A 125,074-nucleotide genomic window follows, 5' to 3' on the forward strand; every position below is an offset into this window, starting at 1 on the left:
AAAATTTAATGGATAACTTTTCAGTACTTTTGCATAATCCTGCTAACTAACAAACAAACAGATGAAAACATAATCTCCTTGGCGGAAGTTAGCATGGCTATAACATACTTCGTTGACAAACCAAATTCAGGCACAAAAAAGCTTGCACGTGGCTCAGAGTTGAGAGTTGCCATTTAAATTAAGGTTGTCTCTCAACATGAGGAGTAAAGAAGGTGACCATGCAAGTGAAGAAGACAATAATGAGGCTCAAAAGGCAAACCTCTACCAAAGAGATGTCAATAGTAATTGCAATAGACAAACAGGCTGTCAGCCCGAGGAGCATAAGTCTTACACGGTGAAGAAAAACAGAATTAAAGGTTCAGTGTGAAATATTTAGGTGAAATGGATTTATTATAAAATAATCCTAGTGATGTTTTCACAAATGTATAATGATAAAAATTGTACAAATTGTTGGCCCTTTATATTTTAATATTTCATAATTACATCAGGGGGGGTCCTCTCTACAGAGGCCGCCATGTTTTTTTACAGTAGCCCAGACTGGACAAACTAAGCACCTTTTGAGTTTTTATGACAACTCAAGGCAACAACAGGTTCTCTTTCATGTTTGGAAGGGGAGGGTGAAGTGAGGGGTATTCAGCTGCAAAATTTAACTTCACCACTAGATGTCACTAAATTCTACACACTGAACCTTTAAGTCATACATGTTTAGTTTTTTTCAACATAGATGTGTGTTTGAGCAGTGAGCTGATGGCCAAGTACAAATAAACAGGCAAATCAAAGATGTGAGGCCGTGGTTGTGGATGACCAAACCAAAATAATCCACTTATGACAGGTATTATGACGGTACATGAAACACCGGCCAGTTTCAACACAGAAATCTCATTGCGACCATATGGCAACATCGTGGGTTCCACGTATTTATCATTGTTGTTCATTATCAACTGTTTAACCGTCAACCTACAATAAAAATGTTAACTGATTAATACTAATAGTCCTAAAATCCTGGGACATTTGTACCATCTGAGCAGATATTCTCTGCTGCAGACAACAGATTGTCACCAGACTGACCCCACAGCTTGTGAACATGTTGCTATGTCTGGATAAAATCAGTCAGCAAGCAGAGGAATGAGGTAGGCCTGGCCTGTTTATGAAGCTGTTTGTTGTGATTGCTCGCTGAACATGCAGTTCACATCTTATATGCACCAGACTGCCTGCATAGTCATCACAGGAACATGCACAGCTAAAGCAGAATGTTACACCAAGTTATGTCTGCCTGCAGAGGAGGGTAAAAACATTTTGGATGTTTAGACAGTCCACCGGGCAAATTATATAAAGTTTGGTAAGCCTAAGACACCATTTGTTGCCTTTACGACAAGTGTGTGTGTGTGTGTGTGTGTGTGTGTGTGTGTGTGTGTGTGTGTGTGTGTGTGTGTGTGTGTGTGTGTGTAGCAGGAGGTGATTACACTGTGACCTGAGGATTGACAGGAAAATTACATAGCAGTGAGTTTGCTTTGTTGAGAGCTCTGTAGCCCATTGGCAAGACTAGAGCTACATCCATAATAACAGGTTTTAAAAACGCGTTTTTTTAAAAAGATCTCCGTCCAGATATTTTAGCCTTTTATTAGAAATAATTTCTGTTCATACTAAAAGTGCTCATCACCAGTCACACATACTAGTCATGCACTTGCCAGTGTAAACAGGAAGCAGACTGTCTACTCTGTATTTGGTTGCTTAGTTGCAGAAAACACTTAAAAATAGAAAAAGCAAGGTGAAAAGAAGGAGCAGGGATTTCTTTTCTTGGACCAACGAAGGGGGTGGAACAGTTACTGAGAGTTAGTGTTAGTAAAACTTTGCATTCAACGCTGGTAGTCAATCAGGAAGCGAATGTGAATGACTGCATCATCATTTCCTAACATCTCCATTTCTGCCTTTTTGCACTAAAACGGGGCCAACAGTGTTTCCAAAGCTCCTCTGGTTCAGGTTCTTGAACTCTGAAGTCGTCTGGATGGCAGGCATAAACATAGCAACACTGATGCGTGTGGTAATGTGGATGTAGCCTAAGAAGACAACTACATAAAAATATTGCATCTGATTTAAGCTCTTTTTATAGTATTTATCACTGGTCTATGATTTGGGGAGGCAAGCTCATACTGCTTTGTTATAAAAATTTGGCAACATGCAGGCTTTTATAAGATGGGAAACACACAAGATTTGATGTGAGATGTAAGTCTTGCTGCTAAATTATTATCATAACAAACTGTACACCCACATCCTCATAGCGACAAGGGCAAAGATGACATCGGTCCTTCCTGTATATCTTCCTGTGAGTCTATCAGACGGATAAGCAGACACGGCATTCTCAAAGTTATGCCCGTGATGTCATTCACAATTCATTACTTGAAAATGATCTTATTCCTCTCTCTCTCTCTCTCTCTCTCTCTCTCCAGTGAAAGCTGTGCTAGATGATGCCAAATATAGGTGACCTGAAGGCTGAGATTATATGAATTTGTAAATTGCCTGTTTTGAAAGTAGTGTAGGTAATTCATTTCAGGATTTAATTGAGCAGTTTCATTATAAAATACCAGCAGGCTAAAGAGTACAGACTGTTCTCCTACTGCTCAGCTGCTGGAGATTATTATACATTCTGATTATCAGCTGTGAATGGTGCAGTGTTTGAGCATGCATGGCAGATCCCCGGGGTGCTCTGTCCCTACGAGTAACACATGCTGACAACCTAATATGTGAGCCGACAACTAAACAACAGCTTAAATGTGGGGACTCATGGAGTGCATTTACAGCAGTGTGTCGCCTGAGGGATCCTGCAGTTCCGTTTTCACTTAGAAAATGTGGAACTGGTATAATGTATCTTGGTGGAGCAGTTTTGCAAAAGGAGCAACTTAATGCATGATTAACTCTCTGCAGCAATGGTGCACTTGTAGCACAGTCTAGGCGATCCCACTCCAACACTGAATATAGATTTACAGCTGTTGTTGAAAAGGTGATGGATGGATATAGGTACAATCTAAATCCTATGGGGCCCTCATTCCTCATTGCTAGTAACAAACCATGACAGTTAAATATTCAGCCTGAGATACCAAGCAGCCCCTTCATTTCAAATTCAATCAATCAAAACAATCTACTAGAGATTAAGTTCAGTACCACTACAATCATTGTTCTTATAGTAGCATGATAACATGCAGTCTCAATACAAATGCTAATTAGCACTAAACACAAACCACTGTAATTTAATTTGGATCTATTAGCACAGAAGCTAATATCGGACAGATTGACATTTTTACTTGATCGCAATTCTTCATCAAAATATTTCATTGTATGTTGAACACAAATATACAAACAAAGTTTAATAGCAATGCAATAATTAGCTGGGATATGTTAGTCTGGACCTTCAAACAGATATCCCAACACTCTACAGATACACTGTTAGCATGAATAACAAATGAATGATAAGAAAGCAAAAATGATATCTCTCATCGAAATAATTGCTTTAGTCTGGAGGGACCCCTAAACCTTTCCTTAGTGTTGAATCAATTACTGTTATCCTGCTGAAATAAATGGCACAACTGTGACGGAGGTACTTTGCAGAAGTTGCCCCAGGGGTTTCTACTGAGGCAGGAAATAAAATCATCAGCTAGGACTCTTCCCGTGAGACAGTAGTTGCAAACCTCTAAGGGATACTTTCAGTGTATGCCTACCAAAGTCATTTTGCATGCTGCTAATGATGCTAAGAACAAATGGAACTGCTAAGTTTATGTCACATTCTAAGAACTATTCAAGATTACAATAACGCACAACTTCTCTGGGTGACTGATAAGTTCGTCAACTTATCCCCTCAGTGTTAACCCTTTACTCCTCTAGGTGTGAACCGTCATGGTCACTACTAACAATTTAGCATGAAGCAGATGTAGCTGGCTGCTATTCAAACAAAACAGAAATCAAAATGTCTCTATAGGCTGCTAGTTCAGTAACATGTAATAAACTCCAGATGGACACACCTGGGCTAACCATAGGAAAAGGCATGCAATAGTTTTGCGAGATCGGCAGAGCATCCAACAAGTATAAAAATCTCTTTATGTTTTGAGTGTCTCTTATAATGAAAACAATTGTGACGTGAACATTTTCAGACTCTAGTGATTTTCAGAAAGTCGAAAGTATGGGAGAACTTCACCATTAACATAGCCCGAAAAAAACTACCTGCAATATTTGTAAGGCGGACCTTGCTTTCCATGGAAGCAGGACACGAGCATTTGAACGGGAAGCACGTTTGACATCGTAACGTAGACGATGCAGACTCGCCTCGGTAAGATAGCCTGTTATCTAGCTCGCTATATAAACGGAGTTGTCTTGGCAACTCCCACAATACCTGTGTGCAGGATTCTAGAATCCATTACAAAAATATGGTTTGAATATAGATTTTTATAAACTTTTTTTTAACGAGTTTAAAAGCGTAATGTTATCCTATTGCCTGACAACGTCTTTTTTAAGTACAATTATGCAGTCCGAAGAAGACTGTAGTTTTGTTTGTTGATGTTTTTATTGCTGATACTTTCCCTGTCCTTTTGTTTACAGAAAAAATGGATACTTGATTTTTTATTTATTTTTAGTATCAGCACTTGGCCTGTTCTTGGTTCACAGGAAAAAGGGAACCTTGAATTTAACTTGATTTTTTAATATTAGCACTTTGCCTGTCCTTGGTTTAAAATTGACAAAAACTTGATTTTTCTTTGTTTTTGTATCAATAGTAATATGCAGCAAAGTTTATTAAAAGACATTTTTGAATGAAGTATCAATCTTTATTGTCTTTATTGTCAGTCATCACATGTCGCGAACAACCTCAAGCTAAATTTAAAAGCTGATGGCTAAATAAGATCAATTGAGAATTTGTGTGATTCATAATCCGATTAGTCGATTAATCGTTTCAATAATCGATAGATTAATCGACTATCAGAATAGTCGTTAGTTGCAGCCCTAATCCAGAACATACACTACCGTTCAAAAGTTTGGGGTCACCCAGACAATTTCGTGTTTTCCATGAAAACTCGCACTTTTATTTATCAAATGAGTTGCAAAATGAATAGAAAATATAGTCAAGACATTGACAAGGTTAGAAATAATGATTTTTATTTGAAATATAAATTTTGTTCTTCAAACTTTGCTTTCGTCAAAGAATGCTCCATTTGCAGCAATTACAGCATTGCAGACCTTTGGCATTCTAGCTGTTAATTTGTTGAGGTAATCTGTAGAAATTTCACCCCCGCTTCCTGAAGCACCTCCCACAAGTTGGATTGGCTTGATGGGCACTTCTTGCGTACCATACGGTCAAGCTGCTCCCACAACAGCTCAATGGGGTTGAGATCTGGTGACTGCGCTGGCCACTCCATTACAGACAGCATACCAGCTGCCTGCTTCTTCCCTAAATAGTTCTTGCATAATTTGGAGGTGTGCTTTGGGTCATTGTCCTGTTGTAGGAGGAAATTGGCTCCAATCAAGCGCTGTCCACAGGGTATGGCATGGCGTTGCAAAATGGAGTGATAGCCTTCCTTATTTAAAATCCCTTTTACCTTGTACAAATCTCCCACTTTACCAGCACCAAAGCAGCCTTCATTTCTAAGAACAAGAATAGACTGGCGAGTTTCACATGAAAGTTCTCTTTTCTGGCCATTTTGAGAGTATAATCGAACCCACAAATGTGATGCTCCAGATACTCAACTAGCTCAAAGGAAGGCCAGTTTTATAGCTTCTCTCACCAGCAAAACAGTTTTCAGCTGTGCTAACATAATTGCACAAGGGTTTTCAAGGGTTTTCTAATCATCCATTAGTCTTCTAAGGCGATTAGCAAACACAATGTACCATTAGAACACTGGAGTGATAGTTGCTGGAAATGGGCCTCTAAACACCTATGTAGATATTTCATTAAAAAACAGACGTTTCCACCTAGAATAGTCATTTACCACATTAACAATGTATAGAGTGTATTTCTGATTAATTTAATGTTATCTTCATTGAAAAAAACAGTGCTTTTCTTTAAAAAATAAGGAAATTTCTAAGTGACCCCAAACTTTTGAACGGTAGTGTACATGCTCTTCTATGAAGTATGGTGGATGTGGTATCTTTATTACCTCCATGTAAGTTATGTTTCAACTGTGTTCGTTAGATCTACAAAACAATTACACAAAAAACGACAGTTTAACGTTAAATTTAGTGGAAGGATGCAGTATGGATCAGGGGAGAACCCTTACATTTTTGGGGGGATAGGCAGAATTTAGGCAGATCCAGGATTTATATTTTCCCTTTCTTTAACATTATGAAATATGGTGTTTTTCAACAATTTCCTTGATTTCTCATGGAACTTGATGAAATGAAAAAATCTGGCAAAGTGGTTTCATAAGATATGCGCTCTCTGAGTGCCTTTTTGTTGATAATGTAACTCATGATGGGACAGCAGAATCAGCAGTATTGTGTCTGCCAAAATACCTTGCAAACACAACAAAGGCTTTTATCTGGGGGAACAAGTGGATGTTTTTAGATGGCCCATGTCAATCACTGGACATTAACCCAATCAAGCTGCTTTTCACCCTCTGAGGAGCAGACTGAAGGGCTGTCTGAAAAACATGCTATGCTATGTCCTATGTTCTTTAACACATCTGATCATAAATAGCAGGAAATAAAAGAGATAATTCTGATCTCATTCTCTCATATTCATCTTTTAATCTAAAAATGTCTTTGCGTACAACAAAAACAAAGGAACTGGCCTTGGGGTTCCAAGGTATGTGTAGGCTATGCACTAGCATTTACATAATAAACAATGTTGTGGGAGTGGTGATAGTGAAGACGGGAACAGGAGACGACAAAGAGGCCCCAGGGAAACGAATGACAGAGATTATGCTGGTGATGAGATAATAACTAATTATAATTGCTTCAAATCAAAATGCAAGCAAACAATGCTCCCGGTGGTTTGATTAGTATCTTTACCCTGCCCTCAAATTTTGTTTCCCCCCACAGTCTAATAGGTATCAAGGTGAATCTTTAATTACTGCTTAGTGAATGATGTGAATTTCAATGTGAACTTCAATGGTTTGAGTAACACATGCAGCCAATACATGGGAGAAACTTTGAAAAGAATAATCAATTCTAGCCCAGACCTCAATTCTAAGCTTCACGTCCGGAGCAAACCAGGCGTGACGATTAAAATTGAGGCCAAACTGTTCAATCTTGGTTTCATCAGACCAGAAAATCTTGTTTCTCACAGTCTGAGAGTCTATTGGGTGCGTCTTTCTTTGGAAACGTTCAGAGAGGAGAGGCTTCAGTCTGGCCAATCAATGGAGTGCTGCAGAGTCAGTTCTCTTTGTGGAAGTTTAGCCCATCTCCACAATTGATCTCTGCAGCGCAGAGTGACCACCTCTGGCCACCTCTGTTTCTAAGGACTGCTCAGTTTGGGTGGGCAGCCAGCTCTAGGAAGTTTACTCCAAACTTCTTCCTTTAAGAATTATTAGAGGCTGTCCTCCTAGGAAGCTTCAACAGTGTGGAATTCCTTTTTGGAACCTTCCCCAGATCTGAACCTTAACACAGTCCCGTTCCCGAGCTCTGCAGACAGCTCATTCAACTCATGTCTTGGTTTTTGCATCATCTGCTGTGAGAACTTAGAGAGGAGTGAGCCTTTTGAAGTGAAATGCAATCAATTCAATTCACCATGGACGGAGTCAAATCAAGGCGTAGAAACATCTCAATGAGGATTGAGAGTAATGGGAGGCACTTGAGCTACATATCAGGTGTCAGAGCAAAGGGTCAGAATACTTGAATGTGATATTTCAGTTTTTCCTTTTATAAATTTGAACAAATGTATAAACTTCTGTTTTCACTTTGTTGTTCAGGGGGACTGAGGGTAGATTGATGAGGGGGGTATTCATTTTTTATTTTAACACAAAGCTGCAGCATAGAATGTAAAAACATTTTTTTTTAATTTGAATGAACTTTGAATGTGAGGAGCCAAATTTACTGGTCTACAGATTTGTTGTAAAATGCGCCTTTAAAGCAATCACACAGTATTATTCTCATAGATCTAACAAAGCCTTGCAGCTGCACTGGATGAAAATGTTTCTTAAATGTTATTCATTATATACAGTACATAATAATATTTCAAATATGATATTGCACATGAAGATCATTTAAGCAAGCCCTTCCCTTCTCAGACCCTTAAGAAACAAAGACAGCTGACTCGACAGCTGGCTCATTCCAGGACACATCTCACCTCTAAACAAAATGTGTGCAGATCTCTCGAAACATCTTTTTCAACAAAAAGGTCAAATGCGTTTGATTCACTTCCCACATCTCAGAGCTGGAGAGTCTCTCTCGTACAAACTGTGAAGTGTGTCGAGACAAGCGGGTAATCACAGCCACACAGCAGCTGCTCTGCTCGCTTCCCCCTCTGCTTTGAATACTTAAAAGTGTTTTAATCTCCTCTTGGCTATTTCATCATGAAGGTTGTTTTCTAATGGACTGAACAATTAGGTTGACGCCAAGTCAACCCAAAACCCAAAAGAGTTCAAGACAACTTTTCTCAACGCCCTCCACAGATTCAGTCTGAAGGTTTGATGATACAAGCGATGATCCTCTCCACAGACTGATGTTGAATCAATCATTCCTTGTGAAGAATGAAGTGCCCTGAATTTATTCACAACAAATATTAAATGATCGTTGAAACTGTTGCAAATTTGCATTACTGCTGGTAGGAATAGTCACAGACAAGTATTCTGAATTTTTGTGTCATGTATTAGTAACGCCCTCAATGTGTAAAAGGCCTCAACGATAACCCTCAAAATTGTAAGTTGTAGGGGTGAATGGACGGCAAGCTGTTATGAAGATAAACTAAACTAAAGTTTTGAAAGACAATCTATTTAAACAGGACATCTCCATCATTCCCATCACTATCAAACAAAGCAATCATAGAACTTTCTTCTTTAAAGCCCAAAATCTCTAGAAAGATACAAGCTGTGTCTCAATTCAGGGGTTGCTTCCTTCGGTGGCTGCATTTGAAGACAGATGGCATCAAAGCGGCATGACTAAGCTGTCCCATTTCAAGGGCTCCCCCAAATGTGGACTACAAATGCGTCCTTTCATCCCAGAGAAAAGAAGGCTCCAACAGGTGGATCCTTCTCAGGCCAACCTATGCCAGGACTCATTGTGCTTTGGTTACAAACTTTTTCTCAAAGAGGTAATGGCACCAGCAAGCGCTAAGACGCCCAATGCTTGAGTATTACACTTTCTGAAAGACCATGGGGCATTAGACTTTCTCATCATGTCCAACAGAAGCTCTGTTTTTAGGCGACAGCAATAAGTGGGGACAAGCTGGTGAAGCCAGAAATCCTCTGTAGACCAGAGTCTCATTTCAATTCGGCATTTGTGGTCTACGCGGCCCATGAAGGAGGCAGACCCTGAATTGGGACACAGCTACTGTGTTTATTACAGACTTTGACTTTTAGTCTTTTCCTTTAAAAATCAAGCAGGCATTCAGTTTTTGTTTCCCTCCTGTCGTGCCAAAAGTGGCCAGAGAGCTGAAACCAATCAATCCTCCCTGGCTGTGAGACTTTTGATCAAAGAGAAGTTTGACCAAGTGAGATGATGAGAGGGGGGAAAAAATGGCTCACACAGATCTAGTGTTGGATACATAGTCCGACAGTTGCTGGCTCCTCCAATCTGCTGCAGAGGCGCGTTTCAGTCTTGAAAAATAGAATGGGTGATGTATTTACAGACCCCCAGAAACAAATATTATAGAAATATAGAGCCTCATGTCAACAAGCTGCTAAATATGTCCTCATACTTAAAGTACTTTAAGAGAGTAAGCTTGTTGTCACTGGCTCCAACGTATACAGGTATTTGCTGGTTGAGTAAGGAACTCTTACCAACTTGCTGCCATGCCCTGCTATATCACTATATGGCAACCACAGAACATCAATTATGCAAATGTTTTGTTTACAGATTATCCTTAATCTGTGTCTTAATTCAGGGCCGCCTCTTCCAGAGTATGTGGTCTATGTGGCCCATGAATGAGGTGTTCTTCGTATACTAGTCTTACATGCAGCAGTCAATGCAGCTCGAGCTTGCACCGCCAAATGCAATGTCTTCATTTGGGATCTCAGGAAACATCCATTCATGATCCTTACCACGTGGGGTGAGAGGTAGGGTACGACCTGGACAGCATGTCTTTGGACTGTGGGAGAAAGCAAGAGTACCAGTAGAAACCCCATGTAGGTGGAGGGAGAGCATGCACACTGGCAGCAGTGCTAACCACTGCAGCACCATAATGCCACTATAAAGACATGCAAACTGCATTAGAAGCCTTGAGAATAGTTGGAGATTATTTCCCCTGGGGCCACATTGAAAACATTTGTGTTAAACTGTTAAAACTCTCTCTAGTGTTAAATGGAATTTCAACACTAGAGAGAGAATCATCACAACCAGCAGGGTTTTAAAGAGAGCTACAGTTCATAGGATTGTCATTCCTGCTATTGCATAGCTCTGAGCAAACACAACACGTTCCAGTGTATTTCAAAAGCACACTAATACAATAATACCACTATTCTGATGTGGCTCAGTCACACTGGCAATAAAAGCTCTGGTGAGACCTGAGAACAGCACAGAGTTGAGATACCAAATAACAGTGCAAGGCTAAATCAGTTTAAAAAACGGAGGGCTCAGCTTTACATTAAGCCCTGCTGTGGTAGCCTTGTTGGACTTGTTCTATAACCCGGTGTAAACCATTGTTAGCTGCACTGTACAACAGCACAACATGTACAACATGGAGACAACGTGACAAAAAGGAGTGGTCAACACTAAGATGGCACCATGGGCAAAAATTACCTGAGGGAACTTTATATGCATTATTCCTTATTTTAATTTCTGTAATAAAAAAGCAGAATTTTGTTGTTAATCAACCGAACCAACTAATCAGTATAATTTCTAAATAAATCTGTATCACCGAACAAAGTAATAGCTTGTTTACAAGTCAATCATTTTGATAATAATAATTAAATTTCTTTAGCATGGCACTTCAGTTTTCATCTTGGGTATATAAAAATATAGCAGTGATTAAAAGTCTGTCGACAGAAGAGTGTCTAAACATATAGAAAAGTAGTACCTGATGTCTGTGCATGTCTCCAATGTACAGCATGTGTATAGATTTCATCTGCTTGTGTTGTTACTTTTCTGGGAGCTTTTTGAAGAAGTAAGAAGTTCAATATTCCACACACCAGGTTCACAAATACTTAAAGCAAGGGTTGGTAATCCAGGAAACGTTAGCAAGAGCTTTACTTTGAAAATATGCAACCGATACATCCCACTCCCTCCCAGCGGCCCTCTTGTTAAATCTACGCCCACAAAACACATTAACATGCACTGACTGACAACTGGAGCCGACTTTTCTGACTGGCTTGCTAACTTCTGGCTATTGTCTCTGCTTCAGCGGTGTATGTCTCTCCGGATGAAGTCTCTGAAGTCTCTGGTCATACGCAGTGAGAGCATAGGGAGGAAGGTCGGTTAGCAACAGACAGGTACACCAGCCAATCATTTCATTCAGTCTTTATGTTTATTACTGTCCTGCTGGGCTTACAGACCCCTGCTGTTAAATTGAATTTGTGAGGGGGTTGCCATTTCAGTAAAGAGTGCAGATATTATCATCAGATTGTGTAAGTAAATGTCGACTACCAGTCTACATCTGTCTACTCAGTGAGTCAACAGTGACAACCTCGACATTATTGACAGGTTAAAGGTTGGCAGTGTGTCATTCTGTACCAGCCAATATTTACAGCAGGGAAATTCAAACATTAAACTCTTGGCTGTGAGAGCCTCCTGAGGTTACAGTGCTGTGAATGGTGTCTGGCTCAGTCATCCCAGCCTCCATGAAGCCTGAGTCACCACTAGACGGGGATTCAATACTGGAACCAGTGTCTCTAAACCAGGGGTGGTGAATTTCAATGGAGATCAGGGCAACCAGTGTGAAAAAATAATTTAGTGAGACAGTACTCTTGCATGGAGAGAGACACACATACACACATGCAGACACGTACAAAAGCAGGTTATATAGAGAGACCTGCACATAAAAAGAATAAGAGTGGAGAGGATGTGAGGATGTTCACAGCATACAGACAGAGAAGAGGAGAGGAAGAGAGAACATGAAAGAAAAACAAGTAGTTGCAATTTGCATAAAAGGAAAAGATTAAGACACGAGTAAAGATAAAGGGATAGAGAGGCTACTAGAGGAGGCTGGGTAAACAGGAATAAAACAGAGAGAGAAAAACAGGGATGGCTCTGGTGAGGCATAAAGAGCAGAGGGAGAGGATGGTCACAGTCAATGAGGCAGCAAGAGCAAAGAAAAATGTGTTTGCATGGGAATAATATCAATGCAAACTGTCGGCCTGGGAGAATAAATGAAAGTGTTTCTCTCCGGCACACATTTCCCATCAGTCCCACTAAGAGGAACAGCAAGCACAGCCGGCGTAGATGCCCCGGAGGTTAACTGTCCAATCAGCCGCTCCACTACCTGTCTCCACGGAGACAGCCCCAGTGACATCATCGGGGATGAAGGCTGGCTGGTAGAGTAACGCAAAATGATAAGCAATCACATCACCAGTGTCATGACCCCATGGGTACATACAAGACTGTTAGCATTATGTTGCTTGTTTCTCTTCAATCTGCACCATTTAATCTTCTCCATGTAATCCTCTTTGTGTGGCCCTCACTTTCTCCCTGCCTCTAACAACTGAGAGATAAAAGCTGCTAGAAACACTAGGATGAAAATCAAAAGTCTTAAACACTCATGTACAGTTACTCCATATCTATTATTACAATCGCACGCTGTTTGAGTATGGATCGACTGAATAGGTGTATCATCAAAGACAAAACTTGAGAAACACCAAACAAGCTGGCTGACTGAACGAAAGCATTTTCAATTCAAGGCTACAGTCATTTCAAATTTGACTACAACTACAGCTAACCTGAATCAAACACATTTAATCAAGTCCATAGTCAAACATGTTGATTAGTCGATAATGTATTTATCGACTAATCGATATATGGACATGACCACGATCATTCTTGCCGACATCGATATTGCCCGTGAGTTTACTACGTCCCGAGTTTGATGATGTCACCGCCCACCTATCAGAGAGTTCACTCATTCATGTTTTCCACAGTCACACCCCCAAATCAGTCAATAACCAAATCACAACCCCAGACCACAGCCCGTGTATTCTGAACCACTGTACAGTACAGAAGTGACTAGTAAGCAGCACAGCAATGAGTGAAGGGGTCGGAGAGGATTGCCTGTTTTACTTTTGAAAAACGCATTGTAAAGTCAGCGTGTTGTCGCCGCTCAGGAGCAGACGCCTCGTCTCTAAAGTCTGAGTCAGGAGGAAATCATCTGATGGATTGTTTATTCCTTGTGTAGTTTTCCTACGCTGTATGTGCGAAAGACTGGTACGTGAGTGCCCTGTAAATATTGGGCCTGATCTACTAAAGGTTTGTGTATGTAAAAACAATTGCAAACCCGATTTTACCCGAAAAAAAGCATGAAGGCTGATCTACTAATGGTCCGCACTGAGGATTGTGTGCAGAATAACACCTGCTCTCCATTTAGTACGTTTAACTTAATGAATATGCAATATCGGGCGTTTCTACCCGAGTGCGCAAAATATTGGGAGGAGTAGATGCAAATACTCTAATTTAGTAAACGCAATGTGATTTACAATATAATTGCAGTGGTTGTGACTGCGTCTTTATTTAGTACCTTTGAAAGGTAGGTGCTAATCGGCACAGCGTTGAGCACAGATGGCTGCAGTTATTGTGGTGAGGAGGAGACGGCAGGAAGAAGACGGAGATACAGGTTTTTTCTGCTCGTGGTCACATGTTTGGATTGAGAGAGGCTAAAGTAATCCCTCTCTCTCCAGGGCACTGGTGGCCATCGTCACACCAGACACAGCGCTGACCCGCTGCCTGTGTGCGCTCCGTGTGCGCTACAATGGCCCGAGTGTCGCGCCTCAGCGCTCGTGCCACAGACAGTGAACTGTTCCTGCTGCGCAATATTGGTCAGAGGCATCTCTTCCACCGGCCCCCCCCACCTCTTTTATTTGACGAGGTTTTATTATGAGCTATTTCTTCTTTTGTTCTTCTTCTTATGTCCTGCCATCTTCTCTCAATTTTATCGTTTGTTCTTTTTGTTTTACCCACAGGATTTACCTCCTCGCAGATACTCTCTCATATTGCGTTTCTTTGAGTTATGTTAATATTTCTTTGCTGTCGCTCAACAACATGTTTGCCTCTTCCACTAACACCTCCAATTCCATGGCGTTACATTTTGCTTTGCGTTCACTCTTCTCTCCGTAATTCTCCATAACGGAAACCAGTAACGGACGCAAAACACTCATTTAAGTACTACTGCCTCTACCATGTTTGCACCTGTTATCATTTGCACAATTATTTTTAGTAGATCACCCGCAAAACGCCCACCAACCAAACGTGCAATCTGTTGTAATGCACACACAATTTAGCACTCTTTATTTGGGTAGATCAGGCCCATTGTATATAGAAACACTGTTGTATTGAACTGCGACACGGACACTTCTCTTTCTGTTTACTTTCCTGAATTGTCAGTTTGAGAAGAGCACCACATATGGCTTGTTATGCTTCTTTGCCTTGACAAACCAGTCGCAGTCTTTTTTCTGTCTCGTCTTTACCGACAGTGTCTGTAATCCCCCTCCAGGAGCCATCTGTGAATCTCTAAGCTCCTTCATTAATGATGGCTCGTAGAGATCTCTGTAGGTCTCTATTCGCAGTCTCTTGCCTCCAGCGGATCCATGTTTGTAAAAGGCTAGCCTCACACCAAGTTATAAAATTTGGGATGTGTGCGACCAACCGAAACGACACCGGACGGCAGCGGAAATGACATCAATTCGAGTTATAAACTACGCTTAAGCTGTCAATTAATCACCATCTCTGAAAACACTCCAGCAGTGATGCCTTGTCCTAACATTCACTAACAGCATGACCTTTTCCTCACTGTAGAAAGTTCTGGCACGTGTTTTTATTCAATACCCAGAGGTACCGGTCTGAGGAGACCAGGGCCCATCGCTGTCCACTTGTTTTATTGTTGTACAAGTGGTTCTGTCATACAACAGAGCTAATACTGGAGGTAAATCATTTAGACACAATGACCTTGAAAAAAGTGTTTTGCAGAGTGAAAATTTAGCATTTAATTAGCAAATACTATTATTCATTTTGGAAAAACTCTTGAAACAACAATTATGTTCAAGTATAATTAGATCCTACTACATGTGCTAAATGTTCACAGCTTTATAATAAGGTCTATAGAGGATTCCTAACTCCCTATGGTTTATTACTGGACCGAGATAAGTCACACTTAACAGCTTTTGGTAAATATAGCAGGTAATTTGTTATCCAAACTATCAGTTAGTCCTCTGTAACCACTCATGTACACATACACAGTCTAACAAATTCAAGTGATATCCCACTCAAACTGGCAATCCTTTCATCAGCATCAGACAACTACTGGACATTGCTTGCAGATGGAGATTTAGTCTCAAACAGACTTGTTGGTCCATTAAACATGCTCTCCATGTTAAAGCACAGAGAATATAATAACCATACACATTTCCCAGTGTAGCACATTGCTCTGGGTTTGAATAAAGCTTGTTGGACATTGGTCATAGTTCCTGTTAAATTTAAGCACAACCACTAAGGATTATTGCAGGTTAAAGAAGTATATTTTAAGTTGTAAAGACTTCAATTTTGTTCTTGTTACTTTCGGATCAATATAGCATAGACTGCATTGGATTTAATAATAATATTGTTAATAATATAAGTCTTTCGAGACTGAGGTGAAATCTTGTAAGCATTTTGCTGAAGTTAGATGAAAATCAACTAGAAGGTTTTTCTTTTTCTTTTACACTAAAGAGTCCAGAGTCTTAGTTGGCACAAAGTGACTCAAAATAAAAGGGTTAGGTTGACTAATTATGATTAATACAGATTTTGTTGTATATTTCAGAACAACAACTACAACTAAATCTAAAAGCAGCAGACAACATTCACACTACTGCCTACCTACAGTATGCTCAGGATTCACAGTAAACAGTACACGCATGTATTCCAGTGTTTGGTGTTATTCTCTCACTGATATCAACCTGTTTACTGTTAACTTCTCATGCAGCCATGTCAGAGCATGTAAAGTTAATGCTGATACAAACCCAAGATTTCCTTCTGTTGTGAGTTCAAAGACAGAGCTCAACTGAAAGTATGCAAGTATACATCTGCTCAGGCAGTGTTTACAGCCCTGAGAGGTCTGTAGTTTCAAACTGCCCCTGTAGAAACCAGTAGAAACCAGTAGAAACCAGTAGAAACCAGTAGAAACTGAGTAACGATCAACCAGGATCGCAGTCTTAAGATTTTCAAGCTTTACCTGAGTGTTGTACAAACTATACTGAGCTTCATTGTAAAAAAAAAAAGGATTTTGAATCAAATTGTAAAACTTAAATATCCAGTTTCTAATCATCTCCTCAGATTCAAGTTTCTTAGTTTGAATACACAACGAGCTGTGACGTTTACTCTGCCCCATTGGACACTGCACATCCTGCTGTCTTTTCAGTTAACTATGGAGTGAAGGGCGAGACGCGCTGCAACTACAATGACACCAAACCATTTTTCACGGAGGCATTTTAGATTTTACATAATAGGCAAATGGCAAATGTGAATCTGTTTACTGACCTTAAAAAAAGTCCAAGTGTCGTTCAGTATCATCCGCTTGTATCTCACATGAGGCGGCAAAGGGAATGGGAAACGAACACTTCTGCTGTGAAGTGTAGGAGGAGGCTGCAGAGTTGTGTGAGATCAACTTGATTTTTATGACCTGAGCTATAGCTGATATAGCACCACTGAAACAATGTGTACATGCTAACCCAGCCTGTCATGTACTGAGTCCATCTGTTTATTTGGTAATGCCAGCTTTGAGTTTTAATCTACAGCGAGGCTGGGGGTCAGAGTTCCAACACACACACACTGAGCTGGAGATAATACCAATGCTTGACTGGTGTAATTGGTGGTGTCTCCACCCTGCAGCTTTTCTACGTCATTTAAAATTCTTACAATGAAGATATGCAATGCAGCATTTGTACGTAGAGTAAAATGAAAAATATTAATTTGAACTCAAAAAGTTATTTGATATTCGTATCTTTCATAAAGCCCGTCAACCCCGACTACTCAGCTGTCTTTGTGTAAAGCTGGAATTATCTCACACTGATGGGCAGCCTTTTATTATTTATTTGATTACCGCTCTCAGCCTGCAGTAATATTGAGTGATGCGCCATCCTGCAGAGAGAAAGGAGAGTGACGGCCGCAGCTCCTATTGCTTCTGAAGTTTTCTGAGAACGCAGCAGTGCAGCGGTCTGTTCCATGGGGGTGTTAGACCTGACTCCAGAGACACAAGAACATCCCTCGGAGATGAGTTATCAAGAGAAAAACAACAGAGACAAAAACCTCGAGTAGGCAGCCAAGGGAAATCTTGAACGAGGTCAGATTGCTACAAAAAAAATGGATGAATAAAAATTGAATAAAAGGTTTGGTAAGGTGGGTTGAGGATACGGGAGAAGATGAGTTGAGATGTGAACAGTGGGAGAACAGATATGTCTCAGCTGTAAACATAAACAGAGTTAGATCATCAGATTTCAAGATGCCACTCACGACTGTGTTTCTTAATCTGAGAAAGGCTGCTGGGAAACAAGACTTCAACAACAAAGAAAAACTTAAACAAGAAAGGTGATGGGAAAGTCAGAATAATTAAGAGGTGAAGAACTGAGAAACTGTGAAAACTTAGTTTTGCTTTATTAGATATGATGCTTTCAGAAAAGACAAGGCAGGTGGTCGTATATGTGGTTTGTACCTTTGGTCACTGGAACATCGCACCAAATGAATGGTCACACATATTTATCATATCACAGGTTCCACTCTGTGCAGCATGTTGTGTACAACTGAGGGAGGAGAAAACTGATTAAATGGAGTGACTGCATGTCGGCTGAGGACCAGACAATAGCAGGTGGTGGGACTGAACACTCCTCAAAAAGAAGAGGTTGCACTAAGTTATACCAACAGCAGAATATTATTTATTTATTTAAGTTAGAACCTATGTGTAACCTATTCACCAAACTAGGACTGTAATAGAACTCAACAGTGTGGTTCCTATAGTAGAAATCCTAGATTTTGATCATCAGCCATATTTTAACCATCCAAGGTAGACTTACTACAAGCTTCGAGATTGTGAAACGAAGTTATATGCTCCTGTAGAAGCCACAAGTCCTAATGATACCAACAGCGTTCTCCGAAAACCTGGTTTTATTTGTGATGTCAAGGCACTACACTACACAAATAGTGTGTAATGCCAATGTCTTTGATTAGTGGAGCTCGCTGTTACCATGGAAATGGAAAATCATGTCGGCTACGATCAGATGATTCAGCGTTACGTTACGTTTACCACAGAGCGAACCATGACTTCCCTTTCTAACATGCTGAGGTTTTGAGTTCACTGAGGTGAAAAGTGATCATTCACAAGGTTTATGGGATGCGTAGTTTCTTTACTCTTAACATAATTATGGACACAGTACCATTGCCTTTTTTTATTTTTATTTGAATCAATAATTTATGGTCACGATTAATCTCTTCGCTGGCTGGCAGTTAAAACTCTTTTTATAAGGACTTGCATCAGGTATTATCACAGACGACAGGTCGGCACTAAACTAGCGCTACGTTATCTTCACAACCACCATTCAGAGCTTTGAGGAAAATAAGCAAACACATGAAAACACTTAAAAGTTAAACAAATGATTTCAACTCTAAGCCAGCCATTTATCCTTTCTGCTCTATAACCTGCCACACTCCGTGTGAGCTGTGTTTAAAACAGATGAGTAGGAAGGGACCCTAGATTGACTCTGATGGTTATCTATGGACACCAACAAGACAATATTTATCATCAACTTATTTATCATCAAAACACATACAAATTTATTTTGGTCCAAGTGTGAATGTACAATCCCTTGAGATTAATTAGCCAAACTGAACCGGAGCCAGAGTTTCTGTTTCACTGTTCTGCCAATCGACAGACTAACGCAAAGAAATTAACTACAGCTAAAAAAGAAATGTGCTAATGACCTTTGACATTATGGCTAGGGATGCACGATATTGGATTTTTGCTGATATCCAATATGCTGATATCTTGTAACTAATTTTGGCTGATTGCCAATACAGCAATTAAAGTCAACTGAAAGAAGATCAATAGATAAAGTGTCCTCTTTTCAAACTGTTAAATACATCCTAAATTAGTAGGTTACATATGCTTTACAGAATTGCTTAAACGCAATAATATATTAACTGAATTAATCTACAAATGGGGGCCCATTATGGGGTTAAAACTGTAAACTTCAAACTAGGCTCAATCTGTGCTGCACAGAGAGCTACAAAGAACTTGAAAGTTATTCAATTTGCTGCTATTGTGGAAATAGAACTCTTTTAAATTGTGATTTCAATGTAAAAGCCTGTATCATTTCAGTCGTCCCAGAAGAACCAACTGTGCACCAGCTGATTTGTGCACACACAAACAGCATGTGCCATTTTGTGCAGAGAATTATTGGTTTGTATACCACACCCATCTAACAAGCACATCGCTGCTCTAATCTGGTCTTCGAGTGCACCACTTCATCTAGTAATTGCCTCCCTCTGCTATCAGATTTAAATTTCCCAGTTCGCCTTTTGCCTCTCACTTCCCTCACATTCATGCAGCTTAAAAACATAATAACGCTTTAATACAACATGGCTGTTGTTATACTGGGGATGACATACCAAACTGATTGCAAAGATCTGGGAACAGGGTGACAATTGTACAACACAGTCAGATGAGAGAAACTGTAATTATCAAGCCGGTTACTAACAAGCCAACGCTAAATCTTGATTTGGAGGTAAAAGTTCAAATTAGTGCCCAAATAATCACCCAAACAACCTAGAGTGGACCCCAACCCCTGCCAATTGATGATATAGTCGTCCAATCAGGTTTTTGAAGTATCCCGTTTTTCAGTTTGCACACGAACACATATCAGATTAAGAAACCTGGATTAGCTCTTATCCCGGTTTTAAGTATTGTGAATATGCCGGCTGGAATTCCTTAAAAGAAATCGGCAACTGCCACCAGAGATAGAATCTAATTCAGCAGTAAACACTTCCTGGCTGCATCTCTCAAAACACTTTTACCAAATGCCTTTCACTTGATTGTTTTGAGGCTATTACTTATGTTTCTTTAATAATTGTCTTTTGCCATTACTTTTACTGTAAATGATGTTGTACTATTTGATCTGTTGTCTTTTAGATTTTGTATGATATCATTATCTGTCTTTGATTATAAATAACATTGGTTGCAATTGCTTCTTGTCTTTAATGATTTCTATTCTTGTTTTATTTGTCCCATTTTTGAAACACTTTGTAAGGCTGTTTAGAAAGGTTTTGTATAAATACAATTATTATTATAATTAATAAAGTTATTATTTACTATGTACAATATGCATATCTGTGTTCGTACATCATAACCTGCCCATGATAAAAACTGGTATAAGCCTCATAACTGAGATACTGACGTCCATATAAATATACTAATTGCTCTGTAGTTCTATTATTGATTAAAACCTCCCCATGATGACTCACTTCTACAAAAATAACACCCACATTTCAGTGAAAAACAAAATAACATTTATATAAGCATCAGCTTCGTCCATAATGATAATCGGCAAACTTCAGGGTTGGGTATAGGTGTGTGGTTGGTATGTAAATCTGTGTGAGCTTTCATTGCCAAAAAACTGTGGTATGTTGGTGCAGAAACACAACAGGACAGGACACAGCAGAGACGGATCTTAGCACTCCACTTCCTTCCCTAGTCCCCTGCTTCCTTTGTCAGTCTCCTCCTGTGTCCACTCACAGTACAGTTGTTTTCTCTTCTTCACACTGCTGCTCTGTCCGTATCTCTCTGTCTATCTGCCACAATGCATCGTGCTTTCCTTTTTTTCCCCTCTCTTCCTTTGCAGCGTGAGCCACAACAGGGCATCTGGGGACTTGCTGTGCCATTCAGCTAAATCTCCCCCACCCATCCCAGCAGTTTCCCAGCAGACGCTGATTTCTTCCTTAAATAGATGTGAGGCCGAATTAAGAGACGCAGCTACAGAGGTAGGGCGGGGGGGAGAGCAGACGTTTGAGGAGAGATAATAAGACAAGAAAAAAGCCAGTGAGGGAGAGTGAGAAGAGTAAAAAGACGAAAAAAAACACAGGAAAGAGTGGGCTACGGGATAGCAGAAGAAAAATCATCGATGGTAAAAAATGCATATATATCTGGCTGCCCCAGTTATGTTGACTAATGTGGACTGTGGCAGCAAAAGCACAATATAATAAAGAAACTAATGCGAAGTGAGAAAAGTACGACAGCGTTCACTGAGAAGATGGAGAACGAGAACATGTTCAAAAAAACTGAAAATTTAGGTGAAGTAAGTAACGCTTTTGTCCCTGTAGGCTTGTTATTTAAATATAGAGCTAGGATTGCATGAATGTCAATGTTAAACATAAATAACCTCTACTACACTTAATGTAACCAAGCAAGGTGAAGAAGAGGAGAGAGGCGTGAGAGCTCAGGGAGTGTGAGGAGGGTTATATGACTTCCTGTAAACAACAACCCTGTAAACATCTGCTGATTACCTTTGACCTCATCCTCTCTTTTCACCAAGAAGATATATAGATTAGATTATTAACAGTTATTAATATTTTTAAAATTGATTATATAAGACGTCAGCCCAGTCCAACGTCCATACATCTATAATTCCAGAAATCTGTCTGTATAGCTGCTTTTAGACAAACACTGAACTCTGGACAGTCTCCAGACATTCTCCAGAGGTGCTGTATGATGAACGCAAAAGTCTGATTCACTTGCCTCTGACATTCTCCAGTTTCTCCTGCCAGCCCCGTAGTAGAAACTCTGGATAATGTCCATGTGAACCCATGTAAGAACACAGCAGGAGATTAACCACGAGTGAGTGGGAGTATTGATGACGTTTCTAACATGCAGCCGACACAAAACTGACAAACAAAAGACACAGATAAAGATGTCAAGAGAGCTTTTGGTGATTAGGGCCAAGGCTGGTGTTGATGTGCTGTAAACGTGATCTCTGCAGCAGAATTAATAAATTGCGTCCTGCATCCTCCTGCTGCACCACCCCTAACACGAATCCTCTGGATATGTCTGTGTTGTTGTGAATGCGTATGACTGGAGAACCTCCTGCTGCGATGTTCATGTGTGAAAGGAAAACTCCAGAGATGGTCCTGACCCAATTCTGCAGCCATCCTCTGGAGTTCATGTCTGAAAACGGCTTACATGGAATGCATACGTCAAGACCATTCTTATTGGTCTAAGAAGTACTCAAGGAAGTGCAGTGTTGTATTTGCTGTGAATAAGTCAGGTGATACATTTAATATGTCAAAACTTTGAATAAGCAGGCGACCAGTGCTCTTTAGCTATGACTCATCAATGTACTGACAATGGGCCCTTCCACGAAAACAGCAACAACAACCACTGATTCCCCAGTTTGGGTTTCTGCATCGATCTTCACTGAATAACCAAGGTTCTGTGGACTGAGTCCTGCAGCCGGTCTTTACTATCCGTGGTTCAATTAGTGCAGGTCACTTTTACAGTTTCAGAAAGAAAACTGCAACCAGTATTACCTCAGGTCGAGCAAACAGCCCTATCCAAACACTGCACTACACTTCTGAAAGAGAGCTGCTCTATTTCAACAGCTCAACTCATTTTAGAGTGTCCTCTTCCTGGAGAGCATTAGGCTGGGACTAACACGCCATCAAACTGTTTAACACTCAGGATGAGCCAGCTGACGATAGGATCATATTGGTGGGTGATTCTCTTAACCATGAGTAATAAAGGTGGGATTATAATGACTACATATTTAGTGCTGTTGGAAATATAACCTAAGAAACTGACTTCCTTAAAAAAGTAAGTCAATTTCACAGCTGTTAAGAAAATGTATAATTTGGGGTAAAAATATGAATCTCTGTTACAGGCTGTTTGAGCACCATCCAACTCCAGCTGTCGGACCTTATCCCTCTTTCCCTGCCTCCCCTTTCATCTTGATGCTCCATATTAGACCTACAGGGACCTGGACATCCTCAGAGGCTGCCGGTCAGCTCCAACATGGCTGCCAATGAGCAGGAAAGAACAGATCCTCTGGGGCATAATGAATGAGAAGAATACAGTGAGACAAAAAAGGAGAGAGGTGCAGTAATGACTGGAAATCACAGATCCCACGTGAGCCTTAACTGATGAAAGGGTTAGTCCTTCGGAAAATGCACTTGTAGACCAATTATGTCACAGTGGCCCGACTAGACTGTCCCAATTGGAACAAATGCGGCCGACAAATGTGTCCTTCCACCCCTGAGCAACGGAGGATCCACCGGGTGGACCCTTCCCAGCCCGGCATGTCCCATGATTTATTGCCCTTCAGTTACGAACTGTTTTTCAAAGAGGTAAAACTGAGGCGAAAACATCATAAGAATATATTTTTAAATGTAAGTACTGAACCAAACAGCTAACGATACACATGTTAAGAAAAAACATATTTTCATATTTCAATCAACCGAAGAACAATTTTGTCCATATCTTTGTTGCTAGGCGACGGCTGTAAGGGCGGGACAAGATGGTGACGCAATGGGAAGTACATTTCATCTCAGGTAAATGGCCAAGGATGGGTATGAAGCCATTTTCACAATTTGTACTCATTTTAAACATATAACATTGAGCATTAATCATGTGTAGCTATGGCTGGTGTGTCTTAAGTGTATATTCTCATGATGAATCGGAGCTTTCTCCTCGATGTTACAGCTCTGTCTTTGAGCCATATTTTTGCGCGCCTCTCCGGCAAGAGCTGGCATGTAAGCCAATGTTTCTGGTGGCGGGAATCACACAAAATAATAAAACAGTAATCACTTTCCATGAGCTGATGCATCTCTGTGCCTCTGGCGAGCTTGAAATGTGCGGCAGCAGTCGCACAAAGCAATCACACAGCGGCTTGTTTCCCTCCGGTCTGAGCCTGTGCTTCTGGTAAGTACAAAAGGGGAAGCAACCACATAAAATAATCGAACAACTGAGCCAGATTCTCTCACAACCACACTTACACTTTAAACCATTACAGTAATTATTCAATGAAACATTTCCCTTGCCTCTAAATCATTCCTAACAATGATTTCCCTGCAATAATCTGGCAAACGCATGTTTTTCACTCATTTCAACCTGACAGTTATTTCCTTTGATAGATATTTCTATTGTCATATGAAGCGTCACAACCTATGACCAGAAGGAACCAAAGCTTAATGTTCAATCGATCAATCAAATTGTATTTGTATAGCCCATATTCACAAATCACAATTTGTCTCATTGGGCTTAACAAGGTGCGACATCGTCTGTCCCTCAACAAGAGTCAGGAAAAACTACCCCAAAAAAAAGATTAACTGGAGGGAAAAAATATAGCCACGTGAGGGATCCCTCCCCCAGGAAGGACATGCAATAGATGCCACATGTAGCTGATCACATCAACAAATTAACAGTATTTACAACATTGATTAGAAGAAGAAGTGTTGAGCATAATGGAAATGTGTCAATGTTTTAAGTATTTATACATGAGACATTCTCTGTTAGAGATGAAGGAAGCAGCAATGACAATTGAAATGGAGGAGTTATTGCCAGTAATGGTAGAATATGTGAGTGGGCGTATTGTATATCAAGTAGTCTTGTAATCACAGTCCATGATCCGCCCCCACCACGATCATGATCCACCACCACGATCACAGTGCATCACCATTTTCCATGATCACGAACCGCCATCCACCATTGTGATCCATGATCAGCTGCCACCATGATCACGATCCACCATCACGAACTCGGACTCGACATCCACCGTCATGATGATAATGTTATAATCACCATGTTGCTCATTACCTCTGCCAAGCAGGTTATGTGTTTGTTTTGTTTGTCTCTCTGGTCGTCAACAGGATTATGCAAAAACTACTAGATGGATTATAACGATGACTGACAGCCATCTAAGCATAAACCCTATACAGAGTGAGGACATTTTTGGGAAGTGAGGACATTTTGGCAAGTCCTCACTTCTTCAAAGGGCTGTTTGAGGGTTAAGACTTGGTTTTAGGGTTAGAATTAGGTTTAGGTTAGGGTTAGGCATGTATGTATGTATGTATGTGTGTGTGTGTGTGTGTGTGTGTGTGTGTGTGTGTGTGTGTGTGTGTGTGTGTGTGTGTGTGTGTGTGTGTCATTTGCATTTATTCCAAGGTTAGCCTGCACTTGATCGTTTTTCCAGGATTGCCAAGACTGGCTTTAATGTTTGTGCAGCAAATTGATCCTGCTGATGAAGAATGTCTATGACATTTCAAGGTGAAAATAAAGCCTGATTAGCTGAGTTCTGATAAAAAAAAAACCTGGTGGGACTCGAGGGGCTCCTAACTTTACAATTACAGTCATTAAGATATCCATTATCCTATGATCATATTTGAAAAAACATGCTGCGCACTCCAGGGTGAGAGAGAGAGGGAAAGTGCGTGTGATGGAGGAAGACAGCGAGCCCAGCTATGATGAAAGATTTAACAAATTTTAAGAAAAGTATTGATCATTATGTGACGATCAGTGTTGATATTGTGGCGTCATTTCAAACAAATCAATGTTTAAACTGTAGCGGGTCAGAGAAGTCAGCTGAGTCTGTGTCTCTGTGCGTGAAGCAGTGAGTAAAGTATCGTCCATCACGATGTTTCACTGCTTACATCGTCATTATGCCAATTAAGTTGACATCGCCCAACCCTATTGGTCAGGTAAGAATCATAAGCCAAATAAATAGGCGATATCAACAATTTTGTTTCACTTTCTCTGCGTTTCTAGAATTCATTCAATCTATGGCTGCACTCATACGCACACTCACGCTCAACACATTCCATGTTCATGAGAGACGACTGCATTGCGTGCCACCTGCGGTTAAGTCCACAACTGCAGCTGGCACTGTCACTGCCACTTCAGGGAGCGTCCAGCTATGGAGGAAAACACTAAATTAGACATCATTATCATAATGAGAAATCGAAACAAATTGGGTTCATTTTGAATCTGTTTGTGTGAGGAACGCATATCTCGTGGACTGTTCATATTATTGACTTTGCACATGAGAAAGTGCTTTTTTCAAAATTTGAAGAGATTTGGACACGTGATATGTTCGATATTAATAAAATCTGAAAAAACAACCAGCGCACTGTAGCAGTCAATGAGGCGGGGCAGTAATAGTCTTTCTATAGACTTGAATCCTTCTCTATATCCTTGTATAAAATACAGCAGCAGGCTGCAGCCCACAGTTACTAATATCAGCCCCACTAGATCATTTTGATAACTTGATTGGATGGATGGACCGACACAGACAGAGTATCGTGGGTGCTGATCTCATGACAAAAACATTCTTAGAATCACTTCCTCTTTAGCAATTTGTCTTCAAAGTAAAAGTCCAATGTTTGTTTTGCTGCTGTACTGCTTTATATCAAGCTGATTACACAACTTTTTATTTTTGAAAAGTTGTGAACTTGGGTCTGAAGATTGTGTCGATAGGTTACCAGACCAAATATAATTTTACAAAACCATATCTTACAAGATGCATGAATATTTTACTACACACAATATGTAGCATTATCAAAATACAGTATGTCTCAGCCGGACTGTTCAGCCCAATAAGCCGATCCTACTGCACTGAGATGAGAATGAGCCGGGGTAATAAATATAGCCACATGCTCAGATTTCATACTTGTTATTGTAATCGCTGCTGCTGTCCCTAGAGGACCCACTGTACTTTCGTACCCAATATATCAACGGGACATAAAACAAGCACATGTTTCTCTGAACTCCACTGTCCTCCACAGGCTCTCTGTAATCAGGATCCCAGCAGCCCTGCACCAGTACCAGGCCTAATGATCGGGAGGAGAATCGTAGTAACAATTAATTGTGATTAAATAATAAGGCTGCTGCCGTTTCACACCTGCTGAGCCTCCATGTGTCCTGAAGAGAATCGTGACATCACGTACGAATAATAATACGAGCGGGTTTAATTAACGTGGCAGCGGCACGCTGACATGTGGACCAGCCTGCTGGAGAAACAGGCTCACACACTGGGTGAAATCTGCATCTTCAGAGGTGGAGGCAGGAAACATGGAAATGATGTGATCACCTTCTCTACGATCCTCACTGATTCCTTTTCTCTTCTCCTGGCTCACTCCGACATAAATATGAGGATAAAGGATTCTTTTTAATTCACTTTCTTGCTAAATTTACCTGAGATGATTGTTATCACAAACGTGTGTAAGATGAATAAGAAGCTAGAGCCATCAGCAGGTCAGCTAAACTTAGTTTAGCTTTGCATGAACGCAGCAGACAGGAGGAAACAGTTTGCTGGCCTTTGTCCAAAAATAATAAAATCCACCCTGGAGTGCGCAGCAAGTTTTTTCAAATATGATCATAGGATAATGGATATCTTAATGACTGTAATTGTAAAGTTAGGAGCCCCTCGAGTCCCACCAGGTTTGTTTTTTTATCAGAACTCAGCTAATCAGGCTTTATTTTCACCTTGAAATGTGATAGACATTCTTCATCAGCAGGATCAATTTGCTGCACAAACATTAAAGCCAGTCTTGGCAATCATGGAAAAAAAAGTGCAGGCTAACCTTGGAATAAATGCAAATGACACACACACACACACACACACACACACACACACACACACACACACACACACACACACACACACACACACACACACACACACACACACACACACACACACACACACACACACACACACACACACACACACACACACACACACCTCTTGTCAAAGCTACGTCCTAGACGACTTTTCCGTGACTCTCTCGCTAACTTCTGCCAATCATCTCTGCTTCAGTGGTGAACGTCTCTCCGGCTGAAGACTCCGGTCATGTAAGACCGTAGTCAGGGTGCCAACTGTTAAAATGATCGGTCGTGTTTATTACAGTCCTGCGAGGGCCACAGGCACAGCTTTTTTTCAAATAACTTTAGTCATTGATGGCTAAATAAATAAAATATTTCTCTTATTGAAGTAGTTTTCCTGCTTGAGCAGCTAATTTCCTCTCCACGCACCATCCTGCTTTTGAATCGTTTCTCTATTTCGCTCTCTTTCCCTCCCTGAGAGACCTCATCCAGGCCTGAAAGTCCCAGCGCAGGCAGGATGGATCTCCAAAGTGTCCGCTCTAAACACGCCACTTAATCCTCTGATGGGAATATTGGCTCAGCTCCACACTCCTATCGGCCCAGGTTAACGTCTGCAGCTGGTGTGCGTGCGTTCGTGCGTGCGGCAGTGTGACTGTATCTGTCCCACACAAACCACCTTGATCGCAGCTGAAGACTGAATTTTATTCTCTGCACTTCCTCTGTCCTGCAGAGTCTAGGGGTGTCATTTATCAAAGCTTGCATACAACAAAATGTGTGTATAGGAACAAGAAAGCTGGTGTTTACAGCCGTTTTCTGGACTTTCTCCAGAGTTTGCGTCTCGCACATGAAGAACACAGCAGGAGATTCTCCGCTCAGACGCGTTCACAACCACACAGAAATCTCCGGAGCTCTCAGGTGAGGGGTGGTGCAGCAGACAGGACGTAATCCCTTATTACCAAAAGCTCTCTTGACATCTTAGTTGGTGTCTTCTACGTGTATTGCACCACTTTTACATCCTGAGATAGTTTTTGCATCTGTCACATGTTAGAAACGCCATCAACACACTCACTGGCGGCGGTGCAGGATCTCATGCTGTGTTCTAACATCGGCTCATTCTCCGGAGCTTTTACTCAGAGAAGAGACTCTCCCGATAAAGTCCAGAGGCTCTCACTCAGACGTTTGCGTTCTCACTCATCCGGAGATTCCCTTCAGTTCAGTGCATGTCCGAAAGCATCTTATGAAACATGGCCAATGAGCAGTGATAAATCTCAGCTCTCACCTGTTCTACACTCATCTGTTCATTTACACACAAACACGCCACAGAACTCTGTCTGTCGTCAGCCCATTCCTTTGAAACAGCCTCGATGTAGCAGCCGAGAAAGACAAAAACTGAAAACATCACAGCGTGACTACAAAGAGACAGAAAGCGTCCCAGCATGCATTTGGTCAAGTAATGTTTGTGGACAATTCTTATTCTCTTTCACATTGTGTTCTGCGACATTTTCCTCCATTCCCACAAATGCATTTGTTGTCACACAAGTGCTCATTAGGCACGGTTCCATCGTGTGTGATGCAGTTAGAACACTAGCTTCAGTTCCTGCAGCCGTGGATACATTGTGGTTTTGCTGAAATGTTGCAGAGGCTGCTGCCAGCCACCAAACTGCAGTATAACATCAGGCGGCCTCTGTACTAAAGTTCAACTAATGAGGAACCAAAGCCCACCACAGTCTCTGATGATGCTCGGCTCAAACCAAACAGTGTCTAAAAATACACATCCAGAACAGGGGAGAGTTTCTGTGATGGTCAAATAAAGGATCGCAGAAATCCAAACACATACAGGGCTCAGCACAACTTCAATGCAATCCATATAACTCTTTAACATAAGAATTAGCAGGTACACGCAGGCATTTAAAAAATTGATTGTCAAATTGATTGACTCCTTCCCGACTGCCAGTGGAGGAGGTGTTTCCCCCTTGTGCATCATGTTCGATGTCGTGCTCTCTCGCTGTTTCACCAAATTACCGTGTTCACCCAGGTGTCACATTACTATCCCTGCCAATCAGAGTCAGAGCCAATAAAAAGCTGTGTCTACCGCAGAGTCATTTGTCAATTGAATCCATTCCCATTGCAGACAAACGCCAGATGTTAGCGGGTGTAACTAGGTTTTTTGAACAGAGGAAAAAACAATCTACAGCAAACTCAGCGGGACAATTAGTCTTGATTTCTAGATCACAAACAACACAAACAACACAAACAACACACAACAGGGGATTTCAGGACGAGAGCCACTTTCACTAAATCACCGTGAAACCACCAGAGAATGATGCTATGGATGATGCAGAAGTAAGAGAGGGGGCATGAGATAAGACAGCTGAAGACACACTCATCTCTGTGAGAAGACATGGAAAGTGGCAAAACAGGCAGAGCAGACCTGACATGTCATGATCTGCCCCGGGAAACGGCTTCATCAAAAATACATTTGTATAGTTTGTATGTGGTGCAGACCTGCGTGTCCTCCTGTGAGCGCTGACCCGTGAATTGAACTTTAGAATAAATTTTAAAATAAATCTCTCTCTTTGTCTATTTCTCTGCAGGTATCTCTGACTCCAGAGCCGCAGGATCCAGATCTGAATACTAATCAACCATAATCATTATTTGTATTATTATTATTAGGGTGTCATTAACGACATCATTACATAATATCACTTGTCGATTTTATTATAACAAGTCTGGCAGAGCTATGATATTCTCTCCCCTCTCTTCTCCACTTTTCTCCGCTCACCCTGACCAGTCGAGGCAGATGGCCGCCAACACTGGGTCTGGTCCTACAGATTTCTTCCTGAAAGTTGTTTCTCTCCACAGTCGCCAAGTGTTTGCTCGCTGTGGGAACTGTTGGGTTTTCCTGTAATGTTGTCCGTATATAAAGTGACTTGAGATAATGTATGGTGTGATTCAGCGCTATACGAATTAAGTTTAATGGAGTTGAAATTAATAAAAATTCTGTTTGAAAAAGAAAAAACGCACACCGACAAGAAGAGACGTATTTTTCCTTATCTAAAACAGAACTGAGCCCGATTCATACTATTAATTATTAAGGCAATCAATTTGCAATGATTATATAATAATAAGTAAATAAATAAAATAAGCTCAATTTTTTCCATTTATATCTAACAAGCCACTGTGTCCAACACAACATCAGTAGCCAATTCCATACTTGAATAATTTCATACTCATTCCATTTGTCATTGTCCCTCTGATGGCGGCAGAGCCCGCTCCATCAGAGCAGGCCGCTGCCATCCTGGTGAGTGCCGATTGAAGGTGGCATTTTGCTGGCACAACAAGAGCTCCACTGCTGCTCCGCTGGATCCAGACAGACAGGTCCAGACGCTGCACATCAGGCTGTATTCCTCATTATGCTAATGAACTCACACCAAGTTAGGGACTGACATCGCAGGTCGGATGAGAAAAGGCAGCAGCAACAGGGAGGAGAGGAGAGGGGGGCTGGGAGGTGTGGAACAAGTGGGAACAAACAATCTGTTCAGATAGAAGGAGCCAGAGCTTACAGCTGTAGTGTGCTGCTGCTCTTCTTCTTCTTCAGCCGCAGACTAAAAACACATCTCTTCCGACTACACCTTGGATTAAAAACAATAACTTAGTGGCACTTACATGTAGCACTTCTATATCAAATTGTACTTGCTTGATTCTTGTTGTTCTGGGTTTGTACCCTCATGGTTGATGCACTTATTGTAAGTCGCTTTGGATAAAAGCTTCAGCTAAATGAAATGTAATGTAATGCTCTTGAAAGGAAGTGGGACTGGTGGTGGTGTTTGCGTGCGTGCGTGCGTGCGTGCGTGCGTGCTAGCGGATCATTTCCAGGAGGAAACACACTGAAGAAACACACAGAGTAATAACCTTGTGGTTGCTCTGAAAACTGAATGAAGACAGACCCTTCTTGTGACTGACAGACACATCCAGATGTTGGGCACTAGCTTGTCTAGAAAAGACACATCTCACTCAACAGCTGGATGGGTTGGCCCAGCAACCCCCTAACCCAAATCATTGAATCTGCACTCGAGGGGGAAAAAATCACTTTAAACTTAAGAAACATCTTTGCACGTCCCTGCAAAGTCCCTGCTCCCTGATACTATTCACCATCCAGAGACAGAGGCAGCTCGTGACAACCACATGACACTGACCTGTGCTGGGGTTATTCTGGACATGGCGTCTCGGATTTCTGACGATAACTGCTCCAGCCTCGTCCACCATTTTATCGCTGCGGCCACATCATTAACTGTGGACTTTTTCGAACTTAAAAACACACAGTGAGGATCCACGACCCTTCAAACACATTTGATGCCGGCGGGTCCTCAATAACCCAACAACAACAACCTGAGCATCCCGTCCACCAGAGCACGTGTGCGCGGGGTTGAAGCCACATCGCACGCACCAGATGTGAAGTCCATCCAGCGGCGCAGCTGCTTGAGTTCGAACTCTACAGGCAGCGGTGTGGCTCAGAGGACCACATGGAGTCGAGGCAGACAGGTGGAAAGTTTAGGAGTCGTTGGTCCTCACCTTTCTGTCCGGAGGGGGGACGCTCTCTTAACGTGCGTCGGAGCAGCTGCTGCGCGTAAAATGTTTGGAAACAGCTTGTCACCCGCGGATGGAGAGAGCGGGAGTATCGCTCCTTCTGTTTAACTGTTCACTGACACAGTCCAAAGACACACACACACACACACTCTGTCACCATCGTCCCGCATCCACTGACTCAACTCACCCCCCCTGGTGCCTCCTCTTCCCGTCCTCTCTCCTCCCTCCGCTCGCTCACTCAGTGCGCATCGAGTGTGACCAGCGCCGCTGCGTCCCCGGTGCCAGGCTGCTAGCTGTCCCTCCACCAGCCTCCAGTGACAACACCCGACTCATTCCACCAGCACACAGGACTGCTGCCTCTCTCACTGTCTGTGCCGCTGTTTCTGACGCTTCCGCCGCTCAGCAGCAGGATCAGGTAACTCCAGACTCACCTGGAGTTGGAGGAGGCTGCCACTAAAAGCTGCACTGCTGCCCTCATGTGGGCTGAGAGAGCCACGACAACCCACAAAACACATGGAACACTCAAAGTTTAAAGCAAGGGTTCTCAAAGTGGGTCCGGGGACCCTAAAGGGTCCTTAGGGGGTCTCCAGGGGGTTTGTTTTCACAATAAGTTCATTCATAAGTACGGTGGAGTATTGGGGCCACATTGCAGATTCAGACATTTCGAGAATAAAGTCGTAGAATTACGAGAATAAAGTCATAATTGTATGAGAAAAAAAACACAACATTACAAGAAAAGAAGTCATAATATTACCAGAATAAAGTCAACATTTTATATCATAATTTTAGGCTACATGTTATTTCAGGAGAGCAGTTTGGGAAAACTTGGGAAACTTTACTTTAGTATAGGTTTCACAAATAATGAAATACTGAATCTTTTGGTGCATCAGCACCTCATTATCTCAAGTATTTCACTAATACGTACTTTGAAAACGATTGTGCAAGAAAATAGGCTTATATTTAGACAAAGAACCACAAGGACTTGGGAGAAATTGTCTCTTATGTGGAGGAGGAAATGGCAATTTTACGATTTTATTTTCTTAATATAATTACTTTTAATCATGTATACTGTCACGACTTCATTCTCATAATATTATGACTTAATAATTTGTTTTCTTCTTCAATGTGGCCCTAATACTTACCTAATAATAATTCCATACCATTCCTGTATGAAAAACCTAACCCCTAACCCAAACAGTGGTTGTTGTATAGTTTTTACATAATTTCTCGCTCTTTTGGAGAAGTAACTGTAAGGGATTAAATTCTAAGGAATAAGAAGTATCTCAACAGTGTAGAAAAAGAAAATAATAGCCAATATTCAGGCTTTTCCCCCCAAGCACAACCAGTTAACAATACCCTGTTACCAGTACATGTCCTGTATTCAAAACTTCACTCAGCCCAAATAAATTTAACATAGTCTAGTTCTCTTTCCAGTCGTCTTGGCCGACACTGTTGTACCATCTGCTTTGAGAGAAAATCTTCAAATGCTCGATTGCCAGGAGAGCGACCATCATCCATCAGAGTCAGCCTGTGACACACTCCACACATGACTTGACACAAATGAACGTGTCTGACCTCTACCATAATGAAGAGGTCAATTACACAAAGAGTACAAACTGCTTGTTACGACCTCACCTCAGACCTGGCTTTGTTGTTTTTTTATCCCATATCAGGAAGTGTTTAATCTCACTACTGTTTCTCTTTTATCATCTGGTCTCCTGCCTCCGCTCTTTGTTTCCCCTTAGAGAAAGAAGTGCAGGTATCTGCAGCGCTGCTGATGAATGCTGATGTTTAGATAAGGAGATTTGCTTTGATACAGAATGACGAGAGGTATTCACACACACATTCATTTCAGCCTTTGCCCTGAACACATCTTCTGTCATTAATCCCCAGTGGACCTGACCTGGTCTCTCTCTCTCACATACAAACAACTACATAGCAATCAATATCCTGTCGATGATCTATAACTGAGCTGCAGCTGGAAATCTGTAATAAAGCCATGTGTTGAGTCTCTATATTCTCCATTTATCGAAAGTTGGTAGTTCTGGAAGCCCGGCGTCAGGAGGAGGCAGCAAGATGTGCTAAGGCCAAACAAGTGCAGTTGATAAAATTGGAGAGAATAGAAAAAAGGAAGATCAGCTAGAAGGACCTGTGGAGCAGAACCAGCTTCCTTCTTAGAGCACTCTACGATGTCCTCCCCTCACCCAAAAACCTCCAGCAGTGCTGGAATAAGATCCATCCTGCCCACTATGCTGAACTCCAGCTTTCCTCAGGCACATCCTCACTGGTTGTAAAATAAGTCTCTCCCAAGGTAGGTATACGTGGAGACACAACTAGGTACTCAAATGACTTGCAACAACAATAGAAACAGAGAGAACTCCTACCAATGCCTAGCTATCCAAAACATCATGCACAGTTCCATGGACAACATTTGTCCATCAGGGGGAACAGGGACAGAGAGGGCCTCCTCCACTGACCAGGAGTGGTCAAATGGAGCAAGCCCAAGACTGGGAGATGTTGGTGGATGTGGGCCAGCGGCTTACAGTCCCATCACATATTGTAACTACCAACCTAAGACCTGACCTGATTCTCTGGTCCGCGTCGTCCACTTTGTAGAATTGACAGTACCCTGGGAGGATAATGTTGATGAAGTGAATGAGAGGAAAAGGCTGTGGTATGCAGACATGGCATTTGAGGCAGAGCAACGTGGCTGGAAAGCAATAGTTTGCCCTGTGGAGGTTGGCTGCAGGTGTTTCCTTGCAACATCAAGCATCAGGTTGCTTAAAGATCTGGGGATCTATGGACAAGCCCTGCACCAGACCATAAAAGAAACATCACACACTGCAGAACACTGCAGCCAATGGCTCTGGATCAGGAAGAAAGATCCCAACTGGGCCCCAAGAAGTTAGGGACATGCACCCAGGTCTGATCAACCTGTGGTGGGCCGGCCTCAGGAGAGGGTGTCTTGTGATTAAAAGGCCGAAACACCTGATGACGCTAAGGTACACAAGTGAAGACATGTCTCTAAAATCCGCTGGTGGTCACTAACATCCCATAACGTCAACTGACGGTAGGCCTCTTAATTAGTGTGTCAGACCTTCAAACATACAAGCAGTTGCGGCTGGTCAATACAGGGTGCTGGGGCGCCACCCCCTCCAACATCCTGAGACAAAAAAGCCTGTTTAAATTTATTAAACATGAATTAATTAGATAATATTTTACTCGTGCAATGCTCCTGGTTAACGTTAAGCGCCTGTGAGCATTAAATACAAGTTGTTTTCAAATTGTATTTGGTTCATTTCTGTCTAAATAAACAATACTTCCGGGTGTGGGGCGCCGGCCAAATAGAACTGAATGTGGCTCCTGATACTTTTGGCAACCTCAGGACCTGAGGCTACCGGACACCGTCTCAGGTACGTCTGACGTCACTGAGTTACTTCTGCTGAGCTATGGAGACTTCAATTGGAACTGCTGTGATTTCTTTACAAAAACACCTCAAAAAGAAAAAAAAAGCGGATTAAGTACAGAACTGAAGATATGTCCCTTACATCTGCTAACACCAACTGGTGGTTGGCATCTGAATAAGTGTGGTAGACCTTCAAACATACAAGGTGTATTCTCCATCCTGTCCTATGTTCTAAAATGATTATCTTATTCTGACCTTCTTCAGGCTGTTAGGACAAAACAATTGAACTAGATTACTCTCTAATGCACCGTTGTCCTTTTAAGTTCTTCCTCAGTTGTCATTATGCAAAAAAACCAAACAGTTTCAATTAACACAAAACTTCAAAGGTTTATTTAACAGTACATGTAAATATTTGACATGAGAAAAATAAATATTTCTAGTTTTGATGTGATGTGCATTCTGAGGTCGAAGAAGCATCACACTTGTTGTTGATCATGAGGTTTGATTGTGAATGACAGTGTTTTCAGAACCACAAAATACTTCATCTAGTACACAGTGGAGATCTCTACATCTCCAGCTCATATAGCCTTACTTATTAGTTCCACTGCTTTTACCAAGATGATCCAATCACTTAGCCTTGTATGACTGTAGGGTTAACTATGGAGTCAAATCTTCAGTCTGGTGTGGTGAAATAATCAAATTATCATGAATATAAAATATATAAAGAAAATGATCTGGTGATGATTTTGACCCATGGTTTGACCCATTTGCTGAGCACTGCTGTATCTGAGGACGTAGAAGAAGACATGTACAACTCGGTCCACAGAGGGAAGGCTCACTGCCCACTGACTGCTACATAGTGCTGCTCACACAAACACCAGAAACATACACACATACCCGAAAAGCCTTGTTTCATCACTCCACTGTTTTCAATGGTGCTTTGATTACATTTCTTTAAATTATTAATAGTTTGCATTAATGTCTCTCACCTGAGAAACACAAAGTAAGTAAAAACCTCCCTGAAGGCTTGAAAATAAATACATCCCAAAATATATATATATATATATTCACGCAAAAATTACCATCACCTCCACACACAATCAAGTGTTTCAAATATTGCAAATTCTGTAAATTAATAAAAACTGTAGTAAAAAACACGAATTATGTGTCCGACCTTCAACAAGACATTACTTCCTCTGATCAGACTGCTCAGAAGAAATGCATCAGAGATACGGAGTCCTCTAAACTGACTACATGTACAACCCCAACAAGTTGGGACGGTATGAAAAATAAAAAATGAAAAAGACAGCAGTGATTTCTAAATTAAATTTGACTTGTACTTCATTGCAGACAGTACGAACATAAGATATGTTATGTTTTGTCTGGTCAACTTCATTTTATTTGTAAATATACATCCATTCCTGCCATTCAGGCCTGCAACACGTTCCAAAAAAAGTTAGGACGGGGCAATTTAGGGCTAGTATTGAGGTAGAATGATAAAAAAAATGAAGTGATTTGAAATCGATGATCCAGGAAAGGCCCAGCTCTTAAGGAGCAAAGATGGGCCGAGGATCGCCAGTTTGCCAACAAATGTGTGAGAAAATGATTGAAATGTTTAAAAGCAGTGTTACTCAAAGAAGGATGGGAAGGGATTTGGATATTTCATCCTCTACGGTGCATAACATTATTAAAAGATTCAAGGAATCGGGAGGAATTTCAGTGCATAAAGAGCAAGGGAGCAAACCTAACCTGACTAACTTTGCTCTCCGATCCCTCAGACGACACTGCATCAAGAACCGTCATTTATCTATAAGCAATATAACAACATGGGCTCAGGATTACTTTGGCAAACCTTTGTCATGCACTACAATACATCGTTATATCCACAAATGCCAGTTAAAACTTTACTGTGCCAAAAGGAAGCCTTATGTTAACCGTGTCCAGAAGCGCCGTCGACTTCTCTGGGCTCGTTACCAGCAACAAGTCCAAAAGTCCTTGTTAAAGGTAACTTACACTTCTGAGATGGGACCATTTATGCCGAAAAGTACATAGAGATTTTGGAGCAGCATCTGCTGCCTTCAAAACGACATCTTTTCCAGAGACATCCATGCATATTGCAACAAGACAATGCAAAACCACATTGTGCACACATTAAAAAGGCATGGCTGCGGAAGAAGAGGATGGGGGTGCTGGACTGCAGTCCAGACCCGGCCACAATAGAGAATATGTGGCGCATTTTAAAACGCTAAATTCGACGACGGAGACCCTGTACTGTTGCACTCCTTAAGACTTGCAGGAAGAAAGGGACAAAACGACCCCTGAAACGCTTCATCGCTTGGTGTCTTGAGTCCCTAAACGTCTTTTCAGTGTTGTGAAAAGGCATGGCAACATTACAAAGTGGTAAATGCTTTACCGTCCAAACTTTTTGGAAATATGTTGCAAGAATCTAAATTAAAATAAGAGTTTATTTTGAAAATACAAAAAAATTCATGAGGTCAAACATCAAATAATGTGCTTCTGTATTGTTTTTACAGGTCAACGATCATTTATAAATCACTGTTCTCAGTTTTTATTTAAAATGTAACATAGCGTCCCAACTTTTTCTCATTTGGGGTTGTACAAATGGCGTGTACTCTTATAAAATGTAACATGGTGGTTTGTGATTCTTAGTCACACCAGATGGTATCTAGCTCAGTTTCATTATGAAGCATCACCCTGAGCTGCACAGTCACACCCAGTAATCAGATGCTTTCTTCAGTTGTCTGGAAATATTCAAGTATCACCTCTCAGTTCCGAGCAGATGTAAACAATGCAGACACTGACGGACATCAAATAAAAACAGAGTCACACTCAGAGTATAATAAATACTCTACATACAACTAATGCAACACCTCTGAGTATAATTGACTCCAGAGAAGCTGTCTAACTCAGAGCCTTTGGTGCTTATTAAACTGCCCTGGCCACTTCAGTGCTCCATGAAGTCTGCACCTCTATTTGCTGCAGTCAGCTCAGGACAGTGGACATAGTCAAACCAAAGTGCTCGTTTTATGAGCCGACATTGCTGCGGTCCTGGAGTTATGAAGTGGGTGCTATTTAAACCACACTTATCTTGCATTTTTTACAAGCTCTGATCTTTAGATAACAGTAATCCCCCCTTCCGATTCAAGTAACCTTCCTCCAGATATAATCTTCCTACATTTGTGTTTCAGTCTTCAAACTGTGCGTTTAAATAATCCTGCCGACAGTCGACTGTGTCTCCATCCTCAGTCTGTGCTGGGATGGTGTAGTGTCTTGGTTTATTGTACCCGATACTGGAGTTTGTCACAGAGACAAAGTGTGTCCTAGCCTGCCCCCTGCTGGAGATTCCTCTCATAGTTTTCCAGGCAGATGTTGACACGCTCAGTGAAATAGTTGAGGTCAGAGATGGCCCGGAGGAGGTCGTTCTGGACCAAGGTGATGTCGTACAGCTCAGAGGTGCTGGCTAGACGAGTGTCATTGCCACCTGGGTCCATGAAAATCTGAGAGAGAGAGAGAAACACACACACACACACACACACACACACACACACACACACACACACACACACACACACACACACACACACACACACACACACACACACACACACACACACACACACACACACACACACACACACACACACACACACACAAAAAGAGAGAGAAGAAAGTTGTGTTTGTTAACTTTCAAGGGCTCTGAACCAGCTGCATTGTTTTGTCTGGGTAAATCACGTCGGGAGTAGCTCATAGAAGGAACATAGCATGTATAAAGTCCAGACTCCAGAGTATCAACAACTCACTGACAGAGACAAACATACACACAATAGTTAAGGTGTAAACAACACCACATCATACATTACACTGAATGAATGATGTGAGACGATGGTTTGTTGTGACATGTTCATCATCCTGGGACACTGAGGATACGGTTGTTCAGGCTGGTTCACTGTGACACTGTCATGACTCACTAGAACACATGCAACAGCTGTTTGCACGATCAGATTTGTTCTTAACTTGTGAGAACGATGAAAACCGTATCAGGCAGCCGGCAGAGACAATCTACTGGACTGATTCCAAAAGTACAATTAATTTAAAACACACACATTTATAAAACTCTTTTTATAAAAAATAATCAAGAGCCCAGGTTGAAAAATACCAGAATTACCCTTTTACAGATATGCTGTCTCAAAAATCTGCTAAAATGAAAACTGTACAATGTGAATGGAGCCCTGCTGGTTACTCACAGCTCCCACCCCATAACAAAGGGTGACTGAGCTTTTGCTTTTATCGATCAATCAAATATTATTTGTATAGCCCATATTCACAAATCACAGTTTGTCTCTTAGGGCTTGACGTGGTGCATCATCCTCTGTCCTTAACCCTCAGCAAGAGTGAGGACAAACTACCAAAACAAACTTTTACCAGGTGAGAAATGTAGAAACCTCAGAGAGAGTAACATGTGAGAGATCCCTCTCCCAGGATGGACAGAGGTGCAATCAATGCCACGTGTAGCAGAGCACATCAAAAGAATAACAATATAAGAATATAAACTACTAGAGCTCCCACATGATGGAACTCACGGCCCACTGAACTGAGACAGTCTCTAGCTTTTTTAAATCCCATCTTAAAACTTTTCTTTGCATGAAAGCTTTTACAAATGATTGACATTGGCTCTTATTATTTGTATTGTATTAATCTGTCGGGTGTTATTTCTTTCTTGTAACATTGTTCAGAAAAGTGCTACATAAATAAAGTAAATATCAATCAGCGTTGCCAAAGGCCTGTCAGTGTATCTCCAGTCCTTTCCGGCAAGAACAGTTGATGTATTTATGTTGATGAATAAAACGTATGTGACAGTACCCTGGGCTGAACGATGGTTTCCTCGTCATTCTGTCGTATGTTGTCGTCTATGAAAATGTGCTGAACGCTCTGGTCAAAGGGGTCGACCCAAAGTGGCTTCCCCCCCCGGATGGAGAAGGTATTACTCGACCACCTGGATGAGAAACAAGATAACAGAAGTATTAGGAAAAGGGCTACGGCGGGAGTCCCACATGAATGATGGACTCATACCATTCAAAGTGGTCCTGAAAGCCTCCCAGGCCCTGGACTGAGCTGAAGTACTGATACAGGCCCCTCTCTCCATCTTGAGATGACACCTTGTCCTCCGCTCGACTCAGGACGATTCCCTTCTTGCTACAGCGGATCTTGCCTGGAGTCATATTCACATTAATCTGAGCGGAGAGAGGAGAAGAGTCAGAGAGAGAGAGACTGGCTTACACGAGGAATTTAGACATGACACAAATCTGTGAATAAATCATCTTCACAATCGAATTTATCTTTAATAAATTGGGTAAATTGACCCTCATGATTTTACTTCACCTTCAGATCAGGCAGATCAGGGAACAGTGGGTGAGCCCCTTCATTCAGTGCTCTGTGCACAGCTCTCAGCACACGAGGTAGGTCTGATCCAAACGTACGAAACAGGATGGCAAATTCCCATCCTTCCTGCACCAGGTCTTTGAGCAACTGGAAGAAGGACGGGAGGATCCAGTGGTACAGTCGTCCGTCCTCTCCTTTGACAGACAGCTCGCTGTCTCCCTGCAGACAGCAAAGTTAGGGAGCAGTCAGTAAAACACACACAAAAAAAACATTCATTTGAAGGCAAGTTACAATGTTCTGCAGTGTCACATAATTGTGTTAACACAAAGGAAGTTCTCCAGAAGACTTCAGAGAACACTAAGTGGGACAGGTCGGAGGCCAGGCTGGACCAGACGAGAGACTGCATGATGGGAAGAGAGGAGGAATAAAGGAGGAAAGGGGCAACATATAAAAAGGTACCAATGCCAAATGTAAAAAAAAAAAGTTTCTTTTCACTCCACCTTTCTTGCCTCGCCCTCTTTCATCTGATCCCTTTCTCTTGGGTCAAAGCTCAAGGTGCTCCACTCACCTGGAGAACGTCCTTTGTGTTTTTTCTGTTGCATTAGTTTTCAGGTTTTATGTGTTTTTGATTTCGTATTTTTTCTGTATAGAGCTCAACGGTGTGGATCATTTCTGAATTTGCAGCATGTTTCTCCTCGTTGAAAGTTTTGGACGGTTGCAGCGTATTTGCTCTTGTCCCTGAATCTAAAACAAAAGTAAATAATTCTGTGCATTCTCGAAGACTGTCTTTCTTCCAGGTTCCATTGTTTGTCATTATTGTGTTGTGTGATTTGTTTGTACTCTGCATCATGTAATGTAACCATTAAGTGATTTAAAAATTTGAATAGGAATCCAAAAAGTAGTAGTCATCTCTGGGTCAAGATTTGAATTCTATCTCTCCTGTGTGAATGCTTGCCTTGACACCCTCGGGCCAGCGCAGCTGATCCAGATGTTCATCGCGAAATCTACGGAAACGTTGTCCCGCAGCAGAGGTGAAACCAGGCAGCCGTGCAAAGTGGTCGGAGTAACGAACTGCATCTTTGCGTGGTGGGAACAGGGAGGGCGAGTCACTCAGCCATTCCCATTTTCCTGCACAGAGGTGAAGAAAACAAAGAGTTTGTTCATGGCTTGAAATGCAGATGATCACAGAAAGTAGGAAGAGGTTTGTTTCCCAGCTGCTCCTTCAGCAGGACAATAATACTCAAATAATCACAGCACATGATGAATTTGGACAAATGACACCAAGTTGGTTACAGTAAAGGCAGGTTTAAGAAATTAAGAGAAATGACTTAATCCTTCAGTTAAAATGAACCGAAGATAGAGGGTTTATATTGGATGGACAGGGAGCATAGCTACTAAATACATTTAAATTTGGTCCAAAGGTCAGATCAGAGTCAACCAACCCTATTTGAAAAAAGGTTAATTCAATATTTGTTTGAATTATTAACACATCATGAAACAATGAGCTACAGTTCAGCATCATTGAGATCCCGATGAAGTGTCTGGTTCAACTAACGTGTGCAGTTTTTGTGTTGGTTGACAAAGTGTCGTCACTTGTGTCACTAGTGAAATCCGGTTCGGTGTGATCACTCAACGCCACAGGAACAAAGGCTCCAGAGCATCACCTGACAGACACACACAGCAGCCATTGTGACAGTGAACCAGTGTGTTCCCACTCTACCGTGTTTGTTGATCTCTCCCCAGGTGGCGGTGGTGAGGAAGTAGTCCAGAGCAGCCACAGTGCCCTGCCCCGTCACAGAGTCGGACACCACCACGGTGCTGTTCAGGTCCAGGTGCAGCACCAGCTTTTTCCTCTGGTGGAGGTTAGAGGACCGGAGCCCCCAGGGGACCGTCACCGCCGCGGGCTCCCCGGCCGCGGACACAGGCTCCCCGGGGACACCGCTGCCGTTGGTCCCGTCGTGTTGTTCCGCTTGTCGGCCGCTGTTCTCGGTGAAGTCCGCCATGAGGAGGCTGTTCCCGGTTAGAAACGAGCTGGACTGAAACAACCCAAGTAACCGGCTCCGCTCACTGACACATACGACTTATTATTTACCGGTTCCTCCTCATTCCCCATGCCGTCTTCTTCCTCATGTCCCTGGCTGTGCACTACCACGCAAATCAAACAGCGCCACCCTCAGGTCTGTATGTGAAACGCCTTCATCTTATCGGCTTCACGTGTGGTATTAATGGCCAAATATTGCAGAGTCCCATTTAGTTATAGGTTCAATATTAATAAAATGGCCACCAGTGGTCTGTAGTAGTCAGTGGGAGCAGGCCAGTGTGTCTTCATGTCTTCTTCTACGTCCACCATGCCCACAAGTAATGATCACAGAAAGGAGGAGAGGGGGTTATTTCCCAGCTGCTCCTTCAGGAAGATATGAATACTCCATCAAAATCTATTTTCTTGTCTCATGATGTCGTTCTTTACTTATTCACAGTATATTTCGGTACTTGATGGCGTCGCCAGCAATATTAACTTTTATGGATCACCCATGCTGATCTCCATCATGGAAAAAACCTTCACAGAATCACTTCTTGTTTGGAACTTTATCTTCAAAGTAAAAGCACAACATTGTTTTTTGCTGTAATGGGTCAGTTGCTTGACAGACCTCTGAAATTGCCAATATGCAATGTATGGTAAAAATTACACCACTTCAGAAAATCTTTCAAACTTATATACAAGCCATACATGTAACAGTAATAAAGCAAATTCACATTCATAAACCAGGTAGGATGAACACATTTTCTAACTTTACTCAGCAGGTTTTGAATGGGCACTTGACAGTGTATACTAAAACAATAAAAAGAACAAAAAAAAAAAATACACATGTCGGCCATAATCAAAATTGTTTTATTTATATTAACCATTCATATGTATCCACAGCAGCATTCTTAATGATCCCCACTTAATATTATACCATTAGAAAGGAGGGGAGGGGTGAGACTCGACGACTCACGCAAAACAGAAATAATGAAATTTAGCAACGTTTCCGACGGAGGGGATACTTAACAGGGGCTCGGGTTACAGTCTGAATGAACATGCAGTCATGCACTTTTCAGTTTACACTGAAGCCTTTGACAGTTGCATCCACAGGATTCGAATATCCAAACAAGTACCAAAAAAGAAAATAAGAACATGCCAAAGCAACAGAAGCCAAATAAAGTTTACAAATCAAACATTGAGTGCCTTCTGGATTTAAAAAAGGAAAAAAAAATTAGCAGGTCATCACTTATCTCACATTTCATTTCTTTACATCAGTTGAAACAAACCTAATCCAAATTAATGAATATCTGCCACAAACAAATAAAGATTTACACACAATACAACAATCTTCACTCAAAACTCCCCATATATAGTCTACAGATCGACCACAGCTGTAGTCGGGGATGAAATGGTCTGGTAAAAGTTAGCAGTGTTTTCAGCTTGGAACCAGACCACAAGGTGCGCTGATGCGTGGAAGTCTGGCAGGCTCCACTCAACTCTGTTAGGTGGTTGAGGATCAGCTCCTGTAGCAGCAGCTTACAGGAGCTGAGATTATACACGTTAGCTTCCGTCTGTGAGTCACTATATGCACTGAATTAATAGAAATACATACACAGCTTGTTAAGTCTTTATCAATGTGCAACTATATTAATGTGATTATATCAATGATGTGTCTAGTTAGTGCTGAGTACACATCTATGTGTGTATTTGAAGTTCTTTAACAAGCCGCCAAGTCCTCGAAGGTCACCTCTAGATCTTCACCTTCATTGTTACGGCCGCTTCAGACGCCTGTGTCAAGAAATGAGCACTGATGTGTCTGCAGCTGAGGAGCAGTTTCCACCTCCCTGGATCACCAGCCCTTATCTGCACGTTCCATCCGTCCATATCTCGACTAGTCCACCTCCTCCATGTTGCTGTAGGATGGCGCCGTACACTCTCCGGAGTGGCCGAAGAGGTCAGAGGGAACATCTGGGTTCAGCATGGGGGGTCCTTCGGGATCCAGGTCAGTCCCAAACAGTGACTGACCAGAAGCCTATAAAATAAACCAGTGTTAACAATAAATCAAGCTGGTTTAGTGTTCCGAGAGCTTTTATCTGGGAGGAGAAAACACTGAGGGCGTTAACAGGACTGAAATAATGTACATGAAGACTATAAATAGATGGAGATTTTATTTCCAAAAGGAGCACAATGCTTTATGTATTCGAAAGCAGCATTTAGATGAGGTATCAGATACATTATTGCAGGGAAATTAGGTGGGTTACAATTTTCTTTTAAATACAGTACTCGCAATGATTTTATCAACAACTTATCCATTTAAAAGTATATTATAGACAGATCAAGATTATTTCCTCATAAAATAAATTTTTCGTTGCATTAACATCATACAGCAGACTATATGAATATAAATACGTAGTTTTATCCTTTAGACAGGTCCATTGAAATCACAAACAAAAAGACATGTTCTAGAAGCTCCTAAAATCTAGGATGACTAGTAGATCTGTTCTTCTCTGTTTCATACTGGGATAACTCATACGTTCAGGTTTATCACCACAGTAGTGTATATTAAGCACATGCCTAAGATGGACCTCAGTCTTGCATATATCCAAGTCAAGTATACAAAGTCAGACGGTGCTATGCTGAGCATTTAAGGCAAACACAGGTAGCTCTACAAGGTGTAGATACCAAAAGTGAGCTGAGATTTCCCTGAGACCTAAATACTCACTCGCAATGACTGCAGAGAAAAGACATCAATCATGGACAGTTTGGAGTTTAAGCAAGTGTAAAACATTATGAAAAAAATCCCTGTACAATCTTAGGCTGCCGTATGTTGTAAATAAGGAACATCTTTTGGGGTTTGCAAATTAAAACAAAAGCCGTTAACAATCACACAGTATTTCAAAAAGACAGTACTAACATAGTTTGTAAAGCCGTTTTCAGACATGAACTCCGTATAATTGGGTCTGGACTTTCTCCAGTTTGTATTTCACACGTTAACAATACAGCAGGAGATTCTCTGCTAAGACGCGTTTAAAGACAGTTGTCTCCGGAGCATTTAGGTGAGTGCTCCGGCTCTTATCACCAAAAACCCGAACCTTTCTATGTGTATGTCACCTATTTTCCACCCTGAGATATTTGTTTTTATTCATTGGTCTGTCTGTCGCATGTTGGAAACATCATCAACACACCCACTCACTCGTGGTGAATCCTGAGTCTTTATTAGGGGCTGGCAGGAAAAACTCTGGAGAAAGTCCGGCGCCTCTCACTCGGAAATTTGCATTCTCACATACATTCTGGAGAATGTCACAAAATCATTCAGTTCAGTGCATGTCTGAAAGCAGCTTAAGTGACAGGTATAACTATGTCTATAATCAAAACCTATGAAGCTTCCCACTCAAAACAAAGCAACATATAGTAAAAAGGTTACATTCAGAAGTGGACGGTAGCTCCTCGTTTCTTGGCTGTGAACAAACTGCATCGTCATGTAAACCACATTCATCACGAGAACTTTAAAATCCTCACCTACCTATTGCTTGAAATAGCGAAATAAAAGCCACTAAGAACAGATTGTAACAGTTTTTTCAATAAAAAACAAAAAACACAGAGCAATCTAAGTCAAACATTAGAAATTGGTGAAACGGGTTATTCATAACATGTCTGGACATTAACAACTAATTTTAGGCTGAAAAATAAACTTGAAAAATTGGGACAATTTGTCACACAAATAATTTAGAAAGGTACACTTTGCTTCATGATACAGCATCTTTAAAAAGACAGACGATAATTCTGACATAATCCATTTTTCCGTCTCACAATCACCCACAATCCTCTGCAGTGTTGTGCAATACAAACAAAATGCCTTTAATAGTGGCTGCATGTGTCGCTTTCAAGAGCAACTTTACTATTGCACAGGAAATTTTTATGTGATAACGCTCAGCTAATTTTACACATAACTATACAATTACAGAGCTTAGCAACTACAAACAATAAGAATCAAAACTTAAATTACCTACTTAGTAACATTTTCCTGAGCTTTCAACCGCATCTTATTCAGTTTTTTCTATTTTTTCCCCAAGTTAATTAAGAACAGATTCAAAATAAAGTTCCTTTATAAAGGTTTTAGATGAGCAGATTGTTTATTAACTATTGTTGAAAATGTGATGTGCGCATGGAGGCACAGTAGTTTACTATCAATGTACCAGATGCGCTGACAAAATAACACTACTGCAGCTTTAACTACAGGAGTTTCTTCAGACTATACTCTACACAGGTCCTCAATGTCTTTTAATGTGTGAAGTAGTGGCAACGTTTTTTAAAGGGTTGAGTTGCAGTATTGGATAGATTGAAGAACCACTTTACTTGCTGTTGGCTTTAACTTCCTCCTTTTCAGTTTACATCTAACCTCACATTCACATCTGGTTCAGTTGGCTTTGTAAAGAAGAGGGTAGAGCAGATTGACTAACAGAGCCAGCACTGCAGTCAGCGTGCCCAGAACAAAATATCGCACACAGTCATCGTCGGGAAACTCCGACATCCTCTGCCCACGGTGCCGTCGTACCGGCTCCTCTGTTCTATCTTTGTCTTCCTCCTCCCTGTTCCTCTGACTTTGCGGCCTCCACAGCGCAGAGCGGAACAGTCTGCGAGGGCCTTCGTCAAGCCCCTCCTCTTCCTGCTCCAGTTCCCGCCATATCAGAGAGGCCTGCGATTGGCGGAAACCGGTGTCAGCTTCTGGGAATAAGTTGTGGTCTAACACATACTATGATTATAATAAGAAACGATCAGCTGATCTATCACAGTCTCCAATCAAATGTGTCGATTACAGGAATCTGACATGGCTTCTGAGTTGATCCACCAGAAATCAGGTGGAGGAAAGTCACATGATTTTAAGAGAAAGATAATTTTCAAGAAAAACACATTTGAGTAATCCAAAGTACCATACAATCTCAACTGTGCTCTCAAAGTCCAGTACACAAAGCAACATGGTGCGTGAGAAAATTTTTGTATGGTTTATTGTTGACTGTTGACACAATCCCTACAACCTGGATATACAAAATAAACAACGTTTGAATTATTATTGGCTGAGCTGTATGAAGAACTTTGTGTTTCAACAACCATTCTTCTCTTTTATCCCACAGGATCACCAGGTGGAACCAAACAACCTATGCAATAAAAACTAACGCAGCAGTTCTTCCATTTGTGTAGAGAGAAGAAAGTGTGGACATCAACAGTAAAAGCAGTTTCGTCAGTACACACCACTGAAAAGCAAGACGTCACATGATGCTAATGCTGCCTGACAACTGAGCTCTACTGAGCTGAGATTAACAGACAATCCGAGTGATGGATCTCTTCATTATGAACCCACTGGGATGGGGTGGGGATGCTTGTCAAGACCAATTAGAAAGAGGCATTGGTTCACAACTCACTGGCTTCTCTGTTACAACCTGCCAAATACTGTTAATGCCTGAACAGCAGGAGACACATTTGACAATTTGAATTAGTTCCATTAAAATGTGGATTTGAACACGTTTCTGTTGTATTCAAATATATTCTTCATCTTGTTCGAAATCTCAAAGCCTGGTAAACTGTCTAAAATCATTTGAAACAATCTAAATTCCACTTTATGTAGAACAATCATGTGACACCATCGATAATATAGGATGTATATTATAGGAGTCAGCAAACACATTGTCCTGTTTTAGGTGAATTTACTGCATTGACTGTGATGCTGAAGTAAGGATATTTTTAAAAAACACTTCAGCCCATTTTACACCTTTTATTCAACCCTAGACTACACTGCACCACATCACACAACAGTCTCAAAGAGATAGCGTTGCTCTTATCAATCTGTTCAATTGAGTTTTGATCAGCAGGAATGTTTTGTCAAATACAAGATGTATTATAGGGTGTTTAAGTCTTTTGAACGTCACTGTGCGTGTGTGTGTGTGTGTGTGTGTGTGTGTGTGTGTGTGTGTGTGTGTGTGTGTGTGTGTGTGTGTGTGTGATGCTGTAATAAAAAATTACCAGAATCAACTTCTTTCTTTAAGTTTAATAAAGGACATTACACCTTTGAATAGAATCTAAATCTTGGCTGCAGAAATTAATCTGTAAAACCCTTTGACAGACACAGGCCCTCAGTCTCTTGCCAATGTGGCGCCCTCACCTGGCTGGCAGTAGCTCCTGCAGCGGAGGGCGACTCGGCTCCAACGGGCCGGTGGAAGCGTGGTGGCCTCTCCACAGGGGAGTTGCGTCGCCGGTAGAACAGGACGTAGGCGTAGCGTGTCACCACCTGACTCTCCTCCACCATTGTCACAGTGCTGTCATCGAACAGACGCCAGCCTTTGGGAAAAGGATGGGTAGAGAAGAATAAGTGAAAGAGGAAGGATGATGGAACGCTTGCATCAAATGAATAAATAAGGGGTTAAACTTAATTGACTGCCCACTCACCAACATCACTGCGCTGGCTGTTCTTGTCGCTTGGCAGGCGAGCGTAGGCTGTGTAGTGGCCACCTATCATTCCACCGTAGTGGTTGATGACTGCATATAAGTCATAGATAGGAGGTTGTTGCATCTCATCCTTCTGCCCTATACAGAACTTACTCAGGTCCAGATTCCTACAGGACAAGAACAACATGTGAACACAATGATTAAAGTTCAGCAGGTATTTACAGGTTTTTACATCAAAATCAACTCAATTGAGATGATTTTGTTTAGAAAAATTTCAATGAGTAAGTGGTTGATGTGTCCAGTAAATTTTTTAGTGTGTGTATACCTGACGGGGAAGTCCACCATGTCATTGATCTTATCCCTCCAGATGAAGCTCCTGAAGGAGAAGCGTTTGAGCTGGATGATCAGAACGTTGGGCAGACGCCACAGCAGCAGCTGTTTGGAGGCCTCACGGTGCTGCTGGCATTTTGGACAGTACCTTAAAAACACAGTTTTTAATAGTTTAAATATGCAACTACAACAATGTGACCTTAGACAGTAGGAAACAAGATGGATAACAGACTGACAGAGAAAGAATATTTAAAAAAAAAATTATTTTAAAACAAATAAAGACCCCTACCATGCCTCCTCTGGTGCCAGCACCTCAGGCTTGGTAAAGAGGTTAAGGCACTGCTCCAGGGTGAAGTGTCCAGCTCTCGCTGTCTCACTCAGAGAGCCGGGATCCTCCTCGTAGTCCAGCTCCTTAGAGCTCACCAGCACGTACTCCTTCAGGCGTTCGTTGTTTTTCCATACCAGCTCCAAGGTCACGTCTTCAGGGAGGTCAGCGAGCAAGTCCTCTGCAGAGGGGGAGGAGAAAATAATGCTGTTGTGTTGGGTTTCATTTCTAGGAGCAGGAGTCGACGCAGCAAAAACAGCTCATATCCCACGCAAAGATGGGGATATGAAAAGCTCCCTGCTGCATCTTGAGCCTCACAACAGTAAATCAACACCTCTCTGACTGTCTAGACATGACACGTGAGCATTACAGGTCAACATGCAATTTTGGAAAATTCACTAATATAGAAATTACTGAAGAGGATTGTGTTTGTACCTTTCTCATCCAGCCTCTGTTCTTTGTTGTTAGAGTCCAGCAGAGAGATGTAGAACTGACTGGCATGACCTGATGCTGTCTCACTTGGTTGCTGGTACCCCGTTACTGCAGCTGCAAAAAGTGAGAAGAAAAGCTTTAAGCTGATGCAAAAAAAAAAAACTGAATAACACAATAACACTGGAGTATCTGTATGTTGAATTCTCACCTTCTGGCCGCACGGCCTTCTCACACGACGTCTCTTTTTCAGCATGAGGGTCCAGAGAGCAGCAGGAAGTTGTAGTGACTGGCTCAGAGAATCCTGAATCTGAGGTTCGCGTGGTGGAGAGAGAGGTCTGGGAGGACGAGAGGGACTCTGCCTCCACAGAGTGGGGGGCTGAGGCAAGGCCGAACTCTGCCTGGGATTCAGGCAGCAGAGAGGGGCTCTCCAGCTCCACGTCACCTGCTCCTACAGGACTGCTCCCACCCATGGCTTCATCCCCAGACCCAACACCATCAGATGAGGCCGCTGGCATTGGGGGGAGGTCTGCTCTGCACTGGGATGACTCAGGGGATGTCCTGCCTGACTGGAAAGGAGGCTGAAACACGTTGACGGAAAATCTGCCCAGAGAGAAACACAACCACAACACGGTAATGCAGTAATTGAATAACATACATTGAGCTGGGACTTGCACATTCTGTATATCTGCAGTTTTGTAGTGTGCATGTCTGGTTACAAGGTTTATTTCTGTACATCTTTTGAGGGGAAATTTGTTTTACATACTAATCTGACATGAGAGAAATGTAGTCACAAAGTAAAACTGGCAGGAGTTTAAGTGTTTATTCCACAAATATCTTGTACTTAAGAGATGATTACTGACAGTTTAGTTATTAAGGTGCTTTTAAAAAGGCAAACAAGACCAGCATTACACCATGAGCTGACAGCCTACTCAGACTTGTGTCTAACAGAAAACATTAAAGAAATATTTGTAGGTCTAGAAACTTGTAAAATTGCTTATATAACAATTTCAGACAACTACCATAACATTTATGCAATAAAGCTCATGACTAAAATGGGCTGTATAAAGGTTAAGTCATAGCAAATATCTTACCAAGCCCTCCTAACAACTACATATGTGCCATTTTACATTTTATATGATGGTAAGCACAGCGAACCGTAATTTAGACCACGTACCTGGAGTAGCCCTCTAGAAGCTGAGTGAGGCGGGCATAGGACAGTCGAGACTCTGGCACGCTGGCCAGGAAGGGCAGGCCCACATGCTCCGTGTTGGGTCGACAGAGACCCTTGTGATTGGGCCAGTGGTTCCTCTGACATACTCTGGGAGGAGGAATGGATTTAATTTAAAACAAAGTGATATATTCCTTGTGGTGTATATCTTGAGCAAGCCAGAGGTGACATTTTCAGGGAGGACTCACTGATTGCAGTAGCCCACACGATAGCAGCGAGTGCACCGCTTCAGTTTGTCCTCCTCAGACACTGGAGGCTTCAGGCAGGCAGCACACTTTGAGATGGGGATATTAGGGACCTGGAGTTTCTGCAGGGCAAACAGAGGGAAATGAAAGCCCTTTCAATATCGGCAAGCTCTGATGTATTTTAATGTGCTGTTGAAGGTACAGTGACAATGTGTTTTCTTATTACCTGTTGTACTCTGAGCAAAACCACTCTCTCTTTGGCCAGCTCTTTGGATAGCACCTCAAAGCAGAACAGCATGTCAGAAGAGGACACCGTGTCCAGGGAATGGGACGGCAGGAACATGCGGTGGAAGCGGTTCTTCCCAACCTGAGAGGAGTGGGGTCCAATTTTCAGTCCAATCATGAACATTTCTGTCGGCGAGGTTAATCCACTAAAATTAATATAGTTAAATATCTCACCTCTGCCAATCTCAGGTTCTCTGGTTTGACCCTCACGCTCCTGGAAATGGATTCCAGGACTTCAAAAGTGCTGGAGTTCTCCTTGCTCACACTAACCAAAAACTACACACACATATACAAAAAAGTTAATTAAAAACCTGCATCACACGTAAGATTTGTTGATGTTTTCCTTTTTAAATTATATTCTTAAGCAAAGACTAGAAAAAAGTTATTTTTATCTTACCTTGATAGGTTTTTTATGTGGTTCCTTAGCAAAGTAGAAAACGGACAGCACCTTTTGTTTCTGCGGCAATGGGACTGGGAGGTAGAGGAAGGGGTCAAAGGTGATTGACACCTAAACAAGAGAAATGTAAAGGGCAGTCAGGTTAGTCATCGTAACAAGGCAAAAACTAAATCAAGAGCATTGTGTGGCAATGTTTTACCTTGGAGCATGTGGGGCAAACCAGCTTGGATTTGAACTGGCCTTGGAAAAGATCAACTATAAAGGAGTCGTTCCTCATCTTGTGCCTCTGCCATGCCTCTTCTGCCACCACCTGCACCAATACACAAAATACCTTGAGTAAATGATTGTGTAAAATATAACTGACATGAACACATTTATCAACAACAATATTGCATTTGAGAATGCAGGTGAGAACCTACACGTACTTCGTCCAGACGTCCGTCAGAGTCGACCGTCTCTGTATATGGCTTATTCTGGATGCGGTTCAAGTCCTCGTGGAGCCCATCCAGCAAGAAAGCCATGAACTCCTGAGCATCGTGCTGGGCGTAACCCGTAAACTGACTGGCTTTGCTGGCAACAATCGCCTGCAAACACCGAGAAATGAAAGGGGAAATGAAAACACTGATCAAACTGGCTTGCTATGTTCGGAATGAATGTTTCCTGTGAGGGAAAAGTAAATGTTGAAAATGTGATCCATGCAGTCAAAATCAGATGTGTTGTAACTCTTTGAAGTCAATCAGTTCTTAGTCAGAAAAGGAGATATATTTTAAATGTATTTCATATATACTAAGCCTCAAGGTGGTCCTTGTGTACCTTGAGCTTTGAGGGTTGGAAGGCATGGTGTGTTCCTTTCCAAAGGGCCCTGAGCAGCACTGCAAAGCCAATGGCTAGCCTGCCTCCTGTTCCCAGCGGATTACTGCAGTTGATTTCTGCCTCAAATGCTCGATCTGCAGGGGCACAGAAAACGCAGGCATAACCCAACAGAACCAGACAGCAACCCAAGGGCCATAGACACTGATGAACAGTGACGCACTATCATCATAGTAACATTTCAAATTACTTCATGTGGAAATATATTACGATTTTTAAGCTTTTATCTCAATGCTTTAAATGCTTAAATTGCAGAAACTGTTGCTGATTTTTGTAAATAAAAGTATAAGTAACTGACAGAATCAATGTGGCACAACAATATCAAATGTTAAATTCCTGATAAAATAAAAGCGTGTCTTTTTGGCAGATACAATAAATATTGTGTTTGGTCAACAGGAGATTGACTTATTACAGAATGGCAAAAGAATTACCAATAATAACCTTTTTCGGGTCATAGTCAAATAGAGCAGTTACCATGGAAGTAATCCCTGAGTTCTCTGGTGTTGGACAGGGATTGGATAACACTGTTCATGAAGCAGGTGTTGCCAAGGTTGACCAGTCCTGTAAAACCAGGCAGGCACACCTTCTTCTCCTCCTCTTCCTCATGCCGCTCATTGCTAGCAGGAGGTGCATGTGTCATAGGCTGCACCATGCAGGTAGGCTTGGGCTGAGACAGGAAATATAAAGACACACCCATTCTTCCAATTAGATAATGATAACAAGTAACCATACTAACAAGACCAAAAAAAGTTGGGAAAATCTGTAGTGTTTTCCTTTGCCACATTTCGTCATCTTCATTACCCGTTTGGTTGGGGCGATTATTTATATTGTGACTCACCGTAGTAACCGTGGGCTCTGGCTTGGTAATAGCAACATGCTCCGAGACTGTGCGAGGAGCCACGGTATCCAGACCACCATCCTCCATTCTGGACGAGGCCTTGGGTTTCTCCTCCCCGACCCTCGGCGGCTCCTCCTTGGTTGGGAGGCTGTGCTGGCTGCTGCCTGGCTGGCTTTTGTCCATGCAGGCCGGGCTGGAGGGCACAGCAACTTTGGCGCCACCCACTGCACCTTCAACAAAGGAGAATGGAGCTTGTAGTTAGGAGAAGAATACCAACAGGGAAATTTTAACAATCTACGCTCATAGTGCAAGTGCATTGAGGTCGTTTCCATAATCCACTTTGCTAGGTTAACAACAGACAAAATGTTTGCTAACCAATAAGCTGATTAGTGTAACATCACCCGTTTCCTTTAACAGCCAGGTGCACTTGGCAGATTGATATTAGAGAGGCTGATTTCACAGGAAATAAATGAATTCTTCTCTGCAGAGGAAACCGTATCCCTTTGTGTCCAAGCAGGAATCTGTGTGTCTTTGTACACGTATCAGTGTCCTGACAATGTACCTTAAAATAAGAGTGAAATACTATGCCACTGACTTCAGACCAGGTCTGTGTTGGTGGGAAGCACAATCCCTTTTATCTGTCCGAAGATTACAGTGCGTCAACAATGTACTTGACCACTCCTCATTTTAAGACAAAAACACCCATGGGTGCTGCAATGAGAGAAAGTAAATGTGCTATTTAAAGTACATGGACGCTGGAGGGGAAAATGAAAACTGCATCTGCCTGAAAGACACTTGTGTAACGATTGGCTTAACTGGCACTTAGTAGATCAGTTACTTGCAAATAATTACCTTGAAGGTTCCCTGATTAGAAATGTAATTTGGTACTAAATGTTCAAGTAAATATACATTCAATATCTTTTTATCACTGGAATTCTCTCTGTATTTTGAATTATAAGATTTTCTTGTGCACGTTTTTATGTTTTTGAAAGTTTAGCTCATCTGAATAATGTTGCATTATGAACCGCTAACAAACTGTCAAAAGAAGAAATATCTTCATCAAATCCCATTTAGAACCCCATCTAAGCTCTCAAGTAATCTTGGGGTCTGCGTCTGCAACCAACTTAAGTTTAGCAGAACAGAATGGCACCCATATCTACTTACTGGCTAAGTTACAGAGTTCAAATTCCTGTCACTGAGAGCCACTGAAACGCACACACAAAGTAAACAAATACACACAAGGAGAACATATACCATGGCACCCGAACAACCTCTGGTTCAGACAGTCAGGCATAGAGGTCACCTGTCTATGTGAGGAGAAATAAGTCCACAGTGGCTCTTTGACATTGAGATACTGACTGAAGCAAATGTTTTAGCTTTAAAATTATGATTTTAAAGTTGTGTAGGTAAGGTAGTGTATGTTGCTTTTCATATTTCATGCTTTCATTTTCATGTTTGAGATTGACCGAAGCCATTTTCCGGAGAATGACCTGCGGGTTAAGTACAGAGAATTTGCCTTTCACACATGTACATCGCAGTGGAAGATTCTCTGCAGAGAAAATATACGGAGGATCTTAGGAGTTCAATTCATGTCTGAAAGCCGCTCAAGAATGTTGTTGCAAGAGTGTATTATTTCACCACACATAAAAAATGAAAAACTGTACAGTGTTGACAAATAGAAGCCTGGCATCAGACCTTGTGGAGCAGGGGCCTCCAGACCCCCCCAGCGCTGGCTGTGTCTCTTCTTCAGAGTGATGTCCAGCCGGGACGGGGTGAACGAGTAGCTGCACTGCTCAGGCTGGATTAGGTTCCTGAAGCATGTGGATGGAGAAAAATCTCGATGCATTTCAATGTATCACATGCACAATTTTCTACATTACTGCACATGGCTGCTTTTTCATCAGTTAATAAAATCAGTCAGATAAATATGAACTCCTTTTTTATTTAGAAAGTGCTTTAAAAAGTATTATAGACTGTTACCATTGTGCTGTAATTTACAAAATTATTTTTTTAATAAATCAAAAAAAAGAAACAGACTACAACAGTGGTCAGTGCTTTTCACAATGATTTGACATTCATTCATTCAGTTTAGGCGTGTGTGCTGCACCTAAGAGTTAAAGGGACAAACTCTGATTATAGCCTTTACTGCATCAAGCTGACTCCGACAGAAACACGGTACAGGGCGACCTGACCTTTAATGTGTGTTTGTCCTGATCCTGATGCAGTGGTGGTCATAATTATTCAGGGGTGGAACACTGCTAAAATAATGAATGTCCCTTTTCACACAAAAACTGACCATCACATGTATTTAGTTATTAATCGATGCAGAGTCGTCCATGTCCGCATCACGATGCATCTAAGAATCAAGAAATGTCCACACCTCTATACATTCGAAGGTAAAAAATACACTGATTCTTAGTTTAAGGTGATTGTACAGTAATGAAAACATAATTATTGTTTTTACCATTGCTGTCAATATATTCCATTAAATACTACATGCTGGACCCTAAATCAAGGTCCTGATGACTTTCACAAGTTTCCACAAGAAACACGATTAATGTCTCAGTCAACTCACATCCGAGTCAAGTTTGCAATAAAAGGAACAGATTGGTACATAGTGAACTGTGATCCTAGGTCAGTCAATTATATATTTTGTGTGTTAGAGTTTTGGCGTTCCATTTTCTTTAAATCTACAGTTCACACAACTAAACTGAAAACATCTCTCCTCACTGCTCAATTAAATACTAAGTTTGAAAATCATTTTCAAAACAACCACATGTCGGCTACAGTCACTGCAACTCTTACCTGAGTTTGACTTGCCACTTGAAAACTGTGTTGGCTCCACAGTCGGAATTAAGCCGCAGAAAATTAGCATCACTGAAAGAGGACGACAGAGAAGAACATCTGTTAGTCACTGGTTGTTGTTTTATGACATGAAAACGTGCACACAAAAAAAAGGGACAATAAGTGGATTATTAATGTGTAAACACATTTACTACCATGTCTGGAAGATGAGGGTGAAGTCCTGTTCCCTGAAGATGACCTTGGCTGTTTCCCTGCAGATTCCCTTCATGTAGACATTAACCACCATCAGATCAGTGCCCTTCTCATACGAATCACTCTTCACCAATTGGAGGTTAACCATTGGCTCTGGGGCTGGAAAACAAAAGACAAAAAATGTGTCTGGATTATAATTTTTGGTAAAGATGATCCTTCTTGGATTAAAATCAGGGTCATATGTTTGGAAGAATTTTGCTGTTCTACCAACCACTGAAAGCTATTTAAAGGTAGTTACAGACACAGACAAACACGGTATAAGATCACAACAATTTCAACACAAAAACTTACAATCCAACCCCAAGGCTTTCTACATCACAACCTTCTCAACACACCTTCCTGTTGCTTAATTTCCAGCGAGGGCTCCTCCTTCGACTGGTCCCTCTTCTCCTCTCCGTCACAGCTGCCCTGCCTCTGGGCATCACCGGGTGACTGGTCTCGTTTGGCAGCCATGTCAACAGTTGGTACGGGTTCCGTCTCTCTTGATCCGAGCTGCAGGCGGATCGGAGTTTCCTGCTCCGATTCCTTCTCCGATTCCTGCTCCGATTCCTGCTCAACAGGACTTTTCTCTGGCTTTTCCTCTGGTTCCACTTCATTGTTGAAGCAGTCAGGTTTTAGACAGTCACTGGTGCTGACAGGAGCTGCTGGTTGGTTTTCATGGCCATGTGCTGTTGCTCCAGACCTGTCTGACGACTGGTTTCGTTTCTCCTCCACCTGAACAAAAAACAAGGAAAGAAATTTAGTTTTTATCGTCCAGAGAGGAATATTCCCTCCCTCGGGCCTTAGAGGTACTGGAGATTAGTTGGATATCTGAGAGCAGTGGATTCAAAGGTGAACTCTGGCAGGGTTTCAACAACTCCCCTTCTCCCCCCTCATTGAAGTAAAGTAAGTAGATGACATGATTCTAGCTCAGACCACAGCATGTAGAGTGTACCAGATAATTCTTCCATGAGACCTGACTTATCTTAAAAGTGGCCACAATATTAACACTGATCGTCACATAATGATCGATACTTTCCTTTCTCGCGCACACACACGCGCAAACTTAGACTGGGTAAAAACAACAGACTTTGTAAACTTGGTAAATGTATGTAGAGCCAGAGGAGATGGTGGGTTTGGCTTGACACGGTTGGCGCGGCGCACAGTGCGAATGATAGACACCGAGAGGAGCAGTAAACTACTGACAGAGCCGCTAACTTTTCACGGTCCAAACATGTATGAACAGACCCCAAATTAACACTATAGGTGGACATAGTGGAGCTGTGCATGGCTCCCTGGTGTCTGCCCCGGACTTGGAGGCGCTGCAGCCAGGCTGTGCACCTTCACCCGGCTGTGGAGCTGTCTTTGGTCTCTGCGTCCGTAGCCAGGGAATGTTTATGTTTATTTATCGCAAGTCATATCGTCATTGCGATATTAAACAACGTTATCGCATATCGCATGTTTTTCTAGTATTGTGCAGCCCTAGTGTAAAGGACGCCGTTTCAAGTCGAATATGAATGTCGGGGCTTGCGGACACTTGGATGAAACCACACGAGCAGTATGGAGGCATGTTGTGGGTTTTTTTCTCTTGTTTTATTACGTCTGAAGAAGGGGTCACTTCAGATGCAACACTGTTTACCCCGGAGAATCCCAAAGTGTTGACTCAAACACTTCACCCAGCCTTCCATCGGCATAGTGGTGAGTGAATTTTAATTGTTCGGTGAACTATCCCTTTAATCATATTTTGACTACAAAAAATAATAATAATACATTTTAACATCTTACACGAATGCAATATAGTGGAAGCTTTCTCACCTGAGTGTTGTTGGTATGGCTGGGAGCCGCGACAGCAGCTCCAGCTTTCTGCTCCTGACCATCCCCGAGTCTCTCTGCTCTGTTATCTACATCCCTGCGTTGTGTCTGTGGGCTCCGACCAGCGGGCAGGTGTGTGTGTGAAGCTTTACCATCAGACTTGATGGATTGTGCGCCATTGTCAGCAGATGCTGTGGCCTCGTTAGTGGTCTTGGGTTGGTGTACAATGGTGCGCTTGGCACTGGGTTCCTGAGGCTGCTGCTCACCTCTCGTGATGGTCACAGGCTTGTTGGTGGTGGCTGAGCCATCTCCGGCTTCACATTTCACCCCTACAGTGTCCACAGTGGCCTTGTCACACGCTGGTTTGTTTTTCATGCAGCGCTTGACACCCCGCTCAGTTTTTCCACCGCCAAGTCTTGATTCGCTGTGTGCAGGCAAGGAGGGAGGTAAGGGATGAAGTTGTGGCTGCAGGGAGGACAGTTTGTGTGTCTCTGATGACTCCAAGGCGACAGGCATTATCTCCAGCTCCTTGTCATTTTTGGTCTCGGTAGGTGCTGCCTCCTTCTCCTTCTTGTTTGACTAAAGCAGAAAGAAGCAAAACCTCATTTCACCAAAGGCACATTGAGCTGAAGATCCTGTTTACAGTGTGAATGCCCCCTTTAGTTGTGAATATTAATGTGTCAGTACTAAAATGACATTAACATGAAATTATAAAATACTATACAAAAAAAAGGACACAAATGATCTCATGTCAGGACAAACAGCAATGACAAAGAAATTATTCAATCTTATGGGAGTCACCTTAAGCGATGGCCAGATGTGAAAGGGAATCTTCTTGTGCATGATGACATGCAGGAAACCTCCCTTCTCCTTGTACTGGACTCTGCTACACGAGGCCTCAATTTCCTCCTGCAACTGGCAACTCCACTGTCGTCCATCTTGATGACAAAATCATGCATTCAGATGTTATTAGAGCTGGACTGGTCCCAGAAACTCAACATAAATGATAAAAAAGGGTTATGCCAGACAGATTTTAACACACTTGTTTAAGGTAAAGCATAGGGAGTTAACCAATTTAGAACTGATGCAACACATGTGTGTAAATACTTTAAGACAGTCTCATCCACAATGTCATCGTATTAATGACTGATGAAATATTCATGAGAGAGGCTAAATGTATTAAGGAAAATAGCTGAGGATCTGATCTCTCAATACATATTAAAAGTCCAATAAAGCCTTAACATCAACTGCCAATTCTTCTTTTGTGATTTCATCTTAATAATATTGAACCTACTTCTCTTAACTTCGCTCCAATTGCTGTTTTAGTTACAGGCTTTACTATGACTTACCAGGGAAGCACACGTGGCAGTGTGTATCGGTGAAAGTGGTGTTGATGTCCTCTACCCTCTGCACCCCCTCCCCACAGCGCAGCCTGACAGTAACTTCATTAACATTCTGCTTCCAGTCCACAAACACATCTGAAAAACACAAAGGAGGACACAATCACACTAATGTGAAAGCAGAGAACGAATCTGAGAAAACGAAATGCACCATGTTCATTATAAATATGACACTGTAGAAACATTTTGAGGACAGAAGAATCCCATCTGGAAAATATTCCCCAAAAATTACACCCGACATTAAAATGTGTTTTGGATCAGATTGTAAATGGAGAAGTGGAATAAATGCACCAAAGATGCATCAAGGACTGATTGTGATCCCATCAGCAAAACCACCTACAGAGGTAGTCAGTGATGCATTTTGCCCACAATGAATACAAGAATAAATGTATGACCAGACCATATAGAACAATTACATGAGCGAAAATGATTGCACACGACTGTTCCAAACCAAAGACGAAACATGTATGAATCCTCTCCACAATCCTTAGGTTGCGCACGACATATATGGATGGAGTGAAGATGAAACCAATCGAAAAGCAAGCAAACACAATAACACAGCTTCATCTTCAGATAGCTTTGTGATCACAATGAGGACACTGGAAACACAAATTATCATCTGGTGTAAAGGTGACCAGGTTTAAATTATATCTAGATACAATCTGGTTACAAAATCATTTTAATGCCAGAAGCACATGGACTCTATGAAATGAGAATAAGAAAAAAAAAAAGGCAAAAAAATGCTTTTGAGTAAGGCCAATGGTGAACATAAACTTCTACACTTAGAAATTACAACACACACTGAAACGCACACACATTCAGGCCATACCACTGCACTCATATGCTCAAGTGGGTCAGCCGGGAGCACACAGGGACAGACTGAAGCAAACAGTACGGTGATCTCAGCAATCACAGACCGGACTAAAATTATCTTTGCCTCTCAAACTTTGGCATGGGGCAAATGTTTGGCTTATTTCAGAAAACATGTCACCAAGACATACACACAGTTTAAGGTTCAATCAAAAGCAGCAATTGAGAAGAATAACAAAACAAACGTACCATTTTTCATAGTGACCTCAAAAGTCGCGGCAACAACTTTAAATAAAATAAAACCACCCGACAAATAAAAAAAAAATACAGAGCGACAGCAATAGGTGGCCTGCTGGCGAAAATCGGCTCGTATGAAGCCTGCACACACTCTTGTTTCGATTTGGTCTTCATGAACAACTAGAAGAGCCTCAACTTTCCCACCCTCACTCCTTCGCTCCCTCTCTCGCCCTTCTCTCTCACTGACTTAATAACTCCAGAAAGGTCAAGCAACACCCAATCCCTTCCAGATGGTAACTGTTGTATTCCCAGGGGAGTAACACCACAGTGTACTCTCATAACTTACTACAACTCAGTATGACAAACATTCATGATGTGAACATTATTAACACAATAAAATACTTTGAGCTGCTGGCACAGGTTCACATTACGGAAGAAAAATTCACACATTCACCAGTTCTATCTGCAACTGAAGTTACAAAATAATCATAACCACTAGAAATTAATTAAAAAGAAAATACAGTATATTAAATAAAAAAGAAAAAGAAATGTTCAACACTTACTTAACATAACTCGAATGGCCCTCAGTAGAATTAATACTTCTGCCAAAGTCCAACAAACCCCTAATGAAACCACATTAAGATTCAATAGATCTGGATCTGATTATTGTTTGGGATCTTTACCAAATTTCAGTGCCCTAAACATGCCAGATTTCTGTCCCCATCAAAATCTATAAATTATTCTGAGAAATAAAAGGAAAATGTTGAGCAATGGTCTATCTCACAATGTTCATGAACCTGAATCCAGCCCCTGATCTAGATCCACACCAGAATGTAAGGGGTTGTTCCCTGACCCATACTGCATCCTCCCACCACGTTTTAATGGTGCAGTAGTTAATGGTGTAATCTTGGTTCCAACAAACAAAGTAACCAACCAACAAAGGGGTGAAAACATAACCTCTTTGGCGGAGGTAATTATTGTTCAAATAACACCAGTCACAAAACATACATAACTATGTTTAAATTAGTCAACTAATCCTTTAAAAAAAACCATATTTAACAATTGAATAGCTCTGCATTTAGAAATTACCCATTGATTTACTTTAATTCAAAGTTTCATGTGCTGTTTCATACAGTTTTAAATAGATATCTGTGGGAGGAGAAATGTCAATCTGGAACTGTTGTGGCATGGGCAGGTGTTTTGTCAAATGACTGGTATTCTGCTGAATGAATGTACGACCTCTTTAGAATCAGGGCCACAGCCTTTTAACTCTTAGGGAGCCTGCAAAGTGTCTGTCTTTATCCAGCCTCATCGATTACATTTCAAACTCACGTAAGTGCATAGGAACGTTTACGGTTGTGAGATATTTCAAATCTCAATAAGTATAAAACAAGTACACTGTACTTACGTGTAATCCCTTAAACCTTTCTCATACCTGTAGGAATAACCACCAGAGTGCTTTGTTTAATACTAGATCAGAATTCTGAGGGTAAAGTAAAAACATACGAGTATTGGTTTAAAGGGGGTGTTCTCATGACCATGCAAAACACACGTTTCCCAGATCAGGGCCTGAAACTAGATTTATAGCACAACAGCACAGAGCAGACAACCTGCAACACAAATGCAGCTACCTCATGGGGAACCATACCAACACCAAAACAGAATTCACTCTATAAAGGACAGCCCACAACACAGTTAAGTGCCAATAAAGCAAGGCGTATAGCGACACATATTACAGAATAATCAAAACAAAGCCCAGTCTCCTCATGTAATCGTGATCTAGTCTATGATGCTGTTCAAAAAACACAAAATCCAGCAGGATGAAGGATCTGCCAGATAATCAGGTGTCAAGTATCCACACTGGAGATGCTCCTGGCTAATCATCACGTGCTGTGTCAGCATTATAGTGTCATCAACATTAAAATCTATTATTAAAGCTCAATTTTACCTTTTGATCTAAATATGCTACAAAACACCAGTCAAAGAAAAATGTTTGCTTCCATGTAGTCACACAAACACAAACTGTTACATAAACAACACACAAGTGGCAAATTACTCACTTTATTCCACACAGAGTGCCCCCAATTTAAGTCTGCTTTTAACACACCTTACAGGTGCACTGTATTGGCAGGCACTCAATTTAGACTTGTATGAGATGGTGTTGTTAACAAACCTCTTTGGTCAAGGACTTATGGGAAATGTGATATGTCGTGCATCAGCACTTCTGCCTCCAGGGATGAACCAGTGTGTCGGGAATATCAATCACATGAAGAAACTCAGTTATAAGTTTGAGTCATTTATATTTCTATCTCATTACTGTAATGATGTTTGAGCAAGACAAATTAAGGTGAGCTAGTAAGGTTGTTTTTCATTTGAAAACCTACAGGGAAGTCAGCAGATTTTGCTACTAGAGTAGATCCAAAGATGGACACTGTAAGGATTATGCACAACCCTTTAAAACCCATAATAAATACTCTTGAGGTCATTGAATATAATTAAAATTTCTCGCTTCATCTTTAAACACAGAGCAGGGTTTACTGAGTTCTACCACTAGTGGTCGATGTTAGAGCCAAGAAACACTGATCTGTCCATGCTATTTGCCAGCGTGGGGGTGCTTTCAAACAAGAAAAAAAAAGTCCATCAATGAATGACTACTCTCCTCCTCCTACGATAACGTGCATATTCAGCCACGAGCAATTTAAGAGCAGATAACAGTGAGAAAGGAATGCTGTACTCTACATCCACACATGCACATTTTAAGTCCAAAGAGAAGAAAAAAAAATTGGATCGTACAAACACATCCCACAATAACCGAGTAGTACAGTATGTACAAAGTGGTCAGCTCATATGAAAAAGCTTTCAGGGAGCAGTGTGACTGGCAACGAATCACACATGTAAAATGGAAAAAAAAAAAAGAGAAAAGTGAGAGATACAGCTCCTAAAATAATTAGGACCACGCCATATTTGTCTATAATCTGCAATTCTATCTGTGGCAGCAGTTTTATTACAGTGTCTGCTGAAATTGGAATTTGGGGGAAATGTTGTCAGTCGTTGAGAAAATAGAACAAAAATGTTCATTGTATTTGAACAGATACCTATATATATTAAAAACAGAGAAACTGATAATCTTGCATTGGTTTTAAATTCTTCCAGCGCTGTATTAAATGTTTTAAGGCATTATGTAAAACATTTACAGATCAGCGTGTATAATTTATATTATAAATATGGGCCATCAGAAAGACAACAGAATTTTGGTTTGCACTTTGTAACTCGAACACACCCATAACAGCCTTCTCTATCCAGCTTTTCTTGTTTTGTTTTTTGATAATGATGGTTAGCATTTGGGCTCTCGTTTTAGTTATCTAAACTTTTTTCATCAAAGCAGAAAATTAGAACAAAAAGAAGCTGGAGGAAGGTAACATTTGAGGTGACATCATCTAAACAATGCAATTATCAGAGTAGTTGCTAAATGGTTTTCTGTTGAGTAGACAACATTTGACATCTGTCAGACTCGACATCTCAAACGGCAATTAGATGTGTCATCAGTGGAATAGTTTATGACAAACCTACCCACACAAACCTATAATTAGACAGACAGGGCTTGGAATATTAGAGCAGTACGTCTACTTATTCTACAAGCAGCTCACTAGTAATAGCAGCTGCTGTTCAAAACCAAATGTTGTTTAAAAGGCGATCTATGGAGTTTTCCAATAAACAAACAAAAGTTCCATATATATTCAGTGTATCTCACCAAAACAAATTGCATGTATTCTTGAGGCCAAACAAACATATTGTTACCATTTATTTTCCTCAAACATTTTTGTAAACTTTTTTACAAAAGTAATGTTTTTTTAACCCTGCTTTGTTTACATCCATGTTTTCTTTGTCAATCAGCATCCCTTTTCCAATGTCAACACAACACTAGCAACTGGATGTGAATTGCCTGACCTGCAAATTTGTGTGTTACCAGCAAAAGAAGGCTGCACTCATAAAAACATAATGTGGAGATTTTCACCATTTTGTATCATGCATGCATACAAGAACACACATGCACATGGGCAATGCAATACACTTTCCTGCTGTCACTTTCACACAAACTGCTCATGACAGTTCATAGTATTACCATACAAAATGTATTCAATCTATGGCTGTTGTGGGGGTGGACACAAGCATAGCTCTCACACGCAACAGCTTCTGAGTGAAAGGTACAAGGACTAAAGACTGAAAAACAAGTTCTCACATGAGAGAAAGAGCTGTATTGCATGCCACTTGTATGCATGCACACAACTGCAGTGGAAACTATGAGGTCTGACTGTCTGCATGGACTGTAACATGCTGCACACAGCTATTCAATGCAGCAACAGAGCAAAACAATTAGTTAGAGATTAGGGCTGCACGATATTAGGGAAATATCCGATGTGCGATAACGTTGATTAATATCGCAATGATGATATGACTTGCCATAAATATATATAAACAGTTCCTGGCTACGGACGCAGAGACCCTGGACAGCCTGGCAGCAGCGCCACCAAGTCCGGGGGCAGACACCAGAGAGCCATGCACAGCTCCACGTCTTTCATACATGTTTGGACCGTGAAAGCTTATTTTTTCACAGTTTTGTGGCACCATTTCAAACAAATCATCATTTAAACTGTAACGAGTCAGAGATGTCAGCTGAGAGAGAGAAAGACACAAACACACACAGAGAGAGAGAGCAGTGGAGTCTGTGTGTGTCTGTTACTTTTCCCTCAGGTTCTATGATCATAAATAAGCTACACATTTCTTTTATATAATCAACCGCACATAGTGATGAATCTGATCCAGGACAAATGTGATCACTAGTCTCCAGAGTCTGAGGCGGCACGAGATTTGAAGGAGCCGCCTCATAATTCTCTGTTCTATCGCCATTCTTTTCATATTCTCTTGTTCCAACAATGATTCATTGACGGAAAAACCTGTAAATGGTCTGAATGTCTTCTATTTATCATCTATGGCAGCAGGGCTCCATCTGATCCAAAAATATTGACATGCAGAGTGTGAATGGATGGCACATGGAACATCATTTATTGCAGTTTTTGCTATATGTATATCGCGCGCATTGATACACGATGATTGATTTTCGATATATCATGCACCCCTAATAGAGATCTCGTATGTTATAAGAAGTGTGAAATACATTTTTGGCTCATTACAAAACTGTGGTGGGACAAATAAGAATATGGCTTCAGAGTCTTGATCATTAATGGGAAACACTGCTCAACTTCAGTAAAAAAAAAAAAAAGGAAGAGAATGTTAACCTGACAAATAATCTGCAAACAATAACACACATTTTATTCAGTGCACAATATGTTTAGCTGTACCTACCTTTCTTGACTTCTGCAATGACCCCATCTACTACTGCTGCAGCGGCTGCAGCTGCCCTCTTGGCCTCTCTGCTCTCCTGGTTGGCTCTGTCCTTCTGCTTTTTCTTACTGGTACTAGAGGACAGGTCCGAGCAGCCGTCCCGGCCGCTGCCTCCTCTCTGCTGAGCCCCACCGCGACGGCCCGCTGTCTCGGAACCAGCCATGCCGGTCCCACCGCTGCTGGCCATCTTCAGGCACTTGGCACTAGCAGGCCGCCCGTCGCCGGAATCACTATCGCTGCTGGGGTCTGGATCTGAGGTGTGCCTCTTCCTGCCTGGCCCGGCTATCTTGGCGATGATACTGGTCTGAACTCTCCCAGAACAGAATCAGGAAGGCTACGGGGGTGGGGGCCTACAGCAGTTTAGACAGAGAGACAATCATGAGGACAAACTGCTGGTGATCTGTATCCTTGTTTGTAATGTGGAACTACCCAGGTGATCATTGCAACTTGCCTCTGCTAGGTCTGTTGCATGTAAACACGGTACGCAAGCATGGCCATGGATCAAAGTAGGGCGACTCACTGCTCAAACTAACCACAGTCAAAATCATAATAGAAAACGAAACTAGACGCATAAAGTTGCACATAATGTTAGCCGAACTAGACGGAGGCGAAGCCTTGCCTCGTTTCCTTAGCATAGCAACTACGAGTTGCTAGCTTGCCAAATGACAAACAAAGGACAACAGCTAAATCAGCCATTTTATTTGGCATTCAGCGCCTGAGAGTGACTAAACCACGGACAGTGTTTATTTAAGTAGCTATAACACGCTTAACAATGTCGCGTCCCCTCCCCGGAGATGTTAGCATGGTAGCGGCATGTTAGCCCGCCGACTGCAGAGGTTCGTTTATTTTAGGACACACGTGTCGGCGGCTGTCATGCGTCTGTCAATATGAACCATATATTTGCTGGTATATAGAGCAAATCAAGATTTGGTGAATGACCGATGATTAAGTTGTCACCCCATTTACTGGAATCAGCAAATACTCATTTAATATGCCTGTTCTACAGCGGGAAGTGTGGGACAATACGGTGGGTGGGAGATACATTAGAGTTTAAATCACCTAACACACTGTGTTTATTCTAAATGTATTGTGGTTGCTGACTGGAAATAACCAGCCACGTTATTACTACAGACTGTCTGTAGTCTGGCTTCAGTTCATCATTTCGCCCACTACATTCATCTGTGTCCCAGCAGGACGGGTCTTAAAATCTAACGCTCCTCCTGTCTTCGAAGCACCTAATGTCATTAGCCACATACATGCTAACGCTAGCTGACACGAAACGGGTTAATGTGGTTCATCTTTAACACACAAAACACACAAATCAATCCCGGCATCGAAGCCGGAGACTTACGGGGCTTCAGTACGGTGAGAAATCCGTTCCTGACACACAATGGCCGGCAAATCCTACCGGTTGCTAAGCTCCTTCACGGCCGCGGGCCGCTGCGCTCCTTCCCCGGAATCGAAACCCCGTAGTCCACGGCGTTTCTGGAATATTCTTCCTTTATCCAGGACCCATTTCTGGAAACTTTAAACTACTTCCATGATGAAATTCAAACGAATGGCAACAGACAGAAAACAGTTCAGTGTGTAGCTGCCATCCGGCCTTAGAGGAAGAGACCTACTTTAAACAAAAACACCGTCCGGCCGAACCTGGACTGAGTGCACGCATAGACTACTTCCTGGCCTGCGCGTTCACGTGATGTGTTGCTCCGTCTTCAACCCGCCCACATCTCTCTCTCGCTCTCTCTCTCTCTCTCTCTCTCTCTCTCACCCACACACACACACTTTCTTCAGTTCATAATTATCTCGTTTGCTAACATGAAGGCAACAAAGAGGAGGTCCAATCCTCTGGGTCCCTGAATCTTCCATGTTCATTTTGTTCTATTTCATATTCAGCTATTTGATTGAATGCATTTTTTGCCAATGGCGATAAAAACCTTCATGATAAGTGCCTCAAAGTGGCTCCTGCATTTACCTATTGAGGAGGCCACGTCTTTTTGAGGACATCCATCTTAATCATATTTTAGACCATCCCAGAATCAAGTCAATTTGGTAAATCTATTACATTACATTACATTACATTTCATTTAGCTGACGCTTTTATTCAAAGCGACTTACAATAAGTGCATTCAACCATGAGGGTACAAACCCAGAACAACAAGAATCAAGAAAGTACTATTCCCACAGAATTGTTTTAAACGGCCTGAGGAAGGGTCTGACAGGGCTTCCATACATGAAGACTCCAACTACAGAAGCCTTGTACCAAATGACACCCTGGGCCCTGCGTGTCATCCCCTTACTAACATGAAATTGACTGTGAGCATGAGTAGACACAAAGAGCATCCTGAGAAATAATCATGGCACTCAGGATTGATTACTTGAAAACAACTTTTGAAAAATGGAATTAGTTCCAGGACTTGTGTAGGAAGAAGGCCAACCGGATCATTAAAGACCCCTGTCACCCCAGCCATAAACTGTTCTGCCTGCTGCCATCTGGCCGACGGTACTGCAGCATCCGGGCCCGCACCTACAGGCTTAGAGACAGTTTCATCCCCCAGGCCATAAGACTTTTAAACTCCTACAATCTGCCATAATTCCACTAACTCTGCACCTTAGCATATTTGCACTATTTTATTTTATTTTTTTATATTCTATTCTATATTTATATTATTCAATATTTTTCTGCTTGTGTAATATTCTGAGCATTGCTAGAAGAGAGCCTGTGACCCAAGCATTTCATTGCCAGCGACTGCTAAATGTAATTGTTGTGCATATGACAATAAACTCTTGAATCTTGAATCTTGAATCTTGAATAACATTTCAGCTAACTTGATCCCTTGCCGCCTGCATGTTTACTAATTTACTTCAGGAATACAAATGTATCCAGTTATTGGGGGGAGTTGTCAGTGAATATGCAGGAGAAGGGGAAGAATATTACAAGACTAGGTAATTAAAATAAAAGGCCTCCCTGTTATTCTGCTATTCATGCTACCATTCACAAGGATCAGACATTGTAGACATTTTTGAGATCTGTTCCTCAAAGAGCGTTATGATCACTCAACAGAATCATTACAGAACACAAAAATAGAAGCGGAACATCGTATAACCATGTGGACCCTGGGGTGAATGCATACACAAGTCATTAAAATTAAATAAGTATATATCATTTTTGGCCTTTTGCCTTTATCTAAAAGACTGACACTGAAGGGATGAATCGGAGAATGGCATAAATGTTCTTATCACATGATAAAAATGTGATGTGTAAATGCTAACGAAAAAAGACAAGTTACTTCAACACACAGAAAGGTTAAGTTACTTAAACTTTATTGACAAAAATGTACACAAGCATCTTTTGGTATTTTTGCTTTGGCAATTAGATATCAAAATACCAGCTGATACGCAGGCTGGGGGAAATATGTGTACAATTCTTTTTCTGGTTTATGTTTCCTAAAACACACATTGTCATGCAATCAGTACGTGAGTATACCGGCACAGCACAATAAAACAGTGTTTGTACTGTAGAATTCAATGTCACTTCAGTGAGGCAACACGTTCTGCAGCTCGTACATATTTCATCCATAGACTGTATAGAAAAATCCCATTACAGCATATTTGATAAACATTGACAATATGTGCATCATGGGTTTGACATTTACAAAAATGAATTCTGGTGATGACTTGAAGGAACATGTTCATCAATGATTTCTATAGGCGCTGATTTTTTACTATTTTCTTCGTATTGCTAGGCTTAGCTTAGCATAAGCCAAATCAAAGAAAGCCAAATCAAACCTAAATCTGACATTGACCACTTCAGAACACCTCCGATTCCACTGAAACTAATGTCTTATTTATTAATCAATTCTGACACTGCATCTCTAGATCCATGCTGAAAGTATACTTTTTGTCAGCTTAACACTGATAACCATTATTATTCCTGTGTAGTGTCCGTTAAAAGCTACAGCAATCCTCCTCCTGCAGGCAGGTTAGCAAGTCCCACAGTTCATTTATTTTTAAATACAATGGTCACATCATACCATTTGTTTACTTGTTTGTATTTGTAAAAAGTCAGATGTGATGAAAAAAATAGCACCATTTTAGGTGTGACTTTTAATTGAAAACTCTAAATTTAAAATCCACATAAATGCAACAACCCTGTTCTTCGCTTTATCCTTACTGGAAAGGCATGTCCTTAACAGGGCTGCATGTACGTTTGGTTTGCCACTGATAGGACAGGATGGTGCGAGCTGGTTAGCATACTGACTGTAGCAGAAGCAAGTGATTCAATGTTGAACTTGCAACATTTGTGGACTGCTAGGTACACAGTTGTTAATGCTAACATTGGTTATGTAGCAATATCAAAAACTTACATATAGCCCCTAAATTTCACAGGGACAAGGGCCCATTTCCTCGAGCCTACTGTTTGTCTCTGTTTCGAGGTTTATTTTATACAATTTAAATGAAGTCTTCTTGTGATGAGCACAGCTCAGAATATACTTCCAGTAGTAACAGAGTTCATATAAAAAGATGGAGAAAACAAGGATGACCTGCTGATTATGCAGCTGTCACTCCAAGTAACAAAAACAAACAATAAACATTTGAACAGCTTGTTTGTAAACCATTCTTTTCAAAAGATGAAGTATTCACTCTCAAATCTGTGCATCATTGACTTTCTAAAATATAATTTTCATTTTCATATTCAAAACAAAATTAACATTTTCATATTATTTCAGAAATTACAAGCAGAGGTAAAGTGGAAATATTTCAATGCAAATACAATTTGTGAGCTCAAGACAACATTTAAGTGTTCAGTCAAATGTTCATATATCTCAATTTTTGGCAATGGTTTTGAATACAAGACAGTATTTTAAATATTCTGATTCACTTGGAGAGTAATAAACTACCCCAGCCTTCTTCTTTAATTCATTTCCTCAAAGTCCGTTGACAGCTATCTGTATCTGAGGGAAATAACAAAATGACACGTTGATGGACCCGTTTTCACACATCACAGAGCAGTGAGTTACTGACACGTGTTGTAGATCTGGATCTGTCTGTTGATGTCATTGAGGATGGCTTTCATCTTGTCCTCCAAGCCGTCCAGCTGACGAGCTTTCCCCTCCAACCTCCTCTGGTTCTCCTCATAGTTCTTTTCTAGCTCTGTGACAACAGGGAATTTAAGGAATAGTTATATAGCTAGACAATAGCATAGTCAATCTACTTGATTTTGATACAGTTGATCATCAAAGTCATTTAAAAAAAGGGAACACATTGCAGAGTACATAATAATTTCACAAAACACAACAAATTAATTATTTGGTTCCTCAGGGATTGATTTTAAGACCACTACTTTTTAAATCAATGGCATCTTGAAAGTCATGATATTTGTTTTCATAGCTATGATGATGACACACAATTTTATGGGGCTGACTCTTCTTATGACAAAAAGCCTATTGATGCTCCTTTACATGTATTTTAAATACATCAGTCATAGGATTAAACTGAAGTGAAAATTTCAGATTTAAATAAACTGAAAACAGCTAAGGTGTGACCAACTGTCTTTGTCTAAACAATGCAGAGAGGCAACTACATGTTTTGTATCCAACAGTCTAGCCTACAATGCTTCCCTATCTTGTCTAGTTACTAACTTATTAGTCATAATTCCACACGAGCACTGACTGGGACATATAACACTCTATATTCATTCATTCATAATTTCATGATCTTGCACCAGCTAGGCCAACAAGTTATTTAACAGTTCTAAGATAATTCGCTTCTATCAATTCTATTTTTAGTGACCAATCTATTTCATTGGTTTTATTATTTCTCTTTTACCCTTTCAATATTTTGTATACACTAGTCTTTACACGTTAGATGTGTTCTGTGTTGTGATCAGCGTGCCAGTCACCTGTAAGGTGCTTCAAAATCGCACTACCCTGTGTGAAAGTAGATAGATGTAGATAAATTTAGATAATGTTTGGATGGACACATAAACACACACTGATGTTAGTAGGCACCTGCTAGTCTCTGCAGCTTGTTCTGGGCATCTCTCAGTAGTTCCTTTGCTTCGTCTCTGAGGCCCTCAGCTCTTTTCTTTGCGTCCTGCACGGCCTTGGCCTTGCTGTCAACCCGCTGCTGCACCTCGTGGTATTTGTCTGTCAGCTGGCCATCTAGAATCTGGACATCAAGACAGCAGGAAGAATTTTCTATAATAGCTGTTGATTCTTTCAATGAAGCCACACACACACACACACACACACACACACACACACACACACACACACACACACACACACACACACACACACACACACACACACACACACACACACACACACACACACACACACACACACACAAATAATCACCTGCTTGGCTTCATTTGCTTTGTCTCGTGCCATGGTGGCTGTCTCTTCGGCTCGGGCCGCTGCCATGCTGTTGTTGGCACGTTTGGTCTTCAGGGCATTGATCTCCTGTCCCAGGATGCCCAGGCGGTCCATGGCATCATTCAGGTCCTTCTCACCGTTGGACGTCTCTGACTCGATCTAAGGAGAGAAAACACACAAGTAAGTTTGTGTTGCTATTATGAGACAAGGCGGAAGTTCTAAAAATGAAATGTTCATGTCATAATCATATTATACACATTAATTCTAAGGAATCATGATCAGGGTGTCCACACAATATTTGGAGTTGAGCACATCAAGATAAACTGATGGGTCTATTTGCCATTAGACCATTGAAGGGGATGATGACATGATTAAACATGTTTGAATCAAACCTAAAATGACGGATAACAATGTACAAAACATTACAGAAAATTGACTGTTTTTGTGCTTAGTCAAGAAACACTTGAGTCTCCTCATCGCTCCACACAGATAGGATGTTTTAATTTAAAGCTTCATCTCCATTTGATTTACTTGATGAATGACCTTTTACACAGCTGCCACTTTGAAATGAAATGTAGTAGCTAATCACATTATTAAGGGGCTCTGCATACATTACTTTTTGTGATCGAAACCAGCTGTGTGTGCCATCCAGTGTTAAAATGTGTAAAATATTTATTACCCTTTGTCACATTTATAGAAATTTCCTCTTATAAATGTTATATTATATTGTTATTATATTATTAATAATTATAACAGTTATATCAGTTATTATTATAACAGTTCTACCAGTGTTCCTCATAAGTCCAGTAGCATATGCAAAATAGTAGAGAAGCAACACACCTTTATCAAACTATGGATAATTTAGCAAATTATAGATTTATTTCTATCAAAGAAGCAGTCCTCTAATATTTTGCTGTTAATGTGTATCTCCTGCCTTATGTGCTTTAGAAGACGGGACCACATGTACTAAGGTGGCCCGGGTTACATTTAACCATGAGGTTAAACAAACCAGATGCAGTCTGGGTAAATGTGCTTTATTTTATTGAGTGGTCGAATTAAAGCAACCTGTCTGACACCTGTGTTTGTGTGTGTGAGAGTGGGTGTTTGTGTGTGTGTGTGTGTGTGTGTGAGAGAGAGATGGGCAGCAGCTCCATCTATTAAAACTTAAAAACACTTTATGTTGCATGTATAAATAGCACAAGTTCTTTCAATAGATATTATTTTGCTGTGTAAAATGATATGTCTTTGTTTGCAATGATAATGAGGGTGAATATTTTGTGATTTATTATATCTATGTATATATATCAGGAATTTTAAAGCTCAAATTGAAAAAGTTTTGTAAAACAGATACAATAAATTATCCTTTAAGGGACTATCATTGATGAACAACTCTAACAAACATCATAGATACAGCAGTGATATAGGTATGTGTACAATAAAAAAAACGTGACTCATAACTGACTGACGTTTTTGTTGATTACCTGTGCCAGTCGGGCCTCAGTCATGTCAATGTCCTCTTTGGCTCTTGCTATGGCTTTCTCTGCTGAGGTCTGGGTAGTCTTAGCATCCACCAAGGCCTGTTTTACTGTCTCTGCTGTGGTCTTTACTCCCTCAGAATGATGCCTAACAAAAACAAAGTGATAAGCATGAAATGCTCCCTGCTAGCACAAATAATCTTATACCAGTACAAGTCTGACGCTGGTTCCTCTACCTTGCCCTCTTGGCATCCAGCAGCAGTTGTTCTGCCTTTCGGACATTGTCCTGTGTCTGCGCCAGGATGGCATCCACATTCGAGAGGCTGCGAACCCGATCTTTGATTTCATCAGCAAGATGTCTGATCTGGAGGGGCGAAGCTGGGATGGAGAGCTCCAAAACATGGTTTGCCACTGCTTCAATACTGTCTGGATCGGCTCCCTCCTCTGAGTGAAAGATGGACATGAGAAATAACATGGTTGACATAGGACATTCTATATGTTGTTTGAAAAACTTTGAAGTCATCTAAGTCTCACGAGTGAGGAAGTCCCTGATCTGTTTGATGAGGTCTCTCAGGTCATTGTTGGAGCGCTCCACTTTGTTTTTGGTGGCTGTGGCTTTGTCCAGAGCTGCTTGGGCTTTACCCTTGGCCTCTTCTGCTTTGGTCTTGGCCTCTGCCACCTGAAAGAAAAGTAGAAAGGCTAATAGGGGATAAGGGTAACAGATACAACTTCCTCCTCACTGTTTATCTTACTATATATAAATAGTAGAGATTAAAAAGTATGGAAACTTAACTATTTTATATTCTGTAACTGTTCTCAGAGGGTAGAGTGGCTTCATCCACTCTGCCAGTGAAGTCAATTTCACATGTATGTGTCAATAGTACACACCTTGTTGAAGAGTCCCTCCACCTCTCCCATAGCTTTGTTCAGCTCCTTCTCCGCGTGTTTGGCTCTCTCCAAAGCATTGTCAGCTACTGCCACAGCCCCGTTACAGTTCAGGCCTCCACAGTGACGGTTTCCCTCATCATCACGGCAACCTGCACCCCCACATGGGCTTTCCCCACAGGGAGCATCACCCGGGGCACCACACACCTGTTGCGACAGGTATACATGTATTTGTAATTGTGTGATATTTTCAGCATTATGTGTATGTGTAGGACTGAGACACTTCACTGCTCTGCTGTCCTACAATAGTAGAAAAACAAAAATATTTTACCTCTGTTTTATCATATCAATAAATATGTTTTTACTAAAATGGGAATTCATAATTTTGATGAAACCATCACATACAAGAGAAACAAGCAACTACACAGTGAAAGCAAGAGAGCAGTAAGTGCCTCTGTAATTACTTCACTGTACAAAGTGTATCTTGATCCTCATCTCATCCCATCACATCTTATTAGGGCTAACAGCTGCTAAAAAGAATAAAGAATGAGATCAAACCCTCTCGTTGATCTTCTTTATGTCCAGGCCCTGTGCTTTGGTGCTGAGGTCTCCCAGCGCACGCTTGTTAGCTGCATTTTTACGATTGAAGTCGTCCTTCTTGGCGGTGATAAGGCGCTCGGTGCGTCGGCGGGTGTCTGCAGATTGGCTGACTGTGCTGGGCCTGGTGGTTGTCGATTGGTTGGCACGCCTCTCAGCATCACGAGACTTGTTGTAGGAGCTACGGATGCTGTCGTATGCACCTAGAGGAGAAATGTACACTTTCACTTACTACGATCAATCAGAGTAAAGTTGGAGTAAGTTTAGAGTAATGGGTTGTTAGGGACTATGGGTTATTTAGGATGAGAAGGGGAAGAAAAGGGGACAACTCTACTCTCCCTTTTTTCTCACCTAGGAAGTTAGAGTTTTTCAGGACGTCCAGCTGATTGTGTAGCTGCTCAGAAGTGAGGTTTAGTTCTTTGGCCTCTCGCTCCAGAGCACTCAGCTCCTTGCTTGCCTCAGAGTTGCTGTCCTGTACGATGGTTAGGTCTCCTTCCAGACGGTTCAGGGTGTCCGTGGTCTCACCGATCTGTGCCCTATGCAACAAGACGAGGGGTTGTTGGGAGATGTAATCTGTAATCCTGATATGATTTCAAATTCACTTTCTTAGACAAATTAAATCTAATATTCGGCTGAGGAGATTTTTCTCTACTCCCAAAGCAAATAAATGAAATAAACAACATTAAGTTTCAAATTAATACTGATGGAATAGTCTGACTTGAGAAACAGAAAATATTGTGGAATGTCAGAGCTGTACCTTAGATCTTCAATAAGCTCCATTAGGGTAGCTACAGCTGCAGCAGTGGCATTGCGTGCATTAACGATTCCCTGAGCCTGTGCCAGTTTCTCCTCCAGATCTCTGAAGGCCGTCTCATAGGCGCCAGTGAGCCCAGTGGTCTGAATCTCATGGGCACGCTCTGCCAGAGCCTTGGTGCGCACTGCCAGGTCCTGGTAATGAGACGAAATTGTGAAGAGTGTGATCATGGTTCACTTGTCAACAATCAGACATTCAGTTTTTCACTTCTAAATGAGGACTGGTGCGTGACTGCACCTGAACAATGCGATCCCAATCCCCGAAGCACTGGTGGCAGGGCTGACAGTTGGGGAACTGGCCAGAGAAGCCTCTGGCACACTGATCACAGCGCACACCTGACACCCCCTGCTGGCAAAGGCAGTGGCCAGTCACACGGTTACACTGAGAGGTCTCAATGCCACGCCAGTCACAGTCACAGGCTGGAGGAGGCAAAGCACAAGGAGTGTATCATGAACATTGGACAAGAGGATCGTTTATAATGAAAACAAGTTTCATTTATGTTTGTATGTTATATGCAAAATTTGACCAATTATAAAGCAATTGACACCATAGCAGCTGTCAGTTCCATCATAATTATTGATTTGCAAATATCCAAATCTAATATTTCTTCAATTTCAAGTCTTGATTATTATGAAAAAAATCATGTGCAGCACATTCATATCTGAAGCAAATGAGAGAATGTATGAGGCATAAATACTCGTAGGATGTAAATCTGAGTCTTAAAGTTAGGGTTGGTAATCCTGGAAAAGTTAGCAAGAGCAGGCAAAAAAAATGCAACAGATACATCCCACCCCCTCCAATCAGCTCTCTCATCAAAGCTACGCCCCTCAAATTAGCATCTTAACATACAATGCTTTTTGCACTGTCCATAGATGAGCTGTCTATAACCATCTCTCTACCTCAGCAGCTAAAGCACTTAATTACTGCATTTAATCCTGTGTGTTCTTTTCATTCTGTTCATTACAACTACTACACAAAGTGTAGGTATGTCCTCACCTCTGCACTGCGTCCTGGGGTCTCCCCAGTAGTTCTCCTGACAGTCTGTGCATGTCTTCCCTCCAAAGCCATCACGACATTGACACTGACCGGTAAACTGCCAGATAGAAAAAGATAAAATAACCAATTATATTAAGTCACAGAACGTATTCAGAATTTGAATAAAGTTTCTTTATGTTCCGTACCTCATTACACGAGGAGGTGACAGAGTTGTTGGGGTCACAGCCGCAGGTTTCACAGGCTTTCCCGCTGGCCAGGTTCCAGTGGTTGGGGGCACAGTGGTCACATGTCAGACCTATGACGTTTTGCAGACACTGGCACTGGCCTGTGGAGCGCTGGCACACACAGTCTCCCCGCTCCATACACTGGCTGCTATCAGTACCCAGGAAGTTACAAGTGCACTCTGAAATGAAAATAGTTACCAAACAAAAAACATACCGTCATCATGTTACTTCTTTTATGAAACAACATTAACGTGCAAGTCTTTTCGGAACATGTTACTCACTCCTGCAGTTGCGTCGGGAAGCATCCCCGAAATAGCCGCTCTTGCAGATGCCGCAGCTCGGGCCCTCAGTGTTGTAGAGGCATTTCCTGCACTCTCCGGTTTGCCTGTCACACGCACCCATGTCCGACATGTCTATGTTGTTGTGGCACTGGCACGGCTGGCAGTGCCCACCAGGCTGCGAGGGGTTGCCAAAATAACCCGGGGCACATTCATCACATCGATCACCTAGGTTCAGAGAGAAGCAAACAGAAAATAGAGTGAAAGTTTAAAAAAGAGAAACTTGAACTCATAGCCGAAGAATCAACTGGTAATTAACCTTGACCTTCCTTGAGTTTACCAAGTGTCATTTTACAGGAGATCAGCCTGTCTTCTGTGTTCAAATGGGGAATATGGAGCATCTTGTGAAGTTATACTTTAGTGTAGGTCTCGCAAATGATATTTTGGCTCATCAGCACCACATACATTATCAAGTATCTGGACTTTGAAAAGATTCTGCAGAAAACCCCACAGACTTCAAGGAAATTTAATTTGGTGGAGGAAGAAATGTTTAGTACTGAACAACTGTATATAGCTGGTAAAGGTTCTCCTTGATGCTTATTTCCTAATAAAAAAAATGTCTTCCCTTATTCTCATAGAATTACAAATTTATTCTTGTAAAATTGAGAGTTTATTCTTGGAATCTCTTCAACAACACTCATACTGCGTATTATATGCTACATACTATGCTACTCTGCAAGGTCCTAGACATGGACTACAATATATGCAGTGAAACTATCTATTGAACAAACATATTTGTAAATTTTAGACTTAATTTAACCCATCTCTTCAAAGCATGAACATTATTAAATTCATACATGTTGCTAGAATCAGTTTTGTTACTTATCACTCAATGACGTTTGGTTAAACAGCTCTCATTAGTAACATAACTTTGTCATCACACCTTCAGTGGATTAACATATGACACATCTGAGATGACATTTCCTTCCGCTTCAAGATTCTCTACACAGACAAATGGATCCACTCTGCACACATCCTGGTTCACACAGTATGACCTCACACTGTTATATCCATTATATATATATATGTGTTTGTTTTACTAATTGCTTGTTTGTTTTGGTTTGCCGAAAACCAATTTCCACCTTGGTGGACAGTAAAGATATATTATATACTGCAGGTTTCTGGATTCTGTTTGGACTGAGAAGAATTAATACTTGGAATGTTTGACACCGGAGGGAAGACTAGATGAGAGAGAAATAGAAAAGAGAGAACGTTTAATGGAGAATAGGGATGAGAGGGGGCAAAGGGGAAGCTAGATGCAGTGTTGGGCAGAAGGAGAGGAATTTGGGTAGAAAATAGAAGAGCTTTTCAGGGGGGGACTATGTCTCTCTTCCATTAGTGTCATAAGTATGCCTTATACTTCAAATGAAAAAAAAATATATATATATATATGAAAATATTTTTTTAATACATGTCATATATTTTTGTAAGACATTTCTCTTGTGTTGTCCTCTCACATTACAAAGTAGTAAAAGATAAGGCTATGTCAAATTACTCAAAGGGACAACATTTAGGAGGTCCCCGGAATATTTTCTCTCTTGTAGGAGATCCTTGGAATAATTGAGAATCTGTGATCTACCAGACAAGTCACAATGACCATGTAGAAGTTTGAGGTTCAGTAGCCTACAGTGTTCTACACTGTGCTTTGTTAAAAAGTTAGGATGGTTTGAAAATATTACATCAGCGACTGTTTGGCTTTAACAATATAACCCTTTACTCTCCTGTCGCTGGGTTGACCTCTCAACCACATCCCGGCCTCATTCGTGTATAGATAAAGGTGAACAGTTAAACCTCTACAGGAGACAGAAGCTGACCCAGACTGAGAATCACACCAACATCTCTGTAAAAAACCTTTCTAACATTTCCCTCTATTTTTCAGTGGAAAACATTTTTTTAAAGTAATGTGACACAATCACACAAATCAGGGTCAGGTCCTTGTGTTGGGAACATTTACACAGCACCATTAACAAAAGGAGTGCTGAGGACACACATGGGTATAGGATAGTTAAATTGGAGGGTTGGACGAAAAAATAGAGGAGGAGCAGGATGTGGAGGGGAAGGGATGAGGGTGGAGGGGTCAACCATCATTACTCACGCTTAAAAATGGCCACCCCGGAGCGTTTAACAATCCCTGTGCCAGTTATACAGGGGAAGGAGGGAAATGACAAATAACACAGGTTACCATTAACCAGAGCCCGACGACAAACATCAGTCTTACCTTATTTTCAGTCATGTCCATTGGCTTGTTGTGTAAAGAAAAAATATTTACGCTTTAGCGCTGATATATTTTAGAACTGCTGTGGAGGCAGAAGGAGCCTCAGTGATTGTCTCTTTTGACGCAGATATGTTTTTATAGTTAGTTTTAAAATCATCAAGAGAAGCACAACAATGCAGTTCAGGTGTGTAACTGGTGTTCACAGTGTCACAGGTTCTGAATTCATACAAAACACACACATCAGTATCTCTACTTAATGATGAAGAGGAGAAAGAGGGTGAGGAGAAAGCAATGGACGAACGAGACAGCAAGAAGAAGACAAAGTAACATTGCATTAATAATCTGAACTTTACCTGTGTAACCCTGGTTACAGTTGCAGATTATTTGCCTGTTACGGTTGTCCTGGTAACAAGATGCAGCAAAGTGGCGTCCGCTGTTGGGCCCGTCTGGACAGGGGCACGGACGACACTGGCCACTAAATGGTATGCCCAGAACTGGGTTACCGTAGTAACCATTGGCACACCTACAGAGAGGAATGAAAAATAAAGTGAATGTAGTATATATTTTGCATGTGATATCAAAAGTGTATTCACATTGACTTAAAATAACCACATAATGTCCGTATCTATATTATAAACGGGGTAAAACAATTAATCCACTGATGCCATGTCTTTTCAAGTTACGTTTTTACTGCAGTAAAAGATGACTCTTTTAAAAATGGCCACCCGGAGCGTTTAACAGGTTATAGGTATAAAACATTAAAAACCAATAAAATAGTGCTATTCAGGTTCAGAAGTCAGAAATGCCTAAATGAGCAGGAGCCAGACTATTTTTATGGCGGTAATGCACCTTGACATTGGTTGCCACCCGCCAGTAAACCAAACAAAGAAGAAGAACCAGACTCATAACAGGTGTTTGAGTATATAGGGACTGGTACAAGAGTAATACAAGGCACAGTAAAAAATCATTGACATTGTTCTTTCAGGTTTAAATTCTCTCACTGTGCAGGGTCCAATATCTGAAGCAGTTTGGCAGATGATGCTGTTAAATACCATTGACACTGTTAACAGCGTTGCTTTAGTTGGTCACTGCTGACATTGCTTTCTTTTACTTTCTGGATCTCTGAAATCAGGACTCCACTCTCTAAAATCATCAAGTTTGTCTTTTTACTCCTTCCTCTCATTTTCCTGAATGAACCCTTCTGACATTGGGACATTAGGAGCCTTATTTGGTCATTAGAGCGTTAATTAAGCTGATTAGCTTTCCTTGTGAACGCTCTCTCAAATACACCTAGGCAGCATTCATCATGTTCACATGATGTGTTTGTTGAATCCGACATAACATGTTAATAAGAACTCACCATACAAACAAATGTAATGTAATGTGTAGAGAACTTAAGGATAAGAGTACGAACACGTTCTTGCATGAGGCCCATTGCGTGTGTTCTATTCTATACTATAGTTTTATTTTATTTCATTTCATATTTGTTGTGTGTATGTCCTTTCTTATAGAACTAACAAACATAAAACATTGAAGAAACCAAGCAAACCAACATCTTAAGTATGAACTGAACCCCTTGTACTGAAGTATCACCTGTCACACTTGTCTCCTCCAGTGTTGTCCTTGCAGTTGATGCAGGCTCCGGTCCTCTGGTCGCACTTGTCTGCATGTCCGTTACACTGGCATGGTCGGCAGTTGGGGAAACCCCAGTGACCCGCCTGGCACCCGTCGCAATGCTGACCAAACGCTCCCGGGCGGCACTGGCACTGACCGGTGAACTTGTCACAGAGTCGAGTCACAGAGCCTTCCAAGCTGCACCCGCAGGCTGGACAGGGGGAGGCACAGGGGGAGGCACAGGGAGAAGGGGGGTAAGTGAAGCAGAAAACGAATCAAGGGAGAAAGAGAAAAAGAGGGATAAAAGAGAAATCATTTATTAACTTTGCATTTGCAGTTGTGCACTGAGAGACAGTAGAGGGCGCCACTATGCTCAAAACCGATAGGCATCAAAATTGAAACAGGTCAATGTTTTAATGTTGTTGCAAACAAATATTAGTCACTTTACCTTGTAAATAGAATATATGACAAAATAAAATAATCAAAGTGATATAATTTAGGTTAAGAGAGTGCAAATATGGACAATGTTGATATGTTCCATCACACGATATGTTGCTTTAACAGATCTGCATCTCAAGTGAAGATGAAAAGGCCTTGAGTTGTATCTGACTTTCTCACCTATGCAGCCTGAGGGTCCGAAGCCATAAGTTCCTGGCGCACACTGGTCACAACGTCGACCAATCACATTGGGCCTGCAGCGGCACTGGCCCCCGCGGACATCACACAAAGAGCTGACGGAGCCCTGGGGGTCGCAATTACAAGCTGGACGAGGACAAACAAACAAAGGCATCATGAACACACTGCTCAATCAATAAAATATTTAATATCATTACTAATTTTACACTTCACTCAACCTGTTGACTGACAGCTGAGACTTGTGTGGCGTGCCAGTGGTGTTTTACCTCACTCCTGAAAGGGAGGCTTATTAGCCTAGAGAGGCTTTTCCTTTCGTTTGTGTTATTTCAGGACCTGCTGAGTCACAAGCAAACCCTACCACGGCTTGTCCTGAATTATACAAAGAATGGAGTCTAACTAACTCTAAGTATTTCCCCTTAATGGGTGCAGCATGCCAAGATCAAAGCTTATTTGACTGTGATAGACAACATTTTGAGTGCCTCAGTTCGAATTAAAGAACCTTCATGCTTCAGTAGTGTGAACCTTAATATCTGGCTTGGTTATGGCTCTTAGGTAAATTGTTTGCAGTCTTTGACAGACAGTATATATACCAGGGTCTATCTAGAGGAGAAAAGCATCAGTGATTGGTGAAATGGACGGTAAATGGACTGCATTTGTCTGTATCTAAGAATATGAATCATCTATGTGCTGCACTTTTCTATTACACATCATTCTCACACTGCTGGCACAGTTGTCAGGGTCAATTTGGGGGTTCACACCACACAACCTTCTGGTTAGTGGACGACCAAATCTCCCTCCTGTGCCAGTCAACAAATATATTGTCATGTAAAGAGTAAGATGCCTTTAACAATTAATAAATCTCATTAAAGAAACTTAATTAAAAATGTTAAAGGGGGATTGCAGTAGTTTTTTAACCTGGGTTTATAAATGTGTGTGTGTAATTGAAAGTATTTCGCAAAAATGTTTGGAATTGGTCCAGTAGATCGCCTCTGCCGGCAGCCGCAACACAGCTGCAGTGGCTTCTTATGGGGCAACTGCGACAGTCCATTAAATGTCCACTAAAAGTGTTGTTTTTTTACCAATAAAAGACTCTTTGCAACCTTACACATGCCGTCTCACTCTCAACCGAGCAGCAGCTAGTTATCCCTCCTCTCCTTGTTGCTTGTCTTACTATTCATTTACACATACACATTAATAAACATGGGGCCAGGTCGGAAAATACTGCAATTCCCCTTTAACTTCAACATTCAAGGGTGGTTAAATGTCAGGAAAAGGGCCATGTCACCCTCTAGCCTCCTGCATTGTAAACAATATTAAATAATTGGAGGCAGTTTAATAAGCCTTTTCTCCACTCACGCAGAGCGCCATCATTTATGATGGCCGACATGCTGGTGATGAGCTTGGCACAGGTGTCACTCATCAGCGGGCGGGACACACTCTTCGCCCCCTCGTGGCAGCGGTACCGCTCATAGGTCTGCTTCCTGATGCTCGAGGCTGAATCCCCTGCGTTGAACATCTCCATGGAGAAGTGGCGTGGCATCAAGGAGATCTAGAGAAGATGAGGAGGGAGATGTTTGAGTGTGGAATGAAAACTACAATTTCTTTATGAGTCAGACGCTTATTGGAAAAAAAGATTCTCACCGAGTCCACAAGGATGACGGCGTCGGCTCCGGTAAGGATACTGTTGGCATCATGATAGCGTCGGAACTCAAAGCGGAGGGTGTATGTCACACCTCTCTCCAGACACACAGGCTGAGGAGGGACCGCAAACCTGAGGCAAACAGAGTCAGCTCACAGTTCACATTCAGCGATTACGTGTAATGCTTTAGTGTGTTTGTTGAGTGTTTGAGCCACGGACCTGGCTCCAGCGTGCAGGGAGACTGTGAGCCTGTCATCATCTGGGATGGTGTTTCCACACGGGCTGCTGGTAGGAATCGGCCCTGGACGGATCACCGTTATCCGCACCTCCTCCCAGTCCCGTGGCATCTAGCAAAAAAAACAGTGTTAAACGGTTAATATGCAGCCAGATGCACAATGACCATGAAATATGAGCACGAAAAAGGGGAAGAGAAAAGTAACAAGGTAATGGCTGTCTGGACTGAAAGACAGGACATCAACTGACTGTGGTTTGGAAAATGATTCACATGTAAAATATACATGATTTCTAGACTAATGGCTGAAACATGCAAAACCACAAGCCTGTTTTATGTTAATAGGCAGTGGAGCTTTGTCTGTAAAGGAAAGTATATAGCTGATGCAATTGTCCTAAATTGTATAGCTCTGTGATACCTCTCTCATATCTGTCTGTCAGTCAGGAGACATTTAGCTTGGCATAAAGCAGAATTATGTTCATGGCCTTTTAAACTTTTCATCTAAGTGTTTTTATTTCTTCATGATCCTTAATAAATGCACAAAAACACAGACCTGTGACTCGTAGCGAATGAGCAAGTCATATTCCATGGAGTAGGGAATGTTCGTGACGAGGAACTCCAGGGTGCCGCCCTCAGGAACCCGGGCGAACCCCATTCCCGTCCAGGTGGCAGGCCGACCTGGCTGGTGCTCCTTGGTCTCCAGCATACAGCCCTAAGAATATTCAGACATATTTCTAATGTTATATTCCCATTCTAGAGCCATGGAATCACTCCAATACATGTGTTCCGAAAAAGAAAACAAGCTGGCTCACCTGACCCATTTTGGCCAACTCTGCCTCATACAGGAAGTGATCCACAGCCATGAAGAAATATCCGGACTCCACCTGCGTACACTGGCGTCCCATCATGTGGCCGCGGCAGCGACACTGACCGCTCTCCATGGAGCAGCTACAGAGCAGACAAATTACTCTGTTAATTCACTGCTACAGTTTTTGTTATAGATGCTTCACCATTAATCACAAGTGTAAACAGTCTTTAGCAATGCCAGTGACACAAAGCTGCATGCTAGCATCAAAATGTTTAGCAAGTTCATCATCTCTGTTTAGCATGTTAGCATGCTAACATGCTAAACATTTGACTGCGGTAAACAGCTGACAGCTGAATAGGATGGAGGTGTCATTTGTTTTTTTTAGGTATTTTAGTCATAAGCTTTTGAATAGGGTTAGGGTTATGGGTTATGATGGCCGTAGGAGCCAAAGTTATTATTAAGTATGTGTTTGTTATTGTTTATAATTGGCTGCAGATATTGTTTTTATTATTACTCCCAGATAAGGGAGGCAAGGAGTGTGGTTTTTGCTTTTCTTTTTTCACCTGTTCAATATAGACAAAGACAGGAGTAGGGCTCAAACATTCTCATATTTTGCTTTTGGTTAAAATATTGTTTAAAACCATAAGATGCATCCTTTTTTCGAATTTGCACAGTAAGGAGTCTGCTTAGCCGCATATTTTTATTTTTCATGGTGAATAAAGTTGCTACAATGGCTTTAGATGAACAGTTGACAGCTGACCAAAGTTATTACAATTCATCTTAAGAAGAACATGAATGTGTTTCCCAGCAAACCAGCTAACAGTTTTAAAGTGGGTCATTTGTTTGCCTGTGGAATTAAAAGTACCACTTGTTTTTTAGAGACGAAGTTGCACAAGTCTTTTCTATAGCTTGGATTAACATGAAACTAAATAGATAAGGAGCTGCAGTGGAAAACATTTTTTTATATGAAAAGTCAAAGATACCACCACCCCACTGTGGTTGTATGCGTCTGACAACCAGTGCAGTTTCCGTCTACATATTTCTACAATCATTTTTTTCCCCCAAGATTAACATAAAATCCCTGTGACCTTTACCTTTGACCAATGAAATCTAAACACTTGAGTCCAAGTGACAAGTGATCAAAAGTTGCAGAAATTCCCTCAAGTTGGTGTTGACATATCACAAACATGTTTTTGAGGCCGCAGTGACCTTTAACTACTGAAAACTAATCAGTTAATCAGTGATGCCAAGTGAACATTCCAAATTTGAAAGAATTCCCTTCAGGTGTTCCTGAGATATTACATTCACAATGCAAAACGTGTTTTATAAGGTCACAGTCACCTTTGTCCACCAAATTCTAATGAAGTCATCCATGAGTCAAAGTCAATGTTTTTGCCAGATCTAATGAACTTCCCTACTGGCAGTTCTGAAGTTTAATCTTTGAGTCCAAGTGAATGTTTGTACCAAATTTGAAGAAATTCCCTCATGATGTTTTTCAGTTATCGCCTTCATGAGAACGGGATTGATGTACGTACAGACTGACATCCCAAAAAACATAATGCCTCTGGCTAATGGCTGTTGCCGGCACGGAGGCAAAGTAATAACTTAGTTCACTTTTAAATTCTAGTGGTACAACAGGACATGTTAGGGGCTGCCCACAGTCAGTATGAGTCATCCACTGGGGATCATAAATGTTTGTGAATGTTTCTATAGCATAGATCTAATAGAAGTTTGGATTAAAACAGTGGCCTGACTGACTGAGAGATCTAGAGTCATGTTTCTATTATCAATGGGTAACTGTATCAGTGCATTGTGTTTGAATATAGGATATCAAGGATATCATAACATTTAACAAGAAGTGTAAAAAATGACTGCTCCCAGGGTAAAAGGTGGAGGCCAATAAATCTGATGCTGCAGCTGCTGCTTTGGGGATAATGATCAGTTTCTAGATGTTGTTAAAGACAAAAACTAATAATTTCTAACAGCCACAGACGTGATGTTATACTCCAGACTGAGACTACAGTGCCACTCACAGGTTGTCCAGCGCTCCTCCGATGTCACACTCGCAACCTCTGCAGCCGTTCAGGTCGTGGTTCAGTGCCCAGTGTTCAGGCTGGAAACAGAGGAGGACAGAGGGACGGGGAGACAGACAGTTAGCTCCAGACAGACATGATGTATCACATGCTATTACTGTATGGACTGAGGGGAACTTCCACAGCAGCTTGACTGGCATGACTGTGTGTGAGCCATTAATATTACACCCAGCTCTCTAATCCAATAAAACATCATGCATTGCCTTCAGGGTTATTTTATTACTACCTTGTTCCTTCTAGTTAACTTTGTCAGATCTTCTCTTTAAAATAGAGCTTTACAATGTATATATATTTTTTTCTGAGGCAGCTTCTTTGTATGTGTACGTTTGCATATAATGTCTATATTAGTTCCGTTTCACCACAGTGACAGTAATGTACATTTTCTCTTCAGAAGGATTCATTCAAATATTATTTCCACTGATGACATTATTGTTTCCAAAATGAGGCTCTGCACTGTCAGGAGCCGCTTTCGGACCAGGTCCAGGCCCTGACCATTTTAGGCCTGCTGTAACCCACACCAACCGGACAAGTCTCAAATCCCTGGGCTAAATTTAGACACAGAGCACAGGCTCACATTCCTGCCTACACTATTCCTGGCTGAGTAGCTTTGGGACAACAGGTTTAATTAGAGAAGGAAGCTGATCACCACATCACATCTCAGGCTGCTGGGGCAGAAAGTGTGGGAGATAAACAGGAGAAAGGAACAGAGTGAAAAGCAAAGAAGCATCATCAACCAATTAGACTTGCCTTCATTCAAATTTAAAGGGTCAGTGTGTAAGATTTAGTGACATCTAGTGGTAAGGCGACAGATTGCAACAAACTGAATTCCCCTCCCTTTCCCCTTCCTTCCTTTCAAGTATGTGTAAAAATATCATAAAATGTAAATCGTCCTCTCAACAGCCAGTTTCTAGTTTGTTCACTCTGGTCTGCTGTAGAAATTTGGTGGTGCTCCATGACAGATTCTGTGGAGGAGGACCCGCTCCCTTTGTAGACATAAAGGTCAGCGGAAATATGGGAGGGTATTTTGTTCAACCCCACATTACTACCAATAGTAAGTTTGTAAGTAAGTAAGAAAAGTCAATTTATATATATATATATAGAAAAAACAAGGAAGAAAGAAAATATCAGATTCTCCATTTACGTCAGAAAACAAACAGAAAGCAAGCCCCGACATTCATATTTGACTTGAAACTGCGTAATTTACACAATGTTTTGAGCCTAAATGTCCACTGATATCTTCCCTTGAGGTGCATTCATAGCCCTTCGGACACACCATCGTGTGGCTACGTCCGCTAGCTTAGTCAATTCCAGTGGACTTTTAGGCTTAAAACAAGGTATAAATTACCTCTTTTCGAGTCGAATATGAAGGTTGGGGCTTGTGGACACTTGGATGACACCACACGAGCGGTATGGAGGCATGTTGTGTTTTTTTCCGTTGTCTTACACGTCTGAAGTATAGGTCGCTAGTTACTACTACTGTATCGGATTGTACCTTCATCGGCATAGTGATGAGTAGATGATGAGTGAATTTTCATTTTTCTGTGAACTATCCCTTTAAGCCTAAAAAGACAAGTCTTATTGCTACGTCGTCTTACCAGACACTGGTCACAGCTGCGTCCAGTGACGAGTCGCTTGCAGAAGCAGTCTCCACTGATGGGGTCACACTGGGAGCTTCCTAACACGGTTCCTCTGTTGTCGCACCAGCAAGCTGCAGAGCGAGGGCACAGGGCAGAGGGCAAAAGTCACGACGTTTACTCACACACAACTAGTTACTGCAGCACATTGGAACAAAAAATCATCAACATCAAAAAAAAGAAAGAAAAATAAACTGCAGGCACTGTCATAACTTTCACTGTGATCAGGTACTGAGCCCATTGGGAGATGGCCCGAGTTCCATTGAGTTTAGTTAATGCCGTAAGACAGTCCTGTTTGTAATAAAGAGTGTAGGCGTTTATGTAGTTTGAATCTTTATAGATTTCAATTTAATGATATGATTTTATCATAACATTAAAAGACCATTTATTATAAAGTATCAGATCTCTATACAGCATCTTTTGCAAATATACATTGTGGAATACATGAGGAACCTCATCTCAGAATGGACAATCTAGGTTGTTACAACATTTTTGTGCTTGTGTGAGCAGTCGCAGAGAATGTACTCACGTTGGCAGCCCTGAGGGTTTTCGGCGCTCAGGCCAAAGAAGCCGGTTTTACACTTGTCGCAACGCGGCCCCTCGACGTTGGCCTTGCAACGGCACTGACCTCCCACCATGCCGAGGGAAGGGTCTGTGTGGCTGTCGCACATCCCCCCATTCTGAGAACCATCCGGGTCGCAGTCACACGCTATGGGACAGAGGAGAAGTTAAATGTTATGTGCTCAGTTTGTCTGGCTTGTGTGTGAGTTTATGTTATGATGTGTTGGAATAAAACTTTGTGTTTAAATATATTACTGCAGTGCCTGTTCTAAACCTGCCTGTTTGGAATGCTCTGTTCTCTTGTCCTGTGCTAAAGCTCTGGAGCTACTTTCCTCATCATTAGTGAGTCCTCATCAAACAGTTGTGTGCAGGGCTTTTTATAAATAGTATATGGTGCAGAGTGAAGTTAGAAAACTTTGTGTTCATCCTACCTGGCTTATCTGCAATGAAGATTTTACAGTCAATGCTTTTCATAAAATTAAACTGAATTTGCTTTTTTACTGTTCATTTGTTTGGTTTATATACTTTGTAAAAGCTTGAATGACTTATTGTTAAACAAAATGATCAAATTGATCTGGCAGGACAGGTTTTGTTTGCCGCAGGCCACCAGTTGCCGACCGCTACTATAGTTTATCTAAGAACGTAGGAGAAGAACTTGGTCCACAGACTGAAGGCACACTGCCCCGCCCCCACTGACTGCTAAAGAGTGCTCGTTGCCTGTTTATTCAATTTCCAATAAATGAATAAGTGTCCAAATTGCACCAAATTTAATACTGCACTCCCCTGGATCACTACGATTATACATGCCCAGTATGAAAAGTCGCGAGATATGCATTCCACAGACAGACAGACAATCCCCTAATGAGCCACACAAAGACACTCACCTACGCAAACGCGTGGGTCCCTCATATCCTTGATGGGGTCTTTGTAGTAGAACGGTTTGCACATCTCACAGTTACGTCCCATGGTGTTGTGCTGACAGTCGTCACACACTCCTCCGCTGGTGTTAGCCGTGGCCAAATACACCGCCATGTCAAAGTGGCACGTGGTGGAGTGGCCGTTACAGTTACACTCTACAAAACAGGTTATGAATTCCAACAGATTAGTCATAAATTATGTTATTCTGCTTTTTCATTTCCACTTTCTTCGAGAGATTAAAGTCCAAAAAGCAGCTCAGGTTATATCTTTTAATGTGTAAATAACTCTGTCATTTAGCTAACTATCGCGATATATAAAGTTCTGCTGTTGCACCACACTTAAAGGGATAGTTCACCCAAGAATGAAAATTCATTCATCTACTCAACACTGTACTGATGGAGGGGTGGGGGAAGTGTTTGAGTCCTTAAAACATTTTGGGAGTTTCAGGGGTAAACAGCATTGCAGCTAAAGCCTTAGTTACTGCTGCAGTAACTGCAGTTCTTGAGAGTTCTTGCGATACTCACAAGTTCTCGCAAGAACTGCAGAAAAAATTACGCAGTTTCAAGTCGAATTTGAATGTCTGGCTTCCGGACATTTGGATGACACCACAGGAGCAGTATGGAGGCATGTTACGGATTTTTTCTGTAGTTTTATTACGTCTGAAGAAGGAGTCCCCAGTTACTTCAAATGTATTGGATTTGGCTGCAACGCTGTTTACCCCTGAAACTCCAAAAGTGTTTTGTGCACTCAAGCACTTCACCCACCCCTCCATCGGCATAAGGGGGAGTAGATAAGGAGTGAACTTTTCGGTGAACTATCCCTTTAATGTCCATTGGGCTGTCTCTTCAGGACTCACTCTTGCAGGCGTTGGTGTTGCGTCCCTCAGCTGGTTTCCAGGGCAGGTCATTGTGGAAGTCCTCACATAGCTCACAGTTCAAACCCTTGGTGTTATGGTTACACACACACCTGCCGTGAACCTTAAAACGAGAGGAAAGGGAAGGAGAGTTGCTTCAAACTGTTTGGGGATGAGTGTGTGTGTGTGTGTGTGTGTGTGTGTGGGTGGGTGGGTGTGTGTGTGGGTGGGTGGGTGTAATCTCACCATTCCTTCTATATCATCCCTGATGCCGTTGATGGGGGCGCACTCGGAGGCGTGGCCGTAGCAAAAGCAGTTTCCTCGTATGACAAGCTCATATATGGCATAGTAATACTTCTCCTTTATTTCTGCTCTCGGGTCCAGCAGGTTGTCTCCCAGTGTGTGAAGTTTGGTGAAGTTCACTCTCAGGTTTGTGATCTTCAGCTGGTCTGTGGACAAGAAGACATGAAGAGACTAAGTGGAGGAAGAACATGGTGTTGTCTTGTGGACAACTGCACAACAGCATATTTTTCCCAGTCTGGGCCAGTGGGGCGGGAAAAAGCTGTGTGGCAAAGCATTATGGGTGAACAACAGTTGATGATCTGAGATGGTCTGGGGAGTAGTTAGTCCTCAGAGTTTGGAGGAACCACATATATGGAACTTTAGGAGGCGCAGTTTAAATCCTGATGACATGTTGATAACGTTCACCACTTAAACAATGAAACAATTTTATAAGCTACATGGAAGGGCTAAGACTTTTTAACTTTTTCAATCATTTAAAAACAGCATCTATTTATCATCTTTTATCTCTAAAAATCGTATCTTTAATAATTACACAGACCAGTTGCCATATACAAATACAAATCAGAGTTACACAACCAATTATGTTTTTGTTTGTTTGTTTGTTTGTTTGTTTGTTTGTTTGTTTGTTTGATCCAGGATTTCTTTTCCACTTTCTTGAACATTTTGAGATAGGGTATTTTACCACAGTTTCGTTGATTTCTCTAAGGAAAATTCATGGATCTTGATTTTTTAAAATCCAACATGTTTAGAGGACTGATATTGACAAGTGTGTGTAATTTGGTGCAGATGTGAAATTAATCTGGATCTACTGAATTCAAATGTTGTTTCATAAGGGGACTGTGGGGCCTTGGTATGCGCTCGACTGAGTGCAATTCTAGTTAAAGGTATGGATTGCTTTGTGTGGCTATTGGACCACAGCCACACAAAGAAGGAATTTCATACTGAAAACATTAACTTTGGAAGATTCCATTGACAATTTCATACGGATGAAGCCTTATACTGTATTTGTTTTTGCTGAACTCTAGAGTAGGTTTTTGCAATGAATGGATTTTGTTATTCAATTTATTAACGTTTATTGCTTATTTCTAATTTGTATGAATGAAGTACATTCCTGGACGATGGAAAATCTGAAAATGACGGACAGTAATGGAATGGGGTGTTGAAATGGTTCTTCCCACATCCTGCCTCTTAACCCTCCCTAAAATGATTTGAATATTTGTTTTTTACTGGGGAGACATAAAATGACTTCTTTCCACAGAGATGTATTTGTCTCATCACCTTGTCAATCTGATAGAAGAGCAGTGGATGGAAATACCTACGCTGTTAAGGTTAAGCTGTTCACCAGAAAACACACACACACACACACACACACACACACACACACACACACACACACACACACACACACACACACACACACACACACAGTACTACAATACTGGCCCCATTAAATATGCATACCAGTAGGCTCAGAGTGAATACCTATTATCATATAATTATGATGATTATGAACATAACATTCATAATTTAGCAATAGAGGAACTTCAGTCTATATTGAATCTGCTTCTAAAGCTGTTTTTCTCCACAAAACTGAATACGACAAAGATTTAAAACAGTTGTTTTTTTTATCCCGACTTTCACGTCATTTGAAACTGTGCTGCAGTTGAAAGAGCAGTCTTACATTAAGATGGATGAAATGCTTCATGGGAGAATTTATATTCTTCCACACTCTGATCCTACCCCGCTGACTTTATCTGCAGTAACAGAGCCCCACTCTGACAGACAAGAGCTAATCCCTCCAGCTACACTACACTATGGCAGTGTCTGTTTCTCCTCATGCAGTAATATAGACCGGAGAACAGTCTGCTAGTCAGCTGGCAGTGACTTCAAACTGAACATATTCATGGAGTTGAGTAAGAGGTAGTGAGTTGCAGACAACATTTTTATATTTCAAGCGTAAGTATACACATTTCCTGATTAATTGTAATGAAGCATTACAGTTCAATCAGAAAGACTTTCTCTATGTCTCATTCATTCACCATTCCCTTTCACTCTCCTCTTCTAATCAGCTCAATTCCTCAGATCCTCAACATTTTCTAGATCCCATTTCCCACCACCAGTGTCTAGACCTCTGGTGGGTTTCCTATACTATGCAGCCATGCCACCTTCAAACCTTGATGACATCATGTTGGGTCTAACCACTAAATAGACCCATTTACATCCCATCACATTCATCTCTTACTGTGCATGGCAATACATTTTGTTCATTCTTCAAATGGTGTTTCTCCTGATGAAATGAATAAAATCACTTCGGAAATACCAACAACACTTAACAAATAGAAGAGTCTGTGAGGCTGTGGTTTAGCAGGTATGTCACCATGCCAAGTAAAAAATGCCTTAAATAATTACTTCTTTATTACAGGACTAAGTCTACAGCCATGCTAGTGGCCCATCTTGTTCTACTGGGCACAGCAGTGCTTAAATGCTAACATCAGCAAGCTAACATGTTCATGACAATGCTAACATGGTAATATAAGCATGCTAACATTAGCAAATTAGCATAGAATTAGAATGTAATTAGTTTTGCTGGTATTTAGCCATAAACCAAACTACTGGAAGAAACTGCTAATGCTAATATACTGACAGGAAGTAGTTCGAGGAGGCATCCTCTATGAACCATGAATGTTTGAGAGACCATAGACTGCTATCCTTTAATCAAGTGACTGACGGGGCTAAAAATGCATTTAAAACTTGAGTGCTTTGATCTTGAAACTTAACTTTTGAAGAAAGAAAACATTATTTAAGTTAATTGTTAGGATAGAAAGTTATTATAAGAGACAACAGCACATTTGATGTTTCGGCAACAAAACCTGAGGGACAAAAATCTCTAAAGTCTCTGCATTTCTTTTAACAAACACTAGCTGATATAGAAATAAACAGAGATTATTTTTTTCTTCATAACTAGGATTATAAAGGTATATGGAGTATTTGGAAGTGTTATGAAGTGCTGCTTGCGGAGCATAGTTGATCTGAAGTTTATTGTATAAAATTTGAAAGGCCAGTTGAACAAATGCTGGAACACAGAGAGAGGCAGTCAGACAGAAAAGAAGCCTCCCTGACGTGCTTCCTCTCAGGCTGTGTATTATTCCCCAAAGGCTCGGCTGGTCAAATGCTTTACATGTTAGATGGTTAAGGTTCGAGTCAGGGTCGGGATTGGGGTTATGGTCTCCTAATTAAAGAGGCAGAATAGGTTAAAGTCAGGACAAAAAGTTCTACATTGGCTGCATGGTGATTCATTGTCTTTACAACAACAGACATTAAATATGGATTGTTCAGGGGTCAGAGCTCTCCACGAGGGCTAGTTGCATCCAGTTATTTAACAACAGGACAAGTCAACCTCTGCTGCTGCAGTGGAAACCGAGCTCGGGTTTCTGGGAACAGCTCTCATGTCCTGCCAGTCTAAACATGAGGGCCAGGACAGCGAGGCTGTGTGGGAGAGAAACAGCTGCTTTTCACATCTCTCCATGGCTTCCACACAGCAGGGCCATGTTTCACGGTCCAGAGAGAAAAGCTGTTCCAGTCCATAATGTGTCACAGCTAGATAACAAGAGCTAATTGTGCCCGGTTTGATTTAAGGTGACAAATGTGAACAAAACCAACTAAAGAATGGGAGAGAATTTTCTGTGAAATAACTGGTTTCGCTTTAAAATCTGTGTATGATTTCCCATATTATTGCTTGATTTAAACCACTATATTGATGTATTTAATTATATCTTTTAAATAAAAGCTTATTTACAGCTGCTGTTACCTATGCTGTAGAGCTTTTATATACCCCTAAACTAAGGAAACATCTGGCTGCACAGTTACAAACAGCAACAGGGTACGCTCTACATTAGCTGACATTATTTAAAGCTTTGTAACAAAAAGAAACGTAAATCTTATCCAACAACTTTTTTCATCACAACATAGGTCCTTTTCAGATCCGGCATCCACATCAGTCCTGAGATTTTCGATCACAAGTGGACAGCGTTAAGTGTGTGTGTGTGTGTGTGTGTGTGTGTGTGTGTGTGTGTGTGTGTGTGTGTGTGTGTGTGTGTGTGTGTGTGTGTGTGTGTGTGTGTGTGTGTGGGCGAGAGGGAGAAAAAAATTACTTTACCAATTTTTTAAGTATCCATTATTATATGGTGATCAGTGTTAATATATATAATATATAATACAAAAATAAGTTGAAACGATAGCAGGTCAGAGGGCTTCAGCATTTTCGTTCACGGTCCATGAATGTGGCAACATGCGTCTCAGACAACCTCCAAATGTGGTTTGGGTGATCGGATCTCAGGACGCAGTAGGGTAGCTTCAGACCTGTACTTATCTCTGACCGCTTGTGATTGGATCACTTAGGACGGATGTTAATATCAGGTCTGAACGGGGTAATGGTGTATCATCAGCTGCTGTTGAAAATATGTTTGTTTTAGTGTGACCTACTCTGGATGTCCGGGCTGTATGGATCTTCAATCCTGATTGCGGGCTCCAACACTCTGTAGATGACCTGGACCAGGGAATACATATTGTTCACACACATTACATTCCATTTGAGAGTTGAAATGTTAATTAAAAACAGTAGCACTTATGCAGCGTGAGTGTTAAAGGAGGAGTGACTTGGCATTCTGGGAAATTTGCTTACTTTGTTCGTGTCAAAGTTAGACAAGAAGATGAGTCAATTCTGTAGCTTATTTATAGATAAAAAGAGAGAAACAGCTGACAAGGCTCTGACAGTAAGATCTGCCCACCTCATCTTTAAATGTTACTTATCATCACATTATATCCAATTGGAGAGTGGTTTGTGTGTTTTTCTGTTTGTGTGTTGGGCTTCTCCTCCAAAACCCATCCTCCATTCCCCTGCAGCTTTCCCCTACTCACTATATAGGGACGTCTATGTAGAGGACTATGTGGTCCAAAACTATACAACTAAACAACTATAGGCAGACAAAAAAGAAAAAAAGTAAAACTAATTAGCCTACATCATTGTGGCATACATGTTTATTTAACACTCAGTATTCATTATTTTAGATAAAAAGAACTTTGAATGACCATGTTTTAATGTAGAAATAAACTTGTTTGCCACAGTTTTTGGATGTGCTGCTCTGCTCTTATTCCACATTTAACGCAACCACTCACAGATTTGTCTCTTGGCAGTCAGTAAAACCAGAGAAAATGACGGTAAACTTTTGGTCTTGATCCTCATGATAATTCAGATATTTTCAATAAGAATAAGACGGAGCAGAATCATCATAAACAAACATAAATTTAAACAAAACATAAATTTGTTGCGGCTCAGCTCCGTTCAATCTACTTCCTTCTCTTGTGTGTCTGCTTCCTGTGGCAGCTCTGCTGCTGTTCTTTAATCCAGGAAGAGCAATTGGCCAACTAACCTCAGCTGTGCCCATTAACTCTGCCTGGTTCACATCGAGGTTCTCTGACTAGTGACCTCCACAACGACACTAAAGCAGCAGGTAACCATGCCGATTAATGAGCAGACTCAGCTTGATGGCATGGTCCAACAGGACAACGTCCCCGTGAAGGAAACTCAGAAAAAGCAAACTTGCAGCAGAGCCTTCATTTGCTCCATCACTATGCTCACTGCTAAACAAAATGAGTTGAAGAGAATCGAGAAAGAGTGTGGGGTGCGGTGGGAGACCATGGAGCACAGCCTGTACAATAAATACAAGACAAATAGGCAGATTTATTAAAACTCTTAAAAGAGCATGACTATGCAGCAGTTTGCTTCTGCTTACAGTCTTTATGCCAAGCTCATAGACTGAGAGTGGTATTAATCATCTTATCTACCTTTTGGTGAGAAAGTAAATAAGTTTCCCAAAATATGGAACATTTCCTTAAATGTATGTGCATGAACATTAGATGTGAAACTTCAGAACCCCAAAATACCTTACTTCCATATCAAAATCAATGTATTAGGAAATTAAACAATGAATGTCAAACTTTTATTTTATTCACTAAAGTAAAATGTGCTTTAGTTTTTGTGTTGTACAGCTCATTTGACCTGTCATTTAGGATTATTTCTTGAATCAGTCGCTCACCTCTCCCTCTGTTGAAGGCTCAATGTCAGAATAACGCGACTCACAGATGATATCATTAATGTTACGCAAAGGACCCTGGGAGATTCCTGGGAAGGCAGTGGCGCAGTCGTGAGCGAAGTAGCGGTAGACCTGCCAGGTGCGAGCGAAATCTGCTGAGCGTTCGATCAGCATGGCCGCTGGACGGAAGGTCTGCAAAACAAGAATGTCACACAGTGTCCCAACACTTTTTATTGAAAAATACAACAAGGTACAACACAACTGGAGTCATTGTGAGTCATTCTTTTCAGCTTCGTGTAGATGAAGGTCAAGTTAATAAAACAGCTTGGATTTTTACCTTGTAGGTCATGATCAAGTGAGTGAAATGAAACTCTGCTTCCAGATTCAATTGGATAAAGACATCAGACTTTCCTGAGAGAGACACACACAAAGATAATGATACAGAGAGACGTTTACATAAAGCCACTTGCTTGTTTTGCCGGTTATTTTAACATGTCTTAAATCATTTACACCTATTTTACATCTCTATCATCCATCTGCCAGAGATGGATGATAGAGTGTAGTGGTTAGCGACAGTCAGTGAAGTAGCTTCCGTGCTCTTGGCTCGCGGAATGGCGTCTTGACAGGAAACATTCAGTCTTGGCAGGAGAAATGTAGCGAGCAAGTCGGAAAATCCCACGCACTTCCTGAGTTGTAGGGCATCAAATATTCTGAAAGGCCACTTTACTCTGAAAACGACTTTCTCTCATGTTCCGTGTGCAGCACAAAGCCAAGAGGACTTTCCCATTCCTGTGTACGAATACATAAAAGCCACAGCACATGCATTTTACACCTTACAAACTAAACACTGTAATCCAGTAACTTTTTAAAGAAGAGGACACACAACTCTTTTTAACACATTCAAATCACTAATGAAAAAGCAGGTTACAGATGATGACTGTAATACATGCTTTGCAAAACTACACACATCCATGCATCCTGGGGAATCCCCAGTTTAACATTTGCAGGTGAAGAAAGTGGCACACACTATTTACCTGATGCAAAGCGTAATTGCAAATTAAGATCTTGCACACCATAAATCCTTAAAGACAGGTGTGAAGGATCAAAACCTCTTGACATGAATAGAAAAGAAATCTGGTGTGGGTGTGAGGACGGGAACATTGTAGTAATGGAGTGAGTTCCACACTGTGTGGGATTCCATGGTCTTTCTACTGAAGCATGTGATAAAAAGTCCAAAGTGGATTGGGCATGTATCCTCACTAGAACTTCCTTTTAGCGTCTCTTAGCTCATTGATGGCTTTGATAACTGTGGCCTCACAGCCTGCAACTCAGCCATGTAGAGCTCAACAGTTTTGTTCAAGAGTTAAAATTCCCATTCATTCTCTAAATATAGATTTTGATTATCAGCCAAATTTACTTGCAGAACCAGAGACATTCTAAAAGTGGGCGATCACTGTTATGCTCTATTGGAAGCCATGACTAAATCAGGGCTAAAAAAGTGTTTTCTTATGTTAAATCGTTAGCATTGAGTCCAGGTGTTTACAGATTTTCGCAGCTACTTAATTTAACATACCAACTGGAACTGTCTTCCCGGTAAATGCATGCGCAACATACGCAAAAACAATCTGCCACAAATCAACAGTTGACAAAGGCACAGGAAGGAAAGAGAAGGAAGGGTGTGACCCAGTCGGAGAGGAGGAAAAACAGAGAGATGGAGAGGGGGGAGAAAGAGAGGTAGCAGGAAGGGAGTGAGTGGATAATTCAAAGGGTCAATGTTGAGCCTTTCTAACTGAGAAGTTTTGGAGAAAGTCATACATACTCGACTGAGAGGAGAAAGGAAACAGACACACACCTGCTCCTCTGTGCAGCTGACACTCACTAACTGTGCCTTATAATGGCTGCTTGTATGCATGCAGCTCCAGGAAATGACCATTCAAACTAGTGAGTGCACACAATCAAAGCACTGTAATCCATATCAAATAGGCCAACTGTGCCACTTTCAGCAGAGAAATGCCACAAAGATGCCATGGAAAAGGAGCAGCAACCAGGAGTAAAAATAGTTGCTAAACTTCCTGTCCCCCTGCTCCTTCGTCTGTGTTCTATTCTGGGTCCTGTAGTGATGCACAGTGCTGTCATCAGCAGCACTCCATTACAGTGCCATGGCTCACAAACAGCTGCAGTGAGCCTTGTGTCCAACACAGAGCTCAGCACTCACTCATTGACATGGAGATTTATGGACACCTGGAAATACACCAGTTTAACTTACTACCATCCCTCACTCTGTTCCATCATCTTCCAATTTTATCTCTGCGTCAGAACGTTTCGCCTTCCTCTATCGTCCCCGTTTCCTTACTCTGCTGAGAGGCCTGAGCAGAACCTACCCTGTCATTAAACTCATCTGTAGCTGGTCTGAGGATGTTGGCCACAGTGTTTGGTTCTTTTTCCCATTTTCTGCATAATTTCTGCTTCAGAATATCCACTCAGTTGCCTTTTTATATCTCCTCCCCTCTATCCTGCCTCTATTCCTCTAATAGTAATAGCTTTCATATACAATTAGAGGCCAAATTAACTCATTAATTGTCATTCTGTTTTACCAACTTTGGCGAAGCCAAATTGAAACATCAGTATGAGAAGTTTCTTTTTTGTCAATGCTTTTATGAGCACTTCAAACCTATTACTTCAGTGGGCTTTAATTAAAGGTTTAAGGCAAATTTCTAGCAATGAATATGAAAGTTGAGACTATTCATAACACAGCTTTGATGAGGTGAAAGAAAAATCTACACAAGATTCTTGAATAAAGAGCAAAGACATTAAATTAGAGCACATAAAGCGTTTGAATGTTTCTCTGATGTCTGTGTTGCTGTCAAGTTACACAAAGAATTCAACTAAAGTTGATTACATCAATTTTAAAAGAGTTTAAGTTAAAAGAAACAAAGTCTTGCAGCTTTGTACTCAAGCAAAAGATTGAAACATTACTAACCCTTCATGACAGGAGAAAACCCTTCTCAGGTTGTGTGTTGACAGAGAAATGAACCCAGTCATCTACTTGTGTAGCTGCTACGCTGTGTGAACGACAGCAAAGCTGATGTAGAAGAGGAGGAGGATGAGTGGTGTTTGTGCCGAACATAATGATGTCATAGTGAGGTTGACCTTCAACCTATCACTTTTTCTTTTTATCCTATCAGAAAATTGTATGAAATCATGATTTGGGTCATGGTCAAAAGCCTTTTGATTTGTGAGGTCTCTGTGACTTTTGACCTTTGACCACCAAAGTTTGATTCTTTCTTGAGTCACACTTAGCACAAACGTGCCCAAGGCATTCCTGAGTTATCATATTTGAAAGAATCAGATGGACATACTGAACATCCAAAAACATAATATCTGCAGTCACTGATGTTGAGGCGTAAAAAGCAAATTAAAAAATCTCACTTGCTTTGTTCAGACATAGTCGCATAGTTTTGAAACACGTGAATAACAAATTAGAGATAGCCCACGTGTTACTCACAGTAACAGTGCCGATGTCTGCTAAACACCAGTATGTGAGTGGTCATGTGATATGCGTTATCAGGCATGTTAGTATGGACAGGGATTAAAACTGATTCAACTGAGTCAAAATGCATGTGTTTTAGTTTGTAAACTCACCATTCTCAGATTGCCACCAGGACTTCTTGCGGTGAGGTTTGAAGGTGGTGATTACGTTGTCTATCCGGTGATTGATCGTGTTGTAGACGGGGTCATATGGCCGTCTAGAGTCACAGTCAAAACACTTCTTCTCATCCTTCAGCAGGACAGGAAAAGGTCAGTGTCAACAGGTCAGTGTTTGGGGGTCAATGAGAAACACAGAGATCACAAAGACAGGCACAAAACTCAAATTTGTGCTCAACTGACCTGAAGATGACTGACGATACAGTACGGCTCTTTTCTCCTCATCCCACATGAAGATGAGGCCTTCAGATTCTTCTCCCTTCCGACCAGCAAGTCCCCTGTTGCCGGGTAGCAGCTGCCATGAGCGCAGCCGTGGGTGTAGTCGGGCACCTGGGCAGCGGCAGCAGCCACGACTGTGAGGGAGAAAACAGACAATTAATTACAGTCAGCAGAGAAAACCAGCGCAGAGTGAAATGATTGATATTCAGCACCAATTCATGAGTTTACATGCATATAAAATCGAAATTGAAATCAACCCCCTTTTTTCAGTCAAAGAAAAAGACACAACATGTAAAGCTCTTATCACTTCCTGAGGAAGAAAGACTCCAGGACGGGAAGTACTACAAGAAACTCAAGAACTTAATCTGTAAGAATCTAACTCAGTTATTCAAAGTCCTTTAGACATAAAGAGGTGAATAAAGTGCAGACAGTCTGTTAAAGGGATATCACAGCAACGCTTTATATTTACGCTTGTATTTATGACAATGGAGCCTCATTTCCACTCTAAGTCTGATTAATCAACCTCAGAGTTGTGATCTCATACGGTTCATATTTCAGATGAAAGTACTGTATTAATGAATCTAGTCTCAAGTGAGCACAGTCAGAGAGCAGTTTCTTTAGAAAGACTTTGATTGGATGATTTGTGTAAAATTTAGCTCTCTAGAATTTCAATTATGCAGTACAACCTTGTTTTGATGAAAGTCCAGTGGTCTTAATCTAACATTGATATACCTATAACATTAGGATAAAGGTCACTCATTTGTATGACTCCAGCCCATCTGGAAGTCAAAGCAGTACAGCCTGAGAACAATGATCCGACTCTACAACACCAATGCCAGATCTGTTCTCCTTTATGGCTCAGAATCATAGACTGTATATATTTAAGTCATTTCTTTTTAACATCATAGAAGTGACAACTAATGAGGCACTGAAGCCAATAATGGCCATATTTTATATGTTATCATGTCAACCACAGAAAATCTTGGATAATTGGTAAAAAAAAAGAAACCTGCATGATAACTTGATTGGGTATATAGCCGACATGAATTATTAAACCATATTAAATAGTTTTAACTTTATAATCAGACCAAACATTTTTAAACCTTAGCAAGAGTAGATGAAGTTGACTATCTATCTTACTGTTTGTAAATGATGTCATGTTGTAGATTTGCTCATCTGACTTAACAAAAAACGCACGGCCAACTTATTTGACATGGTGTCAATTAGTTTGGAGCGAAACCCCACCTAACCGGACGGACGAGAGAACATCGACCCACAATTCACCCTGTCTAATGGCTGACTAAACTCCTAATTACAATTTTTGTGCATTGAAAGGAACACTTTTGTAAATTATATTATAGTTTTTTAACTTATAATTGTCTTCCTTTATTATGCACTTCTTTTATAAAAAACATCATAAAGGTCATCGACCACAGGATTATGGTCTGGAGACTGACCCCCTCCCCCCCACACACCTACACGGCTCAATGTTGGGACAACATCCAGTGGGAGCGTGATTATCTGAAGGAAACCCTGCAGGTTAACAGGCTCTACAGTCTGCAGGGGTCCCAAACAATTGACCTGGCATGAGGCCCCAGCTACCGGCTAAATCTAGAAACTCCCCAATGCAGGTCAAACAGAGGTTGACTTAAACCAGCAAGGTTGGAAGTTTAAGATTTCAAAAATCGATGATAAGTATTTAGTCATCGCTCAAACTAAAACATGATGTGACATAAAAGTAGAGAAGCATTTTAAGAGATAGTGTGTCTGTCAGTGATAAAGGCACCGGAGCCTTGTTGTTACTGAGGAGCTGTGCTATGTGTGGGAGTTAAAATAAACCTTATAAACCTATGACATCCTGCAGAAGCTGTATTACATTCCACTGGACATCTTGATGAGATCTTCTCCTCCCACAGACCTCTGGGTCCTGTAGTCTCTGTGTGTGTGTGTGTGTGTGTGTGTGTGTGTGTGTGTGTGTGTGTGTGTGTGTGTGTGTGTGTGTGTGTGTGTGTGTGTGTGTGTGTGTGTGTGTGTGTGTGTGTGTGTGTGTGTGTGTGTGTGTGCGTGCGTGTAGCTATGAGGAAATCTGGTATGAGGAGGGTGCATGGGGACCCAGGGGTTCGGCTGTCAATCTATAGTCTGTCAACAACAGGTGTTTCTAATCCTCCCTCTATATAGTAGAGAGACCTATATATATATATATATATGTGAAAATATGCAACATGTAAACACGTCCAGTGAATCAAATTAACAGGGTTTATATTCACATTCCACAACAGATTAAAAAAGTCAAGGCTTAGTCTTCTCCCACATCAGTCTGTGTTATATCATCAGTGTTAAACATTCACACATACACAGCCCATAACTCACAGCTTCATCTGAGTAGCCTGCTGCAGCAGGGTAGTGCTCCTCATACATTACAAAAGTCCTGATGTCAATCTGAGAACCGCTAAATACATGAGCAGAGAAAAATATTTGTTTAAATGCTAAATTATATTTTTTATTTATTTTGTTTTATGCAGAAATTATCATACAAAGAACTAGAATGGCATTCAGTAAAGCGTATACCTCTGCCAAGGCCTATCTTTTGTGAAACCAGATTTAAATTCACTCGATCCAGATTCTAATTTGGATTTGCACCATATTAATAATAATAATTATTGTTACACACACACTCATTAATATCAGTACCCTGCCTGATCTTTTATCAAGATCCATGAATTATTCTCTGAGAAATCATCAAAAGTGTTGAAAACTGTCTTTCCTGGATGCGCCCCCTGATCCAGATCCACACCAAACTTTAATGGGTTCTTTCCTGGGTTAGGGTTAGGGTCAGCTTTTTGAAATTCTGTTTCTTAGTTAGCCTGTATCCTACTTTAATAGCTTGTAGCATATTTTGTTGCAAGCTAACTTATACTAGATAACCATGAAGATAAGGACAACCCTATAAGCAAGTCTTACCACATGGCAGACATCTTGGTAACGGCCCCTAGGGAATTATAATCTATTCAAATAGTTCTCGATTGGGACAGTTCATGTCCAAGCCACCTCAAGTCGGAAAACCATAACCAAAGACTTGCCGAGTTGCTAACGTCGTCATATCAATCTACTCATACTCAACTTACATGCCTATACGATGTGATTGAACCAGGAACAATTTGTAAAATACACTCAATGATGGTTGACTTTGCTCAAAGCTATAGAGCTAACAGTAAACAAGCAATGACTTAAATGTTCACCTTACTGAATCAGGAGTTGTGCATGGATGTTAGACATATAATTTGCCCCTATCTTCACAGCACATAGTGGAAAGAGGCCCTTTCTCACTAAATATACAAACAGACTCTGACTGAACAAATCTTAAAATTGTGAGTCTGCCATGATGTCAGCTTTCTCTGTAATTGTGTGCCTCGGAAAGTGAGATTTCATAACTTTTTAATGCTGACAGGCATGAAGAGAGACGGCCTGCTGTACCTGCCAGAGTCTGGACGCTCCCAGGATGCTCACTGATTAACGTAGACAGAGACATCTTATTATCGCAGCCTGACGCAGCAATCAGGTCTTGACAGGAGGCCTGCTGGGAACTGTGTGGAGGAGGAGTTCACATGGACACAAACACAATCCTGACCCACACGCTTGAGGAAACCTGTGTTTGCCTGGCATCTGGACAAGCCTCAGGTTGGTGCCAGCATAGTGAGTAACAAGTCGGTATAAGATGTGGGTCACAAACACACACCTACAGCAGTGCAGCCCCTCTAATTATCAAGTGAATGCAGGCATCAAGTATATACTTGTTGACTACGCGAAGACATTTATTAGACTTACAAATACAAGGTAGCGATCTGAGCTGCTCAGCATTTATCATTATCAGCAACAACTGACATGACAGCCGTTGATAATACAGGCCTGAGGTCATTCCGTTATCCTTTATCTAAGTGTGGGAGACGGAGAGGAAGAGAGTGTGAACAAACACAAACAGAGCAGGTCAGATGGCTGATTGGATTTGAGGAAAAAGAGGTGGAGACCCAGCGCAGAGCTTTCGTACAGACAGACAGTGGGAAAACCCACACAGACGCAACTTGATATCTAATCTGAAAACTACTGGCACACTATCAAAGGTGTGTGTGCATGTGTGTGTGGTGAGATCAGGGAGGAGCGGGAGCGAGGCAGACGTCTGATGTGTCGTCTAATCATTGGTTTTCATGTTGTCTTTTATCTTAGTGTGTTTTCTGTCTGTGTTAAACTGCACAGTCGTCACAGCTCCGCTCATAGCACCAGGGCCGGCTGTGGCTCAGGAGGAAGAGCGATTCGTCTATTAACCAGAAGGTCGGCGCTTCTGCCCCAATCCCGTTCATTCTGTGTGCCGAGGTGTCCTTGGGCAAGACACTGAACCCCAAACTGCCTCTGAAAGCTGTGCCACTAGAGTGATATGGGATAGATTAAGTGTTACCCATAGATGCACTGCACTGTACTGTATGTGTGAGTGTGTGGCAAAAACTGCTCTGTAAAGAGCTTTGAGAGGTCATCAAGACTAGAAAAGCTCTACATAAATACAGACCATTTACCACGTGAACTGAAATAACTACAGTGTAAAGAAGTTATGCCGTATTTCTTTAGGAAGGTGATTTGTTACTCTATCTCTATGGTAACTGTGGTGTGTGCTACAATATAGAACAACTCAGTCAGTTTAAATGTCTATGATTAGGAATTTAAACAGTGTAGCTGATGAATCGCTTCTTGTTATTGTCACACTGATGCTGTAACACACAGGCCTGACAGGGTGATGACGCCAGAGTCGTATAGTTGACGGTGATCAGACCACTGCTGCCTTGATGTAAACCAGAGAGGAAAGCAGAGGCTAGGGGAGGTTAGGAAGGTATGAAAAGAGTGGAAGGTGGTGTCTATCACTTGGTAGTATTGAAAGCTCTTTAAAAATACTAAGAGTGTAGGTTTCAGAGTAGAGGCTCTAACTGTGCAAGTGCAGTGCTTATGAGCAGCAGGAGCAGGTGAAGGATGAAAAAGGGTCAAGAGAGATGCTGATAAGTGCATCAAGATGCCATTTGCCACTTTTCTTGCATGACATATTGTATAAAATATTGTGCTCTGTGTAACCCTAAAGCCCCTGAAACCATGGGTTCAAATCCCAAGTAAAGTATTTCTCTGTATCATTAATATCCATCGCCCCATCAAAGTTTGATTTTACATTCAAACTAAACAGGTGTTATTTCAGAAAGGTTTGACATAGTTGGAAAAGCCCCGCTGCTAAAGGGTGGATGAGAAGATTGGTAACCTTGTCATGTCCTTTAGTTCAACATAAACTCAGATTTAACTCATTGAACTGTGTAATTACTCATTTCTGTCTGTGCAATCCTTTTCATTGTATATATGCTGCGCTCACTGTCGGCCTATTAATTATTTCTATTTTTTATATTTCCATAATATCACTTTTACTGATGTATATTTTTAGACGAATAAAGGATTATCTTATCCGTTCCTATGTCAGTTTATCATTTTTAAACCTTAGTTTGTGTACACCACTCTTAGTTGGTGGCAAGCACTAACAGCAACAGGATAGTTTTATAGATTTAATCCAACTTTTAGCAAGACACAGAATAAGTCAATCTCCAAGAATATAAAGCTGTTTTCAGACGTGAACTCCACACAATTGGGCTCAGACTTTCTCCAGAGTCTGTCCTTCACACATGAACAATGCAGAGGAGATTCTCCGCTCAGACACATTCACACCAACACAGAAATGTAGAAAGCCCTAATCACCAAGGTGTGGCTCCTGTTTTTCATCCTGAGATATTTGTATACTAAATGTTTGTTTTTTTCATTTTTGCATCTGTCACATGTTGGAAACGTCATCAACACACCCACTCGCTCGCAGTGAATCCTTCAGAGGATCTCCTGTCATGTTTTCACATTGGTTAATATGCATATTCTTAAGAGATTTTACAAGAGGGCAGGCACAAGAAACCCAGGAGAAACCAATGAAACCAAGTCCGGAGCCTCTCACTCAGACATTTGTGTTGTCATATGCATCCCCTCCAGATAATGTCAGGAAATGATCCAGAGTATAACGTTTGTCTGAAGCTCTTTCTTTGAATCACCAGTTATGTCCCAGGATCAGCTGTCAGGGGATGTACTTAGTGTTTCTGTTGTGGCTACAAGATGAGTCCACAAAAGTGGTTGGCCTCCACTTCTTCAACTACACAATCTTTTTTTATTACCAATTAATAGCTGTAGTCATTTTTAAGCAGAATGTGGTTTAGATGATAAATATGAATGGTTTCCATGTTTCTGTGTAATATGTGGTAGTAGATTGAAGTTAGGGATGTTGGTTGGACAATGTGAAGATTTCATATCATTCTCTAGGATTTCTTTGACTAATATTCATGAATTTTAGGTGGAATACCATGTAGCATGTAGCTGACACTCAAATATATTATATAATGAACCGGTGGTGGGTTTATAGTGGTTTAAATGGTTTGTCTCAGTGGGATTGAAGGGTGGGCAGGCAGTTGACCAGGAGAGAATAGAGGTTGTGGGGCAGGGCTTTTGTTACTCTCCCTCCATCTGATACTGAAAGGTTAATCTTGTAGCTACAAGGACAAAAGGCAAAGAAGTGATGTAGTTTCTTTCCTTTTCACTTCACTCTTTCTTTCCTCTCTTTCCCCATAAATGGAGAGGCGGAGAGGAATGTAGGCTGACAGCTGAGAGAAGAGAAGGGGCGGCGATGGTACTGCTGGTGTCTGTGTGTGTGTGTGTGTGTGTGTGTGTGTGTGTGTGTGTGTGTGTGTGTGTGTGTGTGTGTGTGTGTGTGTGTGTGTGTGTGTGTGTGTGTGTGTGTGTGGTGTGTGTGTGTGTGTACGCCAGGGTGGGACTCTCACCTCACAAAATACTCCTGTTCATCCAGCCATTAGCCCGTAACAGTGGGCTATGCACTTTCACCCTGCACTATATTGTGCACTATTCCACTGTAGCCATACATCACAGTAAGGTTTATTATTGAGCTGCTTTTAGCACCACATGCGTGTTAATCTTCATATAACAGCACTAAGACAAGCGTCATATACAGTGTTAATGTGGCAGCTGTTAAAGCCATCAAACAAGTGACAAACTCTCCACTGTTGTGAACCTATTCTCGGCTAAAAAAAATAGACATGATATCATTATGCACATGCTACAGGACAGTGAAATGTGACTCTAAGCCAGCACGTCTTCCACATGAGGCAATGCATTAACTGTCAGAGGCAGATACAGAATGCAGCCTACAGGGCATCTTCTCATGTTCATCCCCATGAATGAATTCTACTCCTGAAGAATGGAGTTGTTGTTTTTCCCTTTCACAAAAAAAGACAACAGAGGAAGTATAGCTCTGTGTTTGTCTGCTCAAAAGCTTAGGATATGATTATCTATTTTATTTTACAATGCAACAGATTAGATAAACTCAAAAGAACAAATCACAGTATAAACACATGATGTGAAAAGAAAAAGGGAAAGCTTGAATGTGGTGGCAATCAAATAACTGAATAGTAAATGTTCATACCACTGCAGCACACATGCCTTAAGCAGCAGGCCCCTGGTTCAACTCCCAGCTGGCTGGACCATTTACTGTATTACTGCATGGATATTCACCAAATCTCTCATCTAAAGAAACCAACTTTTTTTATACAGTACTGTATGATAATGTTAGAGGCAGGAGCTTGGCCAAAAAAACAATGTTTTTTTTCTTTATTTCCACTTTTCATCACTCTGTGAAGTTGCTGACTTTTTACAGAGGAACTGTCAGCTTTAGCCTCAGTCTCACTTTACAGCACTGAGTAATCAGTGACTGCATTTACATGGATAGCAATATTCTCTTACATGGATAGCAATATTCATTTGCAATATTCATTTACATAAAGAGCAATATTCTGATATTAACCGAAGTGAGACAGTCTGAATAACACACTGCCTGTAATCAGCATTTTCTGATTTTCTGAATAAGGTCATACTCAGAATAAGCAGTAATCGAATTAGGACATGTATTCCAACCTTAGATGCATTATGTAGACATGTATTCGACTTATCACATTATAATGACCTACTGAAGTCTAAACAGCATTTTGCGATATCGACATACAGCAGCTACCAACTGCTTGACGACGCAAGCCTTGTGCACAGGATGCTATGAAGAAGCCACGTTTCTGGGGTAAGAGAAATTGATATAATGAAGTTTTTGGAGATTTGGGACTGTTGTGTTACACAGCACCACCACCATCCTCAATGACTTTTGGGTGAATAATGCTCTTCCCTGCAGAGTTCACAGACTTATAGAACTATGGTGGCCTGTTAACTTTCAAAGAACCGTTATGCCACTTTCCCATTAATTTGTCAGCCATCTGTATCCATGTGATCCCTCAGAGTCACCAACTCTTCCAGCTCTATGTGTGTGTGTGTGTCGGGGGGGGGCGACGGGAGCAGGGATGTGGCATCAACATGACACATTCCACTGGAACCAGCCGGCGAAACACAGTTTGCTGTCACATCGACCAGCGTAAACAATGTCGGAAACCAAGCTGAAAAAACAAATAGATGCACAAGAAAGCACACGAGGACACCATGTTTGCCCAGGCAGGAAGCAATGCTGGGGGGGCTCGAACAAAACACGTTGCTGAGGATGTCAAAATGACAGCATGGCCAGATCAAGTATGTGCCCGGCCATCAGGGCAGGGAACTGACAAGAATAGCGTCATTTTAACACAGGCAATGATCTGCATGCCCAACCTGAACGAGTGTGGGACGAGAAGGCGGCGCGGATATGTTTAGCATGCACCATCAGAGAAAAAGTCCACAGCCTTTTATTTTTAACTCCTCTCAGTTCACTAGTTTACATTCTCCCTTGCTGTGTCTCGTCCTCTCTTTGCTCTGCACTTAGCTGATGGATGGGGTAACTTCCACAGCCCAACACCCAGCTGTTCTCCCCCCTCCTCGCCTCTTTATTAATGCCAGCTCTCGCTTCCCATCTATCTTCTCTTCTAATGTCTCCTCCCTCAGCAGCTCAGACTCCTCTGTCTGCCCTGCCGTTCACCCTCATCACTTCTTTCATCCTCCCTTCCTTAATCAAAACCCAGGAGCTCGCCTCTTACAAACAGCCGCCGACCTTAATGTCACACATCACTTTAGAAACTGAGGAGTAGATGATGTCCAAAACAGTTCTGTCACTATTGGTGGGATGAGTGATGGCAGAGCTACAGACCCACAGCTCGAGAGAATTCACAAAAAGTCCAGTATGATTTTTGGTCCTCCTGGTCCACATGACAATCTCAATCTGGAGATTAACATGAGTCATTTTAACATTTTCTTCTTCCTGCTACTTTTTTCTACTACGGTTCTCCAGGGAGTTCTGTAAATGTTCTATTTGTTGTGGTGTGCCCCATGGTTCAGTCCAGATGCATTCACAGATGCATATGATATCAGTCAATGATCTGATCCACTCCAAACTTCTTGGAAATTGCATTTCATACTCTATTGAATGGTTCAAAATCGTCTTCAGGTTCAGGAAAACTTTTTGGTTTCAGGAGCAAGCCAAAAGAGGCCATCTAGTTTTTGATCAATGCAAGGACATTGCCAAAGTCGGACCATTTCTCTCACAGGACAATTACACTCAACAATGCTCAGTTTGGACTTCCTGAGAACCTAAATAGACAACTTGAGTGCAGATATCCCTCTTTACTTAAATAAATTCTCTGGCTGTCAGTAACCTGTAGAATTAATTGATTTTAAGGTCACTGTTCTCGATTTGTTCCATTCCCTCTCATCTCATCTGTTCCTCACTTCAGGTCTCAAGTCATCAGTGATATGGCATGTAATACTCTGGAACAGCCTCCCTGTTTAAAAATGTGTGACTCACATCATACTCAAGAAATTTAAAAGACAATGACAATACAACCACACAACATGTGCACAACTTGAGGTTATGTGGAACTGATCAGGTAAATATTCATTTAAGTTCCCAGGTAGAGGCTGCAGGTCATGTTGGTATAGTTTACGATTGCATATAGAACATATGCATATATCTATGCTTCTGTTTTCAAAGTCCGTCCCAAAAGACTGCCCCCTTCCACACATCATATAAGTACATTTTATTCTATATTTTTACTTTTTATTCAACTTTGTGGTAGATTTGGAAACAGTCTCAAAATTCGATAATTTTAAGCCTCCTGATAGTTTAAATATTTCTGTTACTTGTTTCATGTTTTATGACAAACGCTGAAGAGAATATTTCGGAATCTGAAAAAGGAAACACATCCTTTTGCTTCAGAAAACTTATACCAAATATGAAATACCTAAATGCCTTTAAAAAGACCTAGACCTAAAAAAATGTGCATTATAAAAAGCCAAAAACCTACTTGTCATTTTCTGTAGCCTATATTTGGAGTGAATTCATGATATCCAGTACTTTTACTTGGCCTGACATGCTCTTTGACTCCCTCAGCTGTTTCTGAGTGTGTCTGCGCGGCTCTCAGACAGCCCGACAGAGGGTCTCAGTGAGTGAGGCCAGACGCTGGCCATTACACAGGCTGTTTTATTAACAAGGCCTGGCACTGGGAGGCAGCTGGTCCCGCTGGAGCAGACATTCACATTCCTGTCCCATCCCGGAGCTGTCTGACTCACTCTGTTGTGAGAGAGGAAATATGAAACAAGGCATCATGAGCAACAGGTGGACACTGGAGAGTGGGCGCTGGATGGGAATCCTGCCCATCCTGCGTCTGCCCAGCTTTCATTCCCACATGTCTGCAGTTACTGCAGATTTACTCACACTTGCATAAAGAAATGTCACATTTCAAGTTTTGCTGACCTCTATGTTGACTCTGGGAAAACACAGGCTTATTATCAGATGGTTCTAAGTGTGTATCTTCAGACCATCAATACAAATTACAAATAACTTTGACACAGTTTTAAAAAACTAGTGCTGAGCCCGTTATATTTCAATGTCAATATCTTATGATCTTTCAATCCTTAGCTCTAAAGAGAGATCTATCCATAACTTCTGCTGACGGTGGGACCACCACAAACAAGGGTACAAGGGTGCAGCTCCAGGCCTGAAATTTAACAAAGTGCAAAGGGACTTAAATGATTACGATGATCGTATCTGTAAAATTCTCCAGTTACCGGCCTCATGCTGCCTGAAGCTGAATTAATCCACCAAATAAGAGGCACACATGGCCGGCAGATGTTGGGTGCAGCCGGTCGGGCAACCGGCTTATCCATCGGTTACTCAGCCGTACAGAGAGAGCTGCAGTGGGTTTGGTTAGTGATTACGAGGTTGTGTGTTTGCCCTGGTGCTCAGCAGCTGCTCTGAGAGACGAGCGAGCGCTGAGCCAAGTGCAGATGTGTTCGCTGTAGGTGCTACTCAGAGCCTCTGATGGAGAAAATCTGGCTTCACTTAGAGAAAACTACCGCACACGTGGGACTTGTCATTACTCCGGGCTTTTGTCCCCTGCATGCCTGCCACAAATTTAGAACATTAAAATAATCTTGCTCTTTGTTGTGTGTACACATTTGTACCTAATTACAAATACTTGTGGCTGTGTTTTTTAAATTGCAAACAGAATATTTGTGTTGTGATGCTCATGTGCATTTGTGGGGTCAAGAATGGAATTATAGTGACTATTATGACAATTAAATGGTGGAATTGTCTTCCTGTGTTAGAGACATGTATAATTTAGATACACAGGGTGTGTGTGTGTGTGTGTGTGTGTGTGTGTGTGTGTGTGTGCTGTGTGTGTGTGTGTGTGGCGTGCGTGTGCGTGCGTGCGTGCGTGCGTGCGTGTGTGTGTGTGTGTGAGGTCTGTTGGCTTTATGTTTACCCTGAGAGAGGTGAGAGGTGACAGAGAGTAGGAGAAAACAAATCTGGCAAACTACTTGAAACAATACAGGATGTGTTTTTCCAAAAAAATTTGGAAATGACTTCTTTGCATTTTAAAAACTAGTGCAGGGCCTGTTCAAAACCTGTCTGTTGGGAATGAGCTGTTCACTTGGTCTGTGGTAATGCTGGTTGCAGCTTTCTTTATAAAACTGTAAAAGTGCAGCAATTGAGCCACAGAAAGTAAAGAGCTGTCCACCTGACACCAAGTTTGGTGAGGTTCAACTCAGCACACAGAACTCTGTAAGGGACAATGAGTTGTCATTGACGTTGTCATCATCGGGCTGTTATTAAGATCGACAAAGTTACTAAGTTTGATGAGTCCCTGCTATTTATTAATATTGTCAAAAATATCACTAAATTCAGCACTACACTTCTTTGGGCCCTTAATAACACATGCCAAGTGTGAAGCCGATAAGATGAAGGGTTCTCAAGATATGTTTTCCACAGATGGACAGACAGACAGAGACAATTCGTAGATAGAAGATAGATGAATTAACAGACTCTTAAATGCTGATGCTGCATAGTCTTTAATATCTGCATGATATCGGTCCTCAGACAAATCACAACCATTTATCTAAAATGGTTTTCGATATGATGACTGACAGAGGAGCACTGATTTAACGTTTTCATTAGCAACCAAGATGGCTGCCACCATTGACAAAGTTAGTCTAAATCCATAAAACATGATGCTACGTCGGGCTAAAGTTACACTACAACAACATGCAGGCTTTTAACCCAATCGCATGTCAGTGTCAAACACACTGACCTGCAACACACACACACACAAGACAGCTGGACTATGTTTACAAGCCACAAGATTTTATTAGACTGTGTGTGTGTGTGTGCGCGTGCGCGTGTGTGCGTGTGTGTGTGTGTGTAATTACAGGGCTACAAGATGAAACTACCACACAGTGTGGGTAGAGGTCCCCCGTCTTTTATGAAGAAATCGGAGTCTGAAATAACTCAAGAAAATAACATTAATTCCTTCCCTCCTTCCACCTTCACTCCCTCAATCCCTTCCTTGTTTTCTGACTTCAACCTATCTCCCTTCCTTACTTCCTTCCTTGTTCTCTGACTTCCTCCTGTTTCCCTTCCTTTCTTACTTCCTTGTTCTGTGAGTCCCTCCCATTTTTCTTCCTTCCTTCTTTTGTAATTACTGCTTGTCTGTTACGTGTGGAAGTGCCTCAGTGTACAACACAATTTGTTATTCCCCTGCTATTAGACTTGTCCTGCGGCCTTCAGAAATCAAATGAATCTAAAATGAATGTGCCAGAGTTAAAGTGACACTGCAGCAGAGCAGGCAGCATGTTACTAAATGTTTCTCATGTCATGACTGTATTTATTTGTGTAATAACAATACACTACAGTATATTTTTCCCTCCTCTACATTCTCTTCTCTTGATGTGGGTTTACCTTGTCTGGTCTCTTAGGACACACAAACTCCCACTTCAACCATCTGACAAAAAGTAAAGCCCTGATTATATTTTACTTATACTGTGTATACTGGGGTGGAGCACTGTCGGGTTCCCGATTCCTAAAATATATAATCTACAGCTGCTTTCAGACCTGCACTGAACTCTGAACTTTTCAAGAGGCACTATACGTGAGAACATAAATGTCTGAGTCACTTGCTCCAAACATTTTCCGTAACTTTTCCTGCCAGCCCCGTAGTAAAATGTCAGAGTTAGACCATGTGAAATGCAGCAGGAAAATGTCACAGTGAGTGAGAGGGCTTCATGATGTTGTTTCTGACTTTGTGTTGTCAACGCGTGTGACCCAGACAATCTCCTGCTTCGCTCTTCATATGTGAAAGGAACACTCTGGAAAATGTCCAGACCCAATTTTCATGTTTGAAACTGACTTAAGTGTTTCTGGGTAAAAAAATGAACTTTCACACAGCCACAGTAATTTGGTCTGCATTGTTTTAATCAAGCGCAGAATAGAAAACAAAAGTTATATCTCATTATATCATTTACACCACTGATGTCCAAATGTCGTCAGTGAAGCAGGCCATATTGTTGTGATGTGTTAGGGTGTGTTTCAACAGCGTGTATGTAGATGTGGTTTTTAAAAAGCTGGTTGACAACTGCACTAGTAACACTCAGTTCACTAGTTACCGTCTATACTGTGGTACTGTTCACCTCCTCACTGTCAGCACCTGCATGGCAGCTCCATTCAGGTTCACCAGGGTACCAGCCACCCCATTGTTTTCAATGTGACCAGCTCTGTTTCATATTCCTCCTCCCTGCCCCTTCCTCCTGCCCTTCAAGTCCTCCTCCTCCTCCTCCTTTATCTCCAAATCCTCTATTCATCCAGAAAAGCCCCTGCCAACAGGACGGGGAAACCTAGCTCACCGTCTTTTCATGTAAACAAACCTGTTCCTTCTCTCTCAGCTCACTCCTTCTCCCTCTGCCTGAAGTCTTCTCTCTCTCTTTTGTCTTTGTCCTCATTCTATGCAACCCATTCTTCGGTCCCTCTCTCTCTCTCTCTCCCTCTCTCTCTCTCTCTCTCTCTCTCTCTCTCTCTCTCTCTCTCTCTCTCTCTCTCTCTCTCTCTCTAGTGCCGGTGGTTAGTAGGCTTTACCGCACTATTGTTCTGGTATCTGCACATTTCCGGAGGCTGGTGCTTACAAAGGCCTCAGGAACACACTGGCTAACCCCACCCCCACCCCTTCACACACACACCACACTCACACACACACACACACACACACACACACACACACACACACACACACACACACACACACACACACACACACACAGACCTGCAAGAAAGGTGAATTACAGAGGATTTACTTTGCATCATGAGGCAAACCCTGATCCTGTTTCATGTTAAGTTTCCCATCCTTCTATCCTTCCCACTTCCTTCCGTACTCCAGAAGAATACTGAGCTGGCCCCTCCCTCAGCTTAACCCAACCACGCCACTTCATGAAAAGTAATTTGCTACATAGCTCATAAATGTTTTTAATGAGGGGAAACTTTTTGAATACTAAAAAGTTCATGTCAACAGGATACCTTTATCTTAAAATTGCATTTATTCAAGAGAATCTCTGCAGATGCATGTACACACACACAAACACACACTCAATCAGTTTCTTAAAGGTCCTCCTTCCACCCCCACCCCAGGGAAGAAGAAAAGAAATAGAAAGTGAAAAGAGAAAGACAGGAATAGAGGCGCTGCTGCTTCTTTTGTCACTGTGATCAGCTTGAGACCTTTCACTCTCTCTCTCTGTCTCTCAAACACACACACACACACACACTCCAATTAACCCCGTCTCTGACCCGGGGGTTTGGACCCTTGACCTTGCAGCTCGTCCTCGGAGGCGTCCGCAGTCTGAACAGACAGCTCCCTATCTCTGTAATGACAGTGTGTGATTTTTTTAAACACACTTGACATCAGACGCACTTGTTCACCTTCCCGCTCTAAAACGTCTCCTTGTCTCCTGTTTCCTCCACTGCTTCCTCTAATACTCACGCAGCTGATCCTATCTCTCTCTGTGACTCTTATTCCTCTCCAGACATTTTCTTAAAATCCTCAACCACATTCTTTCACATCTCTGCCCTTTACCCTTCAACTGAGCAAACTTCGGGTCTGCAATTACCAAAATGCAAAAATGCCAGTTGGTGGTGGAGTTTCTATGCTACTGTGTTTGTATACTTCAAACATTGCCAACTAAAACAAGAGCTGTAGCTAATACATGTTGAGCAGCAGATACTTTTCTTGAAATGCAACAGAAAAGAGAGACGACGTCAGGAGAGATGATGTGTGCGACCGTTGGAATCACTGAGGCAGAGGGGAGGTGGGTTTTGTGCTCGTCCATCCGCTGAGAGACACGGACGAGACCAGCTACCTAACGTTCAGATAAATACCTGCCGCTGCGATGAAGAGATTAAATCACTGACCATGAATTGTGATATCCCTGATTCACCTCCAGCCAAAGACTCAGTTGCATGTTGTTCTTCAAATATCTCTCTCTCTCTCTCTCTCTCTCTCTACTCTCGTCATGTCATTGAGTCACTATCAAATACAAGTGTACAATGGTCCGAAAGAAAAAGTTTGGAGCTGGTCCACTTCAAACCAACAGCAGAAATATGTGCTCTCATATGAAATACACAAAACTGGTCTCACATTAACAGAAAAAGGTTTAGAATCCCATTATTCCACCATAAAAACCTGAGTAAGAAAATATTGTTTCAGGACTTTGTTGTTTTCGTCACTCCCATCCACTTGTTTCATGAAAATATTAAACTGAAGATAAGTCTCTGACCCTGCACCTGCATCCAACGACCTTCCACGCTTTCCAGCGAAGCTCAACTGATATTGTAAAAAAAAATAAGGAGCAGCAGTGGGGATGGGAGGTGAAGTGTGTGCGGACACTGTGGGTGGTAACAGCAGGCAATAACAGACTTTAACTGGAGCAATGAGCCCATTGTCTTTTAGCTCCAGGGAACAAATGCATTAGGATGTGTTTTATTGAGGGTCGTTACTTGGATAAATCTTTAGCTCGCTGATAGAACTGAGTGCACTTAGAGGGGCACGTGTCAGAAAGAAATACTTTTATGAACTTTTCAGTGTTGTTCTCTGACTTAAAATTAGTTTTTTAATGCAATTAATCCAATTAAAATACGCCTTTATCAGATACGGTCCCATATTTCCCATATTTCTATCACATACACACATATACACACACACATACACATCCAGAGCGGTCTTGAGCAGTGCTGTAGGTATAGGTATGGAGTGGAGTGTCTCTATTTGTGGATTCAGCTGGGCTGTTTTAGGAGGACCATAAACAGTGAGACGCCACCCGCAGGGAGACTGGGAGAGAGGGAGAGGCAGACAGGGAAAGGCAGGGATGACCCCAGAGACCAGGAGGGCAACGAGGGCCCTGAAAAAGAAACATCAGCTATCTTATCTCTACGCAGGGAGACCCAGGAGCCGACACTCCCACCGGCCTCACATCCGACACGTTCAGGCTACTGCTTAACCTAACCTTGTGCAGCGTGTGAAATAGAGTGCAGGTACTGGATATTCACACTGACGACAGCATACGCGGACGTTTGATCTGGAAGTGAGCGTGACCAATAGAGACACAAAATTAGCTACGAATAAACTTCTTTTTTTTGTTGTTGACTCAAATAGCCTTCTTCTTATGGAAGAGTTAAATGCATGAACCCATAACATGGGCATAAACAAAGCACAAAGCATAGGTTATATTACAGATGGACAAACTGCACGATAACAACCTTGATCCACATCTCTATATTGTCCACTTTTGAAAAAACAGCCTTGTTTATATAGTATTATTTCTACTTTATTGCATTTAGTATCTCTATTTTGATTCATATTTTTAATCTTCCTATATTTTCCCTTTGCGTTGCTACTTCCTTATGCTGCATTGTAATTTGTAAGGTACATCTTATCTTATCTTGTCTGAGAGGTGAATAGATTTTACTTTTACACTGCAAACAAATATTCATCCAATAGCTTTGGTCAAATATTTTTCTCCTGAAAACAAGTGCAGCTTCCACCAGTGGACTGAACCACAAGACCTGTTTTCAAAGTATTCCCTTGCTGGACTCCCATGGAGCTTGAAATCATTAGACTGCTACGAACATGCAGTAAGTGTGCAGTGAAATCACCAGCTCAACATCTACAGACTTCAGAACACACGAATGTATAATGTTCCAGAAGGCTGGTCAGACTGAAGCCCAGTGACCTGGAGACGCTTCGTTCACTGGAGGACTTCTGAGGATTTGTTATGGAGCAGAAAACAGGGAGAGACTTCAAAGTGAACAGACTTTACTCACCGCAGAGCAGCGTCAACAGCGGGGCCCGCATCTCTGAGCGCACACTGACCAGTGGGGCTGGAGGCAACCTGCCGCATCACAGTGCTCACATCAATACATATACAACTATACTCACATGTTCTTATATCATTAAAAGTGATGGGAAAAGTTTCTAAAAGTTTCCTTCAGGTTATTCCCACAGGCCATCAGACTGCTTCACCCTCTGAATCTGCACAATAAGCCACCGTTACTTATAAACCACTATTTATTATACCTACATAATGATTTTAACTCAGGCACTTGACTGCACTTTGATTCCCTTTCAAAACTGCTGCTTTAGGTGTACCTGAGGAACGTCACTTTGTTCCACTGTATGTTTTACAGGTATTAATGAGATACATTTGAGAAAGCTGGAACAAACTTCAGGTCCCTATAAAGAGCTCAGAGTCAAACACAGTCATGTTTTTAAACCACATTCCGCTTTTACTCAGTTTAAATCTCCACCACTGGTTAGGTGAGACCTCCCGAGCTGTTTAAACTGGTTAATGTTGAAATAAAACCCCTCAGTGGACTGGTCAGAGTTCAACATGCTGCTGGTTTCCTCACTCACCTCTTCGGCTCTGCTGGTCCAGATGTCCGCTCTGTGTGCGGTAACAGACGGTGTTTCTCTCCCTCCTGCTCCACTTGCTGCGGAGCTAACGGACACTGAGGCGGCGGAGCTGAGCAGCGTGTTTACCCGGAGAACAGTCCGCAACTCCTGCGTCCCTCCGCTGGAAACCCCGAGCTGGACTCCCGGAGCGGAGCCGGTGCTGGAGTCGGGGAGGCGGTGCTGCTGACGAGATGGTCGCAGGTTCGAGTCCCCGTGGGGTCGGAGGAAAGAACCGAAACGAACTGAAACAAACTTAGAACAAAACCTAACGACAGAATAAGAGTCACTGTAGACAAGTGACTTGACACGATGTGAATACAGCTTCAGTTTCCCTCTGTCTGATTCTGCCTGATCTGCTGCCTGTCAATCATTCATGATGATCAAACAGACACGCCCCCAAACCCACCCCTCTTTGAGCCCTAATATCTAGTTACTTTTTACATTTTCAGATGGACCTCACTGATAAGGAGTCACTTTAGCGAAGGAGACCGCAATGACTCTTGGAAAAATGTACTGACTTGAGAATTTCAAGAGAGAAGTCTGACTGGTGAAGTCGGAGTCAGAGATTTGTTGGAGCCTGCCCCCGCCGGAGGAAGTTTAAGCAGTTCCGCACCGGCTTCATTTTTCAGAGCCAGAAGTTACAATCCCGTGGTCTATGGGGAAAATGAAGTTGGCAGGAATACAGTTCCATCCATTTCAAAACCCGATGCCTCTTTATATATAAAAATGCATTTTGATCCATCTGCAAAGCTCTTTCTCCATCAATTAAAAGTTGATTACATTTTTAATGACGCTTCTCTTTTTTGTTAGCAATATTTAAAACTCAAGCAAGAAAACACCTTACAAAGCCGAGCGTGAAGATGAAACATCTTAAAATAAATATAACCGAAATATAGTAACTGGGCAGAAGCTAACTGCCTATTTCCACTGTAGTCTGACTGAAACACATAAGACTAAATAAATAGAACTTGGATTAAAAAGAGAAATATAAATTCAAAATGTTTGGCATTGTCTATTCTATAAAAGTTTTCAGACCTGCGCATATCGACAAACATAAATGCTGATACCGATATGTCTGTGAAAGGCTCATATTGGCTTATATTATCAACCAAGTGATAAATAGGCCCAGATCTAATGTCCTCTGTTACAGTGCTTAAATGTCATCAGCACCAACACCCTGAATTTATCTCATCGGTCACTGGATTATCAATAAAAGCATCTAAGATGTTCTTAAAACCATAACCTACCGATATGGAATGTTTTAAACAAATTTATGCCGTGAACCTCATTAGATTTAGTTACAATATGTGTTGAACATGTTTTTCATTGTAAAATGAATATGATTCTGTTCAGTAAACCCTGTCAAAGTGTATACAACCAAAATGCTCTCTATGAATGTCTCTGTCTCTCTCTCCTGTTTGTGTGTGTGTGTGTGTGTGTGTGTGTGTGTGTGTGTGTGTGTGTGTGTGTGTGTGTGTGTGTGTGTGTGTGTGTGTGTGTGTGTGTCAGCAGTCGCAGTAGTAAACCCATGTCTGTTTCCTGCTGTCACATGTCAACATGTCTGCCCTGAAACAAGCTCACTCATGTTAAACTACTCCCACTTTAACAAGTAGAGATTTATCATTGTGACACTGTGCACTTATGAGATATATAAACCTAATGCGATGGGCACACTCGACCAGCCCTGAAAAGTAACATTAGCTTATTATTCAATTGAAATAATGTTTTTTTATTGAGCCAGTGTTACCTCCAAAGAGCTAAGATGCTAAGATAAGATCCAGATAATGATTCAAGTAGTAGCAATCAGATGATCATGTAAACAGATATAATATTATACAGAAAACAAAAGCAGTTATATAACAATAATAGAATACTTCAATGGTTTATATATATACTGTACTGTATACTGAGATACAATATATTATCATATAGGGAAAAAAAACTGTTATAGAACAATAATAGAATACTTTAATGGTTTATATATATACTTCACTGTATAATGCAATACAATAAATTATCATATAGGAATACAAATTTGTTATATAACAATAATAGAATACTCTAATGGTTTATATATATACTTCACTGTATAACGCAATACAATATATTATACTGTATGTATTGTGTGAATATTTCAGTCCGGAGCACAGAGAGTGGGGGTAATGGCCCTCAGCCTGTGGGGGTGCAGTCTTTACATTCTGTATATGTGGTGAGAAACAACAGGTGACTTGTATGTTTGCCTTGGACAGGTGGTCCTCTGTGGTCCCACCACATGTTTTCCCTCCAGCCTCCGTCTGTGCGCTGTGCACGCCTGACACTGAGCAGGAATGCGCGCTCCCTGGTGGACGGATTAGATTCCTTTTGATTGCCTGCAGCCCGTGCCCGCGCACAGGTCACAGATCCTCCCTCACCCTCAGGCTGCTCGGCCTCAGAACAGCAGCTTCATCCAGCAGGTGCTTGTGACAGTTTCTCTAAGGACTGACAGTAAGACAGAGTGGGAAACAAAAGCTCAGGTCTGTTTTCAGGGGAGGAAACAAAGACATCATGTAGTTTTCATATGATCCATTCAATTCATCCTCTGTGTGCTTAAATTACACAAGTGTACAGGTGCAGTCTTTCATGTCGCTCTCTTTAACACAGTGTCAGATTCACACAGGTGTCTGAGCCTCGGTCGCTGCGGTGCTTGGGACGACTGATGTGCAGGACAAAGGCTGCTGTAAATCTCTGTCATATTACACACATTCCCTGAGCTGCAGGAGGACAGCCTCTCTTTGTTAGGAGCCAAACGAGCCAGGGCCCGAAGCCTGCAGAGAACAGCAGGGGAATGAGTGGAAGTATAGACACTGATCATATGGTGAGAAGAAATAAAGCCTGGTTGATCAGGGTTCGTGGTCAAAACATTTGTATTCTTCCCTGCTCGCCCACAGTGTTTTAGCTCGAGACCAGGGTGATGCTGTGAAATCATGAGGACTCAGCAACCTGCACAGTATAAGCAGTGTTGTCATATTAAATGCAGCGCAACATTCATAATATATGTATTAATTTGAATTGTATAGCATTATACATCAGTATTAGAACATTTTACGTTTCTACAGGCAACAAATATGGTTTTATGGCAATTATATCCTACCCATCTTGACCAGGACTTTCTGGCAAAAGATTATATCTCAATGAAACCTCCCTGGTCAAATAAAATAGCATAAAAAAAAAATACGAAAGTATGTTTTGCCTGCTAATACCACTACTAAAATCTATGATCCTCTTGCATGATCCAGATGCAGTTACAGCCATTTGTCACCGGGGAGTGCTGCAGCCCACTCAGCACCCAGGTACTTCCAGCATCTTTGCACTAAAGCACACATGATAAGCTCATAAAATACATTTGATTCATTAAACCACTGCTTCCAAATGTTTTCCAAATCATCAGATGGTTTTTGAAACAACTTGAGGCAAAAATCAAATTGAAAAAATCAAATTGTGCATCAGAACTTGTGGGGTGTGTTTTTCCTCTCCTGTAAACCACCTCCAGACCCCTCAGAAAGTTACAACAGAAGAATCTTGCTTATTAATTGATACATGTATGAAATACCAAATAACACAATGTGTAAATATAATTCCGTCAAAGGGTGCTATATTTCTGCAGCGATATCAACGAGTGATACTTTAAGTCCACTTTTTGGAGCTTTAATGTTTGACTTGTAGTGGATTTCTGGGGCTGCAGAAACAAGCCATGAGCACAACCCTGACATTATAACTTGTTGCTTATCCACCAGCAATGATTGAGTGTGTCTCGGCTTCTCAGGATGGAGGTGGCACTAGGTCGCACATCGATCTGCCAACAATACAACGAGACTCTTGATAAGAAAGACACTGATGAAAATGAATATTATCACTCTGGTCACTATCATTTGTCTTCTTCAGTCTGTACTGCTTTCCAAACCTTTAACAGATCATACTGTATAGCAAAGCACAATGATTCTCTTGTTTCAGTGCTAATGGTAATCTCCAGAGGTGAAATATGAATTCTCATTTATTTAATTTTGCAGTATTCATACTTCACTTGAGTATTTAGAAAATGTTGTACCCTTTACTCCATACTCTACAACAGCTTTAGTTCAGATTTACTTTCCTACAAAAAACTACAGAGGTATAATAC

At 41.5% G+C, this 125,074-nt stretch overlaps 3 protein-coding genes across 10 annotated transcripts; all 3 read right to left on the minus strand.

Annotated features, from left to right (window-relative positions):
• Positions 1-36,237: 36,237 nt before the first annotated feature.
• On the minus strand, positions 36,238-43,766 carry si:dkey-32e6.3. Its single transcript, XM_035158103.2, has 6 exons — positions 42,997-43,766; positions 42,232-42,404; positions 41,277-41,495; positions 40,968-41,128; positions 40,758-40,890; positions 36,238-39,394 (listed from the first exon to the last, which is right to left on the minus strand). The coding sequence occupies exons 1-6, from the start codon at positions 43,277-43,279 to the stop codon at positions 39,218-39,220; spliced, it is 1,146 nt and encodes a 381-aa protein (XP_035013994.1). The 5' UTR covers positions 43,280-43,766; the 3' UTR covers positions 36,238-39,217.
• Positions 43,767-44,150: 384 nt separating this feature from the next.
• Positions 44,151-69,011, minus strand: usp19 (ubiquitin specific peptidase 19). Of its 8 annotated transcripts, none has more exons than XM_035158101.2 (26): positions 68,680-69,011; positions 67,290-67,678; positions 60,828-60,956; positions 60,280-60,416; positions 59,482-60,057; positions 58,023-58,401; positions 57,630-57,786; positions 57,436-57,507; positions 56,326-56,441; positions 54,631-54,854; positions 54,267-54,459; positions 53,736-53,869; positions 53,348-53,506; positions 53,122-53,232; positions 52,923-53,033; positions 52,700-52,801; positions 52,467-52,607; positions 52,244-52,362; positions 52,002-52,145; positions 51,036-51,427; positions 50,831-50,941; positions 50,360-50,576; positions 50,066-50,218; positions 49,741-49,907; positions 49,457-49,632; positions 44,151-45,331 (listed from the first exon to the last, which is right to left on the minus strand). In XM_035158101.2, the coding sequence occupies exons 2-26, from the start codon at positions 67,513-67,515 to the stop codon at positions 45,191-45,193; spliced, it is 4,587 nt and encodes a 1,528-aa protein (XP_035013992.2). In that variant the 5' UTR covers positions 67,516-67,678; positions 68,680-69,011; the 3' UTR covers positions 44,151-45,190. The 8 variants fall into 8 exon arrangements, with proteins under 8 accessions (XP_035013992.2, XP_035013990.2, XP_035013986.2 ...); XM_035158099.2 differs by having other exon boundaries at positions 53,342-53,506; positions 54,631-54,860; XM_035158095.2 differs by lacking the exon at positions 44,151-45,331 and adding an exon at positions 45,453-47,995 and having other exon boundaries at positions 53,342-53,506; positions 54,631-54,860; positions 68,737-69,011.
• A 1,624-nt stretch (positions 69,012-70,635) lies between these two features.
• Positions 70,636-121,225, minus strand: lamb2 (laminin, beta 2 (laminin S)). Its single transcript, XM_035160351.2, has 35 exons — positions 120,880-121,225; positions 120,291-120,358; positions 102,524-102,693; positions 102,278-102,413; positions 98,973-99,046; positions 98,639-98,827; positions 97,026-97,089; positions 92,487-92,689; positions 92,244-92,364; positions 91,354-91,542; positions 90,438-90,617; positions 89,870-89,982; positions 88,215-88,294; positions 86,186-86,321; positions 85,927-86,085; positions 85,361-85,488; positions 85,144-85,273; positions 84,859-85,051; positions 83,485-83,628; positions 82,846-83,077; positions 81,606-81,775; positions 78,981-79,205; positions 78,661-78,878; positions 78,476-78,572; positions 77,717-77,898; positions 77,423-77,613; positions 77,017-77,201; positions 76,627-76,868; positions 76,072-76,275; positions 75,718-75,862; positions 75,420-75,627; positions 75,190-75,331; positions 73,691-73,867; positions 73,340-73,499; positions 70,636-72,482 (listed from the first exon to the last, which is right to left on the minus strand). Exons 2-35 carry the CDS (start codon positions 120,319-120,321, stop codon positions 72,346-72,348), a joined length of 5,355 nt encoding a protein of 1,784 aa, XP_035016242.2. The 5' UTR covers positions 120,322-120,358; positions 120,880-121,225; the 3' UTR covers positions 70,636-72,345.
• Positions 121,226-125,074: the final 3,849 nt, after the last annotated feature.

Source organism: Hippoglossus stenolepis, chromosome 6 (assembly GCF_022539355.2).
Source record: "Hippoglossus stenolepis isolate QCI-W04-F060 chromosome 6, HSTE1.2, whole genome shotgun sequence".
In the NCBI taxonomy this organism is placed as follows: domain Eukaryota; kingdom Metazoa; phylum Chordata; class Actinopteri; order Pleuronectiformes; family Pleuronectidae; genus Hippoglossus; species Hippoglossus stenolepis.

Coding starts and splice junctions, on each gene's coding strand:
- usp19 (XM_035158095.2), bottom strand. CDS start 67,515: ATGGCCAGCAGCGGTGGGACCGGCATGGCTGGTTCCGAGACAGCGGGC. Junction 60,058..60,279: donor ACATCTGGCCATCGCTTAAG/GTGACTCCCATA, acceptor TTTCTGCTTTAG/TCAAACAAGAAGGAGAAGGA. Junction 50,219..50,359: donor CTGGCACCAGAGGAGGCATG/GTAGGGGTCTTT, acceptor TGTGTTTTTAAG/GTACTGTCCAAAATGCCAGC.
- lamb2 (XM_035160351.2), bottom strand. CDS start 120,321: ATGCGGGCCCCGCTGTTGACGCTGCTCTGCG. Junction 91,543..92,243: donor CAACACCAACGCCTGCAAGA/GTGAGTCCTGAA, acceptor CCTGTTTTGTAG/AGTGTAACTGTAACGGCCAC. Junction 85,052..85,143: donor CCGTCATCCTTGTGGACTCG/GTGAGAATCTTT, acceptor CATCTTCTCTAG/ATCTCCTTGATGCCACGCCA.
- si:dkey-32e6.3 (XM_035158103.2), bottom strand. CDS start 43,279: ATGGCGGACTTCACCGAGAACAGCGGCCGACAAGCGGAACAACACGAC. Junction 42,405..42,996: donor GGGAGAGATCAACAAACACG/GTAGAGTGGGAA, acceptor ACCTCTGTGCAG/GAAAATGGGAATGGCTGAGT. Junction 39,395..40,757: donor AAACCATCGTTCAGCCCAGG/GTACTGTCACAT, acceptor TCTCTCTCTCAG/ATTTTCATGGACCCAGGTGG.